Source organism: Dermacentor andersoni, chromosome 1 (genome assembly GCF_023375885.2).
Source record: "Dermacentor andersoni chromosome 1, qqDerAnde1_hic_scaffold, whole genome shotgun sequence".
NCBI classification, from domain to species: Eukaryota; Metazoa; Arthropoda; class Arachnida; order Ixodida; family Ixodidae; genus Dermacentor; species Dermacentor andersoni.
Window position 1 is genome coordinate 206739276 of NC_092814.1, and position 144179 is coordinate 206883454.

General features: G+C 45.5%; 2 protein-coding genes and 1 non-coding gene across 4 annotated transcripts; 1 reads left to right on the plus strand and 2 right to left on the minus strand.

Annotated features, from left to right (window-relative positions):
- Positions 1–16576: 16576 nt before the first annotated feature.
- mtSSB (mitochondrial single stranded DNA-binding protein) lies at positions 16577–16948 on the minus strand. The gene has a single exon (XM_050194646.3). The coding sequence runs from the start codon at positions 16946–16948 to the stop codon at positions 16577–16579; it is 372 nt and encodes a 123-aa protein (XP_050050603.3).
- A 1463-nt stretch (positions 16949–18411) lies between these two features.
- LOC126547007 (STAM-binding protein) lies at positions 18412–118067 on the plus strand. 2 transcript variants are annotated; one of them, XM_055062996.1, is made up of 11 exons: positions 18412–18636; positions 23771–23819; positions 23880–23980; positions 24877–24952; positions 35003–35095; positions 43573–43904; positions 69228–69426; positions 78274–78411; positions 86590–86702; positions 99429–99531; positions 107359–118067. In XM_055062996.1, the coding sequence occupies exons 2-11, from the start codon at positions 23772–23774 to the stop codon at positions 107419–107421; spliced, it is 1266 nt and encodes a 421-aa protein (XP_054918971.1). In that variant the 5' UTR covers positions 18412–18636; position 23771; the 3' UTR covers positions 107422–118067. The 2 variants fall into 2 exon arrangements, with proteins under 2 accessions (XP_054918971.1, XP_050050768.1); XM_050194811.3 differs by having other exon boundaries at positions 18413–18636; positions 23771–23980.
- TRNAS-AGA (transfer RNA serine (anticodon AGA)) lies at positions 42073–42146 on the minus strand. The gene has a single exon. It is a non-coding gene; the product is annotated as a tRNA-Ser (tRNA).
- Positions 118068–144179: the final 26112 nt, after the last annotated feature.

A 144179-nucleotide genomic window follows, 5' to 3' on the forward strand; every position in this document is an offset into this window, starting at 1 on the left:
GCTTTGAAACAAGCAACTTTGGAACACATTCACAATGTACACAGATTCCGGCATGTCTACACAGATGGTTCCGTAAAACTCAACAGCTCAGCTGCTGCAGTCACCATCCCGGCAAAATCTGAAGAAATCAAATTAAAAACTTCATGTGTGACCACATCAACGGGTGCTTAACTTGCGGCACTACGTGCTGCACTTGATTTCATTAATCAGGAACCACCGCAACAATGGACTGTCTTTAGTGACTACAAGGCAGCCCTTCAGTGCATACAAAGCACAATGCGCCACGGACCCAATGAACTGGCCTCAGAAATTTGACACATGTATCATTGCAGCCATGACAAGGGACACAACGTGGTCTTTCAATGGCTTCCAGTACATTGCAGCATTAGCATCGCTCAGCATTCCGCTTTCGCGAACAGACGCTGCGGCTGGGCTGCGACTGATGTCCCGTGAATGTACTTTGCTTCTTTGGGACTCGAACGCTTTCACCATGTGTCGTTTGCGTTCGTTGTTTCACCATGTGTCGTTTGCGTTCGTATCTAAAATAAGATATTAGTGACCATCATGTGTGACAGCAGTGTCTAGACGCAGGACGTCATGACACTGAGTAGAACGGCAGTTACTATAATTTCCTTTCGCTCTTCAATGTGGAGTTAGTTGGGTGGAAAACAGCGGCCATTATAAGATGAAATAAATCAACCTAATCGTGTTAGCTTCTCAAATAATTACAACTTTGCGCGTGACCATGCAAGGACCCATCTTTGTGCCTGTTTTTCGTGTTATTGCAATAAAAAGAAATATTTTTGGCTGAAGCAACCTCACGATCCTGCTAAAGTGCTGTCACTCACAGTGGCCTAGTTTGTTTGATTTACTCATGAACTTAATAGAACTGCTTGGGCATTTTGGTAGGGTTTACTTAACATTGTTTTTGGCCACTGGATGGACCGCCTGTGTGTATTGGTGTCCTTCCTTTCGTATGTCCCATCTAGAGCCCAAAAACAGTATTTAGTCAAAATCATTAGATAACCGTTGGACCATTAGGGTGACAGAATAGGTACCAAGAGATGGGAAGCGCAGTAGAGGACGGCAGAAGACTAGGTGGTGCGACGAAATTAGGAAATTTGAGGGTGCTAGTTGGAACCGGTTGGCGCAGGACAGGGATAATTCGTCCTGCAGTGGACATAAAATAGGCTAATGATGATGAATTGTATGCGTCTCACAGCCAATCAAAAAAAAAACAAAAAAAAAACGGAGATATACGCCTTAAATTGGCGATGTAAATTCCGCATTACTTTGCTGCTGTAGCTTCGTTGTACAAGGACGCCGACTTATTTACAACCAGTTCAAAATAAACGGCTCAAGAATCGCAGAGAACGTGGTAACAAAGTTACAGAAAAATTTCCCCAAAAAGCATCACGCGCACATTGTTTGGCTGAGTGCCAGTCCCTCGCTGAATGGACAGTTTGCACTTCTTTCAAGAAAAAAAAAAGAAAAAAGCGCATAGTTCAGTGCCGTCGACGGTCCTGCCACGTGTAGTTCGATCGTGCGGGGTGGTGACAAATAGTAACCCAGCCTGCTTGAGCTAATCAGGTATGTTATACATGTTTATCATTCTAGCATTTTGCTAACACCTTCCTAATCCTTTCCTTTCCTTGAAGTTTTCTTTTTTTAGTTCTGGGGTTTTACGTACTAAAACCACAGTATCTTTATAAAGCACGCTGTAGTGCGGGACTCCGGATTAACTTGGACCAGCTGGGGTTCTTTAGCGTGCATTCAATGCACGGTAAAGGATTGGATTGGAGAAACATTATTTATGCCTGCAGTGGGCGCTCGCGCGCCCCGACGAGGGCCTACGTCATCCTCGAAGTTGCCGTTACTCGGCGTGGGTCTCCGCTCGCCGTTGCCGGCTCGCTGGGTCCGTGCCTTTCGAGCGCCTCGAGGACCTGCTGGACGGCCCAGAGCTGATCATCTCGGTCGTAGCTCTTCGCGGCTGCCTGTATTGACGCGATAGCGTTAAGGAGCCCGTGTCGCAGAAAATCCGGTGTCGGACGTCGATTCGGCGAAAAGATTTAGAACCACCCATGCCCAGACCCTGCGTTTGGCGTAAGGAATTTACTGAACCAATTGAATTTCTCAAGCTAAAATACGTGGAAAAATCGTAAACTATGACTTACACACAACATACAGAAATGATAGCTCACGGACTGTAATTTGAATATACGAGAAAACATAATTCTGTTACGCGAATACTTAAAGAAACCCCCTTTCCAGCGTTTCTACCATTAGAGTGTTTTCGTTTGGCGTTCTTATTACGCTTCGCTCAGCAGCTAAGCGGTGCGGAAGCGTGAATGCGCCCTCAGCCGCAAGCGGGCTAGCGGAGTGACAAACAATCCGCTTACAAGGCTTACAAGCTGCCTGAGCCATTCCTGAGCGGATCGAGCTGCGCAGCACGTTGGCTAGCGTTGGCGTCAGAAGGGATTGGATTGCATGCAGAAAGCAAGCTCGCTGGCTATCACGTGGCGTTCCCCAAGACGGCGCTTTATTTTCCACTGGATAAAATGGGCCGGTAACGCATTACAAGCGCACGTGTAGATGGTTAATGGACAATTAAGTTATATATATTAATACGTTTTACTTTATAAAAGTGATCAGTCGGTGTTTTTATTTTTTTTTTCATTACCCTCAATTTGGCCAGAGGGCGCTCCAACTACGAGATATTAGAAATAAAATTTGGTTGAGGGAGTTCATATTGTTTTGAGGGAGTTCATATTGTTTTTTTTTCTTTATTTCTCTTTTAACCTAGGTAGTACATCAGACAGTACAATAGCAAGAGCTTGGTGGCGCAACCCACCCGTTCCAAAGGGGACGCTCATAACATCCATCCATCCATCCATCGTCCACTCCGCTACGCTAAACGTATAACGACAACGTGAAAATCGCCCGCCGTCCGCTGTGGCTTAGCGGGTAAGGGGCTTTATAGCGGGGCAACTCGCAGCAGAGCGTACCGTAAAGACGCTCAACTAAAACACTCAACCAGCCGCGGAACCCGCCATTTCCGCGCGCCGGCGTCTCGGGGGCCACGGAGCGGCGCGCCCGGTTTCTTGCAATACCTCCAGCTGGCGCTAGCCTCCGTCGCATGCAAGAAGAAGCATGTGCTTGCTGCGGTAAAGCTAGGGAAACTATGGAGCATGTTTTATTAGAATGTGAAGACATTAGAATGTGAAGACCCAGCGGTCGATTTAGGCACCACTGGCCTCCTTGAAGCCCTTGGGTTCAGCGGGAGCAGTGGTAAAGTAAACATGTCCGCAATAGGCATTAGTAAGAGGCGATTGGAGGATTGGTGGAAGAGAAGTAGGGAAACGACAAAAGACGGAGACATACAAAATCACAGTTCGCACAAGGGGATCAGAAAATTTGGGTGTGGTAGTTCAGTGTTTTTTTTCTTTGTTTATTGTTTAACCTAGGTAGGACATTAGACAGTATAATAGCAGGTGCTTGGTGGCGCAACCCACCGCCCCGTTCCAAAGGGGACGCTCATAACATCCATCCATCCATCCATGGTGGCCCACGCAAGAGGCCGCGTTTCTACGAGAAAGCCCGCCTTCGTGCAAGAGTTCGCGGCCAGCGGTTCCCGGTAAACATTACGGTTACATACGCTCCAGTTGCCGGAAAGCGTGAGAAGCAGTCAGGGATCTTTGAATGCTATCCCGTTCCACGCTTAAAGGCGAAACGTGAGCGTCCTCCAAAATTTTCGTCCCCGTGAAAATAAGACCGTCGCGGCCGGGATTTGATCCCGTCCCATCGGGCTTATCAATGCAGCATCAGCCACGGAGTACGCCACCGCGAGAGGTTCCTTAGGGATTCTACATATCTTGTACATTTACCTATGCCTATAACGTATCATGTCCTATCAATATTTTCCCAGATTTTTTCACCAATACATTAGGCGTACCTTGCGTAGTTTTAATGCTAACCGGTAATTGGTTTCATCCTCTTTAAATGCCAGTGCTTCTGGAAGATGGTCGTTACGGGTCTATAGCTGGGTGAATACCTTCGCATTCCATAAGGATGTGCCGATTTGTCTCTGGATTTTAGCTGCAGCGGTCACATGCCTCATGCTGTTGCGAATGGCTCCGGCATGTTTTTTTTTTTTTTCCTTAGGTAACCAGCTCGACGCTCAAATAGCAAAGCGCTGTCTTTTTTGTAAATATCCGTGGTCCTTTTTTCTTTCTAACCTTTGCATCCAATACACTGTGCATTTCTCTCCCTCTCCTTTTTATGCTGGACACGCTGCGCCATCTAGCGGCGCATACGCGAAGTCCCCCTTCTTTTACGTGGCCTCCGAGAGTGGACTAGTGCATGGTGCTAACACTGATAATAATAAACTTGGCAAATCGCGTGATGTCGCTTCGATTCTGCACAGCGATTTTAAATGTGTGTTTTTTTTTTTTTTTACGCGCAACGAGCGCCTTGACGCGCGCGAGGTGCACTGCGGTCTTGCGGCCAGGCGACGTAGGGTCTGGGCGCGATCGGAGATCGTTGTTCGAAACGCGCGATCAGTTTGCGTCCACTTACACCACAGAACACCCATATTGGCGGCGAGCTCCACCACTAGAAAAGCTGGCGCCACCGTCGGTGTGACGTGCCATGAGGGATCACGTGGACACAGCGGCCGCGTCGACTGCTTCAGAAGCGCCTAAGCGAGCTGAAAACGAAAGTTTAAAGTCCCACCTGCGCCGCGGTTTTGATTAAGTGGTGAGGCTTTACCGCCTTGGGTGTCAACTTGACAACATCTGAAACTACTATAATAGGTAGTGGCTGCCTTTGGAGGCGTGCAGCATGGTAGGCTACTGCTCGGTGCCGCAGTCCCGGACGTACGCAACGGAGCCTGGTGTCAGCCTTATTCACACGTAGCCGCAGGGCAAGGAGCTGCGTGAACCTTGGCTGGCGAAACTTAGAACCGGCAGACAGCCATCGGTTACAACTCGGGTATGCAGCAAGCGCACACACGCGAGGAAGATTTCTGCTATGCTACGGCGCCGGGACTGCGCGATGTTCGGTGAGTAGCAGAAAACGCGCACTGAGACGCTCGCCCGCGCACGCTGCCCGGCTATGTCAGGACGGTTTGGTCTATGAACTTGTTGATGCTAGATACTGGCAAGTTCACTGGAACGGAAAGGGAGCGGTAAGACGCACATTAACGAAAGGCATTGCATATGGTCATGTCTGTGTTGAGAATTAATGCACTGGATTACAGAAAAGAAGCAGAGGGAAATCGCACGCTGAGAAGACCGATAAATATACATTGCGACGCAACTTGAGAACTAATATTGAAATGTCCAAGAATTTAGAAGACAAAAAAAAAAAAAAAGATTGAATCGTCGCGATGGCACATCACAGTCGCCGCAGGCGTCGAAGTCTCTAGAACGAAATTATTTTTGAACAGTTCTGATATCGTCACGCAACAATGGTTGCTAGATTAGATTAGATTATGGGGTTTTACGTGCCAAAACCACTCTCTGATTGTGAGGCACGCCATAGTGGAGGACTCCGGAAATTTCGACCACCTGGGGTTCTTCAACGTGCACCTTAATTAAGTACACGGGTGTTTTCGCATTTCGCCCCCATCGAAATGAGGCCGCCGTGGCCGGGATTCGATCCCGCGACCTCATGCTCAGCAGCCCAACACCATAGCCAAATGGTTGCTAGTGTACTGTCAAATGCTCATATGCTGCGGCCTATGCATATGCATATATGCTGCGGTTCACGGCACGGTGCGAAAATGCGCTCACAGCGAAAGCAAACATTGTGCGCGGACGTGCATGCAGACGCGCAGTCGGTCGCTGCGAACCCGTGCGATCGCTGCATTGAGGCTTCATTCTGTTATGCCCCATTTGGTTATACAGACAGCCCACTATAAGAAAATATTTCAAATAGTTTACTTTCAGCGCTTGCCCACCTTTCACGCAAGAAGCCGGTTCGGGAGACTCCATCGCGGCGACCGCGCGTAGTGGCGTTCGCTGTACGTATTTGGTAAAGGGATAGCGTCCGTAATTATGTGCTTTAAGTTTGCCCAGGATTATTATATCGACACTTCCCTCGTTTTGAGAGTACTTACATAAATGTCCAGGAGGGCTGCCGCGTGGTGTTTATATGAGCGCCGTAAGCGAAACCTATGAGGAGCGCGCCGCGTGATCCCTCATATTACGCAAGGGAGGCGCTTCCGACAGATGGCGACTCCGTAACTCCTCGCCCCCAATATGGTTTCACCTCACGCGACTGGCCTAGGCCGCGCCGACGTCGTTAGTCGCGCCCGTCGGCGCGGCATAGGCCAACCGCGTGGGAGGAAACTGAACGCAAACTTAACGCGCGTTTCGAACAACGATCTCCGATCGAGAAGACTGTTGGAAGTGTTGGTAATCCATACTCTAAGAATGACACAAACGAATAGGGACGAGATCTATTCGTCTATCTCGTCCCTATTCTTTTGTCATTCCTCCTCGAGTATGGATCTCCGATCGCGTCCAAGGCTTAGGGCTAGCGTTCGAAGCGCATGCGATTTGCGACATTCGCGTGCAGGAAAAAAAAAAAGAAAAGAAAAAAAAAAAAACGCGCGAGCTTTAGTGCGTTCTACAGGGCCTTGGAGTAGAAAATGTGCCATAGATTTCCGATTTTCACGATATCGGGGTAACTGTCTCGAGACGTGCGGATGATTTAGACAAGCTTAAGATAATTACAAATATACATTATGCCTATCTATATATCGAACTACTTCCGGATCTCCTTCCGAGCTCTATATACTGAAATACACTGACACAATGATAGTGTTGAAACTGAATGGCGCAGCATTTTGTCAAACCAAAATTTCTGAGCCAAGATACACCTCTTTGTAGGTCAGTACAGCAAGCCTGTGCAACACAACATGGCTCAGCATACTGAAAAAAAAATACAATTTACCACCCAACTCGATTTTGAAAATCCCAACTGGAGAGTGTTTGACCATGCCAAGCAGACTTCCAGACGCAGAGAGGCACACATGAGTAGCAGCAGTGCCTTTGACATAACGCCCACAGTCAAGGGGTTGCAATTGGGTCCCCACTCTACTGTACATTCCACTATACACACCACACGCACGGGTGGTGTGTGTTTCTTCTTCTACGCCCTTTGTGTTTTTAGTGCTCAAAGTTTTTATTATAATGCGTTACCAACTAGCTCACCTAACCATCCCTCTTCTATATGTCACTTTCTGCTTCTGTCTGCAAGTGTGCTGCCAGTGATGGTCACTGCAGTAAGTGCGCTGGTTCAAAGTGTCTAAATTTGCCTGTCTGACTGGGGTATAAGAGGTGGCAACAGAGAATGTGATTTTAACATAGAGACTGAGGGTAGAGTGGGTGACTAATAAAGGCGAAGTTGTAGAAACTAATCAAAACAGCAATGCCATGCACGAAGGGAAAACACTGAGGAGAGGTGCCAGCGATTCCATATGTACTGCAAAACGTGTGATGGAAGTCATCGACTAATTTAAACTTCATAATGGGGTGACTGCTAAGGGAAACTGACATGACCTTGGTACGAAGACTGGAGGAGGCATGCTCGGCTTGAGAAAGGGCCAGCTGGGAGGAGGAGCTGCCTCATAAGACAGCAGCACCAGTCAAGGAGGCTTTATAAACAGTAATGTCAGGGCCCTTATTTTGTTTCCCTCCTCTACAAGTGATTCTATATAGCAATAGGAATATAGCTGAACATGGGCACGTTGCAAGTGCTAGGCGGCGCCCTGTCTTTCCGACCCCTAGCGCCATCTGACGAATAGTTGCGCGAATGCGGTAGGATTACTCACGGCGTCAGCAGCTCGCGCTGCGTGTTTGGCGCCCTGTCAAACGGTAGCGATGGCGCGAAACAGCGTGCCGATATTAATTTTAACCGGGTTTCGGTAATTACAAGATCTTGACAGCTTTTTTCGTGAAAAGAATTTAGAGAAAGGAAGTCGTCTATGCTAAGTGGGGCACGTCTACGACGTGAGGGAAGTGTTCAACTCGCACTGATCGGAAGTGACTGCTAGGTGTATTCCGCAAACGAAAAATAACGCACCAGCGAGATGCGTGAAGCTCAGCGTAAGTTACTTCGTTATCTACGGTGTGGACGCATGAAATTATAAGTGACATTGATTCTTGAAGATCGGCGACAGCAGACAAATCCTAGCGGGGAACTGGGATTGCCGTGCTGGCATCGCAGGGAAGTGCAAGGACGCCGCGGTAGTTTTCCTGTACATACAGGACGGTAAATGCGAATCCAAAACATCTCATGCAAGAACGTGGGGCGTACGAACGGCTCGTAAGACCTACCTGAGGTATTCCAACGTTGCTCTCCCCAAACACAAAAAAAGGTGAGGAACTTACCAGTTGTGTTAGACTACGCTGGGAAAATATTTTCGCCCAAGTTACTGGAAGTGCGATACTTTTATGATGCGATTTTTCAGTGCGTGCAAAGGAGGTTCCAATAAACCACATCGTCAAAAAATTTGGTGATCTCAACTGCCCCATAGTTGATATGCTGGGCGCAGAAGGGTGCATGCCAGCTCAGCCAGTAGGCGCGGGAACTACGTTCGCAACATGCCTATATGACAACAGGAGGTTAAGTAGGTTAAAAAAAAAAAAACCCGGAGGATTTCAGATGTCAAAACCAAGATCTGATTATGAGGCACGCCAACTCCAGATTAATTTTGAATTCTAGGGGTTCTTCAATGTGCACCTAAATTTAAGTACACGAGTGTTTCAGCATATTGTCCCAATCGAATTACGGCCACCGTGGCCGGGATTGAACCCATGACCTAGAGCTCAGCAGCACAACACCATAGCCACTAAGGTCCTGCAGCAGATAATATGTCAATTAAATTGCTCGTGGCCAGTACCATATGCAGGGTGTCTACCAAGTTGACATTTCCAAATTCCCCGAGTTTTCCAGGTTTTCCCTGGGTGCCTTTGCACAATTCCCTGAGTGATGCAGAACTATGTGTTATGTCAAGACGGCCTGAAACCATACTGCCCGATGCTGTCACTCTCTAATAAGCATACGAAAAAAAAAACGATTTAATCCAATTTGAATACTAAGGAACAGTGTTTATGTTTTTATTCAAAAAGAGAATAGAAGGGAGGGGTTAAAAAATTCACAGCAGATAAAATGTCTTCGACAAAAATTGCAAATGGAGTCGGACATGCTCAAATACGAGTAAAAAGGAGATGCAACACCTGTAGTAGTAGCAAATACTGTAGCAACACCTGTAGTACAGAAGCAAATATTTTCGAACATGAACTATTTCTATCAACTGATAGCAAGCTCAGTGGTATGAAGCCCGAACTTTGTCACACACAATTGAGATTCTCTCTCGACAGCTCGTAAGTCAACCTCAACTGTCCTGACATACTCGCAGCCCGGGCACGACGCCTTAGTGCTGTGTTTCACTGCTTTAAAGAGTTTATTTTGGTTTGGATGAGGGACACCTGCATCTCGGCATCAGCCAACACTGTTTTTTGAGCTCAAGCTCCTTCAAAACGGCGGCAGCACGCTTCTTTTCCCGTTCATTCAATGCGTAGGTCCTTTCTGTTCTTGTCCTCCTTCCGCCACTCGTTCGCCCCACGGACAATTTGAAGCATCTTCTTGGTCAGTTGCACAGTCCACGTCCGATTTTTCTAACTCCCTAGGGGCCGCGAAAACGTCCGAAAAATCGCCGAGTGGGAAAAAATAAATGCATGTCATTTACTGCCCTTAGGGGCTCAAACCACCACAGGCACATTCGAAAACGCTCTGAAGTCCCGTAGGTACACGTATTAGGCATATCGGTGCTCGTACTGTGACGGGAAATACCGGGTACACGCGTGTTTAATTAACGAATACATACTGTGTGCCGTGGCAATAGGCCCTTCCCACGCTTGTTATGCTTCACTACAATACTTTTGCGTATGCTTCACAAAGTAACATTTATGTAACGAGGCGAAGCTGACTTTCGGGAATCGGCATTATGCAACGCACCGTGCTTTCCAAGCTTCTAAGCCAATCGCGAGGACCACAAAGAGTCCGTGTCATTGCTGACAGCAGCGAGTTCTTTCAATAAAAAACACGGCACCCAACGGCAAGAAGCTTCATAACGAAAGTCGAAGCAGTTAGGCTAGTTAGGCCTAACGTTGCCGCAGTAGTGGCTACGGCTGCCAGCGGATGTGTGCGCGAGAGCGCCGGTTCGAGGCAGCGAGGTAATCAAATGGCAGCGGTGGTGGCTTTGATTAATGCCGTTTCGGATCTGCGGCCACGGAAAAACGTCCGGAAAATCGGACGGCGAAGAGTTCTTGCGTCCTAAAATTTCAGACGTTCTGATACATTGACTCTATGGGGTGCGTGGCGGTGGTGCCGTGAAGCCGTCCAAATTACCGGGAATCCGGGAAGTCGGTCGTTGACTGTACACTGGCAACTCCTCCAGCCGACGACAGGGCGTCAAAGACGATTCATTACGATTCCTGTCTGTACTCGAGCCAGCATTACCGCGACTTTCGACCCTTTCAATAAAATTACAGCTAATTTTCCCTGATAGAGGCACAAATTCCCCGAGTTTTTCCAGACTACTCAAAATCCCTGAGAATTCCCGGTTTTCCCGGTTGGTAGACACCCTGCATATGTTTTAGAATGTTTCAATAAAGAGCTTTAGCTTGTCTGTAACTGTATCACTCTGAAGAATACTGGGCAGGGATGGTACAGGTTGAAAAGAAGGAAATTCAAGGAATTTTCAGCACCCCATAATGAATTTTCAAGGCCCTCCATTAGAGCGCTGTGAAGCCTATACAATATGTAGAGGTTCTTCAAAAATTGTTATTCCGTTTGAAAACACGTACAATTCATAAAGACAAAAACAAAGGAAGAAGGCGACAGGGAGAAGGGATGAAAGCTAAGGACGACAGATCACAAAGAATTAGGGATAACAAAAACAAAGAATAGAGTATGGCAGGAAGACAAGAAAAAAATTTGCAGTTAGTGCAGGTTGCACTAAATACAAAAGAATACTAAAAAAATAAGATTTTTCACTCGCAAAGAAAAAGTACGCCACAAATGGGAAATCAATTCGACTGCGCGATGAGCCTGATCACATTAAAAACAAAGCTGCAAGAAAGTCAGACATTTTTATTGTTGTGAAAGGGCCACACATTTGGGGCAACCATTTAAGAAAAATAAATCTGAAGTTGTCAGCATATGAGCCACATAACCCTTTTTGAGCGGTACTTGTATTGCAGGCACCCTGTGGTTTGTGAATTAAATAGTTTCCCAAGTTGCGAACTTCTGAGAGCATATGCCACTTTCAAAAATCATATCAAATTATGGGGTTTAACATCCTGAAACAGTACAGTGGTTTCATAGGGAGGCCATAATGGAGGGCTCCAGATAAATTATGAGAACCTGAAGTTTTTTAATGTGCACCCAAAGCATGGTGCACAAGTGTTTTTGTATGCAGACCCCATTGAAATGCAGCTGCGGTGGATGGGCATTGAACCTGACCTTGTTCTCAGCCGCAGAACGCTGCAGTATCACATTGGTGCATATGCGCCACTTTCTATAGATGGTCCTGGGCACTGTGTGTTGCGACACCAACAGTGCCCAGGATGTATAACCTATGTATGCATCAATTCATTATGCTGTTCCAAGCCATGTGCCTTCTCACTCGCCATCACTTCTTACTCCCTGCACTCTGTGCATACGAGGTGCGACACAAAAGAAACGAGCCTAAGTGTGTAGCTTGAAAAAAGAGTGGAGTTGGCAACAACTGTTTTGCTGATGTAATCCCACACACCTCCTCTATTCATGCGTCCAGTTTCGACGGAATCTACCATGCCAGTTGGGAGTGCTGCGTCATTGAGTGAACATGTGCAACTGCATTATGCCGGAAAAATGTCTGATGTAAAAACCGAACAGGGAATCAACATCAAGTTTCTTGTGAAACTTAAGAAATCAGCCACGGAAACATTTCAACTAATAACCAAGGCTTATGGAGATGTAACTTTGCCTCGTCCACGTGTATTTGAATGGCATAAGCGGTTTTCAGGGGGAAGGGACAGTGTGGAAGATGATGAACATGCTGGGTGCCTAAGGTCAGCGATTACAGACCAAAACATTGCCAAAGTTTGTGATGTGATCAGTGGTGACCGAATATTAAGTGTTCGTGCAATGGCGGAGTTGGTTCACTTGGATAGGGAAGCTGTTCAACGCATTTTAACGGACGAATTACACATGAGGAAGATTTGTGTGAAGGTTGTTCCAAAAGTTCTGTCTGTTGACCAAGAACAGTGCCGTATAGACGTGTGTGTGGACATGTTAGAACGCATTGCAAACGAGCCAAATTTGTTGGAATTTGTTGTAACATGTGATGAGACACGTATTTTTACCTATGACCCAGAAAGTAAGCGCCAGTCAATGCAGTGGAAGTCTCCAGGGTCCCCAAGACCCAAAAAAGCACGCATGTCAAAAGCAAAATTCGAGGCAATGTTAATTGTCTTCTTCGACATTAATGGAATTGTAATGATTGAGTGGGTTCCCAGTGGTCAGACTGTTAATCAACACTACTACATTGAAGTACTAAAAAGACTTCGTGAAATAATTAGGAAAAAGAGGTCACATTCGTGGAGTGATGGATGGCTGTTGCACCAGGGCATTGCACCCGCTCACACGGCCCTATCTGTCATGCAGTTTCTGACCAGCAAAAACATTACTGTAATGGGGCATCCTCCTTATTCACCTGATTTGGCTCCATGCGACTTTGTTTTACTTCCTAAAGTTAAATCTTGCTTAAAGGGAACCCATTTTACCTCAGTTGAAGAGGTTCAGGCAAAAACGGAGAATCTCCTGAAGGGCCTTCCAAAAACCTCGTTCCAGACCGGTTACCAGCAATGGCAGCACCGAACGCAGAGAGAGAGAGAGAGAGAGCAAATGATAAATGAAAGGTAGGGAGGTTAACCGGGACTGAGCCCGGTTGGCTACCCTACACTGGGGAAAGGGAAACGGGGACGGAAAGATTAAAGAAAGAAGAGAAAGTCCACCGGGGATATCGTTCAGTCACTCAGTCCGGATCACAGACGCTGACTCAATCCTGTATCTTTCAAATATCGCAGCAGCGCTTTTGTGGCCTTTTGTAGCTGCGATATGCGAGGCCATGGTCCCAAGATCTTGTTCAAGGTGAACGGTTTTCTATCTAACTGGTTGAGAGCTGTGCAGAGTTCTTGTCTTTCATTTTCAAATGATGGGCAGTAGCACAGTAGATGGTCTATAGTTTCTTCGACACCGCAGGCATTGCACTCGGCGCTATCAGCCATTCCAATTAAAAACGTATATGCATTCGTGAATGCGACGCCCAAGCGTAAGCGGCACAGCATTGTTTCCTCATTACGCGGAAGCCCTGGTAACAGCCGCAGTTGCATAGATGGATCGAGGGAATGCAATCGATGTTGAGTGAAATCAGGTGTGTGCCACTTCTCCAATGTCATACGGTGCGCTAGCTTGCCTAAGTGTTGGGCTGCGTCAGTCCGCGATAAAGGTATAGAAACAAGGGTTGCTCCTTCATGTGCTTTCTTAGCAGCTTCGTCAGCGACGTCGTTGCCGGAGATACCGCAATGGCCAGGCAGCCACTGAAACACGACGTCGTGCCCTTTCGCAATCATGTGATGGTGCATTTCTCGTATCTCCGATACGAGTTGTTCACAGGACCCGCGACGAAGAGATGACAGAAGACATTGTAAGGCCGCCTTTGAATCACAGAATATTGCCCACCGAATGCAGAAGTGTGTGAATGCTGAAGGGGACTACTTTGAAGGTGATAATGTCACAGAGAACTGATTCAGTTAGTACAATAAGTTATTGGACCAGTCTCGTTTTTTTTGTGTCACACCTCGTATGCTTTTGCTGCGACAGCTACCAGCTAAGACGTGATATACACCCTTATCATGAAAATTGTTTTTTCGTTATGTAAGTAGTTCTTTTTCTCTTGCAAATGGGGGAACAGGCTTTTCACACCGCACACCAAATACTGGCCTTTGTTCAAAGATAATTAATCTCACGCTTCTGGTCAACCTGACTTGAGTTTCTTCAGCTCCAAGGTCACATGTAAGGTAGCAATCTATGCCAATAGACACTTCTCAGGTCATCACATGTGGCAGCAAGCACCTGTCTTTGGAACCTGATGCCTCACCGACACCTGCTGTTACGTGCATACATAGCTTAAACTCCACTTTACCCACTTTGCCTGCCAGCGCCGCCATGCAGCTGTCCTGCTCAGTTGAAGAAACAGTCTTATTACTTCCCAGACACGCACTGTATATCTACTTAAATTTTACTTGTCTATGGGTTGGATAAGAAAGCGACATGAGTGAGTTGGTCTAGGTGTATGGTGTGAATTGCAGTGCAAATCAGTGAAGTGTGGAAAGAAAATAAGGGGTTAGCGAAAGAAGGGCAAACACGAGCGTCACACTTAGGTACTTTGGGCCCAGACTTGAGAAAAGAATGAGAAAAAAAATGTGCGGCTCTTAATGTGGATGTATGGCATCAATGAAGCCCCTAGAAAACAGCATTTTCTCATCATTCCCACGGGGACATTCAAACTAATAATAATCGATTGCATTTTATGTCCCAAAGCTGCTAACAGGCTATGAGGGAAACCCACTATGGAGGGCCATTATGGAGGGCACCCTATACACAAGTGTTTTTCCATTCTACCCTAATGAGAATGTGGCTGCTCTGGCTGGGAATTGAACTCACAACTGTGCACTCGGCAGCAAAACACCATAGTCACTAAGGCACCACTGTATAAAGTATAAAGCAATACAATATCTAGAAAATGAAAAGCAGGGAACACTCATAATGACACAGTTACGAGTAAGTATACAGTACCAGAGTGCATTTATTAATTTCCCAACTACGCATAAATAACAAGGTTAAATCAACAGTAGGTGTTGCATGTCAGTGCAAGGTTTATGCTGATGGTGACGTCACTGCACCACCAGCACTTCTCTGTATACAAAATGCAGACTGTGCTGGCAGTCAGAACTGTCACGCTACACACCTCACCACAAGTGAGAACAGACCTGTGCTGAAAACACATTTCAGCATTACACAATAAGCAGGGGATACACCATTTCTGATTTCTAGCATGTTAATGTAACAAATCCATTGGCACTGCATACGAATGAACCTACATGATCAATACTGTTTTTCAGTTTGGTGGCTGCAGTCTGCTATTCCTTCAGAAAGACAGCAGTGTGACAGTTAAGATATATTAGGATATTACGATATAGTCACGATATATTACCAGTGTCATCTATTCTTTTACAGCCTTAAGTAAGCACACTCACAAGACAGAAAGCAGTGCAAGAATTCCCAATCTGAGTATATTGTATTTGCATCAGTTGTCATGGCTTCTGATGGCACAGACAACATACAGTGGCAGAAGCCGAGGCAATAACACAAGAAAATGTTATCTCAACATTTACATGAAATTCAGAACACAACATATCTGCCTTTTATATAATTTTTATGTGAAACATACCACCAGTCATTAAAATACTTAGGCTGATCAAATTTTGCAGGCAGTAAAATAAGCTGCCAAGAGGCTGTTCTTTGGGTGTGCTATGAGATCGCATTTTACTGTATTGTATGATGCGAGACTTTATAGGAGGTGCAACACTTTTGGTTAGCATTGTAAGACTGACTACTGTTAAACAACACTTTGCACATCAATCGCTGTTCGCTACGCATGCTTTTCACCTATGGCACATAAGGCTGCAAGAGTGCAAGTGCTTAGTCAGCATCAGGACATGCCTTGTCTTGCTCTTATTTGGTTTATTCAAGTAGTGAATGTTCTGCAAGTGCTTTCATCAGAACAGAAAAAGAAACAGCAAAGCAAACAATATGTCAAAAACTATTAATCACCTCTTGCCGAACCTCTATAATGAACACCTTTGATATTTATACTTGGGGTTCTCTTCTGAGCTGCACCTGGCATGAATAAGGCTGACAATCCCGTCCAAAATATGTATGATATGTGGGAAAACTACAGATGCATGTTACCACAAAAACTATATCCTTTCAAACATATAAGAGACAAACGAAGCAATGGCTGAGGCTGCAATTCAGACAGGTTTCACACATTTATAATTCTTTGTACTTCTCTTTAATCGGTGAAGAGACTGAGAAACAGTGTTTCTCATGTTTGCAAGAAGCTGAAAAATGTAAGCATTCATTTGACATGCCCATATCAATGGGTTTAACTAAAACGTCAAACATAAGGGGGGAGGGGAAGGAATAGCATTAACCATTCTAGGTGAACTTAATATCAACAACACAAACCCAAAGGCACAGAACAGCAAGAAAGGCTACAAGTACAGATGGAAAACTGTAGCTTCCCATACAAGCATAAAAGCTGGCTACCAGAAATTGGCTTAATTAAACTTTGGGAATTTCTTCTCCGGTCAAAAAAGGGGGGAAAAATAATAAAAAGCGATAAACAACTTACAATTCTCTACTTTGCAGCCATGGCGCATGGCGTACGTTTTGTTCATTGAAATTTAGCGTCTGCAAGGCTCTCCTCGTCAGTGCTGGCTGCTCTCGCACTTTGGCCCAAGAAAATGACATCATCTGCCACCACCGTGCTGGTCACATGGGTTGCACCTTTGGCGTCTGTTATCTCGCCATAAACCAAACGTCCCTGGACCAGCACTCGAGAACCTTTGCGTGTGTACTGATGCACCGAGTTGCGAAGAAACGGTTTGAACACGCTGATACGGTGCCACTGGGTCTTCTGCTGTACTTCACCAGTTTCATAGCGGTAGTTGCTGTTTGTGGCCAATGTGAACACAACAACCGGATTCGCATCAGTGCCTCGTAGCTGGGGTTCTATTCCAACGCGACCCAAGAGAGTTACCTGCATCGATGGAAAAAAAAAAAACAAAAAAACATTTCCTTAGAGCAATCTCGTGGCATGTGTTCAGTTCCAAATGGTTACAATTACTATATGCGATGGCAAGGTACACCCTGCTGTGCAACATTACAACATTGTGCACTTTACATCGAAGGTCTATCAACTAAATTTACGTTGCACGGTCATTGCGAACGGTACCTTTCCCCACAACACACGCATTGAACGGCAAAATGCATGCAAGAACTCGTGTAACTTCGTGAATAACAGTAATCTGAGCTCTGCAAATATTTGAACCTTTGGCCACCTTGCCGGCCTTTATGTGCCAATCCTTCCTTTCGTGTGTGATAGCAAGTTAGGACAGGGCAACAAAACACCTTCAAAGGAACGAACTTGGGCAAAATGTACCTGATTGATGCTCTTTTCGAAAGTAGTTGGCCTTTCTTCACAGTACAACCGCCGCAACAGAGGCGCGCTAGGCCGACTACGCAGAAACAGCTCTGCAGACAACGTGCAGAATTTTCGCGCGGCAGTGCTCATTTTCGCTCACGTGGGGACACGCACAACGACGAGTGCTTGAACGTCAAACAATCACAAAACTTGGTGTTAAGAAGGCACCAAAAGCTTGATGGGAAGACAAGTGTTTCAAATTTTTACAGTGACAATGACCGAATGATGCGTGTCGCTACACAGAGAACGCAATACGCGCCATTTCCTACTTCACATCAATCGCATGCACCATGGCATGCACCAACTTGCTAGGATTTGATGATGATAGTGATTTAAAGTACAAAATGGCGCGTGCTGCGCCTCTTACCCATTTTACGCCGTGCCAGTTGCACCATGATTAACGGTACACATGCTTTAAAAAGCAACAATAACGCATTTAAAATTAAGAACTTAACAAATGCAACGGTATCTCGTACAGAAAAATACATAATAAAAAAATATTTTGAAGTAAATTTTGCAAAAATAACTATTTAACGGAGCCATAGATGGCAGGCAAGTCAGTTAGGCACACGTATTTGGTACAGAACTTGAGTCGTATCGAAGGTTTTGCGTTTTGCTACGTAGTGTTGTAAAACATCCGCCCATAGAGTTTCCTACAAGAATTTTGTAGGAAACTCTATGCATCCGCCCATGCATCTGCCCATAGAGTTCTCTATGCATCCGCCTGATGCAAAAAGTAGAGTGACCGTAATTATATAATTATAAGCTATACGTACCGCGTGAGAACATTGTTGGGCTATAGTAGTGCTAAGCATTTTCCGTTCTATGAAGTAAGCCGCTGCATATAAAAATGTCAGCGCACGAAAACATCTGCGCACGTAATAAAACTTATAAAACAAACAAACAGTGTAGCTTAAAAAAATGAAATATAGAGTTGTTTAACTTCCTAACGCAGTTTCAATTTTCGAAACTAAAATTACTTTTGAAATAGCACCTGCAGAAATTTTGACGCTAGATGACTCACCGCTAGGATTGAGAAATGCGAAAGCAAGCTACGATGCGTTGATGCGGTGATGTAGGTTGTGAAAGTCGTCTTCGTTGTCTTCTTTGCATTTCGAATGTCGTGCATGTTTTCATGCTCGCTATTGGTGTAAGCTACGTGTCATAGTATGGGTGAGCAGCGCTCATCCACTTAGAAAATTCAAAGTAGCTTAAAGGTTTCAAAGACAAGGTTTCGCAACGCTGGGCAGGTAAGCGGCTGCAACTTTCCATTATATTCCCTACTTCCCACCCTAGGTGTTAAAACTTTTTCCAGCTCCGCTTTCGTGATCTGTTTCGTTTTCGTTCATCATGTCTAGGTTACTGTCGTTGAATTGCTTGCATGGCAAGCACCAGCTTTGAAAGTTCAGGGTCAGCAGCGAGGTTATTTTCGCTGAACTCTTTGCTTGCAAAGCAGAGTGACACATCTGAAAGCTCGCGGAATTCACGTTAGGTCGGATCGACAACCGCTATGCCCAACACGGAATTGCAATAGAATACTGTCGCTGTGCGCGTGACCCGTTTCTAGTTATTTTTGCGGAAGCCTTAGCTCGCTTGTTCTCTCGCGGTGCTCGCTGTGTCTGTGCTCAAGAACCGGGCTCGATTTGTGCCTGTCACAGATATTGCATAACGATAACGCGACTGAGCGTCAACACTGCGCACTGTGGTTAAACGCCGCGACCTTTGATTCAGTGAAGTGGGCTGTCGCTGGCTTGCATTCCCTTTGGAGGCCCTTGTGGAGATTTCCTGTCGGTGACCGCGGTTTCTTACCGCCAGTGTCACACGAGACCCGTGTTTACAGTGCGTATTGACTTCGTAGTTAGTAGTTCTCCAAAGCTGATCCAGATATTTCTCCTACAAATCGAACGGCAATGCCTGCATCACTTGAAGCTAACCACATAACACAATTTCGCTGAAGTTATATGGAAGCAGAGCAGACCAATTCTGTAAAAGTCGTAGCTGTCTTTTTATTTCTTTGCGCACATTACAATTCAAAGCCACCTCACAGAGGAGTCACTTGGTGGTCATTTCCTAGCTGTTGCTTTCAAACATGTCAAATGCTTGGACCTAACTCAATGTAGTGACAGTGAATGCACCGCCCCTTTCTATATAAATATTGTATTGTTTTTAGTATTTTGTTACTTCGCATCTCGTAAACTGTTCATGTAATCAAGGTACTGTGACTGTTGAATAATCCTGTGATGTTAAGGAGCAAGAAATAAACAACCTGTAGCTTAACTTACAAAGATTGACACCAAGAAAGCAACTGCAATTGCACTGTGCAGCAAGCATGTGCAAATTCTACTTCAAGTAGACAGGCATATACATATAGAGCCACTAAAAAAAAAAAAAAGAACGATTCTATGAGTTGAACAAAGCACATGCAACACTAATATTTAATTTTTGGCTTTGTGTGTTTGACTCTCCCCTCTGTGCTGAGAAACAGTGACCTATATATTTCAAGTGTTGTTTGAAGTTAGGAAAAAAATCTCTTGTTGAAAAAACTAACAATACTACTGTGCCTCCAAGGTAAGTGTAGCTTTACCACCTTGCCATGTAACCGGCTGGAAGCCAGCTGAGGGACCATGAAGAGCTGTGGTTTGACTATTCCTACTTTAGACACTGCTGTTGAGCTTGAGTTCAGTGGTACGATCAGTGCAATTCCCAGCTGCAGCAACCACATTCTGGCGGGAATGTGTGCTTTGGGTATTACTTAAATACCTCTGTTCATTTATATTTAATCGGCTTTAAACCTGTTGTGCTTCTTGCAGGTGCAGATCTTTCCCTACCCTTCAATTTTTACATTTTTTCAAGTCTAGGAACACAGTTTACCTTGGGCGGAATGTATAAATCCACTGTACTGAGCATTAGGTGCAAGGGCCCCATGTGGACTGATTTAATTCAGAGCCCTCAACTACAGCATCGTTTTGTAGCCTGTGTGTTGCTTTCAGATGCTAAAATCAAATCGCTTTAGACACACTTAGATGTAATGATAGTTTTCTCATCTGACTGCCAGATGCCGAGTGTGATGGAGGCTTCTTTCGATTGGCTGCTTCCTTCTTTTGTTCTCTCTCCTCCTCATTCCTTATGTATGAATCAACCCACTTATCTTTTCATTGCCCTTATGCCTTGAGTTTTCTTTCGGAGTGAAACGCAAGTGCAGCTAGCATTGCAGGTCATTTTCTTGTGACCCTTTTGTTATTAATTATTCTGTGCAAAATTTCATGGCCACTGGTGCCAATAGATTAGTTGCGTCTTTGATGCTACATAGTTTTGAGAATTCCTAACTTAAAAGCGTAATACGATATGCGAATGGTGTAGGTTTCGCATGCAGTGAAGGGAACATTTACTTCTACCCGCCATGGTGGCATAGTAGCTAAGGCATTGCGCTAATAAGCCCGAGGGTGCGGGATCGAATCCCGGCTCCAGTTGCCGCATTTCGATGGGGGTGAAATGCAAAAACGCCTGTGTACGATGCATTGGGTGCATGTTAAGGAACCCCAGGGGGTCAAAATGAATTTGGAGACCCTCACTACGGCGTGCCTCATAATCAAATCATGATTTTGGCACGTAAAATCCCAGACTTTCACTTTTCATTTTTTAACTGTTAATTGCATTTACAGCCTTTCATATCTTATCCAAAGTGAATGTTGGCATGATGACAATACTGTTGCCTATAGTAATCTATATTTTATGTTGATTTAGTCCTGTGTTGGAGCATTCATCTTGCATGCTCGAATGTTAACTGCTTATGTTTTGGAATGGGAAATAGTGTAAATATTATGGCCGTTAAAGTTTACCAAAGCTTGTTGTTGGGCGAGTTGGTGCTTAGGTGCCATGACATAGACAAAAACAAACATGAACAAATGCTTAATGTTGGTTTTTGTTATTTTCCTTGTCAGTGTTTTATGTGCCAGCTATGCCATAGCATTGGAATTTGTTGATTACAGAAAAAGGAATAACATTCCTGACAAATAATGCTATGTTTACTGTTAGCTTGTATATCTTTTTACTTTACATGATGAGAATATAAACTTATCAATTGTGATGCACATACACGAGCACCCAGGAAAGTGGATGTGAAGATGGCTGCCGCAGTAGCTTAATTGATAAAGAACACAACGCGTAATGCGGAAGATGTGGGTTCGGCTTCTACCTGTGGCAAGTTATCTTTTCATCCACTTCATTTTTCTTCTTTACTTACATGGCACATTTTTATTAAACATAACAAGTAAGTTCCCTTTCGCTTACTCTGGCTTCATTGTCCGTTTCTTCGTATGGTAGTGATTTAACAAAAATTGAGCCTCTCAGATCCCCTTATTGCACATTGCAGTCGGTGTTTTAGGCAGCTAATGCTGTCAAAGTTGTCATATTGCAGCACATAGATGAGCTTGGAACATGCAGTGCTGTCACATTGTGTGTCTGTGTTTTTTTTTCTCTTTGGTGTCTTTTGGCTAAATGTTATTACTTTCTCTGTCTCTGTGCTTCATTTGCACTGTGCATTCTAATCCCTCCTGTAGTTGTGTACCTGACTTTGCAATAGTAATGTAATTCAGCACCAGTTCTTGTTTCTGCCAACAACTACAGGACAGATCAAGATAAAAGGAAACACCTGACTTACTTATAGTCCTGTTGTCTTTATGGTGTGCTGAAAAACACAACAACAAAAGAAAACTAGTACACAACACATTTTTCAACATCAGAACCACTTAGCAAGTGTCAAAAACTGAGAATTCAACATACTGAAGAAGAGCTGAAATTCGGGCTAGTTGGTATGGATTCGTTGCGGTGTCTTGTTGCAAGAGCAACGCAATGCGAAGAGAATGGACAATGGTGCTCCTTGAAATTGGCTGTTGTCTATCTTTGTATTGTCTTCTGCTTGGTGCCTGCCTAAGCCACCATGAAGATTCAAACTTGTGTTTTTGTGGTAATCATTGTTTGGCAAGTGATCAGGCGTTCTTTCCTATTGGGCTCACATGCACTTACAAAAAGTTCATGTGCCACAAGGCTGACATCTTGGACTTTGTTGCGAGTTTCATTCTAATAAAAGTATTAGCATGTTGTGGCAATGGAGACATTTTTTTATTGCTACGTGCCAGTCATTGCGTGGTGTTAGGTCTTGTCAGGTTCATTCTGCAACTTCTTGGAATAAACGAAGCGAAAACTGTACTCGGGACCAAAAAACACCTTTGCAGGTGTATGCCAATCTGAGCAATTTATATATCAAGGACAGTGGGGCTGTATAAGCGAGTTCTCACTCCTTTTGGAAGTCCCAGGGTTCTGTTTTGCCACTCCCCGAAATCTACCCACGACTTTGCAAATGCTTTACAATATCCAGTAAAATTCCTTCGCTATACACGAGCTTTTTCAAAGGCTTCACTAGATCCACGCTTAGTACTTCTATATTTTCCGTTATATCTGGCTCGTGTTCCTGCATGCTGTGCCTGCTCTACCAGCTCCTTTCGTCTGACTGTACATTCCAACGGCTTGGTTTGGATGCATTGCTGGCTTTTCTTACTGACACAGCACCTGTGTCTGTCCTATTCTCTTGTACCCAAGTGACATTGGATACTTACCATGCCACCATAGAGTGGCCTTCATTGTTTCCACATGAGAACTGTTGTGGAACTCCCCTTAAAGGGCCACTGACATTATATTTTGGACTCTTTATTTTTGTTTGCTGTTTGTTTGATAAGTGCACACCAATGGTAATCTTAATTTTTTTCATTAAACGACAGTCTGGGACCTATAAGCCCCAGAAGTTCTGGCAAGCTTCAGAGTGCCCTAAATAATGTAATATAGTAGCTTTTCTACAGACAGATTATGTTTCGTTTCTACTGTGTCATGATGTAATGATGCCGAAGGTAGTCACGTGATAGGAGGACATTGCGAGGTTTTTACACTTGTTTTTGCTTGCTTGGTCGTCTGCTATGCTGCTACATCGGCCTTCACAATGAGTAGCAGCACAGTAGGCAACCAAGTAGCCACAGTGAGTGTCAAAACGTCGCAGTGTCCAGATTGACCACATCCTGCATAATGACACAGTATATCCTGGGAAGCAAAACAGAAACTGACTGTAGAAAAGCTATTATACTAAAATATTTAATGTGCTGTGAGGCTTGCCAATATTTTTCTCGGGTAGAGATCCAAGGCCTTCACTTAAAGCAAAAAAAAAAAAAAAGAAAACATTATAGTGGTACAGTACAGCATTCCTTTAAAACAGCTTTGCTGTAAAGTTCAGATATTAAATAACAAGCTCAAACATTGTTGCTTAGATCACTGTTGTACTGTAGAAGAGAGTGAAATGCTGTGCCCCAAGTTGACTGTTTCCGTTTTACCTTGCAGGATGCCATCTGCTAGTAGGGGCCTCGATACATATGACCCTCAGACCAAAGTGAGACTCCTGAGTGATGTAGGTAGCGCGGTTGATATTGATGAAAGCATACCTTTGAAGCGGTACTTCAGGTCTGGCAAAGAGATGGTGCGAATGGCTGAAGTTTACCATAAAGAAGGGGACCTCGAGAGCACCTATATTCTTTACACCAAATATATCACGTGAGTTTTAGTTGGTCTGATAAATATCTTTTTAGTCTTGCTGGACTAATTCTGGTGTTTTTGCTCACCAATGTAGATTTAGAACTGAGGTTGAACAGCGCGAATAAAACAAGGACATGAGGAAACAAATACTACAGACAAGCGCTGACTGCCAACTGGAAGTTTGGTTGTTTCCTTGTGTCCTTGTTTTATTCGCACTGTTCAATCAACTTCAGTTCTAAATATGAACCAACTAGCCCTCATCAAGATCTTACTAGTACGTGTAGAGTAACTGCTGGTTACTGTATGTGTGGAGTGGGATGGCGTATTCTCATTTGTATAAGGTGGTAATTTATTTTTGCTCACATATTGACGGTCCTCTGATTATACTTAATTTGCAGCATTTTCGCCTTCTATTGGCTTGAGTTTTTGGTAGCGTAAAATTAATAGTCATTCGTTAGTGACGTCTGCTATTATGCAGCATGCATTAAACAGTGTAGTAGCCAGATGAGAGCATTCATGTGCAGGGTGTTCTGCACAGATGCACTGTGGACCCTATGACCTAAAGCATTTTCAAGCCCATTGTGTATGCTGTGCTAGAACTGTATTATGCAATGTTCCTGTAAATTATAAGGACCTTTAAAGTTGTGGTGAGATCATAATTGAAAACTACAAATGACTGTCTTCCATCTGTCAGCATGCCAAATGTTTCTTGACACAAAAATTATTTGTGTGCTTTTGAAAGATGCGATTGCCTTGTGACAAGCTTTATGTATGCAGTGCTGTGCAAGTCTGTTTATACATTAGTGCAAAAGCTGTGAACTTTGATATTTGAGCTGGATTATTGTGCTGCGATATGACCTGCGTTTTGTTTATATCATGCAATTTACTGTTGTGCTTTCCCGCTTTTTATCTAGACTGTTTGTAGAAAAGATATTTAAGCATCCTGCTATGAAGGCATCCCCTGGACCTGAATGGGACCAAACAAAGAAGGTAATAAACTGTAATGCATGCAGCTGATGCGATCCCCATCCATTGGGCTGATGACTTCACTTCATCCCAACTGAGTCTATGTTTCTGCATACCCTCGTATATCTGGCTGGTGATTAAACGATTGGCATAATGTAGCCGAGTGATCGCTGGTTTGGTAGGTAAAAGCGTCAAGAGATATCAACATGGACAACACATGCTTCCACAATTCACTTTGTTGCTTGGCAGCTGCTACAGTGTTCTTGTAAGCACAAGGTTGCGGATTCTATTCTTGGCCACAGTGGCCTCATTCTTGTAGGGAGCGAATGCTGTAATGCTTGTGCAGCACCTAGATTTAAGTGTGTAAAATAAATTCATACGAAAAATATGATGAACTGAGGTCACTTTGTCAACTTACACTACTCATATTGCACACACTCTTACCTGTTGATCAGGTGTAAACCACGTGTCTGTGGTAAATGTAGCGAGATGCTGACCATCTTCCATGACTTGCTGGAATGTCATCAATTAGAAGCTCAGAGAAAAAAAGAAATACTTTACTAAACCGTCAGAAAATTCCACTCCATCCAGCAATGTTCCTTGGCAACGTCCCGTGTTCTGACAGCAAATTAGTCTTAGCTTTTTAAAGTGATGTTCGTGACCTGCATGTTATATGCCCAAGCAATATGTAGCATGTACAGCCTCTCATCTGAGGCTGCCGCGGCATGCAACAGTAGCATTTAAAAGCACATGCTTTCTGGCCCTTGCGTTACAGGGCTTGGGTGAGGCATTAGTGCTACTCGTGAACTGTTACCTTTTTAGCTAATGATCACTTTGCAACATTTCTTTTATCTTCATAGCACACCTCACTTGTCATGGTCAGATATTTAATACATACTATATATTTTGTGCATTTATACGGTGACTCATTTTAGGCCTCTTTACAGCCATGTTACGTCCAGAGTTCATATACCATTGTCAGCTTATTATTAGAATGTGTCTGGTGCTCTCTGGCCAGGAGGGGCCCTTGTGCCATGAAAACGTATTAATCATCATAACTGTGGGTCAGAGAACTTCAGTTCGCCAAAATTATTCTAGAGATCTTCAGTGTATCATACATCATAGCTTGCTGTGCTGCTAGTCTGTGTATACCCCTTGAATTGTATACGTTAGTGTACTGTTACATGCTTCCGTTATGAATTCATACTGATATACTTAGCTTCTTTTGTTAGTTGTAACATAAAGAAATAAGTTCATCACCATAAGAATTAGGCCAGTAGCATATCATAGAGAGCCTGAATAACTGACTCGTGCATACTAATGTATCGACTGAGGTATGGTCACCATAACCGTCGTTCAGCATCATTCTGGGCTATTTTAAGTTAGCATTCATCATTATCATCAGCCTGTTTTATGTCCACTGCAGGACGAAGGCCTCTCCCTGCGATCTCCAATTACCCCTGTCCTGCGCCAACAGATTCCAACTAGCGCCCGCGATTTTCCTAATTTCATCGCTCCACCTAGTCTTCTGTCGTCCTCAATTGCGTTTTCCTTCTCTTGGTACCCATTCTGTAACCCTAAGGGTCCTACGGTTATCTAACCGGCGCATTACATGACCTGCCCTGCTCCATTTCTTCCTCTTGATACCAATTAGAATATCGTCTATACCTGTTCACTCACTGATCCAAACCGCTCTCTGTCTCTTAAAGTTATGCCTAGCATTCTTCGTTCCATCGCTCTTTGCGCGGTCCTTAACTTTTTCTCAAGCTTCTTTGTCAGTCTCCAAGTCTCTGCCCCATATGTCAGCACCGGTAAAATGCACTGATTGTACACCTTCATTTTCAATCATAATGGCAAGCTTCCAGTCAGGAGCTGACAATGTCTGCCATATGTGATCCAACCCATTTTTATTCTTCTATGAATTTCCTTCTCATGATCAGGGTTTCCTGGGACTAATTGATCTAGGTAAATGTACTCCTTCACCAACTCTAGAGGCTGACTGGCAATCCTGAATTCTTGTTCTCGTGCCCGGCTATTCCTCATTATCTTTGTCTTCTGCATATTAATCTTCAACCCCACTCTTATGCTCTCTCTGTTAAGGTCCTCTATCATTTGTTGCAACTCATCTAGATTGTTGCTGAATAGAACAATGTCATTGGCAAACCGAAGGTTGCTGAGATATTCGCCGTCAATCTTTACTCCTAAGCCTTCACAGTTTAATAGCTTGAATACTTCTTCCAAGCACGCAGTGTCTGACCCCTCTCTTTATAGGTATCTTCCTACTTTTCTTGTGTAGAATTAAGGTGGCTGTGGAATCTCTGTAGATATTTTCCAGGGTATTTGCGTAAGCGGTCTGTACTCCTTGATTACACAATGCCTCTATGACTGCTGGTATCTCTACTGAATCAAAGGCTTTTTTGTAATCTATGAAAGCCATATAGAGAGGCTGATGTTTGACGTAGTAGTTCTGACGTAAAGTTCTGCGAAGATACAGTAAAAGCAGCAGAAGAATTCTATACTGACCTATATAGTACCCAGAGGAGTCAGGATACCTCAATTAGAAACAGTAATGAACAGGATACAGGAACTCCTCCTATAACTAGTGATGAGGTCAGAAGGTCCTTGCAAGACATGAAACGAGGAAGAGCGGCACGAGAAGATGGAATAACAGTCGATTTAATCAAAGATGGAGGAGACATAATGCTTGAAAAACTGGCAGCTCATTATATGAAGTGTTTATCAACTACAAGGGTCCCAGAAAACGGGAAGAATGCAAACATTATACTAATCCACAAAAAGGGAGACCTTAAAGAATAGAAAAATTATAGACCCGTTAGCTTACTTCCAGTAATAAAACATTTGCCAAAATAATCTCCAACAGAATAAGGGCAACACTGGACTTCAGTCAACCAAGGGAACAGGCTGGCTTCAGAAAGGGATACTGTACAATGGATCACATCCATGTCATAGCCTCTCTGAATAAAGGAAAAATCAAACATCCTACTGTTCGTAGCAATTGCTACAAAGGAAACCCATACGAGTTCCACGAAAGAAAAGCCTCATAGTTGAAGAAAAATTCGTCCTGGTCCGGGACTCGAACCCGAGACCACCGCCTTCCCGGGCAGCCGCTCTTCCATCTGAGCTAACCAGGCAGCTAGCAGATGGCAGGGTGAAGTCGAATTGGTCGACAACACGAAGCAAAGGCAAGTGTTTGACGTAGTAGTTCTGCGCAAACCCGCAAGGTGGAGAGAAGTAATGAATAAAGGGAAATTCAGACATCCACCCGTTCGTAGCAATTGCCTTGTGAATTTGTGAAGTCGAATTTGTCGACAAATTCGACTTCGCCCTGCCATCTGCTAGCCGCCTGGTTAGCTCAGATGGTAGAGCAGCTGCCCCAGAAAGGCGGTGGTCCCGGGTCCGAGTCCCGGACCAGGACGAATTTTGTTCAACTATGAGGCTTTTCTTTCGTGGAACCCGTATGGGTTTCCTTTGTAGCAGTTGCTACGAACGGGTGGATGTCTGATTTTTCCTGTATTCATTACTTCTCTTCGCCTTGCGGGTTTGCGCAGAACTACTACGTCAAACACTTGCCTTTGCTTCGTGTTGTCGACAAATTCGACTTCGCCCTGCCATCTGCTAGCTGCCTGGTTAGCTCAGATGGTAGAGCGGCTGCCCCGGAAACGCGGTGGTCCCGGGTTCGAGTACCGGACCAGGACGAATTTTTCTTCAACTATGAGGCTTTTCTTTCGTGGAACTCGTATGGGTTTCCTTTGTAGCAATTGCTACGAACGGTAGGATGTTTGATTTTTCCTTTATTCAGAGAGGCTGATTGTACTCTGGATTTCTCGATAACCTGGTTAATGACATGGATGTGATCCATTGTACAGTATCCCTTTCTGAAGCCAGCCTGTTCCCTTGGTTGACTGAAGTCCAGTGTTGCCCTTATTCTGTTGGAGATTATTTTGGCAAATGTTTTATTACTGGAAGTAAAATAACGGGTCTATAATTTTTCCATTCTTTAAGGTCTCCCTTTTTGTGGATTAGTATAATGCTTGCATTCTTCCCGTTTTCTGGGACCCTTGCAGTCGATAAACACTTCATATAATGAGCGGCCAGTATTTCAAGCATTATGTCTCCTCCATCTTTGATTAAATCGACTGTTATTCCATCTTCTCATGCCGCTCTTCCTCGTTTCATGTCTTGCGAGGACCTTCTGACCTCATCACTAGTTATAGGAGGAGTTCCTGTATCCTGTTCATTACTGTTTCTAATTGAGGTATCCTGACTCCTCTGGGTACTATATAGGTCAGTATAGAATTCTTCCGCTGCTTTTACTGTATCTTCGAAATTGCTGATGATATTATCCTGCTTATCTTTCAGTGCATACATCTTGGTTTGTCCTATGCCACGTTTCTTTCTCACCGATTTCAGGCTGCGTCCATTTTTTACGGCTTCTTCAGTGTTTCTCATGTTATAGTTTCGAATATCCCTTATTTTCGCCTTGTTGATCAGTTTTGACAATTCTGCGAATACTGTCCTATCTCTCGAGTTGGACACTTTCATTTTTTTTGTCGTTTCTTTATTAGGTCCTTTGTTACTTGGGAGAGTTTGCCTACTGGTTGCCTTGGTGCCTTGCCTCCCACTTCAATTGCTGCCTCTGAAACCAGTTTAGTAATGGTTTCATTCATTATCTCTCTGTTCTAAGGCGGCATATTTGTTAGCAAGTACCCGCCTGAATTTGTCTGCTTTTACCTTTACTGCCTCTAGGTTGACCTGTTCTTAACCAATTTAGTTAGCTCTTTCTCTCTTCAAATTGAGGTGAATCCTTGCCCTCACTAACCTGCCTGGCTTTTTTCGAACCTGGCATTCCGCAAATACCCCCTATGCTTCATCAGTGGCAGAGCTGTTCTGCTGCTGAGCACAAGGTTGCTGCTGCATTTCCAGGATGTGGCAGCTGCATTTAATTAACGATGCAATGCAAGAATACCACAATCTAAATGCATGTGACCTTGTTCAGTCAAAATTAACCCTAAACCTATCTTCTGCAGCATCCATTAAAATCACTGAATTTTGGCCTCCACAATTGATCTCATTTAGTTTTGAAAATTGCAACATATTTACTTCAAGCAGCTACAAATGTGGCAGTGTATTACATGACATGCAATATTTTTGTATTGCCATAGTTAAAGGGACCCCAAGCGGGATCTTGAAGTTTAGCTAGTTGGTAGATAATACAAGGTCCTGAATATTTCGCTGTGCATGTTCGAAAAAAAGATTTTGCAGTCACTGCTGCACTGTTCTTGCTCAAATGTTGCAGAACGATAACATTTTGGCATTGGCTTCATTTAGTATAACACTTGGCACGGTTAACTGCCTGGTTTTTAAGAAAAAAATGCAAATTTGCCTGTACTTATGAGCATGCAAGCTGCTGCCGCGACGGTGCAAGCATAAACTTGTGTCGCTGCCTGCCGTCAGCTGCAGAAAGCAGCGTTTCAGGGAGGGCAGTTGCCTGTTCCAGGACCGGGCAACACGCAGCGTCGCGGCAGCAGCTTGCATGCTCATAAGTGCAGGCAAATTTGAATTTTTTTCTTAAGAACCATGCAATTAGCCGTGCCAAGTGTTATACTAAATGAAGCCAACGCCAAAGTGTGATCATTCTGCAAAATTTGAGCAATAACAGTGCAGCAGTGAGTGCAAAATCTTTTTTTCGAACATGCACAGTGAAATATTCAGGACCCTGTACTTGTTGAAGGCCAAGTATGTCCCTCTCGCCCAAGATTCAATGTTCCATAAGTGGAAAAAGGTGTAAGAACAGAAGACTTAATGATGCCACTGCCTTGAAATTCCTGCTCTGGTTCCACCATGATGTCATGAATTTTGAGTCTCTCCTCACAGGGCTAGTTGTTTGTCAGGAAGTTAAGATTACTTTGTGTTCAAAAGTAAGAAAGGACTAAATCTGGCAATAGTAGAAGATTTCCCTGCGGAAAAGTAGCCTAAAATGTGAAAATACTGGGAAATCATAGTCTTACTAATGTTATCGGCGCTACGGTTTTGGTGAGGAAGTCGGGGAAAATAATTTTAGCATTAATTTTCTTCGCTGTAATAAAAGCCTATTTTTGACAAAGAAATGCAAATAGAGTTACAAAAGTAATTCGTCATGTCGGCTAATTTAGTGTTCTTAAGTGTCCCTTTAAGGAGAGTCAGATTATGGAGGAGCCTGTGTACAGTGCCACAAGGTATAATTGCACTAATGCACTATGAAATCATATTAATATCAGTGTGGTGTCAACATGTAACATTTTTTGCATGACATGTTCACGTCACATTAGAGAGTTTTAGATTAGGGGACGCAAGCCGCTTGCGTCCCCTAATCTAAAACTCTCTATTAACTCTTCCATTACCGTGCCTATAAAAATAGATCAATTTGGTCAGCAGGTTTTCCGCGCTTTAAAAATTTCTGTTGGAATTCTTCTATTAGCAATGTCATGCACCATCTGACATTATGACTGAACTTGAACCATTTGTCAGGTTTGAAGATTTTCGGCAGATAGGTGAGTCTGAAAAAATAAAACTGACTGAAGATATTGTTGAAACTAGCCTTCAGTGCACTAGCACTTTTCATAAAAATGACGCAAAATTTGCACTTGGGTCGACATGGCAACATAATTTTTAAATGACAGCAGCAGTGAAGATGCAGAAGCTTCTCAATTATAAGCTTCTCAAGAGCTATAAATTTTCTGATCCAACACATAAGCTGATTTAACAATGTCTCAAACGAAAGTAGATGCTCATAAGTGTGTGTTATTTTGATAATTGTGTTTGACTAATATCAAGTGCAGCTTTATTTACCTCACCGTGGGTTGCTTTTATCCATCAGCGCTTTGACAGTGTATGTTCGAATTATTATGAGCAATCCTTCCCGTCGTGTGGGGTTTTCACTCGCACAAGAGCACGCAGTGGATTTCTGACCGACATCCGACTGAAGCTTTACCAGCTGTCTAATCTCTTGCATTTTGAACACCGCCTGTGCAGGCGCCCTTATTACTGTACAATATTGTGCAACACGCCACATTACTTCACAGCACTGTACAGGAACTAAACAAAGCATGTGGAGGCTCCAGCGCCAGTCAGTTGAAGGCACACTAGACCACCTTGCTTGCACAGAAAAGGTAATCAAACGTAGTAATCAATTATGAGGAGGCATCTGCGTGCTCCCTGACTTGACAACCATTTCTTCATGAGTCTAAAGAAAGCACTAAAAAACAAACCACATGCCTGCAGCAATGAGTGAAAAACAAATGCTCCCTGTACAATAAGAACTTACCTGTTTTAACACTTGCAAAGCTACTCCTTTCCCATCCCGCATAGCATGGGCATTACTATGGCTAGTATCGATGCCAACAAATATTGATAGTTTCATTGCGTGATCTGACTTGTAAAAGTTGGGATCTAGGACCCAGGTACATATTTTGTATACTTCAGAACTTCTAACTCTCAGTACTTATACTGAAAATACCAAATTCTTACTTTTATTCATGTTCCTTGAGGTGCTTCATTGAAGTTCCAAATAAAAATTCTCAAAAATTGTCTTAGCAATTATTGCTGCTATACATACATTCAAAGCACCAGTGATACATTGCAACTACTACGTCTTGAAATAAAATGTTAAAACTTTAAGGTGCCAAAAATGATCACATTTATAGCGGTAACAAAAGAGTTAAAGGCACATTAAATAGAAACACTAAATCAGTTTTGACAGGTAAAGTGCTCTTTCTAAACTCTATTTTCGTTAATTTAGCCGCAAGAGATTGATTATTCGAAAAGTACATGAAGGTCCAACTTCCATTTGTGAAAATTTTGCACCAGAACCGAGAGCCTGTACATCAGTGTGGCGTCACGAGTTTCAAAATATTTTCTATTATTTGGGCCATTGTGGCACATCAAAAGTTCTCGGAGCTTGCCTAGTTCAGTCTTCGGCTCCTTTCAAATTCAATGCAGTGCATCTTTTTGTATAAAAAAATAACTAGGCCTGAGCGGATGCTGTCAAAATCTGTGACGTGAGGATGAGCAGGTGCAAAAACTTCCAAGCAGTACCGCCACTCTTCTTATTTTTGTCTTTTTTGGCCTATCAAGCCTTATTAACTTATGGTGTGTCTCTTTTGGTGTTATAGAATTGCAATTTCCACCTGAGGGTGCTGGATCAAATCTTGTCTGCATTTTGATACGGGCGAAATCTAAAAACGCCCACGTACCGTGCATTGGGGGCACGTTAAAGAACCTCAGGTGGTCAAAATTAATCTGGAGTCCCACACTTAGGTGTGCCTCATAATTGAATTGTGGTTTTGATGGGTTAAAACCTAGAATTAAATTTTTACTAATATAGCTCAGCCTTATTTTAATTTTAGCGTCTTTTTAGATTAGGTAAATGCAGAAAAGCAGCTTTGTAATTGCAGATAACGTGCAAATTTTTATGAAGTTCCGATCTTGATGTTTTGATTGCCATAGAAATTTAGATACCAAAGTTGTTGTGGACTGCTCTAGTGCAGGGGCTAGGGTAAATCTGACTGATAATTCAAGCTGTAACATTACATTTTCTACAACATAAAGTGCCTATTAAACATCCTGCACAACCGTACCTCTTCTTGAAAGCTTTTGTTCAGCAACACATCATTAATAGCAAAAAGTTAAAAGGGTCATAACGGGTGAACTTCAGTTTAGATAAGTTCACAGAAATAACCATCAATAGGCAATATGCTAAGTTGGTTGAAGCATGAAAAGTCGACATGCAACAATGTTAATTGTGTTTGGTCAGCGTCTTTCGAGTGCGATTTGATCTGCGGGCTGTCACTGCTCAAATTCAGGTTATCTTTTGCCTTTTCAAACTACTTCAGCACTGCTGTGAATAAGGGGCCATCAGCAGAGTTATGCCTTCTCATAGTATTGATCTAACATTATTGTGATTATCTATGTTAGTCTGCATATTTTATAACTCTGCTTATTGTAAACCAAAGCCCAGATCCTCGATGGAATTCTTCTATGCGTCATTTTGCAAAAATATAGGAAAAGGAGAAAAAAAGACGAGTAAACAGAAAAAGAAGGGAAAAAAAAAGTCTAGTAAACAGCCAATTTCAACATACTTACTATGGTAAGCACCAACGGCCTTTGTGGTGCCATTTATAATCCAGAGACATGACTCGAGTGCTAAGCTGAGGTCAGAGTTTGAGCACCAGCAGCAGGTGGCATGTTGTAACTTATGCAGCTGCTTTCTGGCAACCTTCTGTTTAGGTGGTGTTGCTATTTAAGCTTATGATTGCAGCTTTGCATTTTGTGGATCTGGTGGTGGCATCAATTCAAATGGTTTGAAAAATTTTGTAGTGTGGTTCTCGCATCTCCCCCAGAGCTAAGCATTTTTCTCTGCATAAATATTGTGCACTTTGTGTGCTTCTCCTGCTGGAATGACAGAGTGCTTTATCTTGTGGAAATTCTTTTATTTTTTTGTTCTTTTCATCCTTCATCAGGGGCTTGCATGTGACAGATAATAAAAGAATTGAATTGAAGGAAATGAATTGGTGCAGTGTGCAGGCCCAGCCAGGCCTTGGTGAAAAAGACCGTGCTTGCTAAAGATTGTGGGTAAAGGGGTCTTCAACTAACACGACACTGTTAACTATCTTGTCCAAAGTCGACACCCAAACCATTCCAATATCATGTTAGAACTTTGATGCTTTAACTTTATGCCATTTGTTAATGGCCTGTAAACATTTCATTCATCTAAGGCTATATTTCATTTGTCTAAAGCTACCTTGCTGACTGGAATATGTATTTGGAGGGACTTCTCTGATTATAAAATTTACAATGTAGTAAACTGCTTGTTTGGGCCTAATCAGTTTACCATAACATGGTTCTGCTGTATCTGTCTAAATTGCTTGAATTTATTAAGACAATAATTCTTTATTTACTTATTCTGGTGTTGAGTGCACATTACAGGCCTGTTATATTACTCATTCTGATGTTATATGTGCACGTTACAAGCCAGACATGTTTACTGCTCCTTGCTCTCTTGATCTTTTTTTGCAGAAATTAAAAGAAGTTTTTCCTATTGCGGAAAAATTGAAAGCTGAACTCCTAGAAAAGTACACCCAAGAGTACAAAATTCTACAAAAAAACAAGGCAAGTTCCTTTTACTGAGTAAATTGAGTATGAGCTATAAGGATTTTTTTATTCCCTGCACATTGATCTATCTTATGCATGATTTATGTGCAAGAGAAACCTCTCTTCACTTTTGAATTGTGCGTGTGTGGCATTCAGCATTGCTATTGCAATGTTTGTTGGTTATGGTACAGTTCATGTTCAAACGTGTAGCGGTTTAGGCGAGTTGGTGTATCATCACTTCATATATGTATTGTGTGAAACAAAAGACAAAAAAGAGACGACTCATTGAGCACTGGCTTTAATCTCATTGTTTACCGACATAAATCTTGCTATACCTAAAGATTCACCCATTAATATCTTGTATTACCTGCTGCAGTAGCCTAGTGTTTATGGCGTTGCGCTGCTGAGCTCAAGGTCTCGGGTTTAACCCCGGCAGTGGCGGCTGCATGCCGATGGGGGAGGAATGCAAGAACGCTCGTGTACCATGCTTTGGGTGCACGTTAAAGAATGCCTGGTGGTCAGAATTAATACGGAGCCCTCCAATATGGCATGCTTCATAATAAGATTGTGGCTTTTGCACATGAAACCAAACGCACATGAAGTCAAAGTGGAACTACTGCCGCAACCGCTGCGTACGAAACTGCAGCTGCTGTCAACGCGATCATGGATGGTGACTATGCAGTCATGAAGGCATGCAGCCGAGGCATGCGAGGAGTCAGAACGAAACTGTTTGCCACAAAGGGCTGCGGCCAAAACAGCGGCCGCTATCGACACAATCGTGGATGGCGACTACGCATATATAAAGGCGCACAGCCGAAGCGCGCACCGAGTCAAAACGGAACTACTGCCGCAACCGCAGTGTACGAAATCGCAGCTGCAATTGACGCAATCATGGATGGTGACTAGCACTCATGAAGGCACGCAGCCGAAAGCTGCGTGCCTTCATGACGAATGACTACATATGTATGATAAGAAAGGGGACGCCAAAGACTTGAAAAATTATAGACAGATCAGCTTACTGTCTGTTGTCTACAAAGTATTTACTAAGGTAATCGCAAATAGAGCCAGGAACACCTTAGACTTCTGTCAACCAATGGACGAGGCAGGATTCCGTGAAGGCTACTCAACAATAGACCATATTCACACTATCAATCAGGTGATAGAGAAATGTGTGGAATATAACCAACCCTTATATATAGCATTCATTGATTATGAGAAAGTGTTTGATTCAGTCGAAACCTCAACAGTCATGTAGGCATTACGGAATCAGGGTGTAGACGAGCCGTATGTAAAAATACTGAAAGATATCTATAGCGGTTCCACAGCCACCGTAGTCCTCCATAAAGAAAGCAACAAAATCCCAATAAAGAAGGGCGTCAGGCAGGGACATACGATCTCTCCAATGCTATTCACAGCGTGTTTACAGGAGGTATTCAGAGACCGGGATTGGGAAGAATTGGGGATAAGCGTTAATGGAGAATACCTTAGTAACTTGCAATTCGCTGATGATATTGCCTTGCTTAGTAACTCAGGGGACCAATTGCAATGCATGCTCACTGACCTGGAGAGGCAAAGCAGAAGAGTGGGCCTAAAAATTAATTTGCAGAAAAGTAAAGTAATGTTTAACAGTCTCGGAAGAGAACAGCAGTTTACGATAGGTAGCGAGGCACTGGAAGTGGTAAGGAAATACATCTACTTAGGGCAGGTAGTAACCGCGGATCCGGATCATAACACTGAAATAACCATAAGAATAAGAATGGGCTGGGGTGCGATTGGCAGGCATTCTCAGATCATGAACGGCAGGTTGCCATTATCCCTCAAGAGAAAAGTGTATAACAGCTGTGACTTACCAGTACTCAAGTACGGGGCATAAACCTGGAGGCTTACGAAAAGGGTTCTACTTAAATTGAGGACGACGCAGTGAGCTATGGAAAGAGGAATGATGGGTGTAGTGTGAAGGGGATAAGAAGAGAGCAGATTGGGAACAACCAGGAACAACCCAGGGAACAAACGCGAGTTAATGACGTCTTAGTTGAAATCAAGAAGAAGAAATGGAAGAATGAAGAAATGGAGAGAATGGAAGCGCAGGAAAGGGTGGTAGAAAGTTAGGTGAGCGGATGAGATTAAGAAGTTTGCAGGGACAACATGGCCACAATTAACACATGACCGGGTAGTTGGAGAAGTATGGGAGAGGCCTTTGCCCAGCAGTGGGCGCAGCCAGGCTGATGATGATGATGGTCTATGACATAGGTGCATATGACTACTACGTATGTAGCCCAGGTGGCTACATAGTGGATATGGCGTTGCGCTGCGAAACTCGAGCAGCCAGGTTCAAGCCAGGTCGCGGAATTCGATGGGAACAAAATGGAAAAACACTCGTGAACTTCTGTTTAGGTGCACATTAAATAACCCCAGGTGGTGAGAACTGTACAGGGTGCCTCATAATCATATCGCCAGACATAAAATGACAGAACTTGTTTAATTAAAAGAAAAAGAAAGGTAGCTGCATTTTTCGACTTTTTTTCCGGGGTTGTAAATGAAATTATTCTTGAGTATGATTTCCCGAGAAAAACATGTTACGCTTATCTTATATTTCATACCTAAATATAATGCCATTCCCAACTGGATGTCCGCTCAACTAAAGCAGCTTCTGTATTATGAACGGCTGCTTTCAGTTGTCCAATGCACTAACATAAGGACAATAATGAAGGAATTAAAGAACAGCATGCCTCACATGTAGAGATGTGTAGATCTGCTGTGTTCGTTAAAGAAGATAAGTGTGGTACCACATTGGGCACCTAGTTTAATGGGTTGCAGACGTTGTGAGTCTGTCAAAAAAATGTTTTCCTTGCCTGAATCAAGCTAGCAGATTTACAGGCTGCCCCAAAACGGGTCGTTTATATTGAATGACAGCTAGGAACGTGTTCAGCAGAACCTATTAGCATCTGTGTGTTAATTCTCTTAGGAACTGGTCTCAGGAAATCTCCAGCAGCACAATCATTCGGAATAAGAATCCTCACTTGGGTCGGCCCCTTATCTTTTAGACTTCGAAAGTGCTGCTATGTATTATATTCCAACAAAAATGGCTATTCAATAATTTTGAAGTGAATTCTGAAGTCGAATACGATCTGAATTGCAAATACCATTTGATTAGACTATGTTTCTACTTCATTTCGCCTGCTGGCACGTCGAAGGAGATCGCCAGACAAGCCACGGAGATTACATTGGTAAAGGCTTCCCGGTCTACCCGATTCACTCTGTGTACATAGGCAATACCTTTTCCCCGACACTGTTGTTCATATTAACCTCCATTAATTGCCTTAATTCCTTTTCTTGGAAACTCGATTGGTTCACCTGGGGCTGGTGCAGCTTTTAAAAGAAACACACTTATTCTGGTTGGGAGTTTTTTCTTTTTCAGTCAGTGCATTTAGAATGTTTGCTAATTTTTCTTTTACATATATGTTGTGGCTATGTCTCTGTACCCTTAGATTTACCTAGAAGTGCATTGGTCATCTCGATCATCTGCATCTCTTCATGCCACACAGTTAATAAACCTGGTTTATTTCGCCATAATAGTGCTTTCTTTGATAATTGTCTCTGATCAATATTCCATCGACAAGAAGCATGCGTAAAATGACACAATATCAACAAAATTTTCTTATGTAGCTTCATGTTGCAGATAGACGGCTTCCATGGCAAAAATTGTGTTACTTTTAGAAAAGAATGTTAAATATAGTAGTTCACCTGGCTAAAACTACAGTTGGTAATGGCCGACAAGAGTCGCGAGCATACCAAAGCAAGTAAAACCATAAAAAATTTTACTGCACGAACTTTCTGCTAGAAAAACTGGGCGGTCTGCCAGCGTCCGTGCAACGAAAGTCTCGCTTGCAGACGATGCACGTGATAACGTCAAAATTGAGGACGTCGTGTTGTAAAACCCATGTCTCGGATATGTATACGTAGCAAAAAAGCGTCAATATAAATTCGCAGTTGAAATAAAGCACTGTTATAAGAGTATGTGCGCAATCGGTCTCAGTGCCCGCAGCAAAATTACGTTGAATATGCCGCGGAGTGCATCTCTGCCTCAATCGAGTTCACCTGCAGCGCCCTCGCACAATTTTTCCACACACAGCGCCTCAGTGGGAGAGTGCCGTTTGGCCCATTCGATCATTGTGTAGTACACTCTAGCCAAAGCGCACACCGAGTCAAAGTGAAACTATTGCCGCAACCGCTACGGACGAAACCGCAGCCACTATCGACGTGATCGTGGATGGTGAATACACAGTCATGGAGGCATGCGGCCAACGCGGTGCTATGCACAGAGGTAAATGCAAGAATAAAGGATTCAAAGGCACAAAGTGTTCTGGCCAGTGGTGCTAAATGTCGGCGAGCAAAAGTATCTAAATAGCAATGTGAAAATAGCTCAAAGTAGCAAAAAGCACCAGCAAGGAGCTAAAAGTAGCTAAATTTTTTTTTCAAGTGCTTTTTTCACGTATTCTGGGTATGTAACGCATTTATTGTGTATTATCTTGAAGGATTAAACACTGCTATCAAGTCATGTTTTCTTGCGGGCAACTACGCGGAATGTGTATGAACAAATCATAGATGTGCTCCCGTTTTGATTCCAACAATTTAGGGCAGGCTTAGTTTTTGCAAAGCATCAAGGCTTGCGTGCCTACAAAAGACGAGCTACAAATGCATCATTGCTCTGTAAACATGTAAAAAATGAATTACATATACTTTATGAGCATACCCAAAGGCCTATGAAATCGAAACTGGAATTGTTAGCAAAATGTGCAACTGTAAAAAAAAAAAAAAAATTGCCTCATCGACACTGAGAAGAAAATATAGGAATTTTGGAGCCTATTCTGTAGCCCTCAGCCAAGCATTTCTATATTGTATTTTATTGCCATGTTTGCAAACCACATTTAATTACCATGCAGTGGCATGGAGAATGGCCAGTGGTCTGATTGATTCATTAGATGCAAGAATTACATTTCTAAAAGATACCTTAACCAAAAGGCTGACATTAGTAAACTAACATCAACTTCAGGCTTATGAACACACAATTATCACAAAAACACTTGAAAGCTTTCTGGATGTTGATATCATTAAAAAAAAATTCATGAAGTTATACACATGCAGACATGTGAAAGCCATGAATGCCTGGTAAGTAAGTTCATAAGAGTACACGATCATTAAGAACATTGATTAAACAAACCTGACAACAGACTAGCTGAGAAAAAAACATGAGAACTACATATTTCACTGCGTCATACGTTGATAAGCAAAGCAAAATACAATACAATAGAAAAATAAAGCAGAGTGCACTCTTCCACATCACACAAACAAAACAGTGACGCAGACAAACGCCGCGCAGTTTGTACGGAGTGCTAAACCTTTCCGTGCACATAAATTGCAATGTGCCATTAAATGTTTGAACATATCTCAACGAAATTGCATGTTTGCAATGAACGAAACAATCTAGAATAGCATTTGTTACTCATGTCCTATAATAGAGATTTTAGCGTACTTCTAAGCATACAATCAACCACATTGGTGAACAAAGAAAACAATATATTACGTAACAGTAGCTCATAACACATGGCAAGGCTGAGTGATAAAAATCTGTTTGCGAACTTGAGAAGAGTAAAGCAATTGTACCGGATGAGTACAGTATGCACAGCACAATAAACAGGAAACTTGCAACAGGAAACTTACAATATGCACTATTATAACTTTAAACAAACATAGGAAGGGCTCGGCCTCAATATTCATAATTATACAGGCTCACAGGCAGTACAAGTATCCAGGAAGATATGGCAGTACTTAAAGGCAATCAGTCCTGCGGTACACACAATTCTTGGATAATATCTGCAGCTTGCCGAGCATCATCCTCTGCCGTTGAGTATGTGCCATCGTGCTGATTTTTGCTACCACTGGTAAACTGTATTCATGGCATTTTTTTGTGCTTCCAAAGCCCGTTTCGCACACTTGTTAGTGAATTTACTGTGTCAATGTCCAACCTATTAAAGCGAAGCTTTCTTTGTCTCTTCCTTCGACTTTCCCACTGCTGCTGCTGCTGTGGGCTGCTGTCGTGCACACTGCGTCCGTCGGAGTGTGGTTCAGAGCGTGTATATTGATGACAGCGCCAGTAAGAGAGAAAAGGCCACAGGAGAAACTCATTTTCACTCCACCACGTCGAATGTGCACAATGCCCTCTGGAGCTCCCTGGTCGTCGCCACATTAGCCGCTTGACAGCTATAATTATCGGTGACTCCCCTCAGAAGCATTGCAGAAACTTAAGCACTTCCCTTTCTACTAATGTGCTAGGTCAGAGGGGATGTAGATGGAACTGTAGAGAGGAGAAGGAGAGGGAGAAGAGGCAGTTCCAATATAAGAGAGGTGGGAGGTGACGTGAGAAGGCAAGGAAACCCCACTACTATACGACAGCGGTCGCGAGGAAACAGGATAAGCTTAAGTTCAAGATACGGTACAGTACATTGCTGCTATTTCTGAAAATAAACGCCGTGCAAATATGTCAAGTTGGTAACTTACGCAGGGTGTGCAGAAGTAGAGCTGCATTAATTAAAGCTCACTGCAGGGTCCAGGAGATGCTACGGAAGCGGTCGACCGTCAAATCAACACTTCTGCAGCCGCCGCATTAGCTTTGCGGCTATGGCATTGCTAGAGGTCGTGGATTTTGATCCTAATCACGGCAGCCGCATTTCGACAGGAACAAAATAGAAAACGCACATGCACTTAGATTTTCGGACACATTAAAGAACATCACGGTGTCAAAATTAATCTGGAGTCCGCCACTACGGCTTGCCTCATAATCAGAGTATGGTTTTGGAGCGTACAGCCCCATAATCCAATTCAAGTTTAATACTTAATAAAGGGAAAATCGGACATCCACCTGTTTGTAGCAATTGCTACGAAGGAGACCCATACGGGTTCCTCGAAAGAAAAGCCTCACAGTTGAAGAAAAATTCGTCCTGGTCCGGGACTCGAACCCGGGACCACTGCCTTTCTTGGGCAGCCGCTCTACCATCTGAGCTAACCAGGTGGCCAGCAGATGGCAGGGCGAAGTCTAATTTGTCGACAACTCGAAGCAAAGGCAAGAGTTTGACGTAATAGTTCCGCGGAAACCCGCAAGGTGGAGAGAAGTAATTAATAAAGAAAAAATCGGTCATCTACCCGATCGTAGCAATTGCTACAAAGGAAACCCATACTGGTTGGATGGAAACCGAATTAAGGCAGATGGCACTGCTTCTGGTTGCAAGCATCACACATATCCTGAAGACCGGCGGCCCCTATTCCATCTGCTTGGCACTCGGCGTGAATGATCTATGGAGAGAGTCGGATGTGGGGGTGCAGAATGCCTTGCAGTCGCCACGCAGAGACATTAAGTGTCTGAGGCTCATGTTGCGTTCACATGGGGTTTGAGTAATAGGAATGCTGATGCATGCATTTTGTACAATATTGTACCATGAATGTCAATTCGATGCTCATCAGAGCCCCCGTGTGATAAGTGACACCCATCAGAAGCTGTGTCGCCGCGTCGCCTCACTTTTGTTCATGTGCTCTTTTCTTTTCCCCAGTGACTCAGCGAGGCAGACCCCTTCGCTGTCTTCTTTGTATTGCCTCTTTCTCTCTGTTTTCAATGGTTTTCTTTCTCTCGAGATGCGATATATATCTTGGTCTGTTTTGTATCTTTTTGAAAAGCTGCTAGATGGCGCTATGTGCCTAATGTCAGTTCTATCATGTGTAGCATATGTGTAGCAAGCATTTTTTCACACCAGAATACTTATTCCAAAAATGTCACTAGTCTAAAGCTAGACTTAGCCAAAATAGCTAGATTAGGAGCTAGATTTCGAAAAAGAAGCTAGGACAGCTACTCGTATCTAAATTAACATTTTTGTAGCTAGTTGAGGCCAAAAGTAGATAGGTCTAGCTACAAAATAGCTAAATTGGCGACACTGGTTCTAGCATTGCTGTCAATCACTTACTATTTCCACTGATGACTATGGCAATGCAAACTCCGTCACTTCATTTCGGTGGACACCGTTTTTGCTGTTTTGCATTGCACATTTGCGGCGCTAGTCGAGCTCCGAGAGTTGTCTGAATTAACCGGTGTGTGGCCAAATATGTCCGAATTAACAAATTTCATTGCATTAAATAATGTATACGCCTGCCGGGACCATAGGACAAGTTCGAATTATTTTATTTTCCGAATTAACGAGGGTCAAATTAATGAGGTTTTATTGTTTGTACTAGCAATCTTTGTCAATAAACGATCAGTTGAAAGTGAGCACCACATGTGTCCCTGTCTCTGTTGTTTGTCCTTGTTTATGTGCACTACGTATATGCATTCATGTTTTTGTCTCTTTAAGGAGTACTTGCCACAAAACATACTGAATTGCATGTAAATAATTTGTGTGCACATGGCAGCTAACTTTGCTTGTTTAATTACCAGAGTTCTCAATTTCTAGGAAAGGCAAGCTGCAGAAGAGGCGCTCCAGGAAGAACGTAGAAAGAAAGACCAGTTGGAGCGGCTTATGTATGAGCAGCAGAAGCTGTTTGCACTGCAGCAGCGACAGCAGCAGGCAAAAATGGTGCAGCCTGAGAGGCCAGGGACTCCAACGCCTCCTTCTGGTGGTATATCGCCTTCTGATGTTTACCCAATGCTGCTGGAGCTGGAGAATGGTGTCCGCAGCACTCCTCGGCCTAAGACGCCACCTTTCCCAACACTGAGCGACTTTGAAGTGCCAGACATTCCTCCTAGGGCTTCGAAGCCCTCTGCTCCTCCTTTGGCACCTGTGGAGTGAGTTGAATGTTTACCCTAGTGCTCCATTTGGGTAATTTGGTTCATGATACAGTGCAGTCCACTTATAACGATACCACATATAACGATATATCGGTTATAACGATGGGTCGACATGAGAGTGTCATTTTATGCATTAGGTCTATGGGGAAAAAAACCATTTACAACGATAGGTTATTCACCGCATATTGGATATAACCACGACCTACTGTATAAAGAGCGACCTGCACATCCCGCGGTCGCCTACGGCAGCGCGCGGCCGAAGAAATACCACGTGATCATTGAGTAGGGACCAAGCGTGCCGGTAGAGGCCGCCAGTGCTCACCCTCACAGCAACGCCCGAAACGCTCCGGCCCCGCCTTCAGGAGTACGGCGATGACGGTAAAAATTCGCAGAGCACCTGCAGTAAACTCGGCATTTCACATTATTGACAGGGTGCGGCTAGAAAAATGCGCGTCGATACATGCCCCACATATTTGGTATGTTCGCTGTGCAGTGCAATGAAATTTGAAACTACTTTGAAGGCGCGGCCGCGTGGCTGCTAGGATTGAAATAGTGTAATCCCTTAGAGCTTCTTTTTTTTTTCCCTCATTGTCCGCTAAAATGTTGGTTAGTGCTGTGGTGCCAATATGGTCTGGTGTGCACTTTCCGAGCTATACGAGGCCTGAACGCGCTCGCACTTCATTCTCCCGTAGGTTTCGCGAGTCCCGAGCCGGACGCAATGAACGCACTACGTACCGCTTTGCAGGGCCCACGCGTTCCTTTGCTGCATTCGGCACGTTCACTGAAGTGACGTGCTGTTGGGAGCGCGGCAGAACGTGGGTAGTTTTAATTGCAGTGCATGCCACAATCGAACAAATGTGCTGTTATTGACGTATTTATTTACGCCGCTTTACCAAATGATAACGAAAGTCCAGCTTGAAAAAATTCCAAGGGCGCTTTATTGTGCCATCACACAGATAGTCACTACACTTTAAGCACTTTCCTGGAGTTGGGCTTTTGAAACGAAAAGCTTCACTACGTTAGTCAACACGTACCGCGCTTCGCGCGAGCCGGCGTATGTCGGAATTGGCTCCGTAAGCGTGTTCGGAGTCGGCGCAGGTGGCCACTGCCCCGCGCTATGCGTCGTCGTTTGACGTTCGCCGCAAGCGTATGTTTATCGCGGAGATCGACTATATATATAACCGCTTGCCAGAGAACAGGCGTGCGCATTCAACATGGAACTGTGAACTGTGTTACTGAGAGCTGTGTTTATGGCTGTACAGAAATCGCAAGACAATGTGCCCAACAATGATGAATAAAGAAGTTTAATAATCCTGCATAACTTGTGGTATATATCATTGATAAGCAATTTGCATAACTATACGAGGCCCACGTATAGCATAACCATAAGCTTACCAAAGCATATCCATAAGTGAAACCGTAAGCATAATCATAGGCTAAATCATAAAGCATAACCATAAGCTAAACCGTAAGAATAACCATAGGCTAAATCACAAAGCATAACTATAAGCTAAACCATAAGCATCACCGAACCTTTTCGCTTCGAGGTATCCAGGCTTAACCTTAGCTAAGCCCCAGTCAATTTTTTTTGTTCAGGTTTTCACCATTGGTTCCTAATATCGGTCACGGAGAACTCATGAAATGAAATTCCTCTTGATGCTCGGCCGCTTGACTTTCACAACGGTATGCAGCAGTAAACCATCGTGCATAAAGAAGCCGCAAACGCGAAAGCCGACGCCCACGGGGCTGAGAATCACAGTGTCACTGAAATAGAATCTGGTAATCAAGATCTAGCGACACCAACAGATCACCAAGCACTCAGCTAATCGACTGTTTCGCGCGCTTGCGCTTGCGTCCTTCCGTGCTCTCGCTGAAAATGCTTGCTGCCCGTGCGTGCGGCCGGTCACAGGGTTGGGGGTAGGTGGGGGTGAGCACTAGCGCCACTGTTCGCGGCGGCGGTTTGGAAAACTAAAAAAAAAACCACACAAGCAAAAGCAAATCAGCGGCGCTGGTGTAGCGCCGCACGCGCAGGTCGCCCCTTATACAGTAGGTTGTGGATATAACGATCAAAATTTTGCCGTCTGGACGGCGTTTTCCGTGCCAAATAATCGTAACATTTGCGTTGCTTAGTTCCCTGAAACGAACGATGCCGAGACGAGGCAATGTTTACCTCCGTAAGTTCGTATCTGCAGCCATTACCGCGTAGCGCGTCCCGCCCCGCCCCGGCGCACCGGAGAATAGCTGAGTAGGCGCAGCGCGCCACAAGATGGCGCTAGCTGCTTCATGCGTGTCGGCCACAGTCGCTCCGAAAGATAGAGAGAGGAAAAAAAAAAAAAAGAAACGACAAGCAAAGCGGCGCGGTGGCGCCCGTCCCGCGTCTCTCTCTGGTCTCCTCGATTTGGCTGCACCTTTTGCACTAGTTCAGAAAAGTGTCGTGCCAGTGCAGCGCTAGTTCTTGAAGTGTGAGTGTAGCGCGACGCTAGCGCTTTCGGTGCAGCGGTCAAATCGAGGACAAAAGTGCAGAAACGTAGAGGCCTTCGTCTGCTGCGACTGGGTGGCTGTGGCTTTTCTTTTGTTGGTGTGTCATTATTCAGAAAGCATGACCAAGCGTGGTTTCCACACCTTTCTGAATCATATATGGCACAACGTTTCAAACGACTGACCGATGTGGTTTCGCGCAAACTTAACATCGAGGTAGCGGTAAGCTCGTGAAAATTAATACAAACGACTGTGACCTGAGGGAAAATCCCGGCCTTCAGTGCACTTAGCAGCAGTTGGACCCGGAAAGCGCGCTTAACAAGATGCTGCGTGTACATCCTGAAGAAAACTGGCGTCCGTGCTGCGTTACTAATAGCAGGCGCCGTCGATGCCGTCTACCAACACTCGCATGGCCACGGAGCCGCATGTGTCGTCTGCTATCAAAAGCCTTGCACTATGTGCACGAGAAAAGAACTTGCGGAGAGTCTAGTGCCGAAGTGTACATGAACTCGTGCAGCACGACGTCAAATCGAGTGCCGAAGTGCAGGTGGCGCAAGCTGCACTGGCAAATCGAGTGCTAGAGTGCTGCACCCCCTGAACTAGTGCAGAAAGTGCAGCCAAATCGAGGAGACCTTCTATCTCGCGATAGGAGGCTGATGCCACCGAAGCAGCGTGCAACCAACCGTTCAACCCAGTTCGAAGATGGCGCCGACAAAGCCCAAAGCTGCGTCGCTTGACACGAAGATGGATATTTTGCAGGACTGTCGATGTGGCTTCAGGTGAGCGCCCTTGTGAAGAAGTATGAGCTCGCCCAGTTAACGATATCAACCATCTTGAAAACCGGGAGCACCGCGATTGTGAAGGCAGGAGCTATCAGCGGCGATGCCGATCAGCGGAAAAGGGGTTAGAGACCCTTTGTACGCCAATGTTAAAGAGGCGCTTTACCAGTGGTTCATCACCAATTTCTTCAAAAATGCGGGCTTTGTGCGTAAGGACGAACTTCCCCAACCCACTGAGACCAACACGGTGGAAGCCGCTGACATAACCGAGCTCTGGGAGCTCGTTCCTACTGGTGACACAGGTGGTGCGTCGATGGTGAAGTTTTTGACTGCAGACAGTGCTGCCTCGTTCTGCTATGAGGTCACCGACGAGGCGATCGCCGATGTGCTGTCTCGACAGACGGCAAAGTTTTGCGACGGTGGCAACGGCAGCAGCGACAGTGACAACGAGATTGACAGTGGCTCCTTGACCCGACCTCGATGTCCACGCAAAGTGCACTGTTGTCGATCGACTCCTTAATTGATTTTATGCATGCTAAAGGATTGCCGCCAGTGTTCGCGCAGCAGCTGGAATCCATGCATGGTTGTGAAGCTGAAACTGCCGCAACAGCAAGTGCGATTTCGGACTATTTCGGCGCGCCTAACCCTTGACACGGTCATTGGCGCTAGAAATAGTGTTTTTCACGGCCTACTTTCTACATCATCTATTCTTTAAAGCAAGTAGCGAATTCGAAGCTGCAAAGGTATGTTCCGCGTTTTTTTTTTTTTTAATAGCTGCAGTCCAGATATAGCGATCATATTTTTCGTCTTTCTCGATATCGTTATAAGTGGTCTGCACTGTACTAACTAAAGTGGCCTGTTGGGATTTCATCACCATAACATTGCAGTGTTGAAAGACAGCGTGAAAGGAAGTTGCCACTCAGGCATGAAAACTGTGCTGTTTGTGGTTATATATGACAGTCTTGTGATTATACATGACATACCAGTTGTTGCTGTTGGTACAGTTACGTGATCACCACCACTTAAAAGAACTTGCCTCTTCACAGTTATTGTACTTTTCCTGGTTTTCCGTTGTTTTATCTTATGTGGAACTTAGCTGGTGCCTCATTTCGGTGCGAGCAACACCAGTTATGACAAAATTGCTGCGATACTTGCTTTCTGCTTTTACAGCTGCTTTCTTCTTTGCATTTATGCATTGCAAAAGCAGCTGTAACGTGATCTAAATGCTCTACTTGAATCGGGCTAGCTGTGTTCTTTTATTAATGTTCATCATTTTCATTGCTGTGGACATTAACCCTTTGAGCGTCAATGACGTAAATATACGGTGCCGCGAACAAACTCCAAAATGGTCGATGCCGTATATTTACGGTGCCGTCTGTATATTTAAAAGCACGCTAATTTCCTAAATTTTTGTTTTCTGTTATGTGCTGGCACTATGTGGGAATACAGGGTATTTTTCTCGCACGCCTCCCTCTGTCACTTTTCATTGCATGGTTTGCTTTAGCGCTAGTTGGCTCCCGCTCATCTATATTGTACCGCTCATACATTGGCACGCGGGTGGGCGGTGGCTTGGGTTTTGTTCCGCGGGCAGTTTTGGCTTCTTGCGCTTGCAAAACTGATGGCTATCTTGTTACTAATCGCTCAATGGGCGACCGCTTGTTTCTCGCTCGTTTAGTGCTCACAGGGGTGCGCATAGAAAGGATGCCGCCGTGCATGCGTTTCCGTTGCTTTTTTTTTTTTTGAGACTCTCAAAAACTAGTTGCCTCTGGTTGGCGATAAGATGAAGATTAGCAGAAGTTTGTCACACGTTTTGCTTTTTTGACGGGCACACAACCACACAGTTTTCTTGAGTGCGTGCACCTACACAGTTCGATTACTCTATGGATGTACTATCATGAGCAATAGGAAAGAGAACACAGGAACGCGTGGCAAACAGCCTCGAAACAGACTTGGAGCAGTACGCGGATGGCGCTGTGAAAAACAAAGAGGGAAAGGAGGGCGCTCTTCCACTAACTGTTGGCACTCCCATCACGCTGGCATTTCTACAAAGGAGCAGCTTACGTCATGGATCGTCCGACAGCCGATAAGACGGTAATCGTCGCCCGTGACTTACACCGATGCATTTTCTATTCTTTCATTCTTTTTTTTCTTCGCGCAACTGCTTGATAGTACTTTTAGACCAAGTTTGCCCTGTATTTCAAACAGATTCTTTATTTGAATCGACGCACCCGGTTGTCAGTGGCACCTCGAACAGCGGCGGCGCTCGAACTAATGGGGACAGAAGAATAGAATAAAGAAAAATTTTTAAAAAGAACATTGATAAACTGTCTCTCGTGCGACTCTGTTGCACGAAGTTCGTTCAGAAAAACTCGCGTAGCACACTGTAGTGGCCCACGCAGAGCAGTCAACTCTGATTTTGTAGCCTCAAGATGCCTCGAGTGCCTCTTAAACAGCGGGAAGGTATAATAGAAATGTCCAAAAGAGGTTATACGCAGCGCAATATTGCCCTTGTGACAAGCCGCCCATTGAAAACGGTCAACCGGATTATCCAGGCTTATTGAGACGAAGGACACATAAACGATGCGCCGCACCGCAGACGACCCCGATCAACAATGAACGACCAAGACCTTTGCATCATGGCTGCCGTCAAGCGACAAACCATTTCTAAGTGCAAAGGACGTTCGAGGTGCTCTTGGCTTGGACAACTTGAGCGACAGCACGGTACGACGAAGGCTTAGAGAAGCAGGACTGCGAAGTCGCATCGCCGCACAGAAACCTCTGCTCACCGCAGCCAACAAAGCAGCTCGCCTGAGGTTCGCTACTGAACACCGCAGCTGGAGTGAGAGCGAGTGGAAGTATGTAGTTTTCTCTGATGAGTCCACGTTCTCGAGCCGCTGGGACCAACGAAAGAGAGTGTGGCGGACCGCAAACACACGCTTTAGTCCGCAGAATATCCAGGAGGTGGCCGGCAGCAGTCGCATGTCTGTGAACGTCTGGGGGGTGGCCCACTGGTGAGAATTGATGGGAGGTTCACCAGTTCTGCGTATTGCACTCTGCTCGAGCACCAGATGATCCCCTATGTCTTGAACGGGCCGCACCCGGATGGGTGTTATTTTTTCCAGCAGGACTTGTCTCCCGTTCACACATCGAAGGACATGTTGCACCTTTTTGAAGAGCGAGGGGTAATGCAACTTCAGTGGTGCGCGAAGGGTGCCGACATGAACGTTATAGAGCACGTTTGGGGCCGTATGAAAGTGAACCTTTCGAAGAGGTCACTAGAATTGGCGAACTCCGACCAACTATGGGAAGAAATAGAACATGAGTGGAAGCACCTTCAGTGTGATACCGCATTCATCGAGACTCTCTACGCGTCTTTGCCCCAAAGAATGGAGGCCGTTGTTCAAGTCGATGGTGGCATGACGCGTTATTAGGCCACCAACAAACAAAACAAAGGACGAGCGTAAACTGCGATGACACTATTCCCTTATGTCATTTGCTTCAATATCTTTTTAATATTCGGCAAGCGCCAATAAACTTACTTTGAACTCACCCTTAAAGACCATTTTTTTCGTGATTTACAAGATCTACCATAAATCAATATCAAAGTCGGGAACAGTGCTACCTTTTGTAACGATTCGGCGCAAAAAGTTATCAGTGACGCAATATCTAAGTGTTATTGCCGCCTGCTGGCGATGCGAAGTTCCGCATTTTGCAGATGCACGGCGGAAGTGCGAACAGTTTTTAGAACAGCGTCCCCCTTTCCACTTTGTTTCCGACAGTGGCCGCTGCGTATCACCCAAATAGCTGGGTCTGAGGGTGTTTTCTACGTATTCCTGTGTTCCCTTTCATATTGCTCATAATAGTACATATTATTGTAAGAGCAGGAACATTTGAGCTTTGTGAAATTTTCTTGTGTGCGCATTTTCAAAGCCTTGAACTATAAAAATGCATAAGATTTTCAATTCTTATAAGTATATTTCCTTTTTATTGTTGTTATTCATGATTGAAGAGTACATATATATCAACGCAAAATATTTGTTTCTCACTTTACGGTCACCCTTTGAAAAGTTGCGGTTCATTTTTTTTTCGAAATAACTCCCTAAGAAGAATTGGAATCTGCAATAAAAAAATCGACCCTGGGTGGTCGCATCTGGTGAAAAAAATTTACCCTCAAAGGGTTAATAAAACACAGATGAGAGATAAGTGGCCATAGAATAGACCGATCTCGCCATGCATGCCACGCATGTGTGTGCTTTTCGTAAGTGTTTTTACTGCCATATTACCCATATTACCTGTAGTTCTTGGGTGATATTCAAACACAGAGCTGCCTTGTCGGGTGGTTATCCACTTCGCCTCTTTGCAAGTTAATTTTGTGGAAGCAGGGGTGGACACCATGTAAATGGGCATATTCTGCGACTAAACTATTGCCCATTTGAGGGGCTGGAGTTGTGAAAAAGTTTGTTCTCGAACGGCATGTTTTTCAAAGCTTGTATTTTTTAATATGCTCAAGCAATGTTAATCGCTGTAATGCATACTTTATCTGTACGTGGTGGACAACATGCAAAACCCTATATTGTTTCTTCCCAAAGGCTTTTTGCATTAATATACGAGCTTAACATTCTCAAATTCAACAGTGGTTCAATCGAGGAAGTAATCTGTGGGCGTATGCCAATACATTATATCGGTGGCGATTGAAATTTTCTTGCCTATGTTTATTTGCTTGAAGGACGACGTTTTTAGAATAGTGAATATTGCACACGCTACACAGCATTTGGAAGCAGTAAGCTTTATGGTAATATATTGTGACTGATTTCTAAATGCTGATAATCGTGTGAAGCAATGAAGTTGTGTTACATGGTTTTTGTTGCAGCGTGCTTATCGTTGTGAGAAAGCTTAGTAGATTCGTTAAACGACCCTGAAGCTTTGCAGGAATGCTCAGAAATGACAACTCAAGTGTGTGATTTATAGGGATTGTACTGAAGGCACTGGGCAGTGGGCATGGTAAAGGTTGCAAGGGGCCGGTGGCATGTTGTGGTGGTGTCTTGCGTCATTGGCATATGAGGCAGGACCGGATGTACTGGCGAACGAAGTGGTACATACCGCGCCAGTAGTACCGAAGCTGGAGGCGAGAGTATGTCTTTAAGACACCAGCGTGGCCACATTGGGGATCGTCGTGGAATGTGGCGCAGATGTCAAGGCGCAGGTGTCGGGGTATAACAAGGAACCACTTGTGACCGCTCGAATTGTAGTTGCGGCGGTACAGCAGGTTATCCCGAATGATGAAGTGCGCGGCTTGACGACGGAGCGTCCGAGAAGTTGGCGCTGGCGACTTGCTAGACAGGAAGTCAATAAGCGAAGAGATCCATGGGTCCTTGTACTGCTCTGATGGCATGTCGGTAATGTTGAGGGCGAAGGCTCCATATGTGGAAATAGACGAGTGGACAGGACCGGAGGGCAGGGGTGACTGGGATAGAGCGTCTGCGTCTGAATGTTTTCGGCCGGAGCGATAAACAACGCGGATGTCGTACTCTTGTAGGCGCAATGCCCAACGGGCGAGCCGACCAGTTGGATCTTTTAATGAAGATAAATAGCATAGGGCATGATGGTCGGTCACGATGTCAAATGGACGCCCGTACACATAAGGATGAAATTTTGCGATTGCGCAAATGATGGCCAGACATTCCTTTTCAGTAAACGAGTAGTTCGCCTCGGCTTTGGTAAGGGTGCGGCTGGCATACGCGACGACATACTCTTCGAAGCCATCCTTGCGTTGTGCAAGAACAGCGCCGAGCCCGACACCGCTAGCGTCCGTATGGATCTCGGTGCAGAGGGATCGAAGTGTCGCAGTACTGGAGGAGAGGTGAGAATGCGTCGCAGTTCTTGGAATGCGTCGTCGCACGCCGGGGGCCAGGCTGATAGGTCAGAACTGCCGGTGAGAAGCTGCGTCAAGGGGGCGATGATAGAGGCAAAGTTACGGATGAAGCGCCGGAAACATGAGCACAAGCCGATGAAACTGCGAAGCTCTTTCATGGTGGTTGGTTTAGGGAACTCGGTTATGGCGCTAAGTTTCGTGGGGTCTGGGAGGATACCGTCTTTGGAAACTACATGACCGAGAATAGTAAGCATGCGAGCGCCGAAGTGGCATTTCTTTAAATTTAGTTGCAGTCCTGCAGTGGAGAGGCACGCAAGGACTTGCTCGAGGCGGCTTAGGTGCGACGCAAAGTCGGTGGAAAAAAACACAATGTCATTCAAATAACAGAGGCACGTTTTCCACTTCAGCCCTCGAAGAATGCTATCCATCATTCGCTTGAAAGTGGCAGGCGCGTTGCAGAGGCCGAACGGCATGACGGTGAATTCATATAGCCCATCAGGAGTTACAAAGGCTGTCTTTTGGCGATCGGCCTCTGCCATTGGCACTTGCCAATACCCAGAGCGTAGATCCAGCGAGGAAAAGAATTTTGCTCCCTGCAGACTGTCCAAGGCATCGTCGATGCGCGGCAGAGGATAGACATCTTTGCGCGTTATTCGGTTAAGGCGGCGATAGTCGACGCAGAACCGAATGGAGCCGTCTTTTTTTTTAACAAGGACAACTGGAGATGCCCAGGGACTGTTAGAGGGCTGGATGAGGCCACGCTCCAGCATGCAGTCATCGTGCTGGTCGATGACACGGCGTTCAGCGGCCGACACACGACACGGACGCCAGCACAATGGTGTTTGTTGGCCGGTGTCAATACGGTGAACGACTGCAGACGCCCGGCCCAAGGATGGTTGGCCAATGTCAAATGAGGCATGAAAACGCTGGAGGAGCTTGATGATTTCGGTGTGCTGCGCAGGTGTGAGTTCTGCGTCAACGGCACGAGCGAAGACGTCTACAGGGAGGGGCATCGGTTGCGGCGGGAGGAGTTACGGCACAAATCGGAAGTGATGCCGCATCACGAAACATGGTGACCGGGAGAACGCAATCGAAAGCTTCAGAGGTACCCAGGCACTCGCCGCGGAGTAGGGATGATGGCCAGGCGGACGGATTGCACACGTAAATGGCAGCAGAACCTTCGCAAAAAGTGACTACAGCAAACGGAAGCAGAAAGTTCCGGCGGCACGCACAAGTGGCCGACGGCGTAAACAGAACAGGTGAGTTCGCAGCAGAGCTACATAACACAGGAACCAGAGCGGTGGAGAAAGGTGCGATATCGATGTCAGAGGCAGCAACAACTTTAGGAGAATAATGGTCGTCAGGGTCAAAACACGGCACTGATAACATAAGTTCGCAACGAGCGCAGTCGATAAGAGCTTGATTGACAGATAGGAAATTCCAACCAAGAATAATGTCATGCGAGGAACGAGGTAGGACGACAAATTCGATAGCATGCATAACGCTTTGAATGACAACCAGGGCTGTGCACAACGCTGAAGGCTGAATGCGATGCGAGGTTGCCGTACGCAGAGAAAGAGAAATAAGGGGAATGGTCACTTTGTTCAAATTGCGGCAGAGCTTCTCACTAATAATAGAAACGGCGGCTCCGGTGTCGATAAGTGCGTGTACGGTGACGCCATCTACGGACAGTTCAATGTCATTCGCCGGCGCAGAATGAGGCCTTGAAATGTTCGACGTAAACGCAGTTCTTGCCTTTGGAACTGCGACTGTTAGTTTTCCTCTCGGGCTGGGCTGGGTTGGCGAACCATCGGGGAAATGGATCAGTGACGTGGGGAAGGCGACCGGCGTGAATCGAAGGGGAGGCGACTGTAAGAGGAGTCCGGAGGAAGGTTAGATTGGTCCTGATGCGGAAGTTGAGCAGGCCTGTAGCTTGAGGCACCCCCACTGTCAGGTAAACGGGGGCTGCGACGGCGGCAGAATCATGCTACGTGGCCCGGAAAATGGCAGGAATAACATGTTGGCCGGTTATCAGGTGTTCGCCACAGGTTGATGACAGGGGCTCCAGCAGCCGAGTAAGGAACAACTATCGGACGCGAAGGTGGCGGCGGTACATGGAAGGTGCCGGTGGCCCGGTAGGAATCGAGCCGGAGGAGCATAAGGCCGGGCGACAACGCCAGCGTACGTTAGCGGTCCAGCTGCAGGCTGCGGAGGAGGGGCAGATGGCAGCACTACGGCAACTTGCGTCTGAATGACGTGACGAAACGAAGGAGCCAGGGTTGTCCACGGCTCGGGTGCGCTATTCGCCAGAGAGAGTTGGCGTGCGACTTCCTGGCGGATGAACTGCTTTATCTCCGGCATTAAAGCAGAGATGTCGGCAGCGTCGTGACCGAAGTCCAACGGGGATAGATCCGCAGTGTCCTGCTGAGCAGCGCGTGTTGATGCACGTTGCTTGCGCAGCTCATCGTACTGCTGGCAAAGCTGTATGACCTCGGCAATCGTCCGGGGACTCTTCGCGATGAGCATCTGGAAGGCATGCTCATCGATGCCTTTCATGACGTGTTTGATCTTGTCAGCTTCGTCCATAGATGAGTTGACGCGCTTGCAGAGCGAGAGCACGTCTTCAATATAACTAGTGAAGGTCTCATCCTGGCATTGAGCTCGACCACGCAAAGCACCACTGGGTTCTCCCCTTTCTTTCTCCTTTACGGACATGAACCTTCATGCACTATGGACACGATTCTGCCTTACCGACCAGATGCTTCGGAGTGCATGACTGTTTCTAGAGCGGCTGCTTACGCCGAAGAATGTCGCCAGCTCGCTCGTTCGTTGACATCCCAGGACCAGTGGCGCCAAAAGCATCGCCACGATTCATCTACTGTGGCTACGTGCTTTGCTTCTGGCTCGCTGTTCTGGTTGTGGGTGCCCTCTACTCCTCCAGGCCTTTCCTCTAAGCTGCTCTCCAAGTACCACGGTCCTTATTGGGTACTGAAACAAACATCCGCGGTCAACTACCTCATCGAGCCAACGGAAGCGCCTTCCGACCAGCGCCGTCGCGGCCAGGATATTGTCCACGTCTCCCGGCTCAAGCAGTGTCATGACCCTTCTGTGTTTTCCTGTCCTTAGGTCGCCAGGATGGCTACTCTTTCGGTGGGGAATTATTGTACTGAAGGCACTGGGCAGTGGGCATGGTGCTAGTGAATGAGAAGAAGATGACGAGGAGTGCTTGCTTCCCCATTTCGATATAGCACCGACCTGTTTTAAGCCTACCGCTGCAACCTAGAGCTAGTGCTGCTAGGCGAACACCCCCGTTGCAGGATGTTTAATTTATGCGCTTGTGCTGACCATGTGAAGCACTGGTTATGCTCTCATCCGTGCTTTTCTTTCGCTGCAGAAAGCGTGAAAACGCTTAATTGTTTCATTCATTAATGTACAAGCACAAAGTTCATTATTTCTTGCATCAGAGCAGCTTTGATTTGTTTGTTCTGCGAGACACACCTGCCCTCCTGCAGGCAAAGTTCTGCCAATCAACAATGCTAGAATTTCAAGAAAACCATCTTGTCTAGCCTAGCCATTAAGACTATTTTGGTATGCTTTCTACAGCCGGAGATGTACTTAGCACAGGCTGCAGGTCTGAGCAATCCGTATTTACAACAACCGAGACTGGCTGTGGGAGCAGCACTCCAGATAGTGTGCTCACATATCTTAAATATCTGAATATTATTTATTTTATTTTATTTATTTACAAATACTGCAGCCCAGAAGGGCTATTGCAGGAGTGGGTGAATACAAATGCGAGAAAGAAAATCACTATACAAAGAAGCATGCGTGAGTAACATGACTAAGGGGAGCATTCAATGGCATCCCCAAATTCTCTATGTGGTAAAGAACGGATGGAACCAGGCAGGTCATTCCAGAGTTCAATTGTCCGAGGAAAAAAACTGTATTTAAAAGTGTTGGTGCGAGCAAAAAAGACGGATAAGTTTAAGTCATTGCTGCTTCTCGTGATTAGGGGCTTTGCACGGGTCAGATATGTGTTAGGGGAAGCATAATGTGGAGAGTAAAATAGAGAGTGTAGAAGTTTCAGAGAATTAATGTGACGACGGTGGGAAAGAGGGGTTAAACCAAGCATATTCAGATGAGATGACGGTGAAAACATTCTATCATAACGGCGGTATATGAAACGAACCGCCTTTTTCTGAACAGATTCAATTTTGTGGATGTCCGAAATTTTGTAAGGGTTCCATATGGTAGACGCATATTCAAGAATAGGTCTTACAAGTGTTTTGTATGTAATAAGTTTAGTTTCTTTGGGGGCAGCACGTAGAGTTCGGGTTAGATAACCAAGTTTTTTTAGTCCTTTGTTGCAAGTTGTTAGAATATGTTCTGACCAGGATAATCTTGGAGTGAAAAGGAGGCCTAAATACTTATATTCGTATGCGCGCTGCAGAAAAGTGGATTTATAGGAATAGTTGAAATATGAGCAATTAGCATGCTTGTGAAAGGACATGGCGACTGTTTTCTTGAAGTTAATGTTCATTTGCCAGAGTTCGCACCATTCACAAAAACTTATAAAAGATTGATTCAGAGTGTTATGATCGTTAGGTGAAGAAATGACATTGTAGAGAACGCAGTCGTCAGCGTAAAGCCGAATTTTTACTGAAACAGAGCTTGGAATGTCGTTAATATAAAGCAAAAAAAGCAATGGCCCTAAAATAGAACCCTGGGGCACACCGGAAGATACTGATGCGTCAGGAGAGTTGAATGAATTAAAAGAAACATACTGTGAACGATCATAAAGAAAACTACGGATCCAGTCAATGAGAAGCGGGTTATTAAGGATAAAGTTTAGTTTATGTAATAGTTTAGGATGTGGTACAGTATCAAATGCTTTCGAGAAATCAATGAAGAGTGCATCTAATTGATGACCTAAATCAAGAGCAAAAGCGATGTCATGTGTAAATTCAGTTAATTGAGTCACTGTGCTAAAACCACTACGAAATCCATGCTGAGCGCTGCATAAAATGTTATTAGACTCGAGAAAAGTGATAATGTGTTTATAAATTATGTGTTCAAGAAGTTTGCATGCATGAGAAGTTAACGAAATGGGTCTATAATTTAGAAGAGATTGTTTCTGCCCAGATTTGAACAATGGAATGACTCTAGCCCGTTTCCATGAACAAGGAACTGTACAAGTAGATACAGATTTCTCAAAAATCAATGTGAGGTATTGACACGTCCAAAGCGCATAACGATGAAGGAACACATTGTTAACATTGTCTGGACTGCAGCCTTTTTTGGTGTCGAGATTTAAAATAAGGTTCAGGACTCCTTGCTTACATATTGTAACATTGTTAATAGCACAGGACATGTTAGTTGTCGTGGAGTAGGGAGGAATTACGCCATTGTCCTGTGTGAATACAGACTGAAAATATTCACTGAATGCTTTAGCAATAGGTCCAGGATCGCTTATTTCGGAATCGCCTAATAGAAATGTCTGGGTGGTGTTCTTCATTGGCGAAATTGAGCTCCAAAATTTTCGTGGGTTATTTTTAACTAAATTAGGTAGGGTGAACTGATAATAAAAGTTCTTAGCTGCGTCCATTTTTTGACGGAGTTCTTCCTTCATAAAGCGGAACTGGTCATTTGTTTCTGCATTCATGTGGCGCTTCCCACGTGCTCTGGCTACTCGACGCTTCAAATGCAGTATTTCCCTTGTCATCCAAGGAAGGTCTAGATTATTCTTTTTTGTTTTTAATGGCACATAGCGCTCTATGCAAGTATGGACAATGTTTTCAAAATGGGATACTATAGCATTGATATCACTGGTAGTGCATAACTGGGAGAAACTGTCGAATGAAATGCTTAATGTATCAAGTATGGACGTATCATCTGCATGATTATAATCGTAAAAACTGGTATATTGATAGTGGCGCCTTGAAACTGAAAGATTAATAGTAGCAATAACAGCTTTGTGATCGGAAATACCGTCCGTAATCTCACACTCAAAGCCACTTGTAAAGAGCGGTGCACTTAGAAAAATCAAATCTAGTATGGCGGACTCTCTAGTAGGGTTAGATACAATTTGTTTCAATCCAAGCGATAGTGGAAATTCAAGCAACTCTCTAGAAAGAGGGACGTTATCACCAGTTATCGATAATGAAGCCCACGAAACATTAGGTACATTGAAGTCCCCCATGCAGATTAAATTTGAAGAGCCAAAACCGTGCTCTTGGATGAACGCGTTAAGGATCATTATTTCATTTGAGGTATGTTTAGGAGGTCGATAAAACACACCAATGATTACATTTGTTTTATTAATGTGCACCTTACACCAGACCGTCTCGATTTCAAGTGGGGATTGTAGTACAGAAAACTGTAGGTCAGAGCGCAAAAACACGGCAACACCTCCGCCTCTGCCCGCATTCCTGTCTACTCTTATGACGTTATATCCTGGGGGAGTTACTTCGCAGTCAAGGATGTCGCTATGCAACCAGGTCTCAGTAACACCGATAACATGTGGGGAATGTGATGCCACCAACGAGGAAAAGCTTGAATATTTGTTAGATAGGCTTCTTGCATTAAGATTTAATATACAAAGTTTATCGTACTTGTCATTGTTAAGTCAAGGATTGTTCCCCTGGGAGAGCGGTAAATGATGGTGAGTGGTGCGGTCAGGAGCTTTTACAAGAGAGTTCGAAACAACGTCCCAATTGTAGAGCTGATTATCAACAAACGCATGGTCGTACCTGAGGTGTACCACTCAACCATTGTTACGGAATTGTGCTGTAGCGTCCCATAGTTTTTTACGGATGGATCGTATGTTTGAAGAAAAATCTTCAGATAAGCGCCACTGAGACCCTTTTAGCTTATAGCCATTCTTTAGAGCACTAATCTTTTCGCGAAAATCTAGGAGCTTCATAATGATGGGGCGAGGTCTCCCACCTCTAGGTCTACCAAGCCTATGCAATCGCTCAATTTGAGGAAAATCAAGCTTTAGTACGTCAGTAAAGAAGTTCTTAACTTGCGATTGCAGCGATTCATTAGTGTCATGCTTAGATTCTGTTAGACCATAAAGAATAAGGTTGTTGCGACGCGAGCGATTTTCTAAATCATCGCTTTGGGAAGAAAGTGAGTTAATAGTGGATGACATTTTCTGAATTTGGCTCTGTAGGTTATCGTAGTGGGCTGTGCTAAACGTGGGTGCCTGCTGCTCAAGATCAACTATACGTTTCTCAATTGCCTCAAATCGAGCGTCGATAGATTTTCGCATGTCAGCTATATCTTTTGTTATCTTATTTTGCCCCGCAAGAAGCTGAGCGAACATTTCGGATATCATAGAGCCAGAATCATCTGTTTGAGTGGCGGAGCGTTTTGTAGGGCCCGGGTTTGTTTCAATATCGCCACTCAGTAGGAGGCTGCTCATGCAGTAAACAAGATCAGCACATACAGAAATATATGCAGAAAGACATTCGTGTGGGCAAGGCATCAGCAATAAGAAGCGGTTGTCAGATCGAATACAATAAGCGTTCTTAAGGTAACATACCTGCACGAAGAAGAGACAACGTTTGAACATCTGGCCTGTATTGCTGCTGCCTTGCCCACTGAAGCGATGAAGCTGCGGTGTGGCTTTTATACTGAACGGAGCCGGCGTCGTGACTCGCATTAGTGCACCATCCAGGCTGACGTCACCGATGGCAGAGGTCAGTATCTTGTCGAATCCAGCGGTGAACAGACCATGACTATCTTCCAGGGCGGAGATAGGGCAGTCATCGCGCGCATGCGGGAACATCAGGGCGTGATGACATGCGAGCGGTGATGCATCCAGGAAGGCCTTCGTAGTATACTCCGGGCAAGCAGCCAAGCCGGTGAAAAGCTGCACGAAGAAGAGACAACGTTTGAACATCTGGCCTGTATTGCTGCTGCCTTGCCCACTCTTGAGCAAAACAAGAACAAGTGAAAGCCAGAGCCAACTTTTCGACAAGTGGACTTGTCTTTTTCAAGGCAATATATACCTTCCTCGGCATGTTATATATAGGTATGTTTCTTCTAAAGAGGAGAGGGGATCAGGGTGGGTGGGCAAAGCAACAACCTAGGGTGTGTTAGCGGCGAGGGTGTAGAATTGAAAACAAAGATGTGCTTCAATGTTGGTGGAGGAATGTGAGGTAGCATTGTGTTTCAGCCAGTTGACGTGTCAATGTAGGTTCCTTTTTTTCGTGGAAGGGGCCTGGACAACGAAGTTGGAGGGGGGGGGATTATTTGCCCTATTGGAGGTCAGTGACTATCCATAAGTTCCTCTCAACAAGGCTTCTGACTTAGTGTCAATAGTGGAGAGGCAGTTGGAATTAGCTAAGAAACAGCCTACGCCAGTATCGGGGAGATCACCAGCCTTTATAACAAAATATTCTAATGCCCTCCCAAACATAAACAACATTCTACGAAAATACCACCCAATATTATCAAGTAACAAGCATCTGAGAAAAGTGTTCCCGGTGGTACCAAGGCTGACCTATCACCGCGACAGAAACTTTAGAAATGGTAGTGCGCACTAAAATCAGCCAGCATCATTCCCCTGTAATACAACCATATTCTTGCCTCAGGTGCAAAACCTGCAGGCACAAAACCTGGAGGCACCTTCAAAGGGACCTTAAAATTAAAAGCATCGCAAATAGCTATATACACGAAGTGAAGCTTTACTTGCATGAATTCCGATCTAATTTATATGCTTGAATGTTCTTTCTGTAAGAAACAATATATCTGTGAAACTGGTTAATCAATTAATGTCAGGTTAAACCGACATCGTGTGGACACAGCTAAAAAGCTTCCCAAAACTGTTGCCGAGTGTTTCAGCCAACAAGGTCATAACTTTGGTGAACTTAAACTCTACATCTTGCAGTCAAATTTCCATTCTGTGCGAGGCAGAAAATAGACAATCATACCTCATCCGTAAGTTCAAGACATTGCAACCAATAAGCATAAATGTTTCAAAGTGAGCTTTAGAATCTATTTGCTATGCTAAATTTCAAACTAGGACAACAGCACCTAGCTATTTTTATTTCTAATTGGGTTGCTCAGTTTCTTTTCCTCTTCCTTTCGTTTGTTTTTTATTTATGTATTTATCCTTTTTTTTTTTCCCTCGACCACCATTTTCTGCGGCTAAATTTTGTTCTCTCTTTCAGAGAGATGGTAATTCATTGACCTCCAACAGAGCGGACCCCTCCTCTCGTCATCCAGGCACCTTCCACGAAAAAAAGGAACCTACATTGACACGTCAACCGCCTGACACACGATGCTACCTCACATTCCTCTACCGATGTTGAATAGCACACCTTTATTTCGTTTCTACACCCTTGCCGCTAACACACCCTCGGTCATTGCCTCACCCACCTGCCTTATCCCCCTCTCCCCTTTAGAAGAAGCGTACCTATATATATATATTGTCCCGAGGAAAGCATGTATCGTCTTGAATTTCCATCTCCCGCCTTCCACATGGTTTCTCTGAATCACCATCATCATCATTAGCCTATTTTATGTCCACTGCAGGACGAAGGTCTGTCTCTGCGATCTACAATTAGCCCTGTTTTGTGCCAACCGATTCCAACAAGCACCCGTGAATTTCCTAATTTCATCGCTCCACCTAGTCTTCTGCCTTCTTCGACTGCATTTCCCTTCTCTTGGTATCCATTCTGTAACCCTAATGATCCAACAGTTGTCCAACCTGCGCACTACATGACCTGCCCAGCTCCATTTTTTTCTCTTAATGTCATTTAGAATGTTGGCTATTCCTGTTTGCTCTCTGATCCAAGCCACTCTCTTTCTATCTCTTAACGCTATGCCTAGCATTCTTCATTCCATCGCTCTTTGCGCGGTCCTTAACTTGTTCTCAAGCTTCTTTGTCAGTCTCCAAGTCTCTGCCCCATATGTCAGCACCGGTAAAATGCACTAATTGTACACCTTCATTTTCAATCGTAATGGCAAGCTTCCAGTCGGGAGCTGACAATGTCTGCCATATGTGATCCAAACCATTTTTATTCTTCTATGAATTTCCTTCTCATGATCAGGGTTTCCTGGGACTAATTGATCTAGGTAAATGTACTCCTTCACCAACTCTAGAGGCTGACTGGCGATCCTGAATTCTTGTTCTCGTGCCCGGCTATTCCTCATTATCTTTGTCTTCTGCATATTAATCTTCAACCCCACCCTTATGCTCTCTCTGTTAAGGTCCTCTATCATTTGTTCCAACTCATCTAGATTGTTGCTGAATAGAACAATGTCATTGGCAAACCGAAGGTTGCTGAGATATTCGCCGTCAATCTTTACTCCTAAGCCTTCACAGTTTAATAGCTTGAATACTTCTTCCAAGCACGCAGTGAATAGCATTGGAGAGATTGTGTCTCCTTGTCTGACCCCTATCTTTATAGGTATCTTCCTACTTTTCTTGTGTAGAATTAAGGTGGCTGTGGAATCTCTGTAGATATTTTCCAGGGTATTTGCGTAAGCGGTCTGTACTCCTTGATTACACAATGCCTCTATGACTGCTGGTATCTCTACTGAATCAAACGCTTTTTCGTAATCTATGAAAGCCATATAGAGAGGCTGATTGTACTCTATGGATTCCTCTATTACCTGATTAATGGCATGGATGTGATCCATTGTAGACTATCCCTTCCTGAAGCCAGCCTGTTCGCTTGGTTTATTAAAGTCCAGTGTTGCCCTTATTCTATTCGAGATTATTTTGGTGAATATTTTATATAATACTGGGAGTAAGCTAATGGGCCTATAGTTTTTCAATTCTTTAACGTCTCCCTTTTTGTGGATTAGTATAATGTTTGCATTCTTCCAGTTTTCTGGGACCGTGGCAGTTGATAGACACTTTGTGCAGAGAGCTGCCAGTTTTCCAAGCATTATGTCTCCTCCATCTTTGATTAAATCTACCGTTGTTTCATCTTGTCTTGCTGATTTTCCCCGTTCCATGTCTTGCAAGGCCCTTCTGACCTCATCGCTAGTTATAGGAGTCTCTGCAACCTGTTCATTACTGCTTCGAATGGGGGTATCATGGCTCCTCTGGGTACTGTACAGGTCAGTATAGAATTCTTCCGCTGCTTTTACTGTACTTGCGAGATTGCTGATGATATTACGCTGCTTATCTTTCAGCGCAAACATCTTGGTTTGTTTTATGCCAAGTTTCCTTCTCACAGATTTCAACCTGTGTCCATTTTTTATGGCTCCTTCTGTCTTTCTGACATTATACTTTCAAGTATCACTTATTTTCGCCTTGTTGATCAGTTTTGACAGTTCCGCGTATTCTATCTTATCTCTTGAGTTGGACACTTTCATTCTTTGTCGTTTCTTTAGTAGGCCCTTTGTTACTTGGGAGAGTTTGCCTACTGGTTGCCTTGGTGCCTTGCCTCGCACTTCAATTGCTGCCTCTGAAACCAGTCTAGTTATGGTTTCATTCATTGCCTCTCTGTCATCTTCATCTCTCTGTTCTAAGGCTGCATATTTGTTGGCAAGTACCAGCCTGAATTTGTCTGCTTTTACCCTTATTGCCTCTAGGTTGACCTGTTCTTTCTTGACCAATTTTACTCTTTCTCTGTTCAAATTGTGGTGAATCCTAGCCCTCACTAACCTATGATCACTGCACTTTACCCTACGTATTACTTCTACATCCTGCACTATGCTGGGATTGGTACAAAGTATGAAATCAATTTCATTTCTTGTTTCACCATTGGGGTATTTCCAGGTCCGCTTTCTGTTGCTACGCTTCCTGAAGAAGGTATTCATTATTCGAAGCTTATTTCTTTCTGTGAATTCTATCTACGTTTCTCCTCTAGCCTTCCTAGAATCGACGCCATAGTTGCCAATTGCTTGTCCCCCAGCCTGCTTTTACCCCACTTTTGCATTGAAGTCTCCCATTACTACTGTATACTGAGTTTGAACTTTTCTCATCGCTAATTCAACATCTTCATAAAACTGATCTACTTCATCATCATCGGGACTGGATGTTGGAGCCTAGGATGGAACTATCTTTAATCTATAGCTCTTAATAAGTTTGATTATGACTACTGCTACCCTCTCATTAATGCTATAGAATTCGTCAGTGTTGTTTGCTATGTCCTTAAGGATTAGGAATCCTACCCCGTATTGCTTCTTATCTTGGAGACTGCTATAGCAGAGGACATGGCCGTTAGTCAGCACTGTATAAGCCTCGTCAGTTCTTCTAATCTCGCTAAGGCCAATTATATCCCAAAAAACGTCTGATAGTTCCTCAAAGAGTCCTGCTAAGCTAGCCTCACTCGACAGAGTTCGGGCGTTAAAGGTTGGTAGGGCCAGTTTCCATTGGCGGCCTGTCCAGACCCAGAGATTCTTAGCACCCTCTGCTGCGTTTCAGGTCTGACCGCCGCCTTGGTCAGGTGCTCCATAGCTGATGGGGACTGAGGGTCATGGTTTAGTTGTTGGAGTCATTTGGAAGGGGGTGGCCGTATACTGCACCAGTAAGGCCAATTCCTGTGCTGGTGAGGGAGTGTCTTTCTTGAAGCTTAGTGGGCCTTCCTAATTTGGTTGTACCTAGATTAATATAGCCCCACTCGCTCTCAGCATCTTTTGCCGGTGTCAGGCGTCGCTCCAAGCCTGCAAATGTAGTGTACTGGAGGAGGTGAAAGTCATGCTCACCGCCGTCAGATAAAAAAAAAAGAGAGAGAGGATTCGAACTTTTGACTAAGGCAACCGAGCATTCGACATAGCTGAGTCAGATGATCCCGTTGGCGGCGAGGCTATCTTCTCGTCGACAAGTACAACCCAGAGGACCCTCCATGCCTAAAAACTTCTTTGATTTGTCTGCTATAGATGCGTTTTGCTGATTGCGATGGGTAACTCGATAGAGAATGATTTCTAAACGGTACTGGCCTCGTAGTTCCGCAATCACACATGCGCAGGCGGCCTTGAATTTGGCTAGGCACAAATTATACAGCCGACTCCGACTCGCATTAAAAATAATATTGTGCACAATGCGCTCGCTTCGAGTGAGTCTAAGTCAATTTCGTATATCTCAAATGCTTGTAAACATGCTTGAATTATCCACACAATAGGGGCTTTACTGATCGCAGCAGGTGATACGACATAGTATTCCTCATTGATTCTAACATTGTTGTTTCGGTGTCACCCGTATGCTTGCGGCAGTGAACGCGGCTAGATATACAATACATTTTCGGTGATCTTGAACAATACTCAAATGTAGTGTGGAAAAAAAAAGAAAGAAAATGAGAAAGACAAAAGCTTTCAGCGCTTACTGGGAATTTACTAGTCGCGTATTGACGGGGGTACACCAAACGGCTCATGGTCTCGGCTGCCTGTCTCGCGCACCGGGGAAGTCATTCCTAACGAGGTGGAACTGATACTGAATCGCCACCCAAGATTGTATTGCTACATTTGTATTGCTACATTTCGTCACCGCCTCTTTCGCTAAGACTCCACTACACACTACTCAACCAGAGCAGTAGGCATATCACTGAAACCACTCTTTCCTGTCTTATTGCTTCTTCGTATCATTTGGTCTCTTTTTGCAGCATAAGTGCATGTACAGTTGCAGAAATACTTCAGTGTTGTGTTCCAGACATTCTTACCTTTGGCAAAATTTTTACAAGATGCATTAGGAACAGCAGAAGTTTTTTGAGAAATTTAATAAACCTACAAAACAATAATTTCTTACCTTATTTTTATCCGGCTCAGTTAGTAATCCTTAATCATGCATTCCTGTGGCCAGCTGGTGTCTTTTGGAAAGGTGTCAACATTTACAGGTTTTTCTCTTAGCAGCAGCCAGGCACAGAACAGTTTGATCCTATCGATACAGTAATGGTGCACCAATAAGAAAATGTTGCAAACAATGAAACAATTCTTGGAAACATTAAGGCTCGACGCGTTCTGCATGCTCTTAGTGTGCCTATGCAGCTGGAGTACAATTAACACCAGCATGCACCATGGCAGCAGTGGCGTGGTTCAACTTGCAGTGAGATTGGTGGATTGTTGCTTTGAGTGTATCAAACATCTTTTGGTTGTTTAGTGGTTTTGGTGAAATCTGTCCCAAGTAGCTTTGATGACAATTAGCTGTCTGCAGCCTGCGCAGTGGACTTTGCAGCTGGTATCACCTTCTGCTACCACAAAAATGTACGGAAAAGCTTTCCTTATGCATTGCTTAGCCTCAAACCTGATACCATACCATACCATACCATACCATACCATACCAGAGCACTTTTTCAATCATGAGAATCATATCAAGGGCCACATGCTGATCAGCAAAAGTACCATATTTATTCGGTTATAAGGTGAGGGTACAGTTGGAAGACCTAAGCTAAAGAACTTAAATATGCACGCTAATATAAGGTGATATAGAGTAGCCACTGGATTATTGAGTTGGCAGGGATTGCCCGAAATAATGAATAATCAGAAGTCCACCTCCCATCCCTAGGAGATAAAAAAAACTGGATTAGTGAAAACATTTTCTTAACCCTTTGATGGTCAAATTTTTTTTGCAAAGCATGTTCTCCCTTGGTCAATTTATTAGTTTCCAGTAGTAGGAAATGATTGAAAACTCATGAATTGAAAAAAAGAAATTTATTGTAAGCAATATTTTGTCTCAAAAATGCTTTACTTATGCCAACAGTATACAGACAAGTACGCTATGCTGCAAGAGTGTCTATCATAGTTTAATGGTTATCAGTTTGTTGTCCCGGAAGCATGTTTTAATCGGAAGAAGAAATGCACCAGAAACAAGTCAGAAGAACGAATGCTTGGGCAGTTGCCGCAAGAAGAGGCACCACACGTGGCCACCGCAAAATTACAACTGTGAACACTCCAGTATACTGGAATGTGCGAACTGCAACCGAAGGCATAGAAAATGAAACTTAGTAGTGCTATTTCTGAACTTCGGCTGTGCAGGGCTGTATCTAAGCTGCTGGAAACACAATAGCGATGGCGGTAAAAAATTATCACATTTCCTTCTTGCACACCTCAGAGGTAGCAGAAGATGTGCGTGCGACCATGTGAGTGAGTGCTCGGAGGTAAAAAAGTCGAGTTGTGCACTCCGGTGAGTAAAAACGCAATACTATCATATGACTCCACAGAGATTGCAGCACCTCTCAACAGCCAGTGGCATCGAATACGCACAAAATGTCAAACGTAAGATTGGTGTCCTACGTGTATGTCAAAAACCATGTGGGGAACGGATCAGTGGGGCCATACATGTATGGCATAAACCTTCGGAAGGGTTAAAGTGTGGCTTTACAGTAGTTAGCCATACTGCCGTGAAGCAACACTATAAGGTGAAATGCATGCTGCTGTGAAGTCGCACCTCAAGGTGAAATTGGCATATAACCCGCACCCCAGCTTTCCAGCTAAATTAAAAAGAAATTCTCAGTGAGGCTTATACACATAAAAATAAGGTACTGTCAATGTTTATTAGTAGCTACAATTTGCGCTGCCATCTAGAATCTGGAGTGCCATATTGAAACATTAACTGAATCTATCAGCCTCACATGTAAGGCAGTGAGAAACTTCGAGGCTAAGCATTTGGGAAAAAAAAAATATCACTTTATATTCGAATAAGTATGGTAGTTGGGATGGCTGCAATGCGCGAGTGTCTGGTACACTGAGTGCACTCGTGCCTCTGTACAGAGTGTTATGAGGCTCTAAAAGGTGTCTTCAGAAACGCTGTGGCATTGATACGGGTAAACAGCTTTACCGCCACCATTTATTGCTGCATGGGGCTTCAAATGGAGTTATACGGGTGTCACACGGCACTCTTTTGATCGCGATCAAGCCCTATCCGGATCGAATTTCACAGTCGTGATTGGCGCCTATGCGCTTGCAGCGCGAGGGAGCCTATCGCAGTTGTGAATTCCAATCCAGATCGGGCTTGATTGCGATCAAAAGTGGTCGTGTGACACTGGTATTAGTCATTCTTCTTGTTTGGTGTTTTCACAGGTAAAGTTGTTTGAATTGGCCTTGCTTTGCAAGAACCTATTGAATACAGTGGCATGTTACAGTGAGCAAGCTGCATACTGTTCAGTAATAACATCCTTGTTGTCTTTGTTGGGGAGCCGTTCACTGATTGCTGCATGATGTTGCAGATAAGTTTGCATAGGTTGCATAATGAGAGTACATATGACAATTTTGTCTTCTCGTCCTTTCGTCTAGTGTCGTAAGAAGGGCAATACCAGCTGTGGATCGGAGCACAAAGCCTTTGCCATTGCTCAGCCCAGAGCCCTACTATCTTGGCATTCAGGGGCTACGAACTGTTGTGGTGCCAGGAGGCCTTTTTTCCAAGTTTCTTCACTTGTCTCGACAAAACACTGAGAAGAATATTGAGACATGTGCTATTCTGGCAGGAAAGCTTGTAAGTATTATGTTTCAAGACATTTCCAAATGCTTATTAACTTTGCAGAAGGGTTGACATCCGGGCCAGTTAGTGCATAGTTGAAGAAAAAAACCAGTCGCAAGCTAAAAAGGACAAGAAGCGATGTTAGCTTCATAACGATTGGGCTGTTGATAGCCCAGTCGTTGTGGTGTGAACATCTTGTCTTGTCCTTTGTCGCTTGTGACTGGTTTTCTCCTTCAACTTATTAACTATACAATTGATAAAAATGTGTTAATAAGATTATGATGGGAATGAGAAGATATATGCTTTATATTGATAGAATTGAACAAGATATTAGTGCTGTAATGTGGAATTCCTATTTTGAATTGTCACCAGAGAGCCTAATAATATTTCATGAACCACACTGTTCTGAAACTGGCACAAATGTTAAAGCCTCCCTCCCTTGCTTGCACATGATCATGAATTAGCATACGATGACCTGTATTTTTGCCTTTACATAATCGAAAAAATAAAATATATTGTGCTTACTGCTGCTCTAATATTGCTCAAGCTTCACATCAAGATTGCATTTTATTGTCCAGATTGCTCAATGTAACACTTGACACTGTTACTTGCCTGGATCTTTAAGGAAGAAGTGCAAAGTTGCCTTCGTCTGCCCCCTTCACAATTGGGCAAGCTAGCTGCTGCTAAGGCAACACTAGCATTGACTGGTGTTGCTTTGACTCCGCTGTTGACGGCAATATTTTCGTAATTGTTCAGTGAAGACTCGCCACGGCAACAGTTGTTTTCATCCTAATTCGACTATATTTGTGGCAAACTTTCATTATGCCATTGTTTTGCACAAAGGAAAAGGTGGTGGCTGTCTTTGGACTGGTCCAGATGGGTTCAGTTGATACAACGAAGGCGTACTTCAAGAGAAGTTTCACCGGGGACCTCTCTGCTCTTGGAGCATGCTGCTGTGGAAGAAGAGGTTCAGAGAAACTGGCAGCACAAATAATATGCAAAGAAGGGACAAGGGGAAGAATCGGCAAAGTTTAACAGGTGCTATGAAGAAACCCCATGACGTCTTGTCAGTGCAGTGTTATTATCCAGAACACATCCAGCAACAGTGAGCAGTAGCTGGAGAGGAAGCAGTATCACCCCTACAATCTAAGCATGCTTCAAGAGCTCCTCTTTGTTGATTGCAAGACCAGTGGTCTAGCCTTTTGTGTAGAGCTGGGCAGAATGCACAATTATCTGGGGCACCTTGGCTTCATGCTTTTCAGTGACAAGGCTGTCTTCCTCTTAACTGGTAATTTCAATGACAAGTACACTAGATGCTATTGGCCGAAGACTAACCCGGACTTTTTCACAACCCGTCCGGTAAAGTCCAAAGGATTGGATGTTTGATGTGGAAGCTGGCAAGAAGGTGTTGTCTGGCCCTTCTTTCTTTATACAATCACGTCTGCTTTAGACTAAGAGATGCTAGAGAATGAATTTCTTCCCAAGCTCGGGGACAATCGCATGCGAAATGAACTTTGCATATTTCAGCATGACACTGCACAAGCTCATTGTGCCAAGAGCATGTGTCGGAGGCTCGATGAAACCTTTCCCAACAAGTGGATGGGCCAAGGTTCACTCAAAATGCTTTGGCAGCCGCGTTCACCCGACTTCAGTATTTGTAACTCCTTTGCGTGGGGCTTTGTAAAAGAAGTGCATAACAAAGCAACGATACAAAGTACAGAAGAGTTTAAAGAGCACATTGGAGAAGCATTATGACTTGGATCATTGATAGTATGTTTGCATCCATGTTCAGGAGTTACGAAGAACAGCTCCAAGTAGGCATTGATGCAGAAGGAGGGTATTCCGAGTATTCAGAGCTACAGTCATTGAACTGCTACCGAGCCCCTGCCATTACCATAGTGGATCAACTGTGTGGGGTCTCACACATGCTCTTGGTACAAAGGAACGATAACACAGTTGCGCAAACAATCACAAAGGTACCTATTGCACCTTTCTTACACTAATGCCTGCTAGCCAAATTAATATTCACAGAACATGCCGGTGGGTGTGCGACAAATTGAGGAAGTCCAACTCACTGCGACTGAATAGCAAGCGAGTGTGTTCGCCCCATGCTGGACAACCAATGCATAATCGTTTGCGTGTGCGGTCGCACGAACGGTGGTGCATTTGAACGATCGTGTTCGTCCATTCCGGTGGCCAGCTCCTAAGCCTTTTCCGGGGACGGTCCCACGAAGCGGGTCGGCGCACACGCAAAACGATCGCGCCACTCGCTGACCCCAAAGACCAAGAGGAAGAGCCTAAACTTTTTCGCACCCGTGTAACCCCGCTCTCAGGTGGTGTTAGGAGCACAACACTCGTGCCATCTCTCATGCTAATCTGCAACCACACTGCCCGCCGCTGATGCTCAGCTACGCGGAGAAGCCGGATTACAGGAGACACAAGAGCTATTCGGGGAAAATAACACCAGGGGGTCGCGTGAGAGTTGAGCTTCTCCCCCAACTGTAACGATGCTTTTCAGGACCAACGATGGGATGCTTGGCACTGGTTGCTGACAACCATGATCCAAACCACTACCCTCCATAGGAAATGAAATTGCACTACCAAAGTGTTCACACTGTGTCACGGTAACTTATTTGCTGGATGCTATAAAAAAGTATTTCAGATGTTTCTTTATATGTGGAACAGTTAAAAAATTAACTACCATATCTAGGCCCCTGATAGGCTACATGGCTAAGCAAATATTATTAGCAGCAAGTAAATTTTCAAGTTTAATTTTACTAATTAACTAACATATACTAATCAGCTTTTAAAATTACTAACTTTAGGGCACATGTTCTAATTGTGAAATTGAAACCGTGGAGTTCAGTCATGTCTGCTTCGCAGAAATATTAAGGGGTGGGGATGGATAGCAAACCTAAGTATTCAACTAAAACTGCTTCTAAATTTGCAGATTTTAAGCAAAGTAGCTGAAAATATTCAGACTGTTTGAAATAAATGCCTTCTAATAGTGTGGTATATGTGATACAAAAGTATTGAATATTTTTGAAAATATTAAAATATACTTTAATATTTTTTTTCTTAAAGGAACATTTCTGGAAGCATTTTATATGCACTGGGCTTCGTTTTGAACAAGAAGAATAATTGTAGCTTTGACCATTGTGTATTTAAAGAAAAAAATGACATACCAAAGACTCAAATATTAAGCCATTTTATTAGGCAAAGCTGTTGACAAAAAATAAATGTTCTGGTGGCAACACATTTAATTTGGTTCAGTAGGTGTCACAAGCATTCAGTAATGATTCACAAAGAAATCTATTTGGAAAGTAAAGCAGTTGCGGAGAAAATGTTCCTTTTGTCAATAAAAGTGGTGTTTTGAGAAAACGTGATGTTGTAATTTTCAACATGTTGGCCTAAAACGCGCCTGTTGTATAGTCTTCACGTTTTTCCTTGGATTGCCTTTTATTACCTTTTCTTTCGCTCGCCTTGATTTTCCTCCTTTTTTTGCATTTGGCAGAGGCCTAAAAGTCTGCCTATCTTATTTTATCATGGTCCATCCTGCTCAGCACAACATCGCAAAACTCCTGGCGTAGCCCCAAGAGTGCCAAAACTTTCTTTTGACATTGTTGCTGTTACTGTAGTAATTATTTACTTAATAAACAGCGGCTTTTACTACGGATTCTCCAACAAATCTGATATTCATACAGCTAGCCACCAACTCAAGTGTTTGCGTGGGAATTATTGCAACTATTGTGACACATTTGGGGGTGTATGCTGAACTACTGAAAACCTTAAAGGAACTACAGACATTATATTTCTAAACATTTCTCCAAGTAAAGGCATCTATAAATTTTAAGTCAAGAATAACAAAGCAAACACCACAGCATGTCGCCCAAACTTGCAATAGAGACCACTGTGGAGTCACGGGAGGGAGGCGTGTTTGGCGCCCTTTTTAAATACCTTCTGATGCGCATCTGAGGATGCCACTTGGTGCACACATTTGCCATGGATGCTAGCATATTTCGGCGTTAAGATAAAAAAACATAGCATTTTTTGTCAATTTTTCTATCCATCTCCCCTAAGGTTAAACATGGGCCTTGGAAACAACAACAAAAAATTGTGAAAAAAAATGAATTCTTTAAAATGGTATTTGGGGACCTGTAGTCACGCTGATTATATCCCTGCTGACTTCTGACCGTCTAGCAGTTCAAATTTTTCAATATTTTTTGTTGTAGTATTCAATTAAAAATTAGCCTTGTTTATTTTTTGCATTTTCACAAAACAAGAATTTTGGGCTCTGTGATAACTTTTGAAATGATTTATTAGCCATCGGGGGCATCTAGAATCATAATTTTTATTACAGCATGTGAGTAAATGCATAATGTACGCACACACAAGGGTAGGAGCAGATTTTCAAATATTAGTTCTACATAATTTTGTTCTTCGTAGCTGTACATTGAATAATGAGCTAGCCACACTTTGAACACAACACTTTGAACACAATTTCAAGTGCTGGGTAATTGTGAGTACTTGTTATACCAAAAAAGTATTAACCTTATGCTTCCTAGTATTGAACTATGTGACTAAAGCAATATTTTGTTGAGTAGTCATTGCTTCATTGTTCCTGGAAACAATAGTAATTTCTAATTAACTTTAGAACTAATTGGCCTATTATAAACATGATCTCATATTTGAAATCAGCACAAACCACTGAACAATATTGTGCAGTTTGATTAAATCTTGTAAACGAGCTCTAAAGAAGGCTTTAAACTGACACTTTTCCGATTAACCATAGAATGGCCTCACTATTAAAAGACGTAGTCTCATGAATCTCTTGGCAAAAAAATTTATGTGGAGTTATCACACCGATACCCGGCTTTATCTCTCCTTTCGTCTCCACTAGCGCGTTGAAAGCTATACACTGGAGAAGCCAAGAGGGCAAAGCCCCAGGCAAAAGTTGAGTGTCGTGGCAGCAAAAGTGCTCGTCACGGCCTCTGTGGCGGCTGTGGTAGACTACACTACGGAGCACACTGCTGCCATCTTGAAGGTCACTCGCACCAGACACAGCTACGCACAGTGCAAAGATGAAATGATTTTCCTGTCTTCGCTGACATATACTGTCGACTTCCATTAATTAGACCCTGACAGGACTGACAAATTTAATTGAATTATCCGACGGGCCGAATTAAACCAGATGCAGAAAGGAGTTCAAAATACACCACTGATTCATTTGGCAGTACTTTCCAGATTCTAACATGCCCCGAATTAAAGCCGCGCCCGCTTTCTATGTGTCCAAAGTAGAAAAATAACGTCGAAATAACATTAAAGCACCTAATTAAAGTAGAAATCGCATGAGCGCCCAACTTTTTAGCAAGAAAAATGAGCACTTGTCAAATGTGTTGCGCAGTGGCGGTCGGTTTTCTAAAGTCAGTTCCGCTGCAATTTCACAATTACGTGTGCCCTAAAGTTATTAGTGAATTAGCATATTTTAGTTAATTAGCAATATTAAGTGCTATAGTTATTCTTGTTGCTAATGTGAACATAGCCACATAGCCTAGCCACAAGAACAAAGGGGGCCTAGGTACGAATTAAAAAAAAGTGTTTTGCATAAAAAAAAGCACCTGGTATAATATGACATAGACCGCTACTGACTGCAAAAAAAAAAATTACTACAGTTTCACCATAAGGGCGAAGCAATGAATACCATGGCATCATGTTAGAATATTACACGAAGTGTAAGACTCATAGTTGTAGTGGCAGTGTGAAGTTAAGTAAACGTAAACTGACTAAGTAAAAATGGGCTGTTATGCTAGGGGTCCTGCCATCGGACAATTGATGCTGCCATCTGACAGCGATGCTGTCATCGGACAATCTTGCTTATGTTTATTAATTAAAGCCAGTGTCTTTCTTAGCAAGTTTACCACGACTTTTCTGTATCGGATATGCTTCAAACCTCTTTCCTGGGCCAATCCCGGAGGTAGTGCACAGCCATGCCAATAAAATACTAAATCATTTTCAAGTTTGAGCTCTGTTATTGTTTCACACTTTCAATATTTAAGTCTGAGAAGATTTGAGATAAAAGGCATGCGCTGTCACTGTTTTTTGTATCAGAAACTGGTTCTGGATTCCATCATTTGTTCAGCGCTAGAATGCAGCACTTGTGTTGCTGGTGGTAGCGCGCTGCATGTTTTTTCACTTGTGTGGTTATGCCTTGAGGCTAGCTACTGAGTGGCAAATAAATGATTTCTTTTGCAACATTGGTGCTTATGAGGAGCACCACATTTTTCGTTGACAGCAGTAATTGACTTGAAAGTGGGCTTGCTGTGTCTGTCTGCCTGTCCTTTTCTTCACGCTGCCATCATCATGCCGCCTCTATTGTCATTAATGTTGTCAGCAGGCCATTACCCACTGCGCTGTGGCTGTGGGTTTGCGCTGCTAAGCACAAGGTCACAGGATCACACCCTGGCCACGGCGGCCAGATTTCAATGGGGACGAAATGCGAAAATGCCCATGTCCTGTGCATTGGGGGGAACATTAAAGATGAAAGATTAAAGGTCAAAATTAATCCGGAGTCCCCCACTATGACGTGCCATATAATGAAATTGTGGTTTTGGCATGTAAAACCCCAGAATTCAATTCAGCAGACCATTCCATCACCTCATGATTTTCTCAACCACAACTTCTCCAACAGCATGAGGGGAATAAAATAGAACTATGCCTAATACCGCCACTGCAGATTGAACTTGTGCTTCTACATTTGGGAGCCAGATGCATTAGCCACTGAACTGTCGCACAACTTTCACACTTGGAAGCTTGTGTTGGGTTTCGTGTGCATTGCTGGGTCAGAGTGTGGGGCCATCATTACAGGTGTGTCAGAGGCAACAGCAGGCAGTAAACTCCTGCACCATGGCTGGTGCATGATCCAGCAGTAATTTTCAGTGTTCGTTTTAAAAAGATGACTTTTCACTGTCTTGGATGCCAGTAAAAAAAAAATTGCCTTACCGCCATTGTCTTGCTGCCGCCAGCATCATCATCACCACTACCACCATCGTCATCATCATCATCATCATCATCGTACCACCACAGCCATCCTTTAATACAGTTCGAAGAATTTCTGCAGGACTTCAGGAGTTCTGCACAAAGTTAGGGGCAACTAAGGTAGTTGGGTGAGTAACTGCTGTTGCGCTAGGCGAGTTCAGAGATGGAGGGAGCACTTGCTAAGTCTGCCATTTTTTGTCTGTGCTATTACTTCCTTTAAATTCTTTCTATTGTCCATTAAAACATAGTAGTTGGTTTACAGTATTTTGTTTTCTGACTAGCCACAATGAGAGCTCGATTAATGATAGTTTCTTCCAGCAGCTGTGCTGTAGCATCCTGTCATTAATACAGCTTTAGCAAAGTACAGTGGGCTCTTATTAAACAGAACCTCAAGGAAGCAGGGAAATAAGTTCCATTCATTGGGAGTTTCATCTACCGAGAGATTGAGCTCAAGGATACACAAGGTACTTTTTTGAAAGGCACAGATACTTTAATGTCAACAGGAGATAATAGGTGTGGCAAATCAGATTAGAAAGCTTCTTCCAACAAATATTCTACTTCTACACAGCCGTGGACTAGAGCTATCAATTCAAAACGTTGAAAAAATTATAAAAAGTAAGAGCAAACTAGTCAGAAAAATTGCCATTTTAGTGAAGGAACCACTCTTGAATTCATTGATAACTGACTTCCGTCTCCAGTGTGAACCCATTGTGCAAGCATTTTTGTGCTGCCATTGGCAACGCTAAGCAAACTCGCAAGCTCACTGACATTGCCACCACCAAGACTCCAGAGCAAGCCACGACTACACTAGAGTCGCACTAACCACCGCACCAACAAAAACCAGCAGAAGCAGCCTTGGCAATAACATAGAACTAACTGGAAAGAAAACCCGAAAAAGAAAGGCGCTGACAGCAATGCCCATAGCGATGCTGCTGAGATTGGCCACTCAGTGTCATTTTTGGTAATAACTTTAGCTTCATTTACCTGGCATTTGAAAATAAAATTGCTTCTGTTAAATAAGCTCTTTTTTGCATTCCCTTAATACAAAACCAACCATCGTAAGGCTTTTGTTTTGCTTAAGTAACAATTTTGTTTAAGCAATTCTCGTTTACTGAGATTCTACTTTATACCACTTGCACGGTGCTGATACAATTCTAAGCTGGGTTCTGAAGAGCCCAAGGGTTATGTGGACAATGTATTTGCTACCTGTGGGCTGCTAAGTAGGTGCTCACATCTTTTCCTCCTTTTTCACACCACTGAAGTTCCACTAATCTCTCACTTGCCCCGCTCTTAATTCTTAGTATTGGTCAGTTTCCTCCTTAGTTTTATTTATTGTGTGTGTGTGTGTGTGTGTGTGTGTGTGTGTGTGTGTGTGTGTGTGTGTGTGTGTGTGTGTGTGTGTGTGTGTGTGTCTACCGAAGCTTCTTGTGTGGCCATCTGAGTGTTTCAAAATAAAACCAGCCAAAAAACAAATGCACACAGGAAACATACAAGAAGACAGGAAAGAGGCTGGTCTTGTATGTTTCCCGTGTGCGTCTTTTTTTTTTTTTTGACTGTTTTTTTCTTAAATACAATGCACCAACTAGCCCAACATGTTTTACTAGAATTCCATCTGAGTGATTGAATGTTTGCAGAAGGTCCATGCACTAATAATTTCACTGCATGTACTATAGAAGGGAGGTGCAAAAATGTTTTGGTTCCCTGAACAATTTTAGGGACTCCATGCTCTTCTAATTATTGCAGTACTTTTGTTTGGGTACACTTGAGCTCCATTGGCCTTTGGTTGGTTGTGTGACTGCAAGTGATGTGGTACTTTCTGTTTTGCAGTCAAGGAATCAGCTGAATATCAGCCATCTCTTGGTACCGAAGCAGTCTGGAAATGCAGATTCTTGCTTCACGGAAAGTGAAGAAGAAGTGCTTGAATACCAAGACCAGCTGGGCCTTGATACGGTCGGATGGGTGCACGTATGTTCCATTTAAAAAAGAAATTGTGTTAATTTATCGCGTCAAGGTTCTCTTAATTTAGGCTACTGTTATTCTTTTGTTTTGTAGTGACATTTTTAGGGACATATGCTATTTTGGGAAGAAGGCTGTGAAGGCTGATCTTAGCGGCAAAATTAAATTTAGCTGCTGAGGTGGAAGTGGCAAGGCACGAGAGAGCTCTAGTTGTTTGGAGATTAGACATAGCTGATAAGTAAACTGATTAATGACAGATTCTTGCTATACGAGGCATTTCTTTGCAGTGAAACAAATATAAGCTTTTGTTGTTTCTCACATTTTGTTTGGCTAAGGAATGCTATGTGCATTAGGACTCTGGGAATCTTCCCCCTCTTTTCACGACTGAAGTGCAGCCTCTTTAGTGTTTTACTAAGCACCATTATGTTCTTGAAACAGGCATAAGGAAAACTGCTAAAAAGAGGCAGCATTTGGTGCATGGCTTGGGGCTTCTACGAGTCAGTCAGACTCGTACTCGCCAAAGACCGACTCAGCCAGGTTCACGTAGACAGAATCGCCATAAACAGACCCAGCCTGGTTCATTCAGACTCACTCACGAGAAATCAGATTCGGTCAGGTTCACTCTGTATCAGACTGACCAAAATCGAACCCCATCAAACTCGCTTGGACTTGTACCTGTGAAAATCAGTCTCGGGCGGGCTCACTCAGACTCATGGTATCACAGCCTCATAATGACTACATTGGGCTCACTCAGCTTCAGTGTATCACCTACTCACTGAAAAAGACAGATTCAGGGGATCAGACTCTGAACAACTCGTAAAACCACAGACTTGCTCATACTTGCAAACTCAGAGCCATATGACTCAAATTTGCAAGCTCGCATATCACCTGTTAGTGAGGTGAAAGATGTGAATGTGGTAAAGATTTGGGATTTAGCTGCTACTAGGCCACTGCGTTCATGTGGGAGAGAGAGGTGTGAGGAGGAAGGATAACGCTGGCGATTCTTCTTATGATGAGCGAGTGTGTGTGTATATTGAGCCTCTCAAGTACACCTGAGGGGCTCGATATACATAGTGCACTTTGTCTTGATTAGACAGCTCTTACAACAAGTGTTGTCATTTTAGCAATTTTGTTGCTAGATTTGGTGACTTGTCTGTTTAGCAACAAACATTTCTATTTAGCAATCGGCAACTTTTTTTTTACTAACATTGCAGAACAATGCGTGACATTTTAGTGACTTGAAGATAGGAAAGTTGCTTTGAAAACGGCCTTCTAGAACACACTTTATTATTGAAAAGCTACATGTAAACTGCCTGAATTGGCTGTATGGCATGCACGCTCTGTGACAACGATGAGAAAATCGTTGCCTTCACCGGATCCACAGTGCGCTCACAAAATTTTCTTTCTTTAGATCTTTACGAAACCAATTTGAATGGGTCTTAAAGGGCCTTTAAAGTAGCTCTGATATTTCTTAGACATTTCAAGTAAACACGCACATCGAGTTTAGAATGCTGTCACGATCAACAATGCCAAACACAGTAGTGCTACGCGCCGCGGGCATGCCACAAAATAAAAGAACAATCCCATGCTCCTCTGCGGGCCTTTCCTGTATCCTCAGTGCTCGTCGCGACTTCACCAGGAGCAGACGCTGTCGATTGGTCGAACAAGAACCTACGACTTCCAGTTAGTTTGCTAGCAGGTACGCATGCTCCCAGCTCTTCCTCATTGTGTTCGCCATTTGCGTGCACTTGTGAATCCGTAACTACGGCCCGCAACGCAAGTACCAAATGGCTCGTGTTCGAAATAGTCATGCTTAGTGGTCTGATTAGCTGCACAAACAGAGTCCGACAGTGTTTTGCGATGGCTGGAAGGCATCCGTGTGCAGTGCTTGGCTGGTAGAGTGCCGACTGGAAAAACAGAACGGCGTGACACCGGCTGCCTCATGATGACGCCCTGTGCACTGCCCGGCTTGAGGGCATTGGAGTTGTTTCGATGAGTTAACCTAGTAATTTTGTAAAGAATGCATACTTTGCTTACTTGTGTAACTATCCTTCTATTTGCATGCCGAGCTCCCGGAAAGGGTAGTACGCCGCCGCAAGGACACCAGGATTCAGGCATATGCTGGGGAAATATGGGTGTTGATATAACCTCGACCAGGTGATGTGGGCCTTCACCACATAAATCGGGAAATGACGATGAAGCCGGGCATAGTGAGCATGAAAAAGAGCAGAAAAGGTTGTATTCACTTCATTGGCACATGGATGTGCCTCTCATCTGAGTCTCGAGCGGTCGAACACGTGGGCCAGCACGGCCTTACAGGCTCATTCACACCGGCGACTGACAGTGGTCGCGCGACCAAGTTGGTCGCAAATGGTCGCTTTTCTCGAAAAGCGACCATTTTGGGCCAGTAGCTCTCTGCGCTATTTTTCAGGCGCACGACCGCGGTCGCAAAACTGATAAACCAATCAGCGGCGCACCGGAAGTGATCTTTCATGTGTCTACATCCGGCCTTCCCCCGCATCGCGGCAAATTCTGCATAGATTCCGAGAGTTCTCGCTGAGAACGATAATCTCCGGGATTGCGACTTGCGGGTCGCGCTCAGCCGGGCTTGCCGGTGTGAACATCAGTCGTCTTCGGTCGCTTTTTGATCACGAGTCGCAAATGGTCGCGCGACCTCCTCAAGTCGCCGGTGTGAATGAGCCATAACCCTTTCATGGTCAATCACATAAATATATGGCGCCGCGAACAAGTCCAAAATGGTCGATGCCGTATATTTACGGTGCCGTCTGTATGTTTAAAAAGCACGCCAATTTCCTAACTTTTTCTTTCCTGGCATGTGCTGCCACTATGTGGGAGTACAGTGAATCTTTTTTCTCGCGCCTCCCTGTTTTGGTTTTCGTTGCATGGTTTATTTTAGAGCTGGTTTGCTCCAGTGCGTCTATATACTACTGCTCGCTCAGTGGCGCGTGCGGGTGGCGGTTTAGGTTTTGTTCCACGGGCGGTTTCGGCTTCTTGTGCTCGCAAAACTGATGGCTATCTCGTCACTAATTGCTCAAAGGGCGACCGCCTGTTTTTCGCCCATTTAGTGCTCACAGGTGTGCGCTTAGGAAGGATGCCACCATGCATGCTTTTCCTTTCCTTTTCTTTTTTTTTTTTGGACACTCTCGAAAATTGATCACCTCTGGTTGGCGATAAGGTGAAGATTAGCGGAAGTTTGTCACACGTTTTGCTTTTTTGACGGGCACACAATCACACAGTTTTCTTGAGTGCGCTCACCTACGAAGTTCGATTATGCTATGGACATAAATATCAGTGTAAGAGCAGGAACATTTGACACTTGCGCGTTTTCTAAGCCTTCAGCTATGTGTATAACAATGCATCAAATCTTTATTTCGTATAAGTTCTTTTTTTTATTCTTGGTATTCATGAATAAACAGTACATATATACCAATGCAAAATATTTTTTTCTCACTTTACGGTCATCCTAGAAAAATTAGGGTAAATTTTTTATAAGATCTGTCCCTCAGAAAAATTGGAAACTGCAATAAAAAAATCGACCCTGGACGGTCGCATATGACGAAAAAAATTGACCCTTAAAGGGTTAAATAACCACTGGTGGTCCTGTCGTCGCCGTCTTACTCCGGAGCCTGTCTTTCCCTTTTGCCCATCCTTGGTGTTAGCTTGGGGAAAAAGGGGTGACATCATCTTGACCTTTGGTTTCTGCTTGTATCCTTTTGTGTCAGCTCGGGTAAAAGCGGCACGTTAGCTTGACGTTTGGTTCCTGCTTCTATCCTTTTGTGTCAGCTCGGGTAAAAGCGGGGCGTTTTCTTGATGTTTGGTTTCTGCTTTTATCCTTTTGTGTCAGCTCTTGGAGAACGAGGTCGTGTCGATTTGGAGAAGAGGGCAATTATGTTGACGTGGGGAAGCCCATTTGAATGCTTCTTACACCTGACTGGTCGATCATAACAGTGCCGTGTAATGCATTCATCGTTTCCTTTAGCAACAACTTGTGTCACCTCCCTGCAGCAAACATTCTCCTCGGAATTTGTACTCTCCACATATACGCTGGGTGCCGCACACCTGCATTGATAATGGCATTAGCGTGGAATGGGCGAACAGCCAGTGGGCAGAAACAGCAGAACATACCAACCCATATCGTTACCACGATCTGGGGAAGGCGGTAACGGTGGTTGTTCATCTCCAGCAGAGGTGCTTTGGCACGGTGTGTCGCCGTACGGATCCATTATATTGCCGAGCCTTTTTAGACGTGCGCATAATACAGGGTCATGGCGGCATGCTTCGCAGGAGCATGGGCCTGCACGGCAGCAACCGCGGTTAGCTGTGAAGTGCAGAGTCATGATAACTGGAAGTGGACAGCGTATTGAAAAGTGCGTTGTCAATGACGTATGTCATTTCACATGTGGAGGAGCACTTGGCAAGGAGGAGACCAGCTAACGAATGGAGAGTAGTGAAGGAAAGAGCAAAACAAGCGACTGCCACGTTTCGATTTTGAAATGTGTGTAACTCCATTATTACGGCACCATTTAAAACATTATGCGGCTACATGCACAACTGCAACACCACAATTAAATTTTGACCTCTGGGTGGTTTAGGGGCCCTTTAACAATGATGGTTGAGCACTTTGACTAAACAAGTTCGATTGGTGGATATTTTCATGAGCTGCAGTAAATGAATTTACCAAAATCTGTTGTACTAAACTTTATGGTAAGTTTTAGAATGCAGAAAAAGAATAATCAAACAAACACGCTGAAAAAAAGTGTAGATATTGGAGCTGCTGGACTCCTTCACGCAAATTTCATAGCTTTTGGACAAATCTGTACACCGTGGGGCTTTCAGGTAGATAAAGAAGTGGAAGCATGGCATTTGGTCTGCATAAATGTCACACGATTGTCATCGCCGTGTTGACATGCTGTCACAAAATTTAGCTCTCCTTTCAAGAGCGCCGAGACGTAGAAAATATGCTGGAATAATGTGGACCATGTGCGTCACGCGTGCTGGGAAGATCAGATCACTCCTATTCTTTTTAATTGTGCTGCATTTGTAAGCTGACGCTATGAAGGTAAACGCAGAATTTCTACAGACATCTCCCATTCTTGTGTAAGTAAATGTGCAAAGTAATATCCCACTACAGTGAAACCTTGTTAAACCGTAGTTGGCCGGAGCTCGGAAAAAGTATGTACTAAACGGTCGTACTGTTTAACCGAATTAGCATGAGATCGCCCACTTGCCTGTTGAAAACGGAACTCGGAGAGAGTGCGATGAAAGGGGAAAAAAACATGCAGCATTTATTTACTTCGCGCGACAAAAGTGTTATTTTTGTTTGATGCCGCGGCGGCCTAGCACGACGACAGCGGCCTCAAACTTACTGAAGCTGCGTGCCAGCTTTTCAGCCAGCCCCCTCTTCTCGGCAAACACTGGCATGGCAGATTCCTCATTGGCGTTACGTATTCTCCGTGCACGCGCGCGGTAGTGCTGCAGAAGTTCCGGGGCGCCTTTTTCATTGCAGGGTGCTGTTCTCGTCGCGACGATTGCATTCATGAAGCTGACATAACGCGCAGCTTTTGCCACTGTCGGGCCTAAATCGCCCGTGCTGTCGCTTTCCGTGCCGTCCTCATCACTGTCGCTAGTCGACACTTCGGCAACAACAGAAGTAACGATGGCGAAAAGTCGAACCTCGTAGCCAACATCTCTTGGCAGTCGCAGCAGCGCTGCCGAGCAACTTCTTTGCATTCCAAATGCCACACACCGTAGTCAACAGCAGATCCGTCGCATGCCAACGCAGACTTCTCCATGTCACGTTCGATAGCACAGACGGTGCCTAATTTTTCTTTTATGCTGAGCACTCGGCATCTTTTTTTTTATCCGAGCTTCGGCATGACGCGAGTCCTCGCTTGCACGATGCCACAACGCTCTCTGGCACGGCACCGAAATGATGTTGATGTTGATGTGGATTCACGTGCAAATGGGCAGAGCGCTTGGAGGCCGTTGTTCCGATCTCTGAGGCTTGTTGTTCTGCTGGGCCGCTCGATGGATACGACGCACCGCCGTGTTTGCGCGACGAAAAGTGGAAACGCTACGTTTTAACCGATGCGTACGCAGTAAGCTGGTACGGTTTATGCGGATACAAAACACATTATGTTCAATGGCCGCTGAGTCGGGGATTTGACTTTACTACTTTTAAAACGAAACTACTGTTTAAGCGGGTACGGCTTAACGAGGTTTTACTGTACACACTGGGAAATTCACCATTTATTCCTAACCAACACGAACACTGGAGAAATGCGAGACATTTTGGTAAATAATTTCAATGTATTCCAAGATGCCTACGTTACCTAAAATTTACTTAAAAGTTTTAGCGATCATAGTAGTAATTTTAGCGACATTGTGAGAACATCTAGCAGAAATTTAGCGACTTTCCTGTCTCACTCTAGCAACATGCTTAAAAAAATTATGGCAACACTGTATTGCTTGGTCGGCAAGTACTCTAGCAGCTGCGTGAGTGCAGTCATTACCGTGGAGAGAGGTGCCAGGTACACAGATGGCGTGTCTACCTTCTATCATGCCATGTGGAATGTCCATGATCTCCCTTTCACCTACCGATTCCTAGGCTCGCACTCACCTAGTGGCAGACTGAATTGTTCAAACCGGTCCTGTTGGCCCAGCAACAACTGTTACAGCAGGCCTGCAACATTGCGCAAACCAATGGAGGGGCCCCACCCACTTATCTCGGGACCTCGCCCACTTATCCTCGTACTTAAATAGCTTTTCTTCCTCACCTAGATTTAAAGTCACCAGCTGGGGGATCGAGGGGCCGTCTGACACCTCGCCTCCCAGCTCGCGCATTATGCTTAGCTCGATCTCCAGGTACCGCCGCCGTAATGACAACTTGGTGGACACGGCTAGCGTGTTGGAGCTAATTTCCAACGCAAACCGTGCTTCTCCCTCTCGCGGTCGAATCGCTGTGTGAGCAAGTGTCCCCGGGATGAGCAAGTGTCACCGGGACGAGCAAGTGTCACCTGTGTGTCAGATCTGTGTGTAATGGAGTCATAATTTGCACTTTTCCTTGGCTTACTTCAAGTGCAGCAGTTTTGTGTGTTTTAGGGTGACCGGGAAAGGGTGCATTAAATGTGGTGAGACTGGTGGCACACACTGTTTGGTACCATAAAAATCATATTTACCATAAAAATGTTTGCCGTGGTGGATGGTCTTTACATATGGAGGTGCTTATGTAGTTTGCTGAATAACCTGGCACATTAGATCTGTAAAATTTCCATCAATTGGATACAACTCCTTTATTCAATGGTTCCAGTGTACATTGTTCGTAATCTGCGACAGTGGTTCAGTGGCTGTGGTGTTCTGCTGCTGGGCAGAAGATTGCAAATTCGATTTCTGACCCCGGCCGCTGCATTTTGATAAGGGCTAAATGCAAATTTTCTCAAATATTAATCTTTGGAAGCATGTGAAAGAAACCCGGCAGTAAAAATCCATAGCGCTCCACAACAGCCTCTCTTGGCCCTTGTGCTGCTTTAGGATGTTAAATCTTAACGATTTTATTTGATTAGATTTTGGATCTTGTTTGGTGATACGTGGTCAGATTGACTTTAGGTTCACATGAAATCAGCAATTGGTTCCTTTAAGGACCCTGTGAAACCTTTTCTTCAAATCTAAGAAACACACTGTTGTAAGTGCAACACCGTTGAATGAACAGTATTGCCAAATAAATTTTAAAAAGACCAAATAGGAATGGACATATAAAGAGAGCAATGCTTACCTTGCCCATTCTCCCTCAACACATTTCCTCTCAGAGACCCATCTGAGAGTCTCTGGCAGTGCCTTGCCTATTGCACCTTTCTTTCATTTTGTTCTTTACATAGTGCATTGATGGTAACTCTTCAAGGTTGGCTTCTGACAAATGTGCCGGACAGTAAGAAAGGAGTAGTGACAAGACGAATGAAACATGTTAAATTAACAGCTGCTGCTTTGTTTGCCAGAAGGTCTGTGTGCTTCTGCAGTAACTTGTGTGGCCCTAGAAATTGAAACTCGAGATGTTAAAATCCATGCTGAGCTGTTGCTAGTCAGATGCTTATGTATTGGTTGTTTCTTTGTTATCCACTGGTAATTACTGTGAATGTCTACTTTGTAATGCTCCACCTTTCTTACTTTCAGACCCACCCGACACAGACTGCTTTCATGTCCAGTGTAGATCTGCACACCCACTGCAGTTACCAGCTCATGTTGCCTGAAGCTGTAGCAATAGTGTGTTCTCCAAAGTACGACGAGTACGTACCACATTTACAGAGTTTTCTTTTTTTTACGTGAAACATCTTTAATTTCAGTCAGCATAGGGAGGTCACTTGCTAAAGTCACATGTAATGTTGCATCTATGTAACGAAGACATGTAGCACTACTAATATACAGCTTATATCTATGTTACCATGCTACTCACACGCCTTACTTTGGTATCATTGTGTAGAGGAAAAAACATTACTCGATCATGCATGTGTATCTCTTAACAGCTGGCTCAATTGGGAGCAAATCACATGGATGCCAGTAACAATCGGCTCCAGGAAGCTGTTTCGCTTGTGTATTACTTTAGAAGAAAAAAAAGCATATTTAAAAGTGTTTATTTGGCACACGTGTTTGTGCACTTTCAAGGATGGTCCTTTCGGGAGGAATGTAGCTTGGCTGTCCTCTACAGTTGATTTTTTTTACCCTTGTTCGGTCATTTAAGATGTAAAATAGGCATAATCTGAGGTATTTATGCCTTGATGAAAGTAAGGACCACTCCACTGCTCTAAGAATAGCTCTTGATCTTCAGGTACAGTTGAAGTCACCTGTCGCAAACCAGGCGGCACATTTCTGGATGCACTCCAATTCATCATTATTTAATTTAACATATATATTCAAATAATGAACAGACTTTTTTTCTGAAAATATCGACGCAAGGATGAGGGACACCTTTATTATGTGGGGTAAATTTTATGGGAACCTTTTCGAAACAGCAAAAATGGAAAAAGTAAGCCAGTAATGATTTTAAACATGGATTAGATAACTTACCTTTGCGGTAAAAATACACATATACTATTTGCAAACTGTAACAGCGTCTTTATTGCAATTCACTCTGCATCGAAACCACTAGACCTGTCGTCCAGGTAGCTGGCTGCTTCAGCCACATCGTGGATCTGCAACCGGTTCCTTGCAGCCGCTTCTGGCCGTCTGCTGTTATCACAAACATCATGTTGAAACGCTGCTTTTCGGCACCTGTTTTGACTACCACACTTCGTGCGTCTATTTCCTCGACCGTCCTGCTCATCGACATGTCAAAAGTTTATCGGTGTCCGATCACCTTTTCTGTTTTGTGAGCAGATAAGCTCGACTTAGAACCCATTGCACACAGTGAAACCAAAGACAACCAGAAAAGCGAACAGACATGCTAATTCGACACTACATTCGACTATGCTCACTATGTCGACCAAGTACCAGCTGCCCAATCGACTCTTCTTCACTTGGACTCTCCCACGCACCGCGCCCAGCCATGCATCGGGTGCGCACGCTCTGCTTTAAGTCAGGGAAAGTCTGTAAACTGTGTAAAGTTAATGTTGCAGAGACCCAATTGCGTTTTTTTTCTCTCTCTCGAGTCTGCGAGGTGTCTTTGCTGCGGCACTGGCGGCAAGCCTGTGGTAAGAACAGGCTGAGCGTTATCACAGTCGCTCTTTCGGTCAGGTCCCAAGGCACAGCCTGTTAATGCATGCTTAACGCCAGTGTTCTCTCGTCATGGCTTTGCCATCAGTTTCTCAGTCCTTAAACCAACCGGCCTTGCCAGTGTGCTGCCACGGAATGTTTGCCGCTAGTGTGGATGTGCAGCCTACACGAGTTAGCTGCAGAATTTTTGTTAAAGTGATCTTGGCGTTTCTCACGTGGCATCATTGTTAAAGGGACACTAAAGGTTACTATGAAGTCAAGTTAAAGTGATAAAGCAATGCTCTAGAACGTCTAAGGCTTCAATATAATCGCAAACAGAGCTTTAGTAACTGAGAAATTGAGGTAAATGTATGACACGATTTGAGACCCCCCAGCGACATTCCGGTACTAGCCCGATGACGAAGGCACTCCTTATCATAATTTGTCACTCGTACTCAACTACTCGTATTAAAAAGATCATTTCATTAGATTATAAGACGGAAGAAAATGCTGCTTGTCTACTTCTATTTGATTCTAAGAAAAAACATTTTGACGTTACCCTTGAGTAGTATGGATGATCGAAAGGTTTCGTTTTCGCTCGACTCTGCACGCTGGACTTTGCGCCGCGCGCGCTTTGAGTTTCAGTTGTTTCGTTATTGCGTCGTGCTGCGCTGGTCCTGCTGGCTCGCGAAACTTGCATTTGGAACAAGCAGTGAGAATGCCACGTCCATGTGATGTCGTGGGATGCGTGAACGGTCCGCGGAACTTGGCCAAGGGCAGTTGCAGCGGCGAATCCAACGTTACTTGTCACTGCGCTAACGAGCGAACCTCTCCGTTCGAAGTGGTTAAGGGCCGTACCTCTGCCACAGCGCGTTGGCAAAGAGCCGAAAAATCGCATAGTGTGCTCGCTGCACTTTCGTCCAGAGGATTACGAGTTCAATGCCGACTTACTGAAGTCATGTGGAGTGCCTTTCAAAGCAATGCTTTCCCGTAGCGCTGTTCCGTCAGTCTTGCCTGCATTCTCCGAAGCGCAAGAACAATTGCAGCTCGAAGACGGGGCGGTGAGTGCGGCATTTGGTTTTCATGAAGGAAAAGCTACAAATGTGCGAATATGTACAGCCATGACATACAGTTGCTGTCGTAGTAGTACGCAACGACGCGGCAGCACGAGCCCTCGGCAGCAGGTCACGTTCATCAGTGCTTAAATCACTGAAGTCGAGCCCAGCATCGCGAGCCAATGTGTCGTTGTCAGGGTCGTCCATTGCAACGAGCATCAAAGTTGGCGTCATAAAATAAAGAACCAGCTTATCGTCGTGCGCTTTCCCTTCCGCTAGCATAGTTCCGCTTTCGCGCTGCTGTTGGCTCTGTCTTGGCCCTGTATCTGGCTGCGCGTTTGCGTTTTGCGCAGAAAAGCCGTAGCGCCGTCTGCGGGCACCGTTTTACTCATGTGCACCGACGACGCAACGTTACTACATTTATTAGACCATGACGTCACCACTCCTCAGTCAGAGGGCGGGCGATTTGAACTGCGCTAGAGGTACGCAGATGCTTCAGAACGCATTTTCTCTTAAAATAAGTCTCTTCTTCGAATGAAACAAGCGTTTCGAGGTTTCTGGGATGGTATTTCAACAGTCTACGTTGACTTAATATTAACCTTTAGTGTCCCTTTAGGTATTTTAAACACAGCGATGGGCTGTGCTTGCTTTAAACACATGTGCGAGAGTAAAGGATTCTAGTCTCTCTGAAAAACTACAGCACGGCTGTTCTATTGTGGGACTGCACAGTAGCAGAGTTGGGAGTGCGATTATTATGCGGGGGAAAACAAAAAATCAAAATTTTCAGGAGCGAAGTTGGGGTGCACTTATTATGTGAGTGCATTCATTATTAAGCAAGTACAGTGAAACCTCATTAAACTGTAGTTGGCCGGAGCTTGGAAAAAGTAAGTGCTAAGCAGTAGTACTGCTTAACCAAAATATTGGTAGATCGCCCACTTACCTGTCAAAAACAGAACTCGGAGACAGTGCGATGAAAGGGCAAAAAACATGCAGTATTTATTCACTTTGTGCGACAAAAGTCTTATTTCCGTTGGATGCCACAGCGGCCTCATACTCACTTAAGCTGCAAGCCAGCTTTTCTGCTAGCCCCCTCTTCTCCGCAAACACCCGTATGAGGCTGATGTAACGCGCAGCTTCCGCCACTGCCGGGCCTGAATCACCTGTGTTGTCGCATTCCGTGACGTCCTCATCACTGTTGTTGGGTGACACGTGGGCAATAACAGGGCCAACGATGGCAAAATTTAAACCTCGAGAAGTCAACCCTCATAGCCGACATCTTTTCGCTGTCACAGCAGCACTGCCGATCAACTTCTCCTTTGCATTCCAAATGCCACACACCGTAGTCAACGTAGTCAGTGCCGACTACTTCCTGCCACGTTCGATAGCATGAACGGTGTCCAATTTTTTCTTCTATGCTGTGCACCCGGTTTTTGGCCAAGCTTTGGCATGACTCGAGTCCTAGCTTGTACGACGTTGCAAAACAGGTCACAACGCACTGTGGCACAGCGCTGAAGCGATGATGTTCCTTCACCCTTCCAAGCACCTCCGTGTTTGCGCTTGGTGGCCGTTCTGATCTCTGAGGCTTGTTGTTCTTAGCCACACTGACCTACTGCAGTCATTGCACGACAAAAAGTGGTACACTACGTGTTAACCGATACGTACGCAATGTCATATGTACAAGAAGTACATATGACACCTTTGGTCCTGGACAGAGTTATAAATGTTAAGAAAAAAAGAAAAAAAAGTCAAAGCCCTTAGCAATGCACATCTACAATCTACAACATCAAAAAGAAAGCATCATTTGATTCAACTCTCGCAACATCACTCTGCAGTCATTTCCATTCCCTAATGGTGTTAAGAAAGAAAGACATTCTAAACAATTCACTTTTTGCCGTGAATTCACGGACCTTAATATCATGGTCAACACGGTTGGATCTATAAAAAGGCTCTTGCATAAACTTTTCGCGATCAACCCGAACAGCTGAATAATAAATAGCATGAAAAAACTTCAGACTCTCCTTCTTTCGGCGCGTGTTGAGCAATTCCCAGTTGAGTGCTTTCTTCGTACGGAATGTACTGTACTGAGCCCTGAATGTGCCAGATACGAAACAAGAGGCAATGTTCTGCAACCACTCCAACTTATCTTTATCTCTACCAGTAGGCGGGTCCCAAAAAGTACACGCGTATTCCAGAATCGACCCGACATAAGTCTTGTACAAAATGTTCCAACATGACTGTGGAAAAGTGCTTGCATTTCGGCAAAGAAATCCCAAGGTTTTGCATGCTTTAGCAGCGACATAATCGACGTGACGGTGCCAATTTAATTCAGGAGTAAAATAAACACCTAAATATTCAAATTCGAATACCTGTTCCAACATTACATTCCTAATGACATATTGTTGCACATCAGGGTTTTTCTTTCTTGTAAATTTCATGTGAACAGTTTTAGACAAATTCATGTTCCATTTGATGCACCACTCCGAGATTCTGTTCAGGTCTTCCTGAAACATTTCAACATCACGTTCACAAGTGACTACTCTATAGAGAATGCAGTCATCGGCAAATAACCGCATTTGAGACTCTATTCCGTCACTGTCATTCACATATAGCAAGAACAATAGTGACCTTGCGGAACACCGGACACAACTTGCACCCTCTGAGGTTTGGTACCATTCACAACCACAAACTGATGACCTAAACATAGGTAATCTTTTACCCATGATATTGTCACGTGGTAGTGATGGTTGAGGACACAGCAAAAAAACTGTGAATGGCGAAACTAAATTTATTGGGCGAACCTGTGCCCAGAAAAACAGGCTACACTCAATGCTCAACGAAAACGGCGAACACAGTCGGTGATCTTCGAAAATCTGATCAGCAGGTCAAGCGCGTCGGCTTTTATACATCAGTCATTGAATGTTCCAGAGTAATCGCTGGGACCTGCATGCCTTCCACAAAGTTCTACACTATTCGCGTCGCACATACATGCAATCAGATTATACAAGGTTCGGCGACAACAGACAGCGGATAGAAGCATCGATAACATTCTAGAAACTTCTGATACATGTAGGCGCGTCCTGCGCTCAGCGATAACATTTCTTAGATGGTAAAAGCGCTCACCCGTAGAAGATAAACGAGTTCACGTGTCAATATCACTTGAGGACTAGTATTGTAAAAGGCCATTTTTTTAATTAGCAAACAGTGCGTCATGGTATCAAATGCCTTTTGAAATCCAAAATCATAATTTCCACGCTAACGCACCTGCCCAGTGCCCCTGCCAGGTGGTGCAAAAATTCAGTCAACTGCGTAGTACAAGATAGGCCCCTTCGAAAACCATGCTGACAAGGATTAAACAATGAATGTGCCTCCATATGTGCTACTCTACTAGTATACAAAATATGTTTAAGTGTCTTGCATGCAACTGAAGTTAGTGATAATGGTCTATAATTTGACACGGTGTCACGAGGACCAAACTTGTGAATTGGCACAATGCTTGCAATTTTCCAGTCATCTGGAAGGCAGGATTCGTCAAGCGATTTTTCGAAGATAATCTTCAAGTATGGTGCAACCGACTGAGCACAAAGTTTATAAAATTTGTTTGGCAAGTCATCAGGACACCCAGCCTTAGCAATTCTCAGATTCTGCAACAGAGACTCTATACCATTGATGCTAATAACATCATCATCCATAACACTCATCACTGGCTGGAAATTCAAGGTATTCGTATAATCATGTCCAATCGCACTGCTCAAAGCAGAGCTAAAATACGTATTAAATAACTCACATGCGTAATTATTTGGGTACAAGCAGAGGCCGTATGAAAAGCAGAAGCAATTTGCAAAGATTGAACCCTGATAGCGTTGCCAATTACTTCATATGTCAAGGAAATTCAAAAAAAAAAAAAAACTTTGAAAACTTTGCATGCGCACCACAGCATGAGTGCGCGTTGAAGGCCTGAATGCTCCAGCAGCTTTCCGTTGTGACAGCAACCAGTAATGAACTGCTGGACGCCAGTAACGTCACAGGAGGTTAACATTAAAAAGATAACATTAAAAAAAACATGGCTGCCTGAGGGATCGGTATGCATGTTGTATGATACGAGCGTCACAGTCATTGTCATTATCATCGTCAGCCTAGTTTTATTTGCACTGTTGGACCAAGGCCACTCCCAGCGATCTTCATTTACCCCTGTCTTGTACTAGCTGGTTCCAAATTGCGCCTGCAAATTTCGTAATTTCATCACTCCACCTAATTTTCTGCCGCCTTCGACTGTGCTTTCCTTTCCTTGGAACCTGTTCTGCAACTCTAATGTCCCACTGGTTATCTGCCTTACACATTACATGACCTGCCCAGCCCTATGAGTAATTGACCTAGATAAACATACCCTTGCACACATTCTAGAGGCTGACTGGAGATCATGAATTGCCTGGAGTTGCCAGACCATGATATTACTGAGTCTTTCTGCAGTTCGGAATTTGTTGTGCACTTAATATTGGGATATATGCAGCAGTCATTTGCGTACAGCCTGACACGACTGTGTGGTTCAGCAAGATCGTTGATATAAATAAAAAAGAGAAGCGACCTTAATATGGAGCCCTGTGGAATGCCCATAGAACGGTTACATGTGATAATGATGCGTCATGAAAATGGTGCATTCTTTTCAGTCTAAAAGATGGGCTTGTAGCCATGCAAGTATGTTAGCTGGGCTTGGTAAGATACGATGATTTAAGCAAACAGTGCTGGTGTGTTACAGTGTCAGAGGCCTTTTTGAAATAGAAGAAAATGCTATTTATTTGGCTACCAGAATTTATTGGTGCAGCAGTCTTGTGCATATGTGAAATTGTGTGAAATTGTTCTTTACTTAGGCTCAGTAATAAATGAAAAAGGTTTTAATGCATAAAATTCAACAGACTATGTTATATAGCTGTTAATATATTGTTTTACATTGGTTTAGAACACTTTGCTTTTTGCTGTGTTCCTTTACGGGTTTTTTGTTAGCAGCCTGTTACGGAAGCCTCACGTGCAAGCTCATGTGACTGTGTGTGACCATGAGACTTGACCATAAAATGCAACCACGAAACGCACGGAATGATGCATTCGGGGACCGAACTTCTTGCGTAGCTTCCTTAGCATTGCACGATAAGTATGAAGTGGAGTATAGAACTGTAATGTCTGCAGCATGTTATATGGCCACTTCTACTGGTTCTCCTTCTGGGGAGAGGGATTATATGGAACAGATAATGTTGAAAGTTCCACTTGTGCATTTTCTGTCCTTTTTATTTCTCCTTAATTTTTCTTCTTTCTTCATATGCCATTTCTAATGCTTTACAACTACTGTATGGCCCTCAGTCCCCAGCAGCTGCGGAGCACCTGACCGAGGTGGCGGTCAGACTTGTAAGGCAGCAGAGGGTGTTAAGAATCTCTGGGTCCGGACCGGCCGCCAATGGAAACTGACCCTTGCAACGTTTAACACCTGAACCCTCTCGAGTAAGGCTAGCTTAGCAGGACTGTTTCAGGACCTCTCAGACATAGTTTGGGATATTATCGGCCTTAGTGAGATTAGAAGAACTGACGAGGATTATACAGTGCTGACTAACAGCCATGTCCTCTGCTATAGCGGTCTACCAGATAAGAAGCAATACGGGGTAGGATTCCTAATCCATAAGGACATAGCGGGCAACATTGATGAATTCTATAGCTTTAATGAGAGGGTAGCAGTAGTCATAATCAAACTAAGAGCTATAGATGAAAGATAATTCCAGCCTAGGCTCCAACATCCAGTCCCGATGATGATGAAGTAGATCAGTTTTATGAAGACCTTGAAATAGTGATGAGAAAAGTACAGACTCAGTGTACTGTAGTAATGGGAGACTTCAATGCAAAAGTGGGGAAAAAGCAGGCTGGGGAACAAGCAATTGGCAACTATGGCGTTGATTCTAGGAAGGCTTAGAGGAGAGATGTAGATAGAATTCGCAGAAAGAAATAAGCTTCCAATAATGAATACCTTCTTGAGGAAGTGTAGCAACAGAAAGTGGACCTGGAAAAGCCCTAATGGTGAAACAAGAAATGAAATTGATTTCATACTTTGTACTGATCCCAGCATAGTGTAGAATGCACGACCTACTGTATAAGGGGCGACCTGCGCGTGCGGCGCTGTGCCAGCGCCGCTGATTTGCTTTTGCTTATGTGGTTTTATTTTAGTTTTCCAAACCGCCGCCGCGAACAGTGGCGCTAGTGCTCACCCCCACCTACCCCAACCCCGTGGCCAGCCGCACGCACGGGCAGCAAGCATTTTCAGCAAGAGCACGGAAGGACGCAAACGCACACGCGCGAAACAGTCGATTAGCTGAGTGCTTGGTGATCTGTTGGTGTCGCTAGATCTTGATTACCAGATTCTATTTCAGTGACACTGTGATTCTCAGCCCCGTGGGCGCTGGCTTTCGCGTTTGTGGCTTCTTCATGCACGATGGTTTACTCCTGCATGCTGTTGTGAAAGTCAAGCGGCCGAGCATCAAGAGGAATTTGATTTCAGAGTTCCCCGTGACCGATATTAGGAACCAGTGGTTGAAACCTGAACAAAAAAAAAAAAAAATTGTCTGGGGCTTAGGTCAGGTTAAGCCTGAATATCTCGAAGCGAAAAGGTTTGGATATGCTTATGGTTTAATTTATGGATATGCTTATGGTTTAAGTTATGGATATGCTTACGGTTTAGCTTATGGTTATGCTTTATGATTTAGCCTATGGTTATGCTTACGGTTTCACTTATGGATATGCTTTGGTAAGCTTATGGTTATGCTATACGTGTGCCTTGTGTAGTTATGGAAATTGCTTATCAATGAGATGTACCATAAGTTATGCAGGATTATTAAATTTCTTTATTCATCATTGTTGGGCACATTGTCTTGCGATTTCTGTGGCCATAAACACAGCTCTCTGTATCGGTAGTACTCTTCTCCTTCCATGTTGAATGCGCACGCCTGTTCTCTGGCAAGCGGTTGTATAGTCGGCCTCCGCAATAAACACGCGCTTGCAGCGAACGTCAAACGACGACGCATAGCGCGCAGCAGTGGCCACCTGCGCCGACTCCGAACACATACACGCTGGCTCGCGCAACGCGGGGTATTGACTAGCGTAGTGAAGCTTTTCGTTTCAAAAGCCCAACTCCAGAAAAGTGCTTAAAGTGTAGTGACTATCTGTGTGATGGCACAATAAAGCGCCCCTGGAATTTTTCAAGCTAGACTTTCGTTATCATTTGGTAAAGCGGCGCAAATAAATACATCAATAACAGCACATTTTTACGATTGTGGCATGCACTGCAATTAAATCTAGTCACGTTCTGCCGCGCTCTCAACAGCATGTCACTTCAGTGAACGTGCCGAATGCAGCAAAGGAACGCATAGGCCCTGCAAAGCGGTACGTAGTGCGTTCATTGCGTCCGGCTCGGGACTAGCGAAACCTACGGGAGAATGAAGTGCGGGCGCGCTCGGGCCTCGGCTACCGCGGAAAGTGCGCACCAGACCATATTGGCACCACAGCACTAACCAACATTTTAGCAGACAATGAGGGGAAAAAAAGCTCTTAGGGATTACGCTATTTCAATCCTAGCAGGCGCGCGGCCGCGCCTTCAAAGTAGTTTCAAATTTCATTGCACTGCACAGCAAAGATGCCAAATATCTGGGGCATGTATCGCATGTATCGACACACATTTTTCTAGCCGCACGCTGTCAATAATGTGAAATGCCGAGTTTCCTGCAGCTCCTCTGTGAATTTTTACCGTTATCGCTGTACTCCTGAAGGCAAGGCTGTAGCGTTTCGGGCGCTGCTGTGAGGGTGAGCACTGGCGGCCTCTACCGGCACGCTTGGTCCCTACTCAATGATCACGTGGTATTTCTTCGGCCGCGCGCTGCCGTAGGCGATCACGGGATGCGCAGGTCGCTCTTTATACAGTAGGTCGTGGTAGAATGTAGAAGTAATAGGTAGGGGTAAAGTGCAGTGATCATAAGTTAGTGAGGGCTAGGATTTACCTCAATTTGAACAGAGAAAGGGTAAGAAATTGGTCAAGACGAAACAGGTCAACCTAGGGGCAATAAGGGTAAAAGCAGACAAATTCAGGCTGGTACTTGCCAACAAATACGCAGCCTTAGAACAGAGAGATGAAGATGACAGAGAGGTAATGAATGAAACCATAACTAGACTGGTTTCAGAGGCAGCAATTGAAGTGCGAGGCAAGGCACCAAGGCAACGAGTAGGCAAGCTCTCCCAAATAACAAGGGACCTAATAAAGAAATGACAAAGAATGAAAGTGTCCAACTCAAGAAATAAGAATTTGCGGAACTGTCAAAACTGATCAACAAAACGAGAATAAGTGATATCTGAAATTGTAACATGAAAAACACTGGAGAAGCCGTAAAACATGGACGCAGCCTGAAATCAATGAGAAGGAAACTTGATGTAGGACTAACCAAGATGTATGCACTGCAAGATAAGCAGGATAATATCAGCAATTTCGAAGATACAGTAAAAGCAGCGGAAGAATTCTATACTGACCTATATAGTACCCAGAGGAGTCAGGATACTTCAATTAGAAACAGTAATGAACAGGTTGCAGAGACTCCTATAACTAGCGATGAGGTCAGAAGGGCCTTGCAAGACATGAAACGAGGATGAGCGGCACGAGAAGATGGAATAACAGTCGATTTAATCAAAGATGGAGGAGACATAATGCTTGAAAAACTGGCGGCTTATTATATGAAGTGTTTATCGACTGCAAGGGTCCCAGAAAACTGGAGGAATGCAAACATTATACTAATCCACAATAAGGGAGACTATAAAGAATGGAAAAATTATAGACCCGTTAGCTTACTCCCAGTAATAAAATATTTGCCAAAATAATCTCCAACAGAATAAGGGCAACGCTGGACTTTAGTCAACCAAGGGAACAGGCTGGCTTCAGAAAGGGATACTGTACAATGGATCACATCCATGTCATTAACCAGGTTATCGAGAAATCCAGAGTACAATCAGCCTCTCTATATGGCTTTCATAGATTACAAAAAAGCTTTTGATTCAGTAGAGATACCAGCAGTCATAGAGGCATTGCATAATCAAGGAGTACAGACTGCTTATGCAAATACCCTGAAAAATAACTACACAGATTCCACAGCCCCCTTAATTCTACACAGGAAAAGCAGGAATATACCGATAAAGAAAGGGGTCAGACAGGGAGACACAATCTCTGCAATGCTATTCACTGCGTGCTTGGAAGAAGTATTCAAGCTATTAAACTGGGAAGGTTTAGGAGTAAGGATCAACGGTGAATAGTTCAACTACCGTCGGTTTGCCGAGGACATTGTTCTATTCAGCAACACTCCAGACGAGTTACAACAAATGATTGGGGACCTTAACAGAGAGAGTGTAAGAGTGGGACTGAAGATTAATATGCAGAAGACAAAGATAATGATAAATAACCAGGCAAGGGAACAAGAGTTCAAGATCGCAAGTCAGCCTTTAGAGTCTGTGAAGGAGTACGTTTACCTAGGTCAATTAATCACAAGGAACCCTGACCATGAGAAGGATATTCACAGAATAAAAATGGGTTGGATCGCATACGGCAGACATCGCGAGCTCCTGACTGGAAGCTTACCGTTGTTACCACTGACAAGGAAGGTGTACAATCAGTGCATTTTACCGGTGCTGACATATGGGGCAGAGACTTGGAGACTGACAAAGAAACTTGAGAACAAATTAAGGACTGCGCAAAGAGCGATGGAACGAAGAATGCTAGGCATAACTTTAAGAGACTGAAAGAGAGCGGTTTGGATCAGAGAGCAGACGGGTATAGATGATATTCTAATAGACATTAAGAGAAAGAAATGGTGCGTGGGGAGGTCATGTAATGTGCAGATTAGATAACTGTTGGACCATTAGGGTGAGAGAATATGTACCAAGAGAAGGGAAGACCAGTAGAGGACGACAGAAGACTAGGTGGTGCATCGAAATTGGGAAATTAGTGGGTGCTAGTTAGAATCGGTTGGCGCAGGACAGGAGGAGAACGCAGGGAGAGGCCTTCGTCCTGCAGTGGACATAAAATAGGCTGATAATGATGATTATGATGATGATGATGATAACTACTGTCGTGTCAGTGCAATGCATGCAATAAAAAGGTACTTGCTTTGAGACCACTTGTGTTATGCGTCCTGCATTTCTGCTTGGCATTCAATTCAAGTGTGTCTGCATAGTTCGCTGATTCTGAGAAAAATTACTTTCAAGGAACAAGATCTTCAACTTGACTGCTGATCATGGTTTGCCATTTATCTCTGGATGCCGTGCTACCGGTTTCCATCCTCATCCCAATGATCCACCCCTATATGAGGTACGTTCTCCCCATTTTATTCAATAGATGAAACCCTATTTATGTTTACATGCTTGGCATATTTCAGAGATTTATGTATCTGAATGTAAGCTGAAAATGCTTCATATGGCAAATCATCTTGCCGTTAGTATTTGTGGGTGAAGGAAAATTTCCACAAACAGGAGCCTGGCTTCTAGATAGAAGCACTTTACTAAAATCAAAACTATGCCAGGTGCCTGCAGCAGTATCTTGTGCACAATGTTGTGTTCTGCACAATTTTGTCTGTCAAGGTATCGATTCGCTTTTATTTATCATTGCTGTTATTGTTCACAAGGCCTTTGTTGCATCTGCTGACCTTTACTATTTACAGTTTGTCACAGCCAACAGTGTTGCATCATAACCAATCGTGCTGAAAAAAATAATTGGTAAATAGACAGAAACACTTAACATTTACATTACTTTGCTTATGGCAGCTATTTTGCAGGCAAAAGTGATACGCCTTATCTTTGAGCCGTACCCTACCAGTCTAAACTGACATTTTTGTGCTTATACTCCTGTTAACTTTGACGGCATAGACATGTGGACAAGTGTGTTCTGAGGAGTAGCAAGTTTTTGGGTTTTTTTTTTTTTAAACGAAAGTTTGAAAAATGTCCAGGTTAGTTACCCTATCTAAACTTCAATGACACCTCCCACATGAGCATGTCAAAATATTGTTACGGAAGGATGAAAGAAGAGAGAGGAAGAAGATCGCGAGACGCTGGCTGCTGCGTGTTGTTGGTGGTCAGCCATCTTAACTACTCTGACTCATTTTGTATATACAGTCGCCAACCGTTTATTCAGATCTCACGGGGACTGCGGAAATGTCCGAATAAACAGGTGTCCGAAAAAGCAGATTAAGAAAAAAAAAAAAAAAATGAAATCCTTTATTTCTATGCACTTATTCGGGTTCGGCAGTAGGCTTGAAGAAATCGTGAATGCGCCATTGCACGCTGTTCTGTTTACGCGCAATCAAATGAGCCTGATTCTCGGAGAGGGTCGTACGGTCACTATAGGCGGCTGTAAGCACAGTCGCTGCTTGTACATGCTCCGCATGCGACGGCAGCATAGCACATGGTGCGTCATCTTCCGACTCAGAGTCATCGTCCGGCGGTGCAGCAGAAACCTGACGAATGATCTCGCCGTTGTTGAGTTCTGCGCATGTCAGTACAGCAGTGTCAACACCTGTGAAACTGTCAAATGAGATGGTGTCTGGAATCGCAATGCTACCACTGCGCAGGTCTCGGCAGAACATTTTCCGCGTCAGTAGGGAGCACTTTGGAAGGCGACAAATCTTAGGCCTCCCGGCACCCGCTTGCCGGCATTCCCCAGTGCAATCAGTGTGGGCACTGTCGGCACCATGAGACACTTGTTTCCGTATGCCGGAATGTTTCCGTATGTTTCCGATGTTTCCGTATGCCGCATTGGATCACCGGAACCTCGACACAGCACACAAAGCAAACACCTCCATGTCGACACCAGTCGCACAAACGAAAAACGTGGCCTACTTGCAGCGTTGTGCGCGAAGAAACAAATCAGCTGCTGGATTGTCTTGACATGGCTTATTAAGCTGAAACCGGAACTGTTGTAGAGCCGCTCTATCGAACCAGGCAGAAACGATGATGATGAGCAGGGATTTGCAGTAGCACCACTTCGTGGGGCAGCAAGGAGGCTCCATTCAAAACCAAAATGGCGTTCAGCAAGTCGAATCATGCACCGGTCTGAGTCGGTGCATGGTGCTCTCGGTCGAGTTGGCTCAAGAAGTGTCCGAAAGATCAGACGAGAGGTTGCAAGGTGTCCGAACTTACGGCAGTTCTTATACATTATGGGTCTATCGGTAGAATGGCGGTGCTGCGAAGCAGACCGAATAATCGAGCATGTCCGAATTTTTGGAGTCCGGAAAATCAGTCGGCGACTGTATATTGTAAATGCAATCTTCTATACTGCCAACATCCCCGTAACATATTGGTGAGAGGTGCGGGGTACCACGGCTGGAAACGGAGCTCCACGGTAGACGCCGCATCACCGTCCTCACCATGAATGACGGTGAGCACTCGGGATCAACGTCGTTGCCGCCTCCTACGTCACCTCCGCATGCTACGTCGCTGTCACTTTTGGTTGTCGTTGAGCAACCCAAGGATCCTGGAACTTTCTGTGGGACCAATGGCGCCGACGTTAAAGAGTGGGTGGCCATGTACGAGCACGTGAGTGGAATCAACAGATGGGACCCTACGCTTATGCTAGCTAACCTGTTGTTCTACCTAAGAGGCACGGCAAAGGTGTGGTACGAAAACCATGAAGAGGAGCTAACCAGCTGGGACCAATGGAAAGAGAAATTGAGAGCTGTTTGGCAAACCAGCCGGCTGTAAAATATCCGCAAAGCAGGAACTGGCCTCCCGTGCCCAATCCCCCACATAGTCCTATGTCTCGTACATCCAGGACGTGCTGGCACTTTGTCGTAAAGCCGATCACGACATGACAGAAGCTGAGAAGGTCGGGCACGTGCTTACGGGCATTGGTGACGACGTGTTTAATCTGCTCATGTGCAAAACCTGCTCTACAGTTGATGCAATCATTAAAGAGTGCCGACAATTCAAGCAGGCGAAAAGCCGATGCGTCTTGCAACCATTCTTCAGCCTTCCCAATACTGCCGCAACATTGACGTGTGAAGATCAACCCACACAGCAGCATGCGTCGCCATCAGAGGACGCGGTGCGAATCGTTAAACGGGAACCGGATGCGATGGTGCCCGCAGCTTTCTGTTGATGTAGCCCTGATGCTACCACATTTTCAGTTCCCCTCGTACAAGCCATCGTACACCAGGAACTTGAAAACATTGGTTTACATTCTGTGTGTGCTGTCGCCAATCCCAGAGCTAACAAATGCTTTTCTACTACATGTATTTTCGCTCCACCCCGACGCTTCTCTCCGTGTTATCGCAACCTGACTGAGTGGAGAACTGTGGACGACCAGCCGATACGTTTCACCTGTCACTGCATTGGTCACGTCGCCCGATACTGTCGCAACTCATGGCCCTCAACACCTCCCATGCCGACCAACCTGAGCCGTTTTGATGGAAATGCCCGCAGTTTTTCACCCACCGCCGAGTCTAACAGCGCCGACAACTCTGCTAGGAACACATGGTACAGCCGCTCACCATCACCGCACACCAGTCGTTCACCGCAAACACGTCGCCTATCTTCACGTTCACCGCAACCACGTCGCCTTTTGTCCCCTGTGGATTTTGGCCGCACCCTTTTGGAAAACTAAGAAATCCAGCCTTCGGAAGTGATGCAGCATTGCCAACTGTAATTGATGTTAAAATAGATGGCGCACCTGTCCAACCACTCGTGGACACTGGAGCCCACGTATCTGTAATGAGTGCTAGCCTACATAGACATTTAAAAAAGGTCCGCACACCAGCAGTTGCCTGAGTGCTTCGTGTGGCCGACGGTGGCGTGCTGGTTGTTCTTGGAATGTGTACTGCGCATTTAAGTATAGCCGGCCACCCTACTTCTGTTCTCTTTGCTGTGATCGACAACTGCCCTCACAACGTTATCCTTGGATTGGACTTTTTATTCATGCATTCTGCTCTCATCGACTGTGCGACTGGCGTTCTTCAGTTAGAACTGCCTCAGCTTTCCGATGCTCCGAGCACCGCCTCACCGCACTTGTGCTCGCTTCACGATGTGCATCTGTCACCCGAGGCAATTACTTACATCACTTTGACCGCCCAGCCACAGGCTCCTGACGATAAATATGTGCTTTGCCCTATCATCGACGTGCTTTTGAACCGAAACGTTGCTGTTCCGTATACGCTGGTCACGGTTACTAATAACAACGTCATTCTACCGCTTCTAACTTTCAGCCTGTTCCCTTAAGTGATTCTGGCCGGCATGTTCTTGGCCAGCGTTTCTAGTGGTTCCGAATTTGACATTGTGAGTCTGAATGCCGAGAGTGGTTTATTAGCGCCAATTGCAGCTCACAGCTCTGGTTCCTGAACGGATGACCTCGCGAAAATGATTGCACCTGACATCACCTCTGCACAGGCCACGGACATGCGTCTCCGACTTGAATCATGCAGTGATGTCTTTGATTTCGGCATCAGGCCTTTAGGCCAAACATCACTTGTTCAGCACCATATAAACACCGGAGACAGGAATTTTATTTGTCGGCGTCCCTATCGTGTATCGCATGCTGAACGTCGGGTCATCCAATCAGAAGTGGACAAAATGCTCTGCAAAGGGGTCATCGAGCCGTTAGCCAGTCCTTGGGCTTCACCTGTCGTGATTGTGAAAAAGGAAGATGGTACCTGGCGTTTTTGTATCGGTTATTGCCACTTAAACAAGATCACATGAAAAGACGTCTACCCACTACCACGCATCGATGATGCCTTGGACTACTTGCACAGAGCTAAATACTTCTCGTCCATCTATCTTCGATCCGGCTACTGGCAGATTTCAGTTGATGAAATGGACCGCGAGAAGATGGCCTTCATCACGCCGAATGGTTTATATCAGGTCAAAGTCATGCCCTTTGGCCTATGCAATGCTCCTGCAACATTTGAACGTATGATGGACTCTCTTCTGCAAGGCTACAAATGGACCACCTGTCTCTGTTACCTTGACGACGTTTCTTCTCCCACGTTCAGCAGCCACCTTACCCGACTCGCTGCCATTCTTGCGGTCTTCCGAAAAGCCGGCCTCCAACTGAACTCCACAAAGTGTCAATTCGGCCACCGTCAGATTATCGTGTTGGTACACCTCGTTGATACATCCGGTGTCCAACCAGATCCAGGAAAAGTTCGCGCCGTACGCAGCTTCCCTGTGTGACTTTCTGCTTCTGACGTGTGCTGCTTCGTCGACCTGTGTTCTTACTTTCGCCGTTTCGTCAAAAACTTCGCGGACGTTGCTCGGCCTTTTGACAGATTTTCTAAAGAACACGCCATTCTCATGGGGCCCGGAGCAGGCTCACGCTTTTGCCGCTCTCATCGGATTTCTGACTACCCCTCCCATACTTGCCCACTTTGATCCATCTGCACCGACCGAAGTCCACACTGACGCAAGCAGCCATGGCATCGGCGCTGTTCTCGCCCAACAACAGAATGGTACCGAGTGCGTGATAGCTTACGCCAGCTGCCTGCTGTCACCTGCCGAGAGAAATTACTCCTTCACCGAGCGGGAGTGCTTGGCTTTAGTTTGTGCTGTCCCCAAGTTCCAGCCATATTTGGATGGCCGCATGTTTTTGGTCGTTACAGACCACCACCACGCACTCTGTTGGCTGTCTTCCCTCCAGGACCTGACAGGACGGCTTGGTCGCTGGGCTTTGCGGCTCCAGGAATTTTCGTTTGTTGTCAACTATAAGTCTGGACGTCTGCACAATGATGCTGACTGCCTTTCTTGTCACCCCGTGGATCCTCCTTATCCTGCTGTGCATGATCCGGTGACCTACATGATGGCTTTTACTGACATGACCGACATGTACGCGCTGAACAACAATGCAATGAATCCTTACAGTCCATCATCGCCGGAGTGCAATCTGGCAGCACTGATGCCACATGCCGCATGTTCGTTCTGCACGACGGCATCCTCTACCACCGCAATATTTATTCTGGCGGCCCTGAGTTGCTCCTTGTCCTTCCTCGTGATCTGCGATCCGTCGCTCTCGAACAACTTCACAATGCACCGACGGTGGGACACCTTGGCGTTTTGCGTACATACGACTGCGTATGATGCCGGTTCTTCTGGCCGGGTCTCTACCGCTCCATGCGTGGTAATGTCACAACTTGCAAATTGTGTCAGCGCCGGAAGAAACCTCCCCTGTCACCTGTCGGACGACTCCATCCAATTGAACTTCCCTCTGAACCATTCTTTCGCGTAGGCCTTGACCTGATTGGCCCTTTTCTGACGACGACTAGAGGGAATAAGTGGATCGCCGTCGCTACTGATTACGCGATAACAAAGGTGTTGCCAACAAGTTTCGCAACAGACTTCGCCGATTTTCTCCTCCACGACGTCATTCTCCACCATGGTGCACTTCGACAGTTACTTATAGACCGCGGCCGCTCGTTCTTGCCTTGGGTTGTCAACGATTTCCTCCGCTCTTGTGTTACTGTGCACAAGCTGTCCACCGCCTACCACTCACAAACGAACGATCTTGCGGAATGTTTCAACGGAACAATCACAGAGATGCTGGCGATGTACGTCTCCAAGATTCACCGGGACTGGGACGCCACGGTGGCCTACGCGACATTCGCGTATAACTCGCCCCGACATGAGACCACAGGATATTCACCGTTTTATCTTTCGTATGGTCGCGACCCTACATTGCCGTCAGACACCATCCTCCCTTCTGTGCCACATGTTGCAACTGAGTATGCTTGTGAAGTCATCGATCGCGCTCACGTGGCATGTCAAGTCGCCCAATCTCGTTTATTAGCCTCGCAGCATTTACAAAAAGAGCGTTATGACCAGTGCCATCGCGATGTTAAGTTCGCGCCAGGTGCTTGGGTGCTCCTTTGGTCACCATGTCATCGGGTTGGCCTCTCCCAGAAGCTTCTCTCTCGCTACACAAGGCCTTATGAAATTCTGCGTCAAGTTAACGACGTAAATTAAGAGCTTTCGCTGCTGCAGTTTCATGCATCCTCAAGTCCAATGCCTGTTGATGTTGTCCACATTTCACGACTGAAGCCATACTTCGCTTGCAATTCTTCATCTGCCATGCGCCGAGACGGCGCTTCACCACCCGGGGGTCCTGTTACGGAAGAATGAAAGAAGAGAGAGGAAGAAGAATGATCGCAGAGACGCTGGCTGCTGCGTGTTGCTGGTGGTCGGCCATCTTAACTACTCTGACTCATTTTGTATAGATATTGTAAATACAATCTTCTGTACTCCCAACATCCCCGTAACAATATCTTTGCAAGTAAATTGCGATAGGTGCTGTCAAAAACTTTTCTGTTATGTTGGCAACTAATAGCATCATGGAGGGAAGTTCTTTGATGCAGTGAAGTTGTATGTCCACTCAGAATGTTTCTTGCATCACAGGTCACACTCTTTCAAAGCCTCTGATTTTTCTGCAGTGCAGATAGTTTTCTGTTCTTTCAAAACGATTCTGTTAATGAGCACATTGTAAGTGAACATTTCGTACAGTACTTCTCTCAAGAATTTCAGTTATAACTGTGCAGTTAAATTGCTTGAAATATGTGGTTACGCAAGCAATTCATGGTAAAGCACAGATCTGTGAAATATTTACTTTTGCATCACATTCATCATACACTGCTCGGCATGGCAGAATGCTGACCTTGGATGCCTGCTATGCTCACAGCTGCCATCAGGTGATGCAGTCACTAATTTTTTATTTTATTGTTTTTATTCATTTTCTTTCAAGCTTTCACTCATCTGTCACTGCTAGATCAGCTATGAAAAGTCAGTGAAATGCCACCTGCACCTCTTAGCTCAGGGAAAAGAAGCTAGTAATACCTCTTCCTGCTGACGTGATGCTGAAGATCTCTGCAAACACATAGGGAACATGCCCTGCTGAGGCTCGGACATGGCGATTTATGAACATGCAGAAATACACTGTGCTTAAGTATTGCTCCATTATGTAATCAATCAGAATGTTTCTTTAGTCCGTATGATTAGATGAAAACAAGGTGGTGAAAGACAAGGAAGAAGAAGAATGTGTCATTCTTCTTTGTGTCAAACATTCCTCTATTGAGGTTCACTTGGCAGCACAACATTTGAGCGTCTGAATTGAGGGCCCAGAGTTCCATATTTTGATTCATATGTTTGTTTTTTCTTGACACTGTTGCAGGAATGTAGACATGTCAAGGTGGACGAGAAGGCACCAGTTACAGTGGTAGATCTTCGAGCATAAAAAAGAACATTTGGGTGAACTTGAAAGCATGTATTTGATGTAAAAGAACAAGAACACACAAAACTGTACATTTTTGTATATTTTGTGTCCCGGAAAAGCGGGATTGGTTAGGACACTCGGTGTTTGCTCTCAGTGCTAGTCATAACTGCATACTTGTTGTGCCTGGACTGCATTGTTACTGACTTCAGCATCAGTTGCATATGAGAAGCTTTGTACAGAAGCTATAGCCTAGGAATTAACAGAAGTCTTAGGAGCTGCCAGTGATATTAACTCCTCTAAAGTGGTGCCGTATTCCGTACTGATCATTTTCAGCGATGTTACTTCCAGCATGCGCCAGTTAGTGGTAAGAGCAGCTGTGACAATTGAAGATTGCAAGCATGTACACCTCCCATCAGCATTGTTTTTGCTGTCATATGCTTCAGTGCATCAAAAAGGGGTTAATTAATTGAGCACACTAGCACAAGCTTATTTCTAAATTGGCCAACAGTCACCTTATTTGTGAACCATATATACCTGATTTTCCAATATACAAGTTGTACCCAGACTGGTAGCCAGGCTTTTGATGAAAAAGTTCGTTTGTAGGTTGCTTTTTTGTATATGACATACATCTCTACTTGGCTGGGACAATGAGATGTTACTGCCTATGCTTGTACAATGAACCTGATAATTCAAAATCGCTTCATTCAAATTGATGCTTAAATTGAACAGAATATCAGGTCTAGTCGGAGCTGTATCTAACCCAATGGAGAAACACCCTTGGTTATTCAAATCCACGTGTTTGCGAGAACATACTTGGCTATTTGCACCCAACGCTTTTTGCTGAAATCTGGAGCTCAAATGCAAATCTCGGGTGGTGTCAGCACTACATGGTACCATTGAATGTCCTGGTGCACATTACCAGATGTTCCTCATGCCTATAATAGTGCCAGCCAATGCAGTGGTGTTCTGGTAAATGCTTTAGTGGGTTTTCTGTACCTTGCACATGTAGCAGGCAACATGAAGCAGGTAGTGCTAGTTCTGCCTTTCATGCATATGTGGTGCACTGAAACTGGCTCCGAGGAGTGCCTGTGCCTCACATGGTGCACAGCACAAGCCATGCGCTCCACGTTAGTGCTGATATTGGACTGCCCTGAACGTGGTATGCTATCAAAGCAATCAGGTTTCCAATGTGGATGCCCCAGTATGTACAGCTTTTGCACCATTTTAGAAATTGCTGGCATACATTACGGTATACACCGCTCTGTACGCCATACCACTGTGCACCAGATGTTGAAGCAGAGCCTGTATATATGCTTGTGGAGGCTGTTGAAAGAAATTCGATGTAAGAGCAGCATCACTTGTGCACCTTCTTTAAAAAGCTTTCATTGGCTATTTCGCCAGTTTTCATGGTCGGTGGTAGTCGCACTTTCACCATAGATACAAGGGGCCTTGTTCTCGCGCAACCGAGTTCCGGGGTATAACATATGTTGCCAAATGCCAATATACCTCTTCGAGATGCACGCGCTATCACACTAGAACTTTGGGGCGTCTGAAGGTTTATACCGATGCTGTGGTGGAGAGCTTGGGAAGGACAGCCCTCCTCTTCTCCGGCCACCCTATCCCCCTGCGGTGACTGTGGGAGAGAAGAATCGCAGTCAGCTTCCACACCAATGCTCACACTCCAGGAGACAACACACATAGGACGAATGGGCTAGTGTATATATCCACCTATATTACTGCTACAGATGTGCTGCAACCAATATTCACCCCGAAGCATGCTATTCTCTTAAATTGACAATCATCGTCGATTGTTTCTGTAGTCTTTAGTTGTACATCTGAAAACCAAGAAAACCTAGCAGTCCATACATTCTAGTTGATGTTACTAACACATGAGAAAAGTGACTCATCACATCAGCGGCAGAGGCTGAGACGTTACTGCTGCCCAAAGCTGGCCAGAGAGCTTTACTCCTCATGAGGGGCTTCTTGATCAAAATTACTTGCAAAAATACCAATATCCAGCTTTTGCCTAGGGTCATAAGTTTTTTTTGTCTGTAGTGGCTTTGTACGTTGCAACTGTCAAGCTGCGGAAACAAGAGTTTTGTTTCCTTGGGTGCACCAATTCATGACAGCCAACAGATGCTTCGACGACGACGTCACAGAGGGGCAGACCAACCACATATACAATGAAGGTGCCAGTAAGATGACGTGCAGCAGAGTGGTATATATTTTGATAAATTTTATTGTTCTTGACAGGTCTGACCATTTATAGTTCAGTATAAGAGTTCTGGAGTCTAGAAACTATAAAAACGTACTTTAAACCCAAGTTCTTAAGAAACTACTTCAGCTTTCCTTTAATTGACAGCACAACACTAATTCACTTTTAAAAGGACACTAAAGCGAAACATAAATCAGTTTAGACTAATGAAGCATTGTTTGAGAACCCTGCAGGCAGTCATTTCAAAAATATAGTTTGATTATTAGATGAGAAAATGAAGGTCCAAGGATCAGTATTTGAATTTCGCACCGAAACCCCAGCGCCGGTACGTCAGCGCGACGTCAGGGATTCCAAAGTATGTTTTCGCATTTGGGCCGTGTTGGCTGAATAAAGGTTCCCGAAACTTGCCATGTTTTATATTTGGTTCCTCTAGAACACAATGTAATCAATCTGTACTGCTATATATAATTAGTAGGCCCTAGAAGATGCCATCAAAATCCAAGACGTCACAGCCACCAAGTACGGGAACTTAAGTAGGCGTCGCCACCCGTATTTCGTTCTTGCGCTTTTTCTGGCTTACCAAATGTCTTATCGTTGTATAAGAGTGGTGTTTTTGATGTTGTAGAACGGTAATTTACTGATGCAGAAATCATTTTTCACTTTAGTGTGCCTTTAAACTACAGTACACTACATTTAATTGAAGCGCAACGGGGACAAGGAAATCGGTTTCATTTATTGGTAGTTTCATTTAAGGGTCGTGACCTCTGAAGAAGCTGTGCAAGAAGGTTTGCTTCAGCTTGGCGTGGTACTGCTTCACTAAGTAGGCATTCGTCCTGTTTAGGCTGCACACATACTCCAAGCAGCTCTCTTTCTGGAAGTACTGCTGGAGTACTTCTACTGCCTGGCTTGCCTCTTTAGTCAACAGTGGGAAGCTCTGGTTGTCGTCACAGTCGATCTCCTCGTCACTCTCATTACCGGTGGCTTCATCAACTTCCTTCACTATGTCAGCTAAAGTGTCCTCACGGCAGGTGACAATGCCGTCGTCAATAGCTTTACAATCATCCATTGTCACAGTGCCCGTGCCGCACCTCTGAGCCACCAGACCAAAAACAGCTTGTGTTTCAGCACCATCGGCGACATATTCCTGTTGGTTTGTGGCCATTTCCTTAGAGAAGCCCGCATGACAGAAGCATCTTTGAATTGTAGTAGCTACAACTTATGGGAACTCCGGCATCAGAGCCAGTAGTCGAAGAAGTGTAGGGCAGAGTGACTTGTGAGCACGAGCGGTTGTTCGAGGTTTGGCTGGGTGCTGTTTGGCGTTTCTGGCCAGGACTGGGGCCTGCTGGCGTGGACCGAGGGACTGCACTGTTCCCACATTGGTGCCTTTAACGTGAGGCCCCGGCTACGTTCCTGAAGGGGCCATGATCGAGGGGAAGGCAGGCGGCGCCTCTTCCACGGCCAGTAGCAACACCTGTCTGGCCTGGTGTGTGACCATCTCCGCGGTGCGAGCTGAAACTCTGGCGTTCACTGAGGAGCGTTTTCGCCAGCTTCTCTGTCACAGTCATCGGGTCTGGCATGGGACACTGGGGTGGAGAGGTCTCCTATGCACTGCTGAAGCTCCCAGTGGCACCATTGGAGAAGGGACCTGCCGGCACGGTTACTGCATCAACGTGACAAGTTGTTGAAGCACGGAGACCACGCGGGGCTCCAAACCCGGTGGCGCAGCCACGTTCAACAACTCGGAGATGTTGGAGAGTGATGATGACTGGACCGTTAACAGTACAGGAGCTGCCAAGGCACGCGAAGGCAAGCTGTCGAAGAAAATGGCTTGGACGAACCACTCGCCGGGTAGTGAAGCCTAGGACAAGAGCGGCGTGTCGTCCTCGTCTGAGCCCGAGGAGGGCGAAGTCTCGAACTCTGGTGGCAGTTCCTCAGCACTGGCCAGTGACAGCGGCAGCGAAGACAACAATGATGACGATTCCGAAGAAGAGTTCAACGGCGGCTACGACGAGAACCTCAAGGGCGCTTGAGGTCAGTTGCCAACGATAGTGGAAGCGGCACTGTTCAAGTGACGATCATCTTCATCTGCGATCTTTCCCTCCTGGTAACTGCGTGGTGTGGGGCCGTGTGGTCTCTGTGCGGTGGAACAGCAGCGAGCGGGCGGCTGCTAGTTCCAGTGACCTGCTGCGTGCACTCGTCAGAATGAGGTTGAGGAGGAAAACCGGACCAGGTGTGCCTCCAAGAATGGTTTAGGGCCTTCTGGTTCCTGCAAGACCTTGACAACTCGGAGGCTCCACCACCTGGTCTGCCGCATCTTCGCGAAGCGTCCATCCTGGAGGCAAGCCAGGTTTAGGGCCTTTGGGTTCCTGGAAGACTTTGGTGACTCGGATGTTGCCTGCTCCGCCGATCCTCGTTCAGTGCAGCAGTCTGCAAGGTTTGCCCACTGCCGGGGGTGCGGTGCCGTCGCTGCAAGCCACTATGGGCCAGTGCCATCATCGCCTTCGCAGAGGGAGGGGCAGTATGGGAACTCCAGTATCGGAGCCAGCAGTAAAAGAAGTGGAGGACAAAAGTGACTCGTGAGCACAAGCAGTGGTTCAAGGCTCGGCTGGGTGCTCTTGGGTGCGACCGGCCAAGACGGGGGCCTGCTGGCATAGACTGAGGGACCGTGCTGTTCCCACAAACTTCATCCCATGAGTGGGCCAAGATGTAAATGGCAGAGAGGAGGTCTGTGGTGTACTGTGGTGTTCATTCCTGTCCATACACAGCAGCATCCTTCTCAGGACGTGGCGACATTAGAACGCCTTTAAATTTGGCATGACACCCTAATCCATTGGGTGGAGTATGGCTGTTGTGTTCGCAGGGAAGAACTCCAACTGAATAGAATTCAGGTCTCGCACTTTACCATGTGCTGAGCAATTGTCCACAATAAACATAAGCTTCCTGCCTTTTCTAGTGAACTTAACGTCCCTCTGCCTCAACTTGGTTTCAGAAATGGCCTGCTTGGTATTTGCTTCATACAATACCGGCAGTGCTTTGACACCCTTAAAAGCTCGCGGTCTCTGCTTTCCCGATAACAAGAAGCTTCAACTTTTCAGACCTGTCTATGTTGGCCCCAACCAGAACAGTGACGCGGTCCTTGTTTTCCTCCTGTGCACTTCTCACCTTTAAATCTGAGAGATTTGTTGGGAAGAAGCTTATAAAAAAGCGACATTTTGTCCCCGTTGAAGATGTCGCAGTGCTCGTAATTTGTGAGGAAGTCTTCGAGCCTCTGCTGCTGGGAGTCAGTGCAAACATTTCTATTATCGTGGCACTTTCACCTACTATGGTGTGCAAAATAAGGCTGTGGCGTTTCCTGAAATGGCTTAACCAGGCGTCTCTGAATATGAAGTCAATTCCCATCTGGAGTGCAATGTCTCACCTTCTCCAAAATGGCCTGGTCACTGGAAGGCCGGAGCTTTGGGCACGCTTGAACCACAGAGTAAGTGTCTTCTCGAGGTCCTAGTGGTCAGCTAGACTCTTCCTATTGGGGTGAAAGTGCCGCTGTTGTATGCCATCTCAATCTTGTCACGATCCTTCAGAATCCTCGAAAGAGTGCACTTTGGGATGCCATGCCTTGTCGCGATAGGTGTTCTTCGACTCTAGGCATGCTTCACGTCTTCGCAAGCTTTCATGATGGTGTTCAAAGACAACACATTATGGGGGTGCTCTTTAGCAGTTCCTTCCATATTGCATGCATGTAGAGCCATGCACGTATAAAGCAACTAACCAAGCATAAAATGGCATCCACACAAGAAGGTGAGCAACCTCATACCGGATTGGATTGGATTCTGGATATCGACATCAGCAAAGCCTGTGCCAATGTCAGTACGACGTATGCTAAGTTTTGGTTTCATTTAAAGGGACACTAAAGGTTGCTATGAAGTCAAGTTAAAGTGATAAAGCAATGCTCTAGAACGTCTAAGACATCAATATAATCGCGAACAGAGCTTTAGTAACTGAGAAATTGAAGTAAATGCATGACACGATTTGAGACCCCCCAGCGACATTCCGGTACTAGCCCGATGACGAAGGCACTCCTCATAAATTATGCCACCAGTACGCAACTACTCGTATTAAAAATCATTTCATTAGGTTATAAGACGGAAGAAAATGCTACTTGTCTACTTCTCTTCATTTCTAAGAAAAAATAACATTCTGACGTTACCCTTGAGTAGTATGGGTGGTCGAAAGGTTTCGTTTTCGCTCGACTCTGCGCGCTCGCCTCTGCGCCGCGCAGGCTTTGGAGTTTCAGTTGTTTCGTTATCGTGTCGTGCTGCGCTGGTTCTGCTGGCTCGTGAAACTCGCATTTGGAACAAGCAACAAGAATGCCACGTCCATGTGATGTTATAGGATGCACGGTCCGCGGAACTTGGCCAAGGGCAGTTGCACCGGCACATCCAACTTTATCACTGTGCGCCAACAAGTGAACCTCTCCGTTCGAAGTGGTTAAGTGCCATACCTCTGCCACAACTCGTTGGCAAAGAGCCGAAAAATCGCATAGTGTGCTCGCTGCACTTTCGTCCAGAAGATTACGAGTTCAACGCCGACTTACTGAAGTCGTGTGGAGTGCCTTTCAAAGCAATACTTTCCCGTAGCGCTGTTCCGTCGGTCTTGCCTGCATTCTCCGAAGCACAAGAGCAACTGCAGGTCGAAGACGGGGCGGTGAATGCGGCATTTGGTTTTCACGAAGGAAAAGCTACAAATGTGCGAATATGTACAGCCATGACTACAGTTGCCGTCGTAGTAGTACGCAACGACGCCGGCAGCGCGAGCCCTCAGCAGCAGGTCACGTACATCAGTGCTTAAATCGCTGAATTCGAGCCCAGCATAGTGAGCCAATGTGTCATCAGGGTTGTCCATTGCAACAAGCGTCATTGCAACAAGTTGACGTCATAAAATAAAGAACCGGCTTATCGTCGCGTGCTTTCCCTTCCGCTAGCCACCATAGTCCCGCTTTCGCGCTGCTGTCGGCTCTGTTTCTGGCCACACGTTTGCGTTTTGCGCAGAAAAGCCATAGCGCTGTCTGCGGGCGCTATTTTACTCACCGACGGCACAACGTCCCTATGAGACCCTGACGTCGCCACTCCTCGATCGGAGGGCGGGCGATTTGAACTGCGCTAGAGATACACGGATGCTTCAGAACGCATTTTCCCTTAAAATAAGTCTCTTCTTCACATGAAACAAGCGTTTCGAGGTTTCTGGGATGGTATTTCAGCAGTCTACGTTGACTTAATATTAACCTTTAGTGTCCCTTTAACCATGTGGCTTGCAAAATGGTATAACAATTGTCGAGCACGACTCAGCACCGATTTTATAGGAAACCATTTATTTGTTTTGAAATTGTTTCATTTAAGAGGCGTTTTTGTTTATGCGAGTTTCATTTAGCGCGCATTCACTGTGCCTTTGTTTTGAAAGGATAATGCCTTGCAAATCCTTTCGCATAAAATTTTCAGAGCAATTTCATATCAGCAGGCTGACTAAGAGCCATAAGTTGATCACTTGTTATTGCTTCTGTGGCTTCCCCTCTGCTTCTGCGATTCATAGCACACTCAAAGCAGCTTTCTTCTGGCAAGGCATTCTGCTTTTATTTTGTCTCCTCGTATGCATTATGGCCGATTTTAGGAGTACAAATCGCCTGGCATGCCGGGCTTTTCTAAAATACCACATGGCTGCACTTTAGTTGCTTTCTCGTTTGTTTGTTTGCTTGCTTTCGTGAGCTGGCACTGATTGGTTTTGGCCACAAAAGAAATCTGGCTCATCAACTGATGCAGTGTTGTCTTGCACCGAGCATGGAAAGGGAACACTAAGTGTTGCAACGTTTCAGATAAACACAGAGAACGGCATGTGGTCTTTTGAGCCGACTTGTAGATTTCCTCCCACCTCTGAGAAGCAGTATTTTGACTCTGGCATTTACAAGAGCATTGACTGACCACTGAACAGGTTCATTTGCTACATTTCCCTTTCAGTGATCGTGATCCTTTTCAGCTTTTTATTACTTTCTCACCGATTGTCCGCTCAAAAGTGTACAGTCCCGTTTTCCTGCAAGTAGTAAAAATGCTGTGCATGACCAGCAAGGGTTGCTCTTTAATGTGCTGATCTGCGAAATGAAAGTCTCTCTCGCTTTCAATTGGACTAGTGTGGGAATCGTTAATGCACCAGGGACTGATCATGCCTAGAAACCAGTTTTTTCTTCTTTTAGCTCTCTTTGAGTATACAAAAAGCACTTTAGTGCCTCAGATATCTATGCTGCACAGGTGTGTTTGATGCTTCCATATCTTAGAGGCATCAAAGAGTTAATGGCAGGAATGTGTCAACGTATTTGTTTAGCAGCCTCTATATCATATGGTGGTGTACGGGCAGTTGCTTGTTGCCCCATAGTTGGCAGTAATACTTCTAGAACTTATGTCCTTGCCCAAAAGAAACTTGAGCAGGACTTTTATGACAAAAAGAAAACCTCTAAAGTACCACTCTCATATCGCTGAAAGTGATTGTTTCAGAGTACGGCCTGTGTTGCATGACTTTTTAGCTTCTGTTTAAGGAAAGCAAACAACACCTGTTCAAAGATGTTCTGCATCTCATGGGAGGTTTTATGAAGTGAGTATTTATTAAATATTTCACATTGTTTGATTTTTGTGAAACTATATTTAAAGCTGTACAATGACGAGAAGTAAGGCACCACTTGGGCAATGAGGTTGGCAACCAGCAATGTTCACAATAAACTATCTGTTTTCAAGGCCATCTTTCTCTGCCTTTATGCCACCTTTGGGACAAGCAGAGTTGTGCTGCACATGTGTATTTCAAGGTTGCATGAAATAAGATCTGAACAAGTTCACTTCGCGAAATAAATGGTTCGTGAGCTCTTTGAGACCAAGAGTGCCGAGAATAATTTCTTGACAACATATTTTATTTATTTGAAAATACTCGCAGAGCACCGCGTTTATATGTGACAGTGTTGTGCTGTGTTTAACTTATGGTGTGAAGACTGCATTGGGAGTACATTGGCAGAAGTGCCAGTATTCTGTACTAGATATTCAGTAAAGAACTGCTAGCAGCCAGAACATTCTTGTCTTGTAGATGGTGCAATTTGGGTTTACCTTGAGTAGCACATAATGCAGCATTAGTCTTCTGAATCTGCTTTTTACAGCACCCTTATTTACTGGCACGACATAAATTAACATAATTTCTGGCTGAGGTATAATCATTGTGGAGTTGGATGCACTTGTGAGGTACCAGAATGGAGCAAAACTTTTGTTTGTGGATGTGTATGTGCTTGAGCGAGTGAGAGTGAGTGACTGAATTTATAGATATTTTTTTATGAGAGAGAGAGCCTGAGGGAAGAGCCGTTTTTTTTAAGATGAGGCATTTTTATGAGACGGTTTGACGTGTATCTTTAGACGTGTTTGTTCAAAAAGTATGGGGTTGGCTCTTGAAGTATATTTTAATTATTTGCAGTAACATCCCCCAAAAATGATTTGTGTATTCTGAAACTCTGGAACAAGTTATTGATAGGAAGACTGCTTGCTGCTTGTTGGCAAACCAGTCTAGCCCGAATTTTGATATGATGTTGGCCTGCTGAGCACGAGGTCGCGGGATCGAATCCCGGCCATGGCGGCCGCATTTCGATGTGGGCGAAATGCGAAAACACCAGTGTACTTAGATTTAGGTGCACGTTAAAGAACCCCAGATGGTCGAAATTTCCGGAGTACTCCACTACGGCGTGCCTCATAATCAGAAAGTGGTTTTGGCACGTAAAACTCCACAATTTAATTATTTTTTTTAATTTTAATTTTCAAAAATATTTTATTCATGTGGATGTGCTCATCACAGGTTTCCTCGGATTTTCTGCCATGTGTGCTTAATAAAGGTGAATGTTTAAGCAGAAAAAGTGATTTAGATGCCGCAATTTGAGACTGATAACTGTTCCTGAGGCTTGTGGAATGTAGGTGCCGTAGGTTTCCATGAATGTTGATCTATACTTGTTTTATGAAATGCAATAAAGCTGGAAGAGGACTAATTTGATGCTGTGAATAGTGGTGCAAATTGTATAAAGGAGCCATAATAACCAGCACTACCATGTAACGGGTAATACCAGGGAGTGCCACACTGACCTTTGATGATTTGAGCTTTGTCAATCACTACACCGTATGTTACCAAAGTTGAGTGTAATATAAGCAGTAAATTTCTTTTGTAATATCAGAAGTGGATGTTTTTCTGCACCTTGCTTTTAAGAAATTGGTGCATCTCATTGTGTTCCCCTAGAAATGTTGAGACTGCTACTTAGGGGTGAGAAAAAAAAGGCATCATGTACAGAGAAAAACAGTTCAATGTGATCATTCTCTTGGTGACTCTTAGTGCAGAATTTGTGTCAATACATTTTTGTCGACCATGGTTATAATAAACACATGTGCTTGGACGAATTTCTCAATATTGTATGCCTGATGCCACTTTTGTGTGTTGATCAGTGTGCTAAAGCATACTTCCGGTGTTGGCAAGTAGTATCGTGCAGGGCATCATGAGAAAACACTGGTCAACCACTGGTGCAGCAGTACATTGGTACATGCTTGCATTTGACAGCAAGGCGTTGTATATAAAAATTTCACAAATGTACGTCCTAAACAATATGTATACATCAGAAAAACAGTTTTATTGGCCTCAACATTGTTACAGGGAAGAGAAGAAAAAGATTATCACTTACGTTAACCTCTGGACCATTCCTGTATTGTTCTTAAAGGGCCCCTCACCAGGTCTGGCCAAGTTGTCAAACGCAGTGTATACAATGTGCGCTAACAATCACGTCTGCCAAGTATTGCATCGCTACGCAGCATGGAAAGCGCTGAAATTTCAAACTGAGCACCATTTGCTCTTCTCGTGGGTGCCACGCTCCAAGGCGGAGGGCTGGTGTATATGTGCAAATGCACCTGCGTACGTGCCTGTGCTGTGACGTCGCTTATAGTGACACCCAACTTGGAGAATTATTCAAAGCAACATCTGTTGTGTAATCTGTTGCTTCAATAGACTAAATAAAGTTTAGAGAAATAATAAACCACCCCAGACAACACACTCATGTGCTTTGGATGTCTTTGGGATGCCCTGCCAGGGATGACCCATGCCAATCTCCAATTCCTTTCAAATGAGATAAAAAACGACATCCACGGGATGTCCACTAAATCTCCTTTCCGGGACATTCAGGCATCATATTTGGATGTCCATCAAATGTCGTCTCCAAGACATTTTGGGATCATATTTGGAGGTTATATATTCCACGGTTCCTAGAAATTACAAGTGCGTGCAGCCTTTAAAGGGCACATACCCATAAATAAAAAGAATAGTCCTATTGAAATTTGTACATTTCTCGAACATTTCTTAAAGGGACCCTGAAACGATCTTGTACAAACATACCGAGTCTAGAGTAGGGCCTTCTGATCATTGACGCATCTAAGTGCTCCGCGTAAAGCATGTAATGTATTATAAGGTTTTAAACATGTATCGCTGCCGATAGCAGCACATCGCTCGGCTGAATTTTAAGCCGCCCCTACCCATTTGATGTTTTTTGCCTATCCGATTGGCTGTCCAGGGCGTGTCGTCAATAATTTTTCCAACTTTATGGTGAACAAATGTTGTTCGTAATAGCTGCAATGTTAATTTGTTTCTATAAAAAAAAGTTACAGAAAGAGAGTGCACAAGAGCAATTTCTCACTACACTTAAGCACTTACGGCCCACAGCAACCGTCGTCTGCTTGTGTTACAACGTGCTCCATTTCGACTAGAGCTCCGCGGTCAGAGCCGGTCTGTCTTTTCGCGAGCACCATGATTCGACGTTGTTGCATTGTGGGCCGCAAACGTAGCGACTGCAATATGTCAAGCTGCGATATCGTGTCCTTCTGCAAAACAGCAGACGAGCGTACTGGCTGCAGTGCATCGGACTGCCGCTATCCGATCGGCGCCAGGATTTTCGCGTTTGCGGCCGTCACTTTACACCGGAGGATTACTACCACAATAGCGTTTCGCGAGCCCGGTATTCGGGTAAACGCAAGCGCAAGGGGTCAGAGCCTGGCCATTTGACCGTGTCGTTTTACGGGACGGTGAAAGCACAAATGTGAATGGTCTGCACAGTGCAGCCCCAGGGGTGAATCTCCGCGTGGCTGCCATTGGCTGTTTTCGAGCAGACGTTCTTTCGACGCTAGCGCCAAGGTCCCTTTCAGTTACGGCCCTAACAGGAGGGCAATGCTCTAGCAAAATGGCGGCGCACACGATTGTTTACGTTGGCATGTCAACAGGAACAGCAGCCGCGCGGCGCCTCCTTCCCCTAGCGTTTTTTTCATTTTGTTTTTATTATGCCGACCCGCTCCGCAACCTTTCCCCCATGCCGCGCGCGTCGCTTACTTTTCTTTTGTTTTATCGCGCGCGCGCTACGGCGCACCGCTAAAGCCCCTCAATTTTTCAAAAGTAGCGCCATTCTTAGATCTTTCCGCCACCCCGCTCACCCTGGCGCTTCCTCCTCCACGCCTCCTGTCTCCCCAGCCTCCTCTGCTCCCCCATTCGCCAATCTGTGTCACGTGGAAGCAGGCGCCGCGCTTTTGTATATTTTTTGCTTTCCAGAGCGTAGCAGGCGCCGCGCTTTTGTATATTTTTTCTTTCCAGCGCGCTCCGACCTCCATTGTTGGGCCTGCGCGACTAAAGTACGGCAGGCGGACTGACGGAATACGTTAGCGTAATAGAATGTGTTAGGGGCGAGAACTTAATTGCGGTGCAGTGCTGCTGCGCCTTCGGTTGCCGCAGGGCAAAAAGCTTTTTGCTTTGCCATCCGGCGGGCGCAATGCAAAAAGAAAAGTGTGGATTCACAGGATTGGGCGGTTTGACTCCGAGGAAGTGGCATAGAACGCACGGCTTCGGGAAGAAAGTGCCACGGCTCCACACAACCTCTTCTTTTGAGCCTAGTTGACACCTTCCGCTTCGAAAAAGTGTGTGTTCATGCTCTGCGTGGTTTTTAGCGCGTTGAAGTTGACTTTCTTTTTCGAATGTGCTCTCTTTGTTTCACGTAGTTTCGTCTTGCGGTGAAAGTGCACTCATCTGCAGCTGGCCTGTGACATAGAAGCGACTTTATACTGGGTGTGTTTCGAGCTCCACCAGAAGTTAGCACATTCTCCATGCTTTTGCAAGGCTCACTATGACTTATGGATGCAGTCTTTTAGCTTCGAATGTACGCCCACATGTATTGATTTGGTTTGTGGTGATTAACGTTTTTAACGTCCCGAAGCGACTAAAGCTCTGATGGAGGTCGTAGTGCATGGCTCCGGATAACTTTATCTAGGTCGCCAGGGGATGTTTAACGTGCACTTTGATCGTAGAGTCGTACGTGGGCCGGTAAATTCCTCGTTGGCGTTTCATAATTCTCGCGCGGGCGCACTAGCGCTGCTTTAGAAGTTGGCGCCTCAGCGCGATTGTATTTCTTCAATACATCTTATTTACTAGTTGTAACGACGTGTCATTATTTCGTACTATTGACGGCGCTTCCAGGGCACCAAAGCTGCAACGGGAGCATCAAAGCTAGAACCAGGGCTGGATGGCGCTCACCGAAGCCTGTGCATGCCAAGGCGGTATAAGATCGCGGACAGCCAATTTTGTATGCGAACACTCCCTGCGCCGCCTGCTTTATTGTAATGTCACGTGCTCTTCAGAGGCCTCCATTAGCCGTTACATGTGCCCTCCTGGAGCAGTACTTGTAAAAAAAAAAAACAATATATCGTCACGATTACCGAAGCACCCGCAATGAAAAAAGCGGCCCTGTTGCCAGGCATCGCTGACCGCAGACAGTCGGAATCTCTCACGCGCCGCCGAACAAAAGTATCCTGCAGGTACGTAAATGAACCTACGAAACCACGTACAGATACTTTCACGCTGTCAAAACCTGAAACTTTGGTAATTACGCGCGTGTTTGAGCACACCGCGTGCTTGCGTCGTGTTTCAGCAACACAAACTCTCAACGTGCGCGCACTTTACGCCTTAAATACGCCTTGAATAATAGTCCTTTTCTCTATTTCTTCCACAATTCCAACACGACATTTTTAAGGCCATTTAACGACTGACGAAGCAACATCTGTATTAAACAAACTGCTCCGCAGGGCTCGAACAAGCTTTTCCGCGGATTTCTTCCCGTAGCGTGTTAGCCGTCGTCTGCTACTGCAGGCCCACCACCGGCGGCGCCACCGTCGAGGCCGCGCCGAGCGGAGGAGGAGGGAAGTGAATGGCGCTACTTTGGAAGATTAAGGGGTTTTACGCACCACGAGCCAGCTCGCAAGCAATGCCTATGCGCGCGGCGACAGTCGAAGGTGAGGGAGTTACGAGAGAGTGATGAGAGGAGGGGGGGAAGGGCTCGGCCACCTGGATCGGCGCGCGGCGATCTACGAGGCCATGCAAGGAAAACGGATTTTCTGCTCCGCCCTCCTCATAGATGGCGCCAACGAGGCACCCGACTATAGAGAACCTTTATAGCCTCTATAACCCTACTGCCACCGATCCGGGGTGTTGGATTGGATTGTATTTAGTGGCCTCGCCCTTTGTAACGGGTGGGCATCGCCGTGAAAAAGTAGCGATGCCCTGGCGTTGGTAGGTAACATTCAGGTACATGCACACATAAGCACAGTCACACATGCATTCAGACATACTATCAATGTCAATATCAATGTTTGGCCGTTAATGTGCGCGCACTATGGCCCACCACTCATTGAGTTTCCCAGGCCGGGTGCAGCCACCTGGTAGCACAGAGCTCAACCACGCACGGTAGCAGTAACAAAATGGATTCTTTGCTGCTGGCGTAAAATTTTCGCAGGAGTGTAATCGTTACCACGTTGCTTTTGTAAATGTTTAAAGTGTTTTACACTTGGTTAGAACAATATTAGCGCTTTGTTTGGCTGGTTAAGCTCTGCGCCAACAGGTGGCTGGACCGTGCAGACTGATCAGGCCGCTCACGTACGTCTACGCTAAAGTTCCTTCATCAGCTTAAGCGACTTTTGGCGTACCCGCTACTCCGGCAAACGGGGACGGTTTGGGCACAGAACACCTATACAAATTTAGAGAAGGGAAACTGTACCTTCCACAATGCTACGGAAATAAGCGTAGCGGTGGCGTCGTGAACTAAAGTATGCGACCACAGGTGGCGCTGTACAACAGGAAACGGATAGAGTCACTGGAAAAAATTTCAGAGTACCGCAAAGGTCGGGATTTGACTGGCAACACTGAGCGGCCACCGCCATATATCTTCCAAGCCGACTGCGTCGCGGGAAGGCCGCCGTGTTTGAAGAGCTTGATATTCGGGGACGCACCGCGTTGAGTGTTTACTGAAGTACAAATACTTTGTGCCCGGAAATAATGGTTGCTAAGAACGAAAATTAAATGTTATGTTGTGCGAAGTAATGCAACCGGTGGTTGTTTTGCACGCCGATCGTGTTTACTGCTGGAACTGTGCTACGATTGTGGGCAGCAGCTTAGCGCTGCTATCGGGAGCTTATGCACGCGCTTTTTTTTCCCCTTCCGCGGAGCGAGCTACGAAGGGAACATTTCGTTACTTCGAGCCGGAATGAGGCAAGCTTGTGCTTTTGGGCATGAACATCGTGGACCGCCGTCGGCTTCTATTGAATGTTTCCAAGCAGGACGAAACTAAGACCTGACAATGTCACAGGCACGTATATTCATTGTATAATTCCACAAGCTAAATCGGATACATCTAATTAAGTTTGTAAACGGATACCGCGCGTTCTCGATTCTGCAGGGCGACTTTGTCCGCCGTATACGCACGACACACTGCGACTGCCATGTGCGCACCGGTGTACGTTTGGCCGTGATAGTAAGACGATCTGTGCACAGCAGGCGTAAAAACCAACTTCGATGACCATTTTGCGCACTAAATCTTGTGGAAAGCCAATATGAGCCATTTGCGTGATTACAGCAACGTACATGTACTTCTGTACACTGATAATGAGCGAGAGTTTGCTACATTGCGATTTATGAACGCGGCTGTCTGGTGCGTTCATGAGCGGCTACTTTTCTCAACTTATTTATGACTGTTTTCTTAGACTTCCAAGATTTGCTGCCTGTGTAAAAAAAAAAGCAGGAACACCCGCTGGTGACGCAGCACTTCTTTTTTCTAAGTTACATAGGCGATGTATAAAATTCTTGCGCTTTTAGAGCGACTTATGTAACATGCATAGTGAAAGAGTGAAACTAAAGCTACTGGGTGTTCTGTTGTTTTGTATTTCTTGTTATGCATCAAGCACAACATTATTTGTGTATGCACAGTAGCATTTCAACATAATATGTATGCTGACTTCAGTTCATTGCATGTGCTCGGCTTACAAGCTCAAAATTTGCAGCATGTGTTGTGACTATCACCTGGCCATTGGTTTCAAGCTCGAAATGCGTATGTATAAATGAGCAAAGGATAAGTGGAAAAAAGGAAGTATCACGGGCCTCGTATTGACCATGTTTTTATTGACTACGATCGTCACGATCTGAGAAAAACAAGTGCCATATGGGTCGAGTGACTCGAGGCGAGAGCGCGCTCACGTGCGCGGAGAAATCATGCAAATACCTGGTGCACGTGAGGACGCGGAATTCTCGCGCGGCAAGTGTGCCTTCGCGTGCCACGAGCACGGAATAACCGCGTGTGTTGAGCAACAAACGCGTACATGTGTACCCGCGTCAAGAGTGCAAGACGGGAACGATCCCTGCAATGAACTCCTATTTTCGTAGCATCGCTAACACCGCGTGCACTTCGCTTAAATATCTTATAAAACAGTGCCGAAAAGCACAAGCAAGGTGTACTTATACCCCGCACACGCGGGTGTTTTTTGTAGGCTTGAAGTTCTCCCGGCCGATTCTGTGTAACCACGCAGAACGACGATCTCGGCCATTTTTCCCGGTCGGAATCTAGAAAAAAATCTTTCCAGACTCAGTTCGGTTGCTGCATGCGAAGGTGCAGCAGGCAGGCAGGATTTCCTTGCAGTCAAATGCGAGCGCGACAATTAGAAAACACACCCACAAAAAAAAAAAAAAAAACTTAGGGAACCTGCGCTGCCTGCGCTCTAACTCAGCCGGCCCGCCCGGCGCTTGGAAGGTATATGGCACCCCAGAGGTCACATGGTACGGTTGGGCCAATGAGCGCGTCGGCGGCGCGGGGAAAACGAATGCGGTACTCTGAAATGTTTTCCAGTGACTCTAGGAAACGGAGAATAATGGCATATTGGGAGAGCTTCAGAATGGCTTCAGAATAGGTAGGCGTTTGGACGATAACTTGTTTGTTCTTACTCAGTGTATTGAAATATCAAAAGCAGAAAGCAGACCGTTGTATGTGGCCTTTTTAGACATTACAGGAGCCTACGACAACGTAGACCGCAACATTTTGTGGGATATTCTGGAAGGGGAAGGCTTAGGTAACGATTGTATACAGCTTTTGAGAGAAATTTACCTAGAAAATACCGTTTGCGTTGAATGGGAAGGGATGAGGAGCGCGGAGAAAGTTCATATCAACAAGGGACTGGGGCAAGGGTGCCCTTTATCCCCGCTGCTGTTTATGATGTACATGGTGAGGATGGAGAGGGCGCTGGAAGGAAGTAATATCGGGTTTAATCTCTCATACAAACAGGCAGGTACAGTAATAGAGCAGCAACTCCCAGGTTTATTTTATGCGGAGGACATTGTGTTGCTCGCTAACAAGCAAAGCGATTTGCAACGTCTGGCTAATATCTGTGGACAGGAAGGCAACAATTTAGGTTTGAAATTTAGTGTTAGAAAATCAGGTGTTATGGTATTCAATGAAAACAGTGAACAGACAGTGGAGATACAGGGCCAAGAAATACCTCGGGCAACAGAATATAAATACCTTGGTATATGGATAAACGAAGGCAATGGATATATGGAAACACAGGAAAAAACCATAACAGTCAAGGGGAAGAGAAATGCAGCCATAATGAAGCACAGAGCGCTATGGGGATACAATAGGTACGAGGTCCTCCGAGGTATGTGGAAAGGGGTAATGGTTCCAGGACTTACTTTTGGAAATGCGGTTGTTTGCTTTAAATCAGGGGTACAATCAGGACTCGACGGGAACCAAAGGTCTGTGGGTCGCCTCGCATTGGGCGCTCACGGGAAGACTACAAATGAAACTGTGCAGGGGGATATGGGCTGGACTAGTTTTGAAGTGAGGGAAGCTCGCAGTAAAATTGAGTATGAAGAACGGCTGAGGAATATGGAAGAAAGTAAATGGGCTGGGAGAGTGTTCAGGTATCTGTACAGGCAAAACATTGATTCACAGTGGAGGGAAAGAACTAGGAAGCTTACCAGCAAGTATGCGGCCTGTGGGTGGGCAACACAGCAACAAGGAAGGTCAAGCGGAAAGTCAGAGAGGCTGAATTAATCTCATGGGTGGCGGCAATGGAAAAGAAACCTGCCATGAGTAACTACTTAAGAGGAAAAAACGAAATCAGGAAAGAAACCATTTATGATAACTCAAAGGGAAGCTCATTACTTTTCGAAGCGAGATCGGGATGCCTTAGAACACGCACCTGTAAAGCGAGATATAAGAAGGAAGAAGAAGCATGTGCTTGCTGCGGTAAAGCTAGGGAAACGACGGAGCATATTTTATTAGAATGTGAAGACGTCTACCCAGCGGTCGATTTAGGCACCACTGGCCTCCTTGAAGCCCTTGGGTTCAGCGGGAGCATGTGGTAAAGCAAACAGGTCCGCAATAGACATTAGTAAGAGGCGATTGGAGGATTGGTGGAAGAAAAGTAGGGAAAGGACAAAAGACGGAGACGTACAAAAGCACAATTCGCAATAGGGGATCAGAAAGTTTAGACGCGGTAGTTCATAGTGTTTTTTTTCTTTTTTCATTGGTTAACCTAGGTAGGATATTAGGCAGCATAGTAGCAAGAGCTTGGTGGCGCAACCCACCGCCCCGTTCCAAAGGGGACGCTCATAACATCTATCCATCCATCCGGAAACGGGGTTTTGCACAGTATGGCCGCTTTACCAGGTGTTCTGTGGCTTTACTGGGTTTCTGGCTGCTGCGCCTTGATCGTGCTCCGGCCAGTTTGGTTGCTGTGTGGCAAACGTAGCGCCTACATATATATATATGTAGGCGCTACGTTTGCCACACAGCAACCAAACTGGCGGGAGCACGATCAATATATGTAGGCGCTACGTTTGCCACACAGCAACCAAACTGGCGGGAGCACGATCAAGGCGCAGCAGAATACATGTGGCGCTGAGTCATATCGAGTTAAGGCACACTCTGAATTGACTTTTAAGGGCATCCCGAGCGGTTTTTCCTTTATTACGCCGCCGTTACCCCGAATTGTGCCGCCGCGCTCCAGCTGTTGCATTTCGTGTAGGGCTACTGACAGAATGCGGTTTCCAGGTGGCACGATGGCCTCGACTGGAATAAACGCACACGACACCAAAGATTGAGTAAGCCTGAAAATATTTTATTTGCATTTTACAAGTACAACAAAAAGCACACGCCTACGCATCCACACAAGCGCGGTTACATAGTCAACAACATAGTCAAGAAATGGCTCATTAATAAGGGTAGCACAAACGCACAAGAAAGAAGACCTAAGCTACAAAACGTACGGTCGGCTGCTAAGTATAATAATTTCCCTGTCACCGCGTGTCACTTTTATACAGCATCTTTACAGCACTACCAGGCCGGGTAGTTTGGCGGAAAGAACGCAACAGCTTACGGCCGTCAGCTGCCTCTTCCTTACGGGTGTCATAATTATCCTAATCTCCGCATCAACGTCGTGCAAGTCCGCATACAGGTATCTGTATCTGAACCATATTTGCCAGCTTAATACATGTGTAGTGAAATTATGATAACTACTGCGTCTTATCAAACGTATTGGTTTGATCAAACGTATCAAACGCACGCACGCACGCACGCACGCACGCACGCACGCACGCACGCACGCACACACACACACACACACACACACACATATATTCCATGCAGGTGCCCATTCATAGACTATTCTGGGACGTTAATTGGACATCCGTTTGCTGAAGTCCATGGGACGTCCACATGAGTTCCTTTTTAGGAATTGGGACTTTAGTACTTGCTTGGGATGACCCTAAGACATTTGGTGTTGTCTGGGACATAAACCGAATGTCTGCGTGTTCTTGTTTTACTTCGCACCGCAGCAAGAGAGATGTACTTCCGTTTCGTCTGCTTGTTCCCACGTCGTGCAGTCGCGCGCGCAGACGCCGAAACTATGTCATTTTCTACCGTATTCCAGCGCGTCATAATGCCCTCTCGCTTCTGCCTCAGTTTTTGTGTAGCACTGACTTGTACAGCTAGTCGGGTGTTCTCGCGCACAACGCGCGAAAATCGTGCGCGGCGCGACACAAGACACGCAACAGCTAGCGCGCGATACCTTCGGCGGAAGTGCGCCGCGCACCGAAAAAGCTAGGAAAAACAAAAAGGCGGGGCCCGTGACGTATGCGTCACGCGATCCACGAGCTCCGTTATGGGAGAACGCAGGGAAGGAATTTCGCTTGCGCAGGGAGGCTAGACGGGGCAAGTGGAGAGAGCGTCTCTGTTTGCGCTGAAGCTCGCCTCCTGAAATCATAGGTTTGCGGCACTGAAATATTGCTATTTCGGCTATTAATGAACCACTTTGAAAAAGTGTTGCTGGGGAACGCTCCCTAAAGGGAGCGTTCTGCTTCCATCGTATAACCGAAATTTTCTATGTGGCCTGGTAAGGGGCCCTTTACAGAGAAATTGTTGCGGTTTGAATAACTCAGAATATGTTGTATGGCCCTTTCTATTTTGTGCATGCTGCGAGAACTTTTCTGACTTTCAAGTGCAATCAATGTTCATCTATATTGTTTCCAAAGCCACTGATGTTTACTTTCTGCAGTCTCCATCTATGATAAGTCAGACCACTAGAAAGACGCGTCTTGCACATTGAGGTTGAAGGGATGCTAAAGGTAAACATTAGGTAAAAGTGGTAAGGCAAGTATTCCAGGACGTAACAGAGGATCACTTCTACTGCCACAAGAGCTTCCATAACGAAGTTGAGTAAACGTGGGATCAAATTTACAGCACTGTCATAAATTTCGGTGCTCTAGAGACATACAGGATGCAACTTGGACATGACAGAAAAAAAAAAAAAACGAGCTAGGAAAAGGACGGAATACTACAAAAAGTAACTCTAACACGCCAAATCTCTGTCCTCGCTACACATGCACAACAAACCAACGCAAATTAACCAAAACAGTCTAACCGTCGCGATGTGGCAGGAGTCGGCCGTGGCACAAGACGCGGCCGTTGTATACCTCCAACGTGCAGTAGACGTCGGCCTCCATTGCTGTAGCTTGACGGGGCTGGTTTCGGGCTGGTTTCGGCTGGAGTCGCGTGGCACAGGACGTGGTCGTAGTCGGTAGTGCGTCGGGTAGCTGGCGTGGCCAGGCGGTTGCCTCCGTGGCACAGGACAGGGCAGGAACTGCAGTGGGAACATGCCTGGGTACTGCGATGCACCGTCGCAGCAATCTAGGAGTGTGGCGCGATGGTGCGTTGCCGGTGGGCCCCCTCTCTGGACCAAGTCTTCTGAGCCACCCACTACCGCCTCCAGAGCAACAGCTGGAGACGCGTCCGCATTTGTTCTTCCCTAGTGAAATGGCGCAACCCACTCTGGGGCATCGGCCATGAATCGGGCGGTAACAAAACTCTTATCAATTAAAAACAAATTAAGTTGAAATAAAATAGTTATATTGCAAATGGGATTTAAGTTGTCTACTGTTAAATATATGAATAATCAATTATCTAAGTATTACATAAAAATGTGAGCATACGAAGTATTAAGAAGAATTCCAGCATGTAATTATTTTTGTCTTACGCAGAATGATACAGAGGGCTTCACAAACGTTCCTATGGCTGTAACTCAGTACGGTAACCTCAAAGAATTACAGGAAAAGTCAAATTCAATCAAGCTTTTGGAAAGGTTCTTCTAAATATCCTTTCCGTTGAATAATGAAATGGCGGCATGTCAAAAAGAAGTGTTGCAGAGGGATCAAATACATGAATAATAACTGCATTGCCATTGCCAAAGATGCTGCAAACGAATTCTTGAACGCTACGCACTGTCAAGACAGGTAAAATATATATTTTTTCATTAAAGAATATACTGGTATGGGGGGTCCCAAAAATTCTGCCCGAAATAACTGATATCAATGCTTCTATGTTTTTTGTCTATTTAGTAAGCAAAGAAAATATCACACGAACTTTAGAAATATATCAGTTTGAAACCAGCAAAGCAGTGCATGCCGCTGATATGAAAAATGTAAAGGTCATGAAATGAACAAGTTGAAGACACATATTTTAACGAAACTTCAAGAACCTTGTTTACATTTTTGTATGCATGCAATGGCCAGGGAAAAATCTCAATGACGCTGTCCTTTGTTCCAATGTATTGCGCAGAATCGCAGCTGTCACCGGTTGTGTACTGTGAGTAATTGCATCGAAATTACAGTAGCAACAGAGAGCACATGCATACAAAGAGCAAGAGTTCTGCAAAATATACGAGGCTGAGTCAAATTAAAGTGAGCCAATGCGAATATAAGACAAACGGGGTACTTTATTTAAAAGTAGCCTCCATGAGCGCAGCCTGCAAGACAGGTGGAAGCGTCAACAACACAATCGAACGCTACGCAGACACATAGCACGGCTAAACAGAGACATAGAAGACCACGCATTGCAGGTCTGCAAAACGCAATGGGAGGAGACGTGCAACGGTATGGAGAACCAGCTAGGATGGCCAAGACGTGGCAGAGAGAGGGAGAGAGAGAAAACATTTATTTATCAGGAGTTTGGGCGACTTCCTCGCAGGGTGGAGCCCTTAGTTCAGGGCCCCATTGGCTCGCGCCACTCCGCGTGCCCGCCGGATCAGCCATCGCTGCTCTTGCGGGTCTGAGCTGGCCAGCGCAGTCTCCCAGGAGGAAGGGGAAGGTGAAGGAATAGGGGAGTAGCCCGGAGGGTGTGGGCACTCCCAGGTGCAATGATATACTGTGGGCTTTGCTCCGCAATAGGGACAGTATGAGGTATATTGTGTGGGGTGGAAGAGGTGAAGATAAAAGAGGCAGGGAAATGAATTAGTTTGAAGCTGTCGCCACGCGACGGCATCTTCTCGATTAAGGGAATTATGTGGGGGAGGGTAGTGTCTCCTGTTATCTCTGTAATATTGTAGAGTTTCAGTGTAGTTCAGTGGTTCTGTCGGTGCGTCGTCTGGGTTGGACAGCTCTTCCAATGGCGCCCGGTTAGCGAGCTCTCGGGCTACCGCATTAGCGCGTTCATTACCATGGAGAGAGGCGTGTCCAGGTGTCCAGACGATACGCACCCTGTGTAACGCTGTGGGGTGTAATGATGTAAGGATGCGGTGTGTGTAGGGTGTCACCCTCCCTTGTGCCAAAGTCCTGCAGGCGGTCTGAGAATCAGTGACCACTGTGATAGGTTCATCCGGCGCTGGCATGGTTGAAGCGTGTACGATGGCTAGGGCAATAGCAGCCTCTTCCGCCGTGCCACTCTCCACAGTGTTGAGCGTTGCCGAAGCTCTCAGAATGTCTGCACTATCTACTACGACTAGGCATAGGGCACGTTTCTGTGGGTAGCGGGCCACGTCGGTGTATAGGACTGGAGTGTTTGATTTGTCATCGCCAAATAGGCGAGCGAGGGCTTGTGCTCTTGCCTTTCGTCGACCTTTATGACGGTCAGGGTGCATATTCCGGGGAATTGGGGCCACGTGAATTTTGTTGCGAATGCTAAGCGGAAGAAGTTTGCGGTTTTCCTGTTGTGGTTGTCTTGGTATTTGGTATCCTAGCCGGGATAGAATGTGGCACCCTTGCATTGTTCGTTGCAGACGTTGCAGTTGGCTGTTAAAATGACCTTCAACTAGTTCGCGGATGGTGTTGTGCACCCCCAGTCGTAGTAAGAGCTGCGTAGACGCATGTTGGGGTAGTCCCAGCGCTGCCTTTAGTGCCGTACGGAGGAGGGTGTCCATCTGGTGCATCTCAGTCTGAGTCAGATTATGATAGGGCAGGTGGTAGGTTAATCGGCTAATTATGAGGGCTTGCACGATTCGGAGTACGTCTTTTTCTTTCAGTCCTTGTCGGCGGTTTGTAATGCGCTTTATCATGTGCGTTATTTGGGTAAGTTGTTGGCGGAGCATGTGTAGGGTATGTGTGGCCTTCCCGTTGTGTTGTATGTGAAGTCCTAGTACACGTAGTCTGTCTACCCTTGGAATAACGTTGCCATCGAGATGCAATGTGATGGCTGGTGGAAAATCGGCCTTGTTCCGTTTTTTGAATACAAGCAGGAGCTCCGACTTCTCAGCTGCGCATGTGAGTCCTCCGGCTGTTGCGTACTCTTGAACTATATTTACGGCGTCCTGTAGTGCGTCTTGCATGGCGCCGTCTGATCCTGTGGTCACCCAGATTGTAATATCATCGGCGTACAGGGCGTGCTGCACGTTCGGAAGTTTGTCGAGGAGCGGTGGTAGCTTTGCCATCGCCACGTTGAACAGGGTGGGTGAGAGAACCGAACCCTGGGGAGTACCTCTGCCGGAAAGTTTTATGATATCCGACCGAATATCACCTAGGCCGATGGTGGCTGTTCGGTCGGATAAAAAGGCTCGGACATAATCATAGATCCGCTTTCCGCATCGGGAGAATGCAAGGTTGTTTAGAATGAGGTCATGTGAGACGTTATCGAACGCTCCTTTGAGGTCCAATGCCAGAATGGCTCTTGTTTGAGCTTTACTTGGACCATCCACAACATCCTCCTTAAGTTGTAGGAGTATGTCCTGCGCAGACAGGCCTGGTCGATAGCCGAATAAGGTATTGGGAAAGAATCCGTTCACTTCGAGGTGAGGCTGGAGGCGATTTAGAACTACGTGCTCGAAGAGTTTGCCAATACACGAAGTCAAGGAAATGGGTCTGAGATTTTGGAGGGACAGCGGTTTCCCGGGTTTCGGAATTAAGGTGATATCGGCGTGTCGCCATTCTTGTGGAAGCGTTCCGTTTTGCCAATTGTCGTTGTAGTATGCAGTGAGTTGCCGTATGGCCTGGTCGTCGAGGTTGCGTAGCAGTGCATAGTGAATGCCGTCTGCTCCGGGCGCCGTGTTTCGTCTTATGCCGTGTAGGGCTGCCCTCACTTCTGCCTCTGTAATATCGCCGTCCAATTGGGTGTCTTCCTCGTGTGGATAGTCTTTGTACTCCGGTCGGTGGCCTGTAGCAATGTATCTTTGTTGCAGTGTTTGGAGGAGCGCGTCATCATTCATTTGTGCTTTGTGGATGATAGTGCGGACTGTGTTCGATGTATGCGTTTTTGTGTGCGTTGGGTCGAGTAGTGCTCTGAGGAGGGACCACGTTTTGGAACTACTTAGTGTGCCATTAAGGCGGTCGCAGAGGTTGTGCCAATTGCTATTAGTGAGGCTGGTGGCGTATTCTTCAGCTTCTGCTGTGATCCGGGCGATTCTTTGTTTCAGCCTACGGTTGTGCCTCTGCCTCTTCCATCGTTTGGTCAGGCCTCATCGAGCATCCCAGAGATGGAGCAGATGTCTGTCCACATCCGGCGTCTCCGTTGTTGCAGTAATTTGCTTAGTGGCTGCTTTAAAATCTGCTTGTAGCTGTTGTGTCCACTCGCGTAGAGATGGCGGGTCGTGTTGTTCAGATTTGGTTCTGTTGCGCCGGAAAGTGTCCCAGTTTGTTATTTTAATTAAACGTTCTGGGGTGCGTATAGCCACCAGTTGGACGTCTGTGGCTAGAATGCTGTGGTCACTGCCCAGATTCTCCATTAGGTTGTTCCAGGAGCATTGAGTCAACCCCTTCACCATTGTTAGGTCAGGGCAGGTATCCCTGCTTACACTGTTACCCGTTCTTGTTGGTTTGTCAGGTTCTGTCAGCAGAGTGAATTGATGAAGGTTCATGGCGTGGGCTAGACGGCGACCTTTTGGAGTTTCTGTTTGGTACCCCCAGGCTGGGTGGGACGCATTGAAATCTCCCAGAATAATCAATTTCTTGGCTTGTTTACTGGCGGGCGAAAAAAGTTGTCCGAAGTCGTCTCGTCGCGATTTGGGTGCACTGTAGATATTAAGTAAAAACAAGCTGGTTTCATATCGAGTCCTAGGTACAATTTCTAAGAGCACATGCGGAATGTGGGAGCTGTCGAGCGTGTGCTCGATCACTGTGATTTGTTTGGACACAAGGGTGGCAGCTAGTGGTTGTTTGGTGGTGTCATGCTTGTCGGTGTATGCATTGTATCCACTGAGTGTGGGAGTGCAATGTACTTCTTGAAGTGCTATAACGTCTGGTAGGTGAGGACGTGTGGCTAGGAACTGTGTGAGGGAACCCTTCTTCCTTCGGTACCCTCTACAATTCCATTGCCACACCCGGAAGGTGGTGGTAGTGTGCCTCTTAGGTTTGCTGGCCATGATTGGTTGATACCGCCTCGCCGGTGAGGGCAGGTGTTGTTGTACGAGCCGGACGGGTATAAGGGTGTGACCTTCTTGGTTCTCTAGTGGCGTTAGTGTCATGTGGAAGTGAGTCGTTTTGATGGCTGAAAGTTGAGCTAAAAGTTGCACTGATGAATTGTTTCATGTCAGTCATGGCTTGTTGTATGACCTGTTGTAGCATGTGCTTGACATCAGCCATGATCTCTTCCTTCATTTTTTGCATCTCCGCTCTTAAAATAGTCGCCATTTCCTCTATCATTTCGCACACTTCTTGTTTGGTGCAGGAATTGTGAGGGAGTTTCTCAGGTGCGAGTGTGTGTGTCTGGGTGAGTGAAAGCGTCGCTGTGGGAGACATTTTGTTTTGTTTGTTTGTTTGCTGTGCGGACGGAGGTGAAGGAAGGGATGAGGAAAGAGGGGGAAACTGCGCTGACCAACTCACCGCTGTCGTCTTCCTGGTGTGATGGTCGGGCGTTTTCGTCCATGCGGCCTGAGGTTCCTTCGATGGCTGTTTCTGCTGCGTCAGGCTGCGGCTCCCAGATCGGCTTCGACCACGTGGTTGCTTCTGGTCCTTGGACGGCCTACGGACCCTGGACCTACTGCGACTTTGGGATTGGCTGTGACCCCTGGATCGGTAGCGAGGACGACCACGTGTTGCATCAGTAGTCGCAGGTGCCGCACCGTTGAATGTCGTTACCTTGCTGGACTTGTCGTGCTGAAGTTGTTGCTCCGCCATCTTCTGCTGCTCTCGGAACACGTGGCTCTTGTTAAAGGGCTTGCGTTGCCTTACAGGACATCGAGAGTCAGTGGCGGGGTGCTCACCACCACAATGAAAACATTTCAGCGTGCAATCATGTCCTTCGGAGGGGTTGGAAGTTCCGCACGCAGCACACCGGGGTTTATCCGGGGTTGGGCAAACATCTGCTCGATGACCCGTGGAGAGGCACACGCTGCACAGCTGCTGTCGGGGTTTATGAATGTAGCACCGGTATTCTGCTCCGTAATAGTAGATATACCGGGGAACCCGAATGCCAGAGAACGTGATGATGGCCGTGGCTGAATTTCCCATCATTCTTGCATGCAGGACTCCTTTGCAGGAAGCATCCGGAGCAGCCACATAGGCCTGAACCTCGTACTGCTTGTTTTCCAGGCATATAGACTTGATCAGCTGCAGTTTTGCCGCTAGTTCTTCGTCCGGTGTGCTGACCACTGCGACGTTCTGCTCTCGGCGTATGCGGATGGTTAGCTGGTGGAGCGTGCTCTCGTTTAATTGAGCCGCTGTGCCTATAGCTCTGGCTATAGAGTGCTGCGGCCACTCACCGAGATTCAGTCCATATCTCGGTCGGAAGATCACTTTCAAGTCGTCGATCGGTAGCGGGGGCAGCTGCGAGCTCTTATTGCGCAATGTCAGATGTAGGTGGTCCTGCTGTGCGGGTTCGGTGTTGGGTGGCACGCTCGACGTGGCTTGGACCTGTTTCTTGCGCTTTCGGGCCACGAGAAACCAAGTCCCGTCTTCGTTGTCTTCAGTAGGTTCTTGATCCATAGCGGCGGCTGGTGTGGTTTTATCCAATGCTGCAGCAGGCAGGGGGTCTCGGGCAGCCATCGTCACGGTAGCAGTGCAGTGGGCATGTGCGGCACGCGATGCTGTCGTGCCGTAATCGCGGCGCCTACGTTAGGCCTAGCGCGGCGGCCTGCTCGCCTCGAAATGTCCAAGGGCCGAGGTCTCACCGGATCTGGCAGGTCTTGGTCTCAAAAGATTTCACCGGTTAAGATCCGTCGACTGGTGGTGGTAAGCACGTTGTAGAAACGAAAGATCAACTGTGAGGTGTTCCAAGAGCCGTAGCTCATACGGAGTTCGTCCTTCACACGCGGTCTTCTTCCAAGACGTGGCACCTCCTCCGGCATCTCTTGGATCCTGAGGAGACCAAATCAGCGCACGCGCATAAGATCAACAAGCTAGTACACGACTACGAAGGCACGTGCGCGGACTTTCTAGAAGCCGTGCGAACCCGTTACGTCAAGGCAACTAGCCCCGTCGCGCATCCGGCGTACGCGGGGGAGAGTAACGCGCAGCTAGATGAGGACTTTAGCGTAGCAGAGGTGAGGGCGGTACTGCACAAGCTCAACAGAAAATCGGCGTCGGGCCCGGACGGTGTAACCAATAAAACGCTCCGCAACTTGGACGACGAGTCGATAGAACGGCTGACGGATTACATTAACGTGTGCTGGAATGCCGGCGCGATACCGAGCTCGTGGAAAACGGCGCGCATAATTATGATCCCCAAACCGGGCAAACGGGTACAGATCGACAATATTCGACCAATATCCCTGACGTCCTGCGTCGGCAAGGTCATGGAACACGCGGTTCTCACTCGCCTTACCAACTACCTCGAGGACCGCGACATGCTGCCGCACACGATGCTGGGGTTCCGTCGTTGCCTTTCTACGCAGGACGTCATGATTCAATTCAAACACCACATCGTAGACAATCCTACGCGATCCACAAAAGCAATACTCGGTCTTGACCTCAAAAAGGCGTTCGACAACGTAAAACACGCCGCGATACTTGAAAGCATACGAGCATTGGGGCTGGGCGAGAGAACGTACGACTACGTACGGGACTTCCTTACGGGTCGCCATGCCCGCATAGTGATCGGCGGACTGGAATCGCAAGACATAGACATAGGTTGCACGGGCACACCGCAGGGCTCTGTCATCTCGCCCATGCTCTTTAACGTCGTGCTTCTCGGATTACCCCAGAAACTGGCAGAGATAGAAGGCCTCCACCACAGCTTGTACGCCTATGACATCACGCTCTGGGTTGCTGAGGGAAATGACGGCCACGTAGAGCAAACCTTACAGGCGGCTGTCAACGCGGTGCAGGAGTATCTGCGTGACACAGGCCTCGAATGCTCCGCGGCCAGATCGGAGCTCCTGCTTTACAGACCCACGCGCAGGGGCCGCAAACCCAAGAACGCCGATTCCGCAGCCGAGCGCGCCGACAGAGAAATTAGAGTAGTCACATCTGGCGGCACCGTCATCCCGCATGTTCACAAAATTAGGGTACTGGGCTTGTACCTGTCGGCCAACGGCCACAACGGCGAAACCGTACGCAGACTAGAGCGTGCGGTCAATGAAACGATCCGGTTAATGAAACGTATCACGAACAGACATAGTGGAATGAAAGAAAGCAATACGATCCGCCTGGTACAGGCGTTCGTAACCAGTCACATAAAGTACGTCGCCTCCTACCTCAAGTGGCAGGTGGCCGAACGAACTAAACTAGACCGCCTCATCCGCGGGGCGTACAAACGTGATAGGATTGCCGATCAATACCAGCACGAATAAATTTCTCGAACTGGGTTTACACAATACCCTAGACGAGATAATAGAAGCGCACAACGTCGCGCAGTACGAGCGTTTGTCAAAAAGCAGAACCGGACGACACATCCTCGAGACGCTGGGCATCAGCTACCACACACAGCAGGGCGAAAAGGTCGCGATACCCACACCGATTCGCGAACGCATCGCCGTTTTGCCGTTGCCCAAGAACATGCACCCGACGCATCACGTTGGCCGGCGCAGCAGGCGCGTGCGAGATTTACAAAAGAAATACGGCAGCAACAAAGAAACTGTTTACGTAGATGCGGCCCGAGCGGCGACTTGCATGGTTTCGCGGTCGCAATCACGGACCACAGCGGAACTTGCGTCGCGAGCGCGACGATACGCACGGAAGAGACGGAGGCGGCCGAGGAAGCAGCGATAGCCCTCGCGGTAGCCACCACGGATGCCGAGGTGATAATAAGCGACTCGCAGGCAGCGATACGCAACTACGCTAGCGGCCGGATCTCCCGGGAAGCGGCCCGCATTCTCCAAATTCAACAGGGCAATATTTGCCGCGAAAACGACAGTTTCCTCGTATGCACCCCCGCCCACACGGACCCTCCGCTCCCGGGAAACGAGACGGCCCACGCCACGGCTCGAGGACTTACATGCCGAGCCGCGGCGCTCGCCGGCAATCCCGACGTCTCACCCACCGCTAGAGCGATGCGGGAGTGGACGTGGGGGGATCACATGACCACTTTCAGAGACATCACGCAACACTACAGATTGAACAGATGTAAATACCCACCACCGCACACCAAACTAAACAAGAAAGAGGCGGTTGCCTGGAGGCAATTGCAGACACACACATATCCTAACCCAGCGATCCTTCACCTCTGCTACCCCGACATTTATCCGTCCGACGACTGTAAAGCGTGCGGAGCCAGAGCGACGCTGCAGCCCGACGAGCGGGGTAGAAATGGCAGTCTCGAACCGAGGGGCGCGTTGGGAGGCGGCCCTGCTCAGCCACGACCTCGCCGATCAACTGTGGGCCGTACGGCACGCCGAGGAAGCCGCCCGAGTCCAAGGACTCGAGGCCGTCACCTAGGCTGGGGTGCTTATGGCCCCACCCCGCCCAAATCGCCGGACATTTGCAATAAAGTTTTCACTCACTCACTCACTCACTCACTCACTCACTCACTCACTCACTCACTCACTCACTCACTCACTCACTCACTCACTCACTCACTCACTCACTCACTCACTCACTCACTCACTCACTCACTCACTCACTCACTCACTCATTCACTCACTCACTCACTCACTCCATGAGCATTTAGACATTTGTACCGCTGAGTAGCGAGTCGCCTGATTCCCGTCTCATAAAGCTCCTTGGGTGGCTGCTTAAAAAATCTGTAACTGACTCTTTCACGTCATCGTCCGACACGAATCTGGTTCCCTTGAGCTGTTTCTTCAATTGCCCCAAAATGCGGAAGTCGCAAGGCGACAGGCCTGGGCTGTATGGCGGATGTTGCAGCGTTTCCCACTTTAAGATTGCCAGTTTTGTGTTATAACCACGTCAGCGACGTGGGGACAGGCATTGTCGTGGAGCAAGATGACCCCATTCGTCTATTTTCCACGTCGTTTGTTCCTGCTTGCGACACGCAGCCAATCCGGTGTTTCACAATATCGGAATTGATTGATAGTCTCTCCAGGTTTAGCAAATTCGATCAGTAATGGCCATCTCTGGTGGTGGTTCCTATAATGTTGGCATCCATTATGCACACAAGGGCCGACAACCAACATGTTCATGAATTATAGTGTGAACCGAACCGTGATTGATGTTCACATGCTCTGCCAGTTTATCGATGCTTGTCCTCCGTCCTTGTCTAATCAGCTCATCAAACTTTGTTGGAAGCTCCTTTTGTGTTGGGAGTGATTGCACGGTGGCTTTGGCCCGGTCTTGAATCTTCTTTGCAACTTCACGTCCTTCTCTGAACCGTTTGCTCCAGCGCTTCACAGTGGCCAATGAAATAATGTTCAACGTAGACGGCAGCCATACGGCAACTAATTTCATTTTGGGAAACACCTTCAGCTGTCAAAATCCTCACGACACCCCGCTGTTCAACTTTTGGAGCGTCTATTATGTCACGCAACCATGTTCAACCGAGTGTATGAGAGCATTAAAGAACATTTATCCTGACACCTGCATGTCACTTTTGTAAATGAGAGATGCCTGTGTGCTTCGCGCATGCTTCGAAGATAATGAACAGAACCATTATTGCGCGAGGTGGGTTAGCTCACTTTCATTTCACTCACCCGCGTACATTCGGAATGCGAAGATACAGCTTGTTAAAGGCAAAAACGTGTCATTGGAAACAAAGTTCACTGCACGTATACACAAAACCTCGCAACAAGATATTTAAATATACGTATAAGTCTCCGATAAATCTACGTGTCTAAGAAAAAGAGAGAGAGAGAATACAGAGAAAGGCAGGGAGGTTAACCAGAGGTAGTTCCGGTTGGCTACCCTGCACGAGGGGAAGGGTTAAGGGAGATAAAAAGAGAAAGAGAGTGGAAGGGGGAGATAGACAGAAAGCGAGACGAGCACTAACAAAGCGCGTACACTATAGAGCGGTAGGGGGGCGGCGGTTTTAAAGTCTATCGGTAAGCCCCGTAGACCGCAGGAACCTTAATAACGCGAGTAAGGCCTTCAACGCGGATGTTCTTTCAGAGCACTGACCTAAAGCTTTCAGTTCTGATAGTGAACGATTGTCCATCTGGTCCAGTACTCTACACATCACTTGTCTCTGGGCACTATATCGCGGGCAGACACAGATAATGTGTGTGAGCGTCTCTTCGCTGTTGCATGTGTCGCACGTGGGGCTGTTGGCCATTCCAATAAGGAAAGCATATGAGTTCGTAAAGGCATGGTACAGGCATGGTAAAGACACGGTACAGCATGGTCTGTTCACGTCGGGGTAACCCAGGCGGGAGGTGCATCCGTGTGTCAGGAGACAACGAACGCAAACGACACATGGTGAAAATGTTCGAGTCCCACAAGGGCAAAGTACAATCACGGGACATCAATCGCAGCCCAGCCGCAGCGTCTGTTCGCGAAAGCGGAATGAAGACTCGACCACTTTCATGCGCAGATCAGTCACTGTATATAATGCGTCAAACAAGGCAAATAAACATGTTGCGCACTCACAGATTGACAGATCACAGAATCCTAAGGCCCACTCCGCCTCCATTCACTCCCCCCGATGTATCGTGTGCGACGGAAGGCGGCGCGCTTCCTCCCCACTTTTTCCCCTTGCGCACCCAAGACTGAGCCACCAACGCGTCGGCTCATCCATGTCACCCCTCTGCCCTACGCTTTCATTCGCACATGCAGCATGCGGAGCTCGGGCACGATTTGATCGCCCTTGGACCTTACACGGAACGTGAGGGCGATGGCGACGGCAGGAATGCGCCTGTAGTGTCCATATACTTGTTATAGTAATAACCTTTTTCGGCTACTGAAGCGTCCCGTGGCCCATAACTTTCCGCAAAAGAAGAAGTAACAAAACCGAACTTTCACAATGCGACGATTCGCTGCGACGCAACAATGTCTTTTCTTCTTTTGTGGAGCGGAGGCACCGAAATGAAAAAAAAAAAAAAACTCAAAGGAAAGCGTGTTGGCCACAATCGAATGCCTACTTTAAACACTTAAGAGGAAGCTTTAACTCGGGACAAACTCCGACGCGGCCTATTGAAATACAAGTAAAACGCAGAAGCGCTTTTCTGAGGTAACCATTGGACCGATTTTAATTAAATTTGCTACATTTGAGAAAGAAAGTTAAATTCTAGTGACTGTTGGAAGCGGAATTTCGAGTTAATGCCTGAATTTTGCTGAAAGACTTTTCAAAAATTCGTAAGCATGAAAAAAAAATAGAAGCGCGAAGTTCACGGTTCAGGTATCAGATATTACGATTCTTTAAACGGCATCCATTAGATCATTCAAAGTGGACAAATCCTATATGTCAACTGATATGTTTCATGAATTTGTTACGCTGTGTACAAGGGTTCTGCAAAAGCTGTGTTTACACATTATTAATTTTTTTTTTCAGATTCATGTGTAACATGTCAGTTTAGTTCGCTTTAGATGTGCTATGAGATGGGATTCACAGAACTGTGATATCATTTTTCATTGCTAAGTTACTCAGTTGTAAACTTGATAGTTTAGTTTTCTGAAAATTTTCAATTTTCGCCAATCTTTTGTGAAAAATTAATGACCTAAGTAAAAAATTCGAAACCAACAGTCACTAGATTTTCAGTTTTCATTTTTGATGCAACAAACCTCATCAAGTTTGGTGCAGTGGTTGCCGAGAAACACGAATTCCCCTTTTACATGTATTTAGATAGGAGCATCCGAGCTAAAGCTTCCTCTTAATGTGGCTACTGAAGAAATATCGAAGAAAACCTGAGACGCTTGGTCCACAGAGAACCATACGCATACTGCTCGGTATCCTACACCGGCGAGACAAGACTTTCCGGAGAGGTTGCGCTCAAGCGAACGCGTCGCAATCCGTCGAGTCCCCACAGGGATGGCGGCGAGTGACTATTGTTTCTTTTTCTTGTCTGCTAGCCAGAAAGCGTCCAAAACTCTGCCAGGGGAAAATCCACTGCGCCAGCCGAAAACGAACGCGCACCGAAGTGCGCCGCGCGATGTTCGGGGCAACACGTGAAAAACGCATACGAGAAAAACGCATGCGAGAAAAACGCAAGCTGGCTCTGGCAGCCCGCGGGTAGTGAAGCAAGAAAATTAAAGAGGCTCAATGTGTCCTCATGAATAAAAGTAAAAGTAGGAAAATAAATAAGAACGTAGTTACCTTTGCTGGCTTTAGTGTCTTGACATGGATGCTTTGGCGCAGGTGAAAAAAATGTTGATATTCTTTTCTGCGACATGATGGCACAAATGAACCACCACAACACTTCGTCTTATCGGACCTCGCTGCGTGCTTTGTCAACTTGTCTGATAGTGTGTTGATTTGACTTGTCTCGTTGTATGGTGCGATGTACGACTTTAGAAAAGTCACTGCACCTTTGGCGTCAAATGTTTAGAGGAACATTGAACCCACAAACTTCCGGAATTGAAAATCTAACGCACGACTTTGGAAAGGTCAATGCACCTTTCGCATCAAAAGTTTGATTACTTTATACTCATAAGGTTTGGAAATTGAAATCCATGCGCTCCGTAGATTCCGCGGACTCCGCGAGATACCGCCAGGAGCTCGCTCGCCATCAAAACGCCCTTGATACGCTTTGTGCTGGGATGGGGCTCCTTACGTTATGTGACTCCCGGTGCATGGGCGTTGTTCCGAAATCCAGCCCGAGTTCTCAATGTTCGGGCCGAAATTTCCTTTCGAGCGCGAAAAGAAAAAATGACATTCTAGACAAAATCCAGAAAGACTTCAGGCGCCGGGGGTTGTTTGGGTCGGCGGTGCATGACAGCACGAAACAATTTCGGGGGGGGGGGGGGGGGGGGGGCTGAAGCTCCATAAGCCCCCCCCCCTGGCTACGTCCCCGCCCCCCACCCCCACACCGTGTTTCGTTCACAATAAATCCGAAGTGCGCGTCGTCTGCCACGACCTTATAAAAATATGTAAGTTTTGCTGCAATGGAACGGTGGCCCCATCCGTTACCACTACCGTCACTGGCGCGTTTCACCATGGAGGTAACATATGGCGCCGCCATTTTATTGCAACAAGAAAAGTCGCAGTTTCGTCCGAAAGGCGGAGCATAGATTGCGATAGCAAATTATTAGATAGCTAGACTAAGTAGGGATAGTGTAGTTATCGGCCGTATAAACTTGTAAACATTCGCTAACTAAATTAACAAGCATTGTGTCACGCGCCCAGGAAAACATGAACGCATCTCGCTCGATGACCGCGCACGCTCGTTGGCAAAACGCTGGCGTGAGAAAGAGCGGCTCGACCAGCGAGCGAACTGAACTGTGTGCTGTCTATTGCTTAACCGCGAACTAAGCGGCGAGAACAGCGCACACGAAGCTATCAGTCCTCGGCGCGTCTCTGTACTCATCGCAGATCGCTTTCAAGATATGGCCGGCGTGGCCGTGCTAAGTCGCTCCATACGCAACCGCCACCGTTGTAGAACGTCCCACCGCCGCTGCCTTGCGCGCGATGGAAGACGGCGCACTTCCTCCCGGCCATTCTCCCTCGCGTACGCGAGGTCGAGCCACCATCATCGGCTTATTCTCGCACGCCTTCACCGCAACCGCAGCGTATGGCGTGTGGCCACGAAGTTATTGCCCTTGAACTCTATGCGGAACATTACGGCGATGGTGACAATGACTGTGTAAGTGCGCCTTCAGTGACCACATAATTGTTCTCGCAATAAAAATTAACGTTTTTTAATGCAGTAGTCGCAGATGACGCGCATTTCGACTTTATTGTAGACGGGACGGGCAAGTAATGTTCAAAAACTTCATATTAAATTGAACCCACTACAAGATGCTACTTCTGTGCTAAATTTGAGCAATAGTCCCTGAGTGGTTTGGAGCCTCATGTAGACCTCGGGCTACAACTTATTCACCACTCAGTATATTGACAGCAGAGCTGTCCCCCACCTCGACAATGTCGCGAGAAAGAATGTGCCCGAAATAACGACTTTGTGAAAACATTGCTGAATCGCGGAAACTC

Excerpts from the sequence above, each read along its gene's own strand:
- mtSSB (XM_050194646.3), bottom strand. The coding sequence starts at position 16,948 with ATGCAGGTAACTCTCTTGGGTCGCGTTGGAATAGAACCCCAGCTACGA.
- LOC126547007 (XM_050194811.3), top strand. The coding sequence starts at position 23,772 with ATGCCATCTGCTAGTAGGGGCCTCGATACATATGACCCTCAGACCAAA. Across the intron at positions 23,981-24,876 it reads CTTTACACCAAATATATCAC|ACTGTTTGTAGAAAAGATAT; the intron begins GTGAGTTTTAGT and ends CTTTTTATCTAG. Across the intron at positions 69,427-78,273 it reads CTATTCTGGCAGGAAAGCTT|TCAAGGAATCAGCTGAATAT; the intron begins GTAAGTATTATG and ends TCTGTTTTGCAG.